We start from the raw sequence: 126,237 nt of genomic DNA on the forward strand, positions 1-126,237 counted from the left end.
ATTTTAAAACAACTGACCAGCAATCTTTCTGTGGGGATTGGTTTTATCATAACGCATGTTTATGTATTGTTACGGTGTATTGTTGAACTACTTGATGGTGAAAGGAACACAGATAAACCGAAAGGTTGCGACCCAACATACACATTTCAGAAAGAATTTTTGCTTTTCAACGAAATACCAAACATGGTATTAGTGACAGTAATAACATCGTGTTACATTGCTATTATAGTTAGAATGGTGAAACAGCGCAAGAAAATACAGGAATCTGAAGGTTTGACTGACTTGCAAATAAAACAGAAGAAAAAATCTGCACTTAAGATGCACAGGAACGTAATGACATTAAGCTGTATAGTCGCCATTACTCTTTGTGCGATACTACCGAGATGTATTTACGGACTTTATTTTCAGAGCAGGCAAGATCCCTACGCGAGAGTGTCGTCGGTCCATGATGCAGTTAATGTTATTTTGTTGTTGAATCCATTGTTTGACCCCTTTGTTTACATATTAAGAATGAAAGAATTTCGGGATCGACTGAAATGCCAATGCTTTAAAAGAAATAACAGAATTGAAAGCTCCGTTAATCAGACAGATCCCTCTCATTATTGAAATGTTGAGTGATACATGACAAACCATTTGTTGATTTTAATTCAAATATTAATCTGAATTAATATATATTTCATGTCTGCAAGTGATTGGTGAATGTAAACAAATATGGCAACAGTAATTTCTTGAAACAGACTGAAATTGACAATATTGCATAATCATGTGAGACTTTGCAGGCCTGAAATCAATCATGTATTCGGAAATTTTATACAATTTATGAATGGTAATTACAATTAAAAAGTGGAAAATTTAAATGATTTATATGAAAATGATAAGTAAGGACATTTCAAACAGTACCAAAATTTATCGTATCTATTAACTTTATTGTCTTTAAACTTATAGTAAATACCCTTTGGTTCCTCAGTATCAATTTTTTTATAAAAACATGTAAATTTCTATAAAAATTGTCTCCAGCAGCAACTGTTATGTTGTATGTAACATTTTTAATTTATGAATATTTGTATAAATGTTCCAATGTTGTACAAATATTATTGGATTTCTTCGAAATAAAAGTATTACAATTATTCAGATTATTAAGATGAAATGTAATACGGAAGGGACAAATATTCAGTTAAAATGTAATGGGTAAGGGGCAAATATTCAGATGACATGTAATAGGGAAGAGACAAATATTCAGATGACATGTAATTGGTAAGGGACAAATATTCAGATGACATGTAATAGGGAAGAGACAAATATTCAGATGACATGTAATAGGGAAGAGACAAATATTCAGATGACATGTAATGGGTAATGGACAAATATGCAGATGACATGTAATAGGGAAGGGACAAATATTCAGATGACATGTAATGGGTAAGGGACAAATATTCAGATGACATGTAATGGGTAAGGGACAAATATTCAGATGACATGTAATAGGGAAGGGACAAATATTCAGATGACATGTAATGGGTAAGGGACAAATATTCAGATGACATGTAATAGGGAAGGGACAAATATTCAAATGAAATGTAATAGTGAAGGGAAAAATTGAGTTTTTTCTCTCTCAATAAAACAGTAACTATAATGCACAGATACAATTTTGACTGAGGGTACCTAGGATCAACGTGAATTTTATTTAAGAAGTATTATAACTACCCAAAGACGCTATGGTTATTACTAATATAAAAATTAGGAAAATATGGTAGGATTGCCAATGAGACAACTGTCCACCAGTGACTACACGACGTAGAAGTTAGCAACTATAGGTCAACTTTGCACAACAAAATACATCATGTAATCGAAAAACAAATATAATATGCAGCAACAAACGACAACCACTGAATTACAATCTCCTGACTTTGGACAGTCACATAAAAAATGTGGCGATGGTTAACATGTTTACTATCACCCAACCATCCCCTAACCTGGGACAGTGGTGTAACAGCACATCATATGAAAAACTATAAAAATTAGTTGAAACTAATCAGATCAATACATAGCACAAAAACAATTAACTAAAACACAAGAGACACAAAGTAGTCGCAGTTATTGAAATCTAATTCAAAGCCATTTACAACTAATTAGAAATCATGTATCATGAACAACTTCAAAAACTGCAAGAATACACTCATCTTGTTAGTACATTAAGATATGGGCCACATCCATACCCTTACTAGAATACACTGATCTTGTCAGTACATTTAGAAATGGGCCACATCCATACCCTTACTAGAATGCACTCATCTTGTCAGTACATTTAGATATGGAACACATCCATACCCTTACTAGAATACACTCGTTTTGTCAGTACATTTAGATATGGGCCAACCCATACCCTTACTTTAGTCTATAGAAAGGTATATACTATGAAATTTAGAGCGAGGGGTTTGCCCCGAGAACTTAATTTCATATTACACCCCAGTTCTATTGTTATAATTCTTAGTTTCTATTTCTGAAACAAGTGTAAATTGAATAGATCTATTGTTACGAATAACAATGGATTTTGACCACAGGGTGTGACGAGCGGGGTTTCTGGAAACCCCTGCTTCTACATCCCGCAAACAAAGTCCATTGTTATTCGTAACAATAGAAATTGATTATTTTTTTAAATAGCATGAACATAAGAAATTAATAATAGTGTTCACTACAAATTGTTTCAAGATATTAAAAAAAACACATTTTAGGAAATTCCAATAGCGAAAAAATCAAGCATCTATTTTGAATACAAATTTATCCTTTAAATACTCCTTTGCTTGAAGGTATATTTTTTTTATCCCAGTCATATGTCTCTATTCTAATTTCTAAAGCATTGAAAAACGGGGATTCTAACTCCCGGACCCCCTCCCCCTCGGTTACCCAGTGGCCGATCAGGGGGTGGAGGTTCCGCGGGTTGGACCCGACTTTTATTTAAAAGATCAATGCAATTTGAATGGTTGGACCCCCCCTTTTTTTTCTCTTGAGTTGGGAACCCTTGGCTGGATCAGCCCCTGATTGCCCCCAAAAAGGGAGTTCCTAAATATTAAATCTGTATCTTTGTGTGTTGAGCATGTCTGGTAGTCGGGTTTCTAATGCAGACACACCTATCCCTTAGTATGTCCGAATATGATTGGGGTTTTTTTTCCCGAGAAGAGGGGGGAGGAGCTTTTGTTCTATAAAACCGTATTAAAGATATAAAATAAAGTTATGATTACCTTTATTAAACTGATACAGGTAAGTACTTTGGGTTATAATATTGTCTTCATGTTTAGTCTCTTCTACCAAATCCAACGCTTGCCACAAAATGTCGTCTGTCTTATACCCGTCCATCTTGACAACTGAATACAAGGAGCATGATGTATTTTTTGTTAGTAAGAAGAATACACGAAACAGTCGACCTTGACCTGCTGATCCATATTAGCACATGGATTTAACGGGAATATGTAAAACAACTTTGACATTTGTAAAATATACTCACTTGTCAAAGTTTGAACGAAGATAATCAAAGAAAGGTTACTAGTGGGGTATCATGTAATAAAAAAAATTCTTATAAATCATGGTTTGATATTATCAATAAATATGCTATCGTTTTTTTCATTTTTTTTTTTTTTTTTTTTCATTTAATAATCAATGTTAACAAATATAGGGTTTAGAATGGGGTGTAAGTTAGTTATACACCTCAGGATACGGCGTGTCTGGATAAGAAACCCCTCCGGCCTCCGGCCGACGGGGTTTCTTATCCAGACACACCTATCCCTCGGTGTATAACTATTACGTATATACCTTTCTATAGACTATCCAATTTAGCACATATTTACAACTCGAGTAATCTTTTAATTGGTCTATTGATGACTGACTTCTTGAAACACAGGTGTTTGTAAACCTGAGCTCATTAACAAAGTTTTGTTTTGTAAATCTACTCACTAGTATCATTGTAAAATATACGATTTCAAAAGGCCCTTGACTCCTGAATGAAATTTGTTAGTTGCTGGTGTAAGTATGTATATTGATATAAAGCAGTGTTTTACTATACATGTATTTCTTTACATTGTAAGATAATAAAAAAAAATGACCAAAAGCAGGCAATAATTAAATTGCAGTGAAAGCTTTACATGTTTTGAAAGCATAATTTTACAGTATAACTTAAGCTATAATAAATTTGAAACATATAGATAGTTTGTCCCCGTAGATAGTCTAGCGGATAGGTATTAAAAAGCAACTACCAACAAAGTTCAAGGATTAGAGGTTCCGTTTTTTTCTTATTTCAAAGTAAAAACTAAAAGATTTATCAGAATATGTATATATGTTAATATATAGATGGCACATTCTCTTCAGACATTATCACGGTTTTTCAATCCAAGACATCGTCCTGAACATTAATGAAATATTTGCCACTGGACATTAAGCAACCAATAATCAGCCAATTAAACCAATTCATGACGAAATAGATCAACTTCCTGCAGAAATTAAAAAAAATCATCACCAAGTTGCCTTAATTTACCTTCACAAAGTTTCATAGTCAACACTTTTTTGTTACAAAGTAATTGCATTGATGATAAATTACCACAATTTTAATATAGCGTTGTACTCTAATCATGGTATAAAGAACCATATTTGTTACTCTTTATTTAAATGAAAGAAACTGCAATTGTCAAAAATATTTTTAGCCACGATCCAAAGATTTTAATAGCAGGATATTTAAAAATCATTGTGAAACTTAATAACAAACTATTTCATTTGATTTGGAACACAGCATTTTATTTAAAAATCGCCAGTGGCAATTTTTGTTTTAATATCTTGATTACTATACAATGAAATTTTAACCTTGTGATCATTCATGCGAAGATACTAAGTACACGGAAAAGTATGTACTATGAAAATTAGAAGACAAATTCAAGCAATATGATTGGACGAAAAGTTGTAAGTATGTGCTAAGTGTCGGTTAGTGTATGGAAAGGTATATACTATAAAATTTAGAGCGAGGGGCTTGCCCCGAGCTCCTAATTTCATAGTATATACCTTTCCATACACTATCCAATTTAGCACATATTTACAACTTGAGTAATCCTGTAATTAGTCTATTGATATGTTTTGGCTGACTAGGTGTAGCTCATTTACGTAGTTTTGTAAATCTACTCACTAGTATCATTGTAAAATATGTGATTTCAAAAGGCCCTTGACTCCAGAATGAAAAGGTGGTAGCTGCTGGTGTAAGTATGTTTATTGATATAAAGAGGTGTTTTACGACACATGTACTTCTTTACATGGTAAGATGACAAAATAAATTGACCAAAAGCAGGCAGTAATTAAATTGCAGTGGAAGCTTCACATTCTTAAAAACATTTTTCTATTTCACATAAAAACAAAAACTATAAATTTTACACATATAGATAGTTTGCAGTGGCGGATCCAAAAAGGGGGAGGGGGTGGTGGTGGAAAACGCCTTTTTCGTGATGATCAATGGGTTGGAACCCCTTTTGAAAATAGCTGGATCTGCTCCATAGGTAGTCTAGTGGATAGTTTACATGCATGAAATATTTGTCACTGGATATTAAGCAACCAATAATCAATAAATTCATGACGAAATAGATCAAATTGCTTTAATTTCCCTTCACAAGGTTTCATGGTTCACTCTTTTTTGTGTACAAAGTAATTGCGTGGAAAATAAATGATTACAATTTTTAGATGGCGTTGTACTCTAATCAAGGTATAAAGCTTTAAGAACCATATTTGTTACTTTTTATTTAAATGAAAGAAACTTTTAATCGTCAAAAACATTTTAAGATTCAAAGATTAATAAGTAGGATGTTTAAAAATCAATTTGAAAACTAATTACAAACTATTTAGTTTAATTTAGAACACAGCATTTATTTCAGAAAAGCCAGTAGCAATTTTTGTTTAATATCTTGATTACGATACAATGAAATCTTACACTTGTGGTCATTCATGCGTAGATACTTAGTACACGGAAAAGGTATGCACTATGAAAATTAGAAGGCAAATTCAAGCAATTTGATTGGACGAGAAATTGTAAGTATGTGCTAACCTAGACTTAAACCATTGTCGTAACGTCAGCCTATTCATTTACCGTGTATTCTTTTTCTAGAATCAACGCTTCCTAAATCTGTCGCTGAAATGGACTCATCAAATTATATATATTTGTTTCCTTTATGTACCTAATTTCATTAAGTTTGAATTGGCTAATTTACTGATTTGTGCTCACTAATGGAATTAATTTAAAAACTAACCTGTAACTTTTATATGCCTTCACTGGGAAACGAACCCCTCCTTGAAATATGTTATGTGTGAATGACATCAACACATCGACGAAACCTCTCGGCAACCAAATGGGTTGCAATTTAGATGTCTATTTTATATATATAAATGTACAGTATATGTGACACAAGGGACACACAGGGCTTGTACCTTTATATATACATAATAGGCAATCGTATATTATAAGTTGGTAGCCGCGAGGCTATCATGGTTAAGATCAAAGTGTTAAAGTGTCAAGTTAAAGGTAGAGACTTGTCGGTTTAAGTTCGAATCCCTGTATTCTCTTTGTTGTCCCTATTCTTTAGTTTATTTTATTTTGTATGTTATTGTGGATATTTTTGTAGTAAAAACGTGTTTTCCCGTTCATTTTTGGATTATTATTGGCTATTTCACATATTTGAAACCAAAATTATTACATTCAATTTCTCCATTTTTTTTTTTTATAAATATAGTATGATTTCATTTGGTTTACTACATAATTTTCCAAATGTTTATTCGCAAATCCCTATGCAAGTAAATCATGATGTGCCTAGAATTAGGCTTCTTGCTAGAAATGTCGGTAACATACTTATTATATATATATACATGTACTAAGAAATAAGTTCGAATTTTCTTATTTTGTAAATTCAGACGCATGATGATTGAAAGACGGACATGTAATGTTATATTTGTATTGATTTATTAATGCATCGTTGAAGATGATAACGTGGTTATTTAAAAACTCATTTACAATACCTTCTAATTAAAAAAAGGCTTTAATTTTGAAAAGACATCAACACAATAGTTTAAGTTATAGATACAATGAATACGCGTTGATTCATTGTATCTGTACTGCAGAATACACTCATCTTGTCAGTACATTTAGATATGGGCCACATCCATACCCTTACTAGAATACACTGATCTTGTCAGTGCTTTTAGATATGGGCCACATCTTCACCCTTATTAGAATACACTGATCTTGTCAGTACATTTAGATATGGACCACATCTATACCCTTGCCTGAAGACACTGATCTTGTCAGTACATGTAGATATGGACCACATCTATACCCTTGCCTGAAGACACTGATCTTGTCAGTACATTTAGATATGGGCCACATCTATACCCTTACTATGATACATGATGTTAATAAGGGTTAGATAATCTTGAATTTAAGACAGTGCCTTGTTTCTAATTTTGACTACGTGTTTATCATATCTAAGTGTCATCACAATTGACATTTCTGCTCATACATGTCCAGATTATATCATGAAATTCAATTATAAAAAAATACCATACTGTTGAGGTAATGGATGAATTTTACTATTTTTGCAAATTCAGGAACCACATGTTAATTCTGAAAATGTATTTTTCGCCACTATTACTCGACATCAAATAATGTAAATCGAAAGAAACAAATGTAAAAATTCTTGGCAACTGATAGTTCGAAGACTTTTACACATTGGATATGGGAACACAACAATAATAGGATCCGATTAGTCCTTAGACTAAAACTGAAACGCAATGGCTAATAAAACGTAGACGATCTTAAGTCCCTCCCCCGCCCCCTCCCCAATACAAAAAAATAAACCAAAAAAATAAACGACAAAATCATCACGTGAAATGGACATGTAACTAACGAACTAAGGTACGCAACTACAGGTCAGGACAATGTACGACGTTTGTGATACGTTTTCTATACGAACATTCAAAATTCCAAGCCAAATCTTTGTATCTATGAAAGAAATTTAGTTAAGGCTCTTGTAATTCAGAAGTTGTTGTTTTTGCTCATTGTTGAAGGCCGTACGCTTACCTATAGTGCTTACATCTGCACCATTAGGTCTTTGGTGGAGATTGTCGTATATACCACATATTCGTATTTTTACATTGACTTATCAGATAAACACTTAGCAGAAAAAGTCCCCAAGGCACCCATCTCAAAATACCAATAGTACCCAGAGCTTCTGAAATCAAGTTAAACAGAATAGAGAAAATCGACTGAAATCAACATAACATAATTTTTAAGGTCATCATCACGAATTGATTGACCTATACGATGTGTATGTGTCTCAACCATCTAGAGTAGATCAGTAAATTTACCGATTGTGTTCTATTCCAGATTGCAATAATTTGACTGATAGGGTGTTTGCATGGCGACATGTCATTCATAGCCGGAGACACCTACCCTGTAAACATACCCGGTCTCGTTTCATTTGAGTTTATGCGATTCCCTTAGATTTTGTTTTGTATACTTGACAAACATGTTTTATAGGGTTTATGAGATTTGAATATCGGTAAACTGTTGTTGCGTCTTATATATTACATCAACGTTTCAGAATTTTCTGCAAGGAATTACAGATGCCCAGACTATATCATTGAATTCCTATCATAATAAATTAACATACTTTTGAAACGATTAAAGCCCCCCCCCCTCAAAAAAAAAAAAGAATTTGTTCGATCCCTCAAAAAACATTCTAATCAGTGCTCCACATCAAATTATGGGAAGAAGAAAGAGCCAATGGTAAACAACAAAGTTATGTTTTTTGGCATTATTAAGCGGTTATTGAAAGTAAACTTATTAAGGCGAATAATGTCTTTTATTCCGGTGTATTAACTATATATAGCAGTAAATACACAAACACCTATCATTTCAAATATGTTTTATATTACTGTAGAGGTCTTTAGTGCAAGAAATAATAGATGTATTTACACTTTTGGGCATTTAGCTGAATTTGCCCCCAATGACCCTAGATCTGTCTCCGAATAACCTTCTGGCGTCAATCAACAATCATGACGTCAAATGATTTAAATTGTGACGCAAACTGTCAAAGGATCTTGTTTGACTTTAGATAATGGCGGACAAATTTGCAAATTTGTAAATACATCTATTATATCCTTGGTCAGAAAAATAAAATTAAAGTGCAAGGGTGAAAATCCCCATTATTTACAAAGTGCTTAACAGAGGATTACAGCAATTGAATTTTACGACTGAAGTAACATGTGAGCAGAAGATACTCACCCTTTTCCGAGGATATGTTATGACTTTCGGTTAAAAATAAATCCGTTAAAACAGTAACCAAACTAGACAAATTACATAAACATATATAATATAGTTGTCTAATAGGTTTGTAAAGTAATAATCCAGCAAAACAAAATAGATAAAAAAAAAAAAAAACGGTTTTTAAATGCACTTAAAGGACATGGTTCATTTTCAGCACAATATGGCGTTGACATTTAACTTGTCATAAAATATAGAAAATGCTACAATTTTCATTTTTAAAAGGATCTGTTTTAAAAGCGTCAAATGGTTCATACGAATCGTACCTAAATATTCTAGCTGTATAAAAAACATCGCCGTAAACATTGAAATTTCGTATCCCGTGTGTCCTAAGTTGTTTGCAGGTTCAGCCAAACTTCCAAATCAAATCTATGAAAAATCTTATTAAAGATTTAAATAATTTGTTGTAACGAAATCCCTAACGTAATGATTTAGCAGTTAAACATAGATTACCTTCATTGAAATCTAAAACGTCACCACAGACACGGCGCGGGCACAGCGAACAAGTTGGAGAAAAGATACCGTAAGAAGGTGTCAATGGAACACCACCGTCCAACATAAAAAGGAAAATTAATAATAAGGGAACGAATATATCTTTTGTCTTAACAGTTTGGACGTATTTGATAATTGAGCTGCATCGGATAGAAATCGACCTTTTGCAAATGAATATCAATGCACCTGTTAACTTATTTCGGGTTAAAAAATCTCTATGGAAAGTCTGTAACTGTTTGAAAATTGAGTTGACATAAGAACCCTACAAAACAGACAAACGTTCATCTATTGTTTCGTATTTGAATGTTACCAAAACTAATCAAAGTCTTATACGTGTACATGTATACACGCACTTGCATTAGGTCGATTTCTATCCGACGCAGCTCATATCTTAATAAATATCAGGATTAAACTTGTGTACGCAAGATGTTCGTGTACGAAAGATTCATCTGTGGCTCATATAAAAAAAGTTAAAAAGGCAATATAAAGTACGAAGTTGATGAGCACTGAGGACCCAACTTCAGAAAGGTTTTGCCAAAAACATCCAAAGAAATCCATTCCTGTAATAGAAAATCCCTAGTATTTCGAAATAATTCAAAGTTTGAAAACAGTCAAATAACAATTATCAGTCTTTAATTTCCTATAATGTGTTTTTTGTACTGTTCTTTTTTCGTTTTTTGCCATGACGTTGTCAGCTTGTTTTCGACTCATGGCCTCTTTTTTATCAGATATTTACTAGATTTCCATGAGTCAGATATAAGTAATGACATTTTTAAATTTCAAATTTGCTTACACTGATAATATAGACTTATTTTGTGATCTTGTTTGTCATTATGTTTCGATATTAGTCACAGACTTAACCTTAACTTGGAACAAGATGGCTCATCAAAAGATGGTGCTGCAAGTAGAAAATCATTGTGTTGTTCAATTTCAGACACTGGCTCATATCTAATTTAAGCTACAACTATGTGTAAAGTGGCTATTTTAGGCATGATAGTAACATAACAACTGACATTTGTGCAGAAAAGTGTTAAAAATATATGCTCCAAATTATTCACCATTATTAATAACCTACTTTTAATTGTTAATATTATATAATCTCTCGTTGTTATTTTTCTTTGTCAAGTTGTTATTTGTTTTTATTGGAATTTTGATTTTTGATTCCCTCTCGGTATCTTCTCTTTTTTCTTAAAGGATTTAACAAGAACTGACTAATCCGGGAAACATGTTTTTTTTTCAATTGCACTCGATGTCAAATAATCAATTTTGAAAAAAGGCAAAAGTAAATGGCACATTTCTTTTTTCAAAATCATTGGCAACTGAAAGATAGAAGGCTAATATATATTAGATATTAAATCAAAATGATTATTTGGAAGTTGTATTCCCTAAGTCCTTAGACTGCAGCACAATTCTGTTTCTCCTTTAATGATCCTTTTCCACCGAATAAACGTAAAAATCAACAAATAGATAGATCATCGTATCATCACGTGTACTAGATATATAAGCCTTGTGTTGTTTGTTTGTGTTTTATAAAATGATATTTCTTGACCCCTAGATGTACCTGTGATAACCAGCAATTAATGATGAAGTCGAATGTGCGAATGAAAAAATGGATAATTTCTATTGTACGATAATTTTTACGTTATAAAGTAGTAACTACATAAGCACTTACATAGAAGTGGTATCATTTATTAGCAAAAAGTTCAGATTTTGGCAATAAAACCAGAAAAAGACAATACATTACAGCGATTCATATTGCCATACAAAAGCAGTGATAAGGTATCAATTTGATGACAGAAAAATAATTTTGGGATACTCCAACAGCAAAAGAAAAGTTTTAATACATCACAGTCGGAAAAGCATTTCATTTCCTTCAAATGATATCTGTACATTTTACAAATTTATCATATCATTTCTTTACAGGATTGTTTAATCGAAAGTCGAACAATCACATACATTGAACTCCCCGATCAGGTCAATGTTTCCTTTAAGATATAATTAAACTCATCATAGAAATCAGGATTAAATTTCGTACGCCTGATGCGCGTTTCGTTTACAAAAGACTCATCAGTGACACTATATAACATCCCTCGTTATATTATGTTTCCTCCCCGATGATATCACAAGCCCAGTACTCAGCACTTCTGTGATGACATGAATTATCATTGATATGGTCATATTTATAATGTAACTGTTTACAAAACTTAGAAATTTTCGAATAACTTAAGATTTTCTACCCCAGGAAAAGATTACCGTAGCTGTTTTTGGAAAACCTTTGGGAATTTTTGGTCCTCAATGCTCTCCAACTTCGTACTTTATTTTGCCTTTTTTTAAAAAACTTTTTTGATTCGAGTGTCACTGATGAGTCTTTTGTAGAGAAACGCGCGTCTTACATACAAAAGTTGAATCCTGGTCTCTATCATAAGTTTATTATGCATACAAACATATCAATCCAATTCAATAAACTTACTCTGAAAGGTTATCTATTTAACACTGGGCTAAGATTTTTTTTAAATGTTTTTATATGTACTTACATTGATTTTTTTATTAAATAATTACAACATAACTAACTGTGTATTCATATACAGCTAAGAACACTAACGGTTCTACATCCTGTCGATACTTATATTTTGGCATTGCACTGTTTCATGTTTTTTTCAGACTATTTATGACGTCTTTATACTAAATCAATTGAATGTGTACCAATTGTTTTTTTAGTCTGAGAAACGTAATTTTAATTAGTTGCAATTGGCCTTGAATTTAGCTTTCAGCAATTACGATTACTCTTATGTTTTTATAGGACTTTTGATTTTTGATTGCCTTCATGGTATCTTCTCTGCTTTTATAGGATTTTCGATTACCGACGGATCCGGGAAACAAAATTTCTTTTAATGGTGCTCGATGTCAAATTCGGAATTTCGAAAAAAGCAAAAGTAAATGGGATATTTCTATTTACACAATCATTGACAACTGCGATATAGAACTAGTAGTTAGCACATGAATTATTATTGATATTGACGTATGTATAAATTAACTGTTTACAAAACTTCACATTGTTAGAAATACTTAGGATGTTCTACACCAGAAATATATTACCTTTGCTGTATTTCGCAAAACTTTTCGGAATTGTTGAACCTCAATACTCTTCGTCTTTTAACTTTTTTGATTCGAGCGTCAGTTATGAGTCTTTTGCAGACACAACGCACGTCTGGTGTACAGAATGAAAAAACCCTGGTATCTTTGATTAGATTTATTTTATAGATAGCTATTATATATAGGATATTCAATCTAAACGATCATTTGGAAGTTGTATTCCGTAAGTCCCTAGACCGCAGCGCAATTCTTTTTATCCTCAAAATACTCTAACCCCATCCTCGAAATAGACATAAACATAAAAAAATAGATAGATGATCGTACAATCACGTGTACTAGATATATAAGCCTTGTGTCGTTTGTTTGTGTTTTATAAAAGGATATGTCTTTGACTTCTTAATGAATATTTTTACTTGACCTCTAGATGTATTTTCTGTTAACAGTAGTTAATGATTAAGTCGAATGTTCGAATGATGAAAATAGACAACTTGTATTGTACGCTTCTGTCTACGGTATTAAGTAGTAACTACATAAACACTTATAATCTCAAATAATCCGCTCTTAAATATTTGTATTAGATTTTGGATATTCAAATATTTTGACCTCGAACATCACTGAAGAGACATTAATTGTCAAAATGCGCATCTGGCGCATTAAAATTTTTACCGTTTATGTTATAAGACATTATTCTTTAATAACTGTATAGGATTTTGGTACTAAATCACCTTATATCCGTTGTACGAATTCCAAGACACATAAATGGTCTTCCTGCAGTAAAACTTTACTTTAATTGAGTTAAAGTGAAACATCTCTCAAAATTATAGTCTTATTATCAATATAAGTTGTATTAATCCATATATGGTACTACCGTTTTTAGTGATTGGTCGAAATGACCTGAATAGACATATTTACAAGTAATGAGCGAGAGGGCATAATCCCTTTCATTTGCACCATGTACTAAGTAAATATGAGGAAAAGAATATCAAGGGGACATTAAAAACTTACAAATCGAAGAAAAACTGACAATGCCATGACAAAAAAGAAAGACCACAAAAAGACCACAAAACGCTACACAGAATACTAACGACAGAGCATTAGAACCCAAAACAAAACCCGTGTGAACTCAGTTATTCCGGATAGAAAAGCAGTTCTTTGTATGATAGTCGCATAGAATTCCATTATAAAGACAACAATGTGTTTGCAAAAAACAAACAGACATAATAGGTAAAAATGTCAAAGATTGGGGTACAGCAATCAACATTTTGTTATAAACTTAATCACTATAAAAAATATAACTATTTCAACAAAGAAAAACAAAATGGCATAAATACACTCTATAGATAAAGTACATAAGCAAAAATGAAAGACAAGAATACAAAAATGACCATAACACAATAACACAATGGCGGGATGTGTAAATACCGAGCCACGTCAGTACATGTGTTTTGTTCTTTTAAATTTATTGAATTATCCTCATGGTTGATGAGCCTGTTTTCGATAACTTGTTCGGTTCTTCTATCAGAGGTTATCGCTTATTTCAAAGTATGTACGTACATATTAATATGAATGAAGTCATGATTATTTTTATTTTTGTTTTATCATGATAATGCAGGTGAGAACTCTGTGTTAAAGTTTTGTTTTTCTCTTATTTAGATATATATACATTTTTTGTCAAATTGATCATCAATGAAGTGTAAATTGCATTCAATAAGAAAGGTAACCCTACAACATCAATAGCCAAAACATCAAGTATAGATATTTGGTAATTTGGCGTCGTTTTTATAAGCACCATACTTTTGGTATTAGATACTTTACACACACAATTAAATACAAAGATTTTTTTATCTATCTATCTATCAATACATGTTTTACAACAAGGTTATTCTTTTTTAACTCATAAATATGTAATATATTTTTTTTACAACCATTTTAAACAAGCTTTTTCGAAACTTGAACAACATACTTCCTGAATAGACAATCATATGATGAAAGTTAAAAATAAAGTTAATAATGCATAACGAATATTAGGAAGTGAGATTCCACAAGTGTCTAAAGCGAATCTCAATTCTTTATTAATCCTTAAATGATCCTAACACCCCCACCATGAATAAAAGACATGAAAAATTGACAGACGAACAGATAGACAATCCTTATAATAACGTGTAATAGATACTGTACAAACCCTTTGCTGTACTTTTATTTTGTCTTTAGTGAATATTTGTTTACTTTAAGATATCTTTTAATTATCAAAACTTTATGATTATGTGGAATGTGAAAATTGGAAATTTTAAATTTTATCCATTTACGTTATTTATTAGTAACACTAACGCTTATCACTTATATATATATTAGGTATATATATTTTTACATAACTGTACAGGTTTTCCTATATCCGAAATCCTTATATTCCTGGTTTGAAGTCTTAGATTTTGGAGCTGGACATCAAAAATACTTTTGTTTACCAAATACACCATATCAAGTAATTCATGTCTGGTTAAAGGGTTATTCAATTGTACGACTGCTGTTGTATGCAAGGAACGATAACCACGCTTGCCCTTCCGTAGACCTTTCTGTTTTAACGGAAGTTCTTATAGCATTGATCTTTTATGTAACCTATTCGTGTAAGTCTATTTTTGTTGCTGTTCTGTTATCTGTTTTGTTGTTCTAGATTTGTTTCATTGTCCTTATAAGTTAAATGTTTTGTTTAACATCCACTCCCATTCCCCCTATAATTGTTTCGGTGCCTTGTATCAGTGGTTAATTATCATCTTACAGACTTCAGAACTTTATAAGAGATGTCAATTTCGATACGTGTATGACTTTAAAGTAACATTACAACAGACCCATCTTTAAACCAGGATCTGTTCACCTTTCCGGATCACATGAGATCACGCCCGGTTTTCGTTGGGGTTCGTGTTTCTAAGTTTTTAATTTTCTATGTTGTGTTTTGTATTATGTTGTTTGTCTGTTCGTCTGTTGATCTTTTTTTTATGTTTTTTGAAATGGCATTGTCAGTTTGTTTTTGACTTATGAGTTTAAAAATCCCGTTGGTATCTTTAGCCTCTGTTTTCAACTGAAGCGTACTGCTTAAATAAATCTCAAAAGGCCATTTATCCTGTCCTGATTAAAGTACATGTAAAAACCATGTAATCACATGTAAAAGTTTTGTTGGTTAACACCGTGCGAGACCCTGAGATTAGTCAAGGACGTTGAACTTTCCCTTAGCAGTAGTAGATATGTAAAAAAACAACAAAAACGGACGTTTTGTAACAGCTAGATGATCTGTTGGTTATTAACAGTTAATTAGTTCGGTGTATGTGCGAATGTTAAACTTGGATAATTTCTTATATCAGATTATAATTACGGGTAAACTAGTACATTTAATGTTCTTGTTTACGACTTTAACCGCTTCGGTCCTGTGCTGTCTGTCGTTAATGGAAGATGTTCGTTGTTATTTTTGCGTTTTTCTGTGATGAGTGTTCTTGCGTGTGTTTTTGCTGTATTTCTGTCACGAAGTGTTGTCATTTTAGCGATATTTTTTAACATTGCCATATTAGCAGGAGGTTTGGCTAGCCATAAAACCAGGTTCAACCCATTATTTTTTTTCTTAAAATGTCCTGTACCAAGTCAGGAATATGGCAGTTGTTATCAAATAGTTCGTTTCTATGTATGTTGGCATTTGTTTTTGTTGCACTTCAGTGTTTCTGTTGTTCCTTTGTTTTCCTCTTTAGTAGATGTGTTTCCCTCGGTATTAGTTTGTGACCCGGATTTGTTTTCTCTCGATCGATTTATGACTTTTGAACAGCGGTATACTAATGTTGCCTTTATTTAAGGTTTATCATAACTAATGGACGAAAATGGCTGTGTTTACACTTCACAATTTACTCTCAGTGACGATCTGTGCATTTGGAAAATATTTAAGGCCTAGCATCCCTTAGATATATATATATATATAAGTTTAATGCATTTTTATTTTCATTTAGATAAAATCTTTTTTAGAATTTTATAGGCATTTTTTCATCACTGCAGATGATGGTAAAATAAACGAACTGTACCAATTGAGTTACCACGACACTGTCCACTTAGTTATACCCTTTAAATCCCCTATTGTTGTGTAGATATCTATTGTCCTTCTATTGTCCATATCAATCAATACAATGCAATACAATTGATACCTGAGAGTTATCTTAATTCAACTCAACTTAATTTTAATTTTACACCTTCTGCTCGAACGATAAAAAGTGCCCATCAAAATCCAAAACAAATTCCTCTTCTTGAAACACAACATGCATTCTTTACTCAGAGTAAATTTTAAGGGGTACTACTTTGAGATGCCCCTCTCAGGTAACAATTGTATTGTGCTGACAAACATGTGTATTTGTTATGATGAACCTTAAGTTGTAACTAGCAGTGTAAAACTGTTAGATAAGAGAAATGAAAGATACAAAAGGTATATTCAAACTTATAAATCAAAAACAAACTGACAACGCCATGGCAAAAAATGAAAAAAGACCAAACGACAAGCAACAGTATACATAACACAACATTTAATAATAAAGACTAAGCAACACGAACCCCACCGAAAATTAGGGCGATGTCAGGCGCTCCAAAAGGGTAAGAAGATTCTGCCCACTAGTGGCAACCGTCGTGTTGCTCATGTAAGTACAATCACGGTTTTAAGTATAATTTGGTAGGTCACATTCGAGGAAAAGAGGACGGGATTGTGGTTACGACAGTTGGAACATATATGTCGTCATCTGTGAGACAGATATTCTCTTTTCCATAATGGTCAACCAATTAGTGATGGCGTTCGTAAAATTTTCGAAGGGATGATTTCAACTTCACCACTTGGAACTCATCGTTTAATAGCTTCCTTGTGAGCAGCAACCCTGTATCAAGAAAATCAAGATAAGAAATGCAAGCTTTCGAATAGCGTATCAATTGGGAGCAATTAGGAGCTATATAGCCTATTTGCAGTCGCTGCTAGAATTTTGTTACATAGAAATGGAAGGTCCACAATTGGGAGGCTGAAATCAGCTCTGTTGTCATTATGTTTTATTCTCAACCGATCCTGGTAGTTTATTTCTAGATGTAAGTCAAGATATGAGGCAGACTTAACTGTATCTGTTGTATCCTTTATTCTAGTTTGATGGGATAAATGCGATTAACATAGTCACCAAACTTTAAATTATTTAGTCAGAGGACATCATCTATATAGCGGAAAGTGAAATAGGATAATGCTACTTTTCATTCTTAGATTCATATATCAAAATGTATAACAAACTACCGAACACCAAGGTAAATTCATAAAGGGGGAAGTCCATAAAAACTGACACAATCAAACGTATCTACGAAAGGTAGAAAGTTAACTCTGTCGAATTTTACGACTGCTGTCGCATGTGAGGTAGGACAATAATGTCTACCTTTTCGGGTGACCTTGTATAACTCACAGCGTTTGTTTCGCATTAAGTGTACCTGTCGTAAGTCGGTGGTTCTCTTATATATCATCTGTCATGTGTTCAATTGCCTATTGATGACATATCTGTGATGGTGTCTGTTTATTTCATTCACAACTTTTATAGACTCCTTCGATGTAGATCTCGACATATGGTATATACACCTGTCTATAACTAAATATTGTATGCTCTGCCCTAGATGTCTTTTGAGTTTTGTTTTGTTTTATCGACGTATGCCCCATATTTCAGTGAATTATTATAGTGTATTGTTTAAGCAATTAATATAAGCTTAAATCCAATTACAACTTGCAACATTGTTTCATTTCTATGTGTGATCTTAAAGACTGTATCGCCTGTTGTATTCTCATTACTGATGTAAGGAAATATCTGTTTTGAAAGTAACTTAACCAACAAATGGTTCAGTACACACGTGGATCTGAATTGTATTGGCTCTAATATTACATGTATTATGTACGGTATTGAATTTACTCTCTGTAGACTGGTATTTGTCGGTTAAACACAACTAAGATTAAACGAAAGAATGAATGATCATCGGTCTAATGTTAATAATTATAATAACAATATTTCTTTAAAAGAGAGGCAAAGGGTACCAAAGGGACATTTAAACTCATAAGTCGAAAAGGGGACGGGATTGTAGTTACGACTATTGGAACATATCTGTCGTCATAACCAGCAGTTTAACCAGCATGACAATTCAATTATGTCTTTGAAAGTCAGTAACATAGACAACCTAAGCATTAAACAAATGATCCTGTATTAAGAACACCATATTTTTATAAGCAGATTTTGTTTGGATTCGAGAATAGAGAACAACTATTCCTTACAGTTGTTAAGACAAGATTGACAGTAAAATGGGCGGTACCATTTTAATGCTCAATTAATTACTTCAAGAGGTCACAAACCCTTCCGTTATTGATACAAATTTCATCTACATACAGAAAAACTATGAATAATTATGGTCTTTACTAATCACAGGCTATAGAAAATCGTGACAACTTATCTAAAAGTGGAATTCGCAAATAGAGGTTTGAATGCTATCAACAGTATTCAACAAAAAGTCTGCGTTGAAAACATTACCTGAACACATCAAAAATAAAAGTTCACTTGGCAAGACTTAAGCCATCTCCAAACCGATGGAATTCCAGATTTTGCAACCACAAGTGTGTATAAGATACCTTTACCCTTCAGGTTGTAAACTCCAAATTCCGCGATTGCTCTTGTTCATCGTCTCCGTACAAATATAGACATGCTGGCCATTTTATAACCGGAGACCTTGTCATCGTCTCCGTACAAATATAGACATGCTGGTCATGTTATAACCGGATACCTTGTCATCGTCTCTGTACAAATATAGACATGCTGGTCATGTTATAACCGGATACCTTGTCATCGTCTCCGTACAAATATAGACATGCTTGTCATGTTATAACTGGATACCTTAATATCTTCTCTGTGTAAATATAGACATGCTGGTCATGTTATAACCGGATACCATGTCATCGTCTCCATACAAATATCGACATGCTGGTCATGTTATAACCAGATACCTTGTCATCGCTCCGTACAAATATAGACATACTGGCCATGTTATAACCGGATACCTTGTCATCGTCTCTGTACAAATATAGACATGCTGGTCATGTTATAACCGGATACCTTGTCGACGTAAACAATGAATATGGTATAGTAATGTAAGCCAAAAGTCCGAAATATCAAATTCCACAGTCACCCAACTGGTTGAAGAACTTCAAGGTATTGATGGATGGGATTTGAGCCAGCCGAATGATCTTAAACTTGACACGTTGTCTTAATAGATTTATGCTGTTCGGTCATGCATTCAAAAGCTCATTCAAAACGACTTTGTACCACGGATTTCTTTTTTTTTTTTAACAAGCTCTAGGTGGATGTTGCATCTTCTTTTAACGACTAAATTTGTTATTGTTCCAGGAGACAAGGCATTAAACACTATTTTTTTTATAATCAAAACTCACTATTTGTAAAGCTAAAGTGAAGGACTATGAACAGCAAATCTGGTATTCACACATATAACTGCTACATACAAAATGGAAATAACATTTCATAAATTTGTTACGTCTGACGCACTGTTTTGGTTTTGAAATGCCCTCCATCCGGAACGCTCATACCCAAAATTGAAATTCAAAGATGTATTACTATATACACACGTGAAAAACTATATGATTACAAGGGACCTAAAAGAATAACTAAATCCATCCAAGTGAACTTTGCCTGAGGGAGTTCGAACCTTCGTTAAAAAAAAATTAATTACAAAGTATGTTATATATCATGTCAGTATCGATGTATCGGTTCGAGAGATGATGATCCCAGGAGCGATATCGACTCATTGCTGGAAGATAAAAACAATACTTTATAAATTTGCCATATTTAAACAAAAAACATACCCTCTCCCATATGGCGTTTACTTATCTCAAAGGATACATTATGCTCGTTCATGTTCAAAGAATACGGACTTGATTTGTAGTGGTGTGCTTCTTACACAAAAAATGTATCAGAATTATGAGGAAGAACGACTGAAATAAACACTACAGAAGTTTTACGGTCACCATCACAAATTAATTGACCGATACGTTATGTATGTATCTCAACTCACTAATGTCATATGTTCAAGGTCTAGATACCAGAACAGGGGTCTAATCTTTCATTTTATCAATTGTGTCTTATTCCCGATTGTGACATTTTGGATGAATGTGGTTTCGAATAGCGGATGATTCATGCAGGAGACGCTTATGCTGTCCTCGCATCTGATCTTGCTCCTTTAAGAGTTCATGCGATTTCATTCGTCTTTATTAGTTACTTTGATTTTCCTTCTTAATCTATTTACAATTAAATAAAATTGAGAATGGAAATGGGGAATGTGTCAAAGAGACAACAACCCGACCATAGAACAGACAACAGCAGAAGGTCACCAACAGGTCTTCAATGCAGCGAGAAATTCCCGCACCCGGAGGCGTCCTTCAGCTGGCCCCTAAACAAATATATATACTAGTTCAGTGATAATGAACGCCATACTAAACTCCAAATTGTACACAAGAAACTAAAATTAAAAATAATGCAAGACTAACAAAGGCTAGAGGCTCCTGACTTGGGACAGGCGCAAAAATGCGGCGGGGTTAAACATGTTTATGAGATCTCAACCCTCCCCCTATACCTCTAGCCAATGTAGAAAAGTAAACGCATAACAATACGCACATTAAAATTCAGTTCAAGAGAAGTCCGAGTCTGATGTCAGAAGATGTAACCAAAGAAAATAAACAAAATGACAATAATACATAAATAACGACACACTACTAGCAGTTAACTGACATGCCAGCTCCAGACTTCAATTAAACTGATTGAAAGATTATGTCTTCATCATATGAATATCAGGCACAATCCTTCCCGTTAGGGGTTTAGTATCATACCATCATAACATATATGAGAAGAACATAACCCGTGTCATGCCAACAACTGGTTTTTAAATAAATGTGTTTAGTGCCGATGCAAAGACCCTATAAGTGAATCAATATTAACGCCAAAATATGCAATCTTTAATGACCTGACAACAGTATCGTAACTATATTCTTCTTAATAAGTCTATTTAAAGGTTTTGTTAACTTCAGAGGTGAATACTGACATTTTTGTGCTTTATAAAGAATATTTCCATAAAAAATTGGATGTGAAATACCTGAACGTATAAGAAGTCTGCATGTTGAGCTATATTTACGAATGATGTCCTTATACCGATGATAAAATTTAGTAAATGTTTTGACTAGTTTGTGATATCGAAAACCCTGGTGTAATAATTTTTCAGTAATTTAGTATTAGCTTTATTTGAAGTAAGTTCAACAGGATAAATTTCTTTAGTAAACATACTGAAGTCGTCATTATTTAGAGCCAAAATATCATCCAAATATCTAAAAGTATTATTAAATTTGTGTATCAGATGTTGTTTCGATGGGTCTTTGCTGATTTTTGTCATAAATTGTAACTCATAGCAATACAAAAAAAGGGTCCGCAATAAGTGGTGCACAGTTAGACTACACGATTAGTCCAAAGTATACCTAATAAGTTGGATATGGTACACCTTCTTACGCTTAATCAAATTAATCATTAATCATAAGACGCGTCGGCCTGGGTGATTTGATGTTATGAATGTAAAATTACAAATACTGATGATAAGGAGGACATACGATAAGGCCATTGGTTGACTCCTTGGATTTGATAATAACAAAATATGATAAATCTTCTATCAATTATATTCCCTCATATGTTTACAAAACATTAGCCTGTTAGATATTAGTATTGATATTTTTGTATTTTTTCTAACAAATTGTTGTGTTTCAGACTTCATTTCATTAAAAACTGTCAGAAAAAAACTAATTTTAAGATACTGATATTAATATATTAGATATGAGCTTCAACTTTATTCTTTAATCCTTTGGTATCTTACGCCTCTCTTTTACTCTGCTAGAAGATGTCTTATCAAAATATGTTAATGCAAAAAAAAAAAAAATCATTTCGAATACTTTTAATCGTATCTTATTTTGGGAAAAACTATACAAAAATGAAATAAAAAAGAAACAAGTTGTAATTCTGGTGCTTCCGAAGCGAATTACTTGATTTACAATAGTGTTTAAATACTTGGATACTAACGGCACTACGGCATCTACAGATACATGCAGAGAATAATAATATCCACCTATGGTTAAATTTGTCTGGGGCTGTCGGAACCGTAGTTTCTTAATAATTTCTAACTCTAACAACGGAGAATTTAAGATAAGTATGTTGTTAATCATGGCAGTGCCAAAAACTGACTCTTGGGTTGATGATACCGTTGGGAACTGGAAGTCCAATAGGCTGGTCCTCTCCCTTGCAACATATACCTTTGTCAGAGCCAAACAGATAAAGGACAGAGAACCAGTCTAGAAGTCCAACAGCAGCGATACTGATCAAGCCCTACAAATTGAACAAAACACTTTATTAAAAGAGGTGGAAGACATCATAGGGACAATAACAAAATTTATAAGTCAATAAGAAACCGAAAATTTAAATCAACGTCGAAAAGACAAACAAATCTTGAAATCACTTAACAGAAACAACAGTCTACAAAATATTGCATAGAAATTAAGAACTAAATTCCCGGGTGCTCCTATGTTATATCCGTTGTGTTGCTCACTCATGTTTAGTATACAAACTCAATGTTAAGTGTCATTCGGTGATGTTATAATCGAGGAAAAGAGGATGGAATTGTGGCTACGACATTGGGACATATCTGTGATTATATGTGACACAGATATTCCATAACATTCAAACCAATTCAAAGATTTTTTGTTCGAATCAGAGTGGTATTTTACAAAGTATAATTTATCCCTAGATAAGGTGATCATTTTAGGTTGAATGTATAAATTTTTCATGACATGATCATACCAATTTCTCAATGAAGTTAACATAATTTTGAATGGATGGAAGAATTGTACATTTTTTTTTGTTTCCAAGGTATAATCATTCCTCCTTCATTAGTGTACCAAATGTTGATTCTAAAAGTCTATTTCGCGTCGAACAAAATCATAAAATGGAAATTCGAAAGAAACTAATGTAAACATAAAATAGCTTTTGGACATGATCATTTACTATTGAAAAGGTCGACATTACATCAGATGATGGAATATGACGAATATAAGGTAGTGGGGTTGCCATTTATTCTTCAAATAATGTGGAATGCCTTAATAAAAGCTCAAAAGATCTTTGTATTTTTGCCCCCTTAAAAAGTATCAATATAAAATCTACTAAAAGATACACCATCATGCAATCACGGAAGTCCTAATCATTAACGATAAAAATGCCAACGGAAACTTGATTTCAATATTTTGGTTACCTACCTTTAACACAATTTGGTTCGGTATCTTCTGTCAGTGATTAATGATTATCTGAAAGTGTGTGTAATTATGTCTTAAGTGAACGAATTCATGGTTATTGTGAATTGTGTTATTATTATTATGACAAAGAAACATTGTCATTAACCAATTTTGTGTTTCTATTTCCAATATATATAATACTTTGACAAGAAATAACGTTGAAACAAATACAATGAATCAGTAGCCCAACGAAACAATTCACAAATGGTAGTCTAGTCTTTGTGTGGTATGTTGTAAAAATCTATTTACTTAAAATACAACTATAATTCACAGTTACAGCTTTCGTGTTTTTAAAACCAGCTTGTACGTTTTACAATCAGTCTGGATTCGCATGGCGGGTGATGCATGTATAGCATGAAATACTTATCCTGTCTACGCACTAGGTCTCGCTTCATTTATGCGATCTTTAAGTTATTTTTTAACTTGGTTTATATGTTCTAAATGGACTTGCGAGATTTGAACTTCGGTAAATTTCTATTGCCTCCTCATTACACGTAAGAAAGATATGTGTGATACCGATTTATTGTTTCGTTTGTTGATAAAGTCTAAGGTTTGATTTTGTCAGTTTTTATGGATTTCCCCTTTTTCAATTTACCTTGAAGTTCGGTATTTTTGTTAATACTTTTGTTCTTGTTGCTGTTTCATGGGTGTATACCTCACATCTACTTTTTCATGGTATATACAATCACCACATGCATTTGATTTATTATCAAACTGTTTTCCCTTATAATTTGCATATTCTGTCAAGTTTTATAGTAAGAGAATATACATGTAATGATCATACAAGTGAAAGGTTTAGCTAGCTATAAACCCAGGTTTGATCCACCATTTTCTACATAAGGAAATGCCTGTACCAAGTGAGGAATATGACAGTTATTTTCCATTCGTTTGATGTGTTTGAGCTTATGGTTTTGCTATTTGTTAAGGGACATTCCAGTATTTTTGTTACTTTACTTTTTATGACGATTATACATATGGTTATTTGTAGTAAGATTCCTAATGACTAGCTATGACTTATAAAAATATTCAAACAGGACTAACACGGATGGCGTCACTAGTTAAACAAGAGCTGTTGATTCTTCCGGGATCATCTGAGTGCATCCCTTGTTTTGTTCAGGTTCTTGATGCTCAGTCTGCTCGAGCTTTAGATGTCTGTGTAGTGTTTTGTTCAGGCTCTTGATGCTCAGTCTGCTCGAGCTTTAGATGTCTGTATAGTGTTTTGTTTAGGCTCTTGATGCTCAGTCTGCTCGAGATTTAGATGTCTGTGTAGTGTTTTGTTCAGTTTCTTGATGCTCAGTCTGCTCGAGCTTTAGATGTCTGTGTAGTGTTTTGTTCAGTTTCTTGATGCTCATTCTGCTCAAGCTTTAGATATCTGTGTAGTGTTTTGTTCAGGCTCTTGATGCTCAGTCTGCTCGAGCTTTAGATGTCTGTGTAGTGTTTTGTTCAGGCTCTTGATGCTCAGTCTGCTCGAGCTTTAGAAGTCTGTGTAGTGTTTTGTTCAGTTTCTTGATGCTCAGTCTGCTCGAGCTTTAGATGTCTGTGTAGTGTTTTGTTCAGGATCTTGATGCTCAGTCTGCTCGGGCTTTAGAAGTCTGTGTAGTTTTTTGTTCGTGTTCTTGATGCTCAGTCTGCTCGAGCTTTAGATGTCTGTGTAGTGTTTTGTTCAGGTTCTTGATGCTCAGTCTGCTCGAGCTTTAGATGTCTGTGTAGTGTTTTGTTCAGGTTCTTGATGCTCAGTCTGCTCGAGCTTTAGATGTCTGTGTAGTGTTTTGTTCAGGTTCTTGATGCTCAGTCTGCTCGAGCTTTAGATGTCTGTGTAGTTTTTTGTGGACGCTTGTTTTTCTTCTGTCTATTTCTTATGTCAATGATGGTGTGTTTTTATAAATTGTTATTTGAGATCCCTCTATGTACTTTCTGTTTGTTTTTATCTTTCTTCCTTTTAGTACAGAGATTTTTATCACATATTTCACATTTCATGTATATTTTGCCGGATAAATAAAGGTTTTATATATTCAGCAGTACAGTGGATTATTTTTTAATTATTTCATTATGATCAGCAAAAATAGTTTGAGATTTCAGAATCTGCAAGCTTTTGTTAATACTTAATCGGCACTTTATATATGTAAAACCGAATTAAATTGAATCCTTTCGCCTGTCTGGTTTCGTTTTGGCTTTTATAGTTGGGGTCATTTCTAACATCTCTTTAGAACTTGCAAAATAAACTGTCAAAGAACAGTTCTGGAACAGTTCTTCCATGGAACAATTCTATCCTAGAACTGTCAGGATAAGTTCAAGGGTAGACCTTTAAGAATCACTTCCAGAGAAGCACTGTCCAAAACCGGTTGACGGTAGAACTGTCAGGATCAGCACGTTTCATTGGATGATACAGTCGAACGTTTGATTTTGTCATGTTTTATTGACTATCCCCTTTTTGAATTTACCTTTGAGTTCGGTATTTTGATAATACTTTTTTTCTAGGTGAACTGTCTAAATCTGTTCTAGGGTAGGACTGTCAGAATCTGTTCTAGGGTAGAACTGTCAGAATTTGTTCTACGGTAGAACAGATCTTAATGACACCAAATTAGAACAGCTCTCTAGTCGTGATTAAGAACAGGGGAAGAATCTTCACTTTAGATAAAAAGGATTAACAAGTACAAATAATTTTAGTCTTGGTTGTATCTTTCAGTTTTATTTTCTCTCTTCTTGTTTAAAAGTATTTTTTAATCAAAAACAGTTGTATTTGTATCTAATAATACTTGAGCAGTAGGGAAATATATTTCTTATACAAATTTCCGTAATTGTTACAGGTAGAGGACAACTTTTGAGTGTTTATTACAGGTAAAATATTTGTATTTCACATCAATATCATTTTCTCGGAGAGTGTTTTGTATGCCCGAGATTTTCTTACATTATACAATATCAGCTTGATACATTGTGGTTAAGTATCTTTATATAATTGTTGGCACACGCTAAGAGTAACAACAAAAAGGAGCGAGACCTGGTTCGTCGGCAGTGTATGCGTCTCTTGCTATATATGTATCACACGCCATTCGAATTCACACATATAAACCGGATACCGGGATCATTCTGTCAGTTTGCTTAAATTGAATTTCATAAGTTTAACTTTTACCGGATATGCATACATTCTTGGAGGACGGATTCACAATAACATACCTGGAATGGTTTTTGAAAGAACAGTACCAATTTTACTGCATCGGAGGCGCATCTGGAAAATAACAGTTTTGTCAGTAATGCTCGAGGCCAAACTATTTAAAAATCCGAAAAAAATATCTCAAGTATAGCCAAATACAAAAAAAGGTATCAGAGCTTTGTAAGAGGAAGATTTATTCCTTATTTTAATATGATATCTAAATTTTATAACGATAAATTTCAATCAAACTTATTTTTATGCCAGTTCGAAAATACTTCTAAATTTGAGTTATACTAACTTTGGATTGGGATAAATTCGTATTGCAATATACAAAATAGTGGTTTTAATTTCATTCTGTATTGTGTTAATTCCGGGAGTTTGAACAATATGACCAGAATATCTATTTATTATTTATCTTATACATATGATGTTTTTGTATTCCAATAAAGATAAATACAAATAATATAATGTCAATTGCATGTCTCGATACAGAATTTTGGGATTGTAACACTTTTTATTGATAATTTCGTGTTAGTGTTAGGTGTTATATATTTGATCGTATGTGTTGATTTTTTACAACTTAATTACTCTCGGGGGCGATAAAGCGCCTGTAAATCATTGTGGGCGCTAGAATATCATGTTCAGCTTATGTTAACATTATAGATTTCTGTGTTTGATAACATTGTCTTATTGAACCTCTTGATCATTAAAACATCTTAATAAGGAGATTTGGGCAGTGTCTATACAAACGTTTACACCTTAGTTTATTGGTCCATCTGACCATAGATGTATGGGTTTATACATCTATGATCTTACACTTCCAATAGGGAAAAGTAAAATAAAAAAAAAAACGAATTCCAAGGAAAATTCAAATCGGAAAGTCCCTTATCAAATGGCAAAATCAAAAGCTCAAACACATCAAACGAATGGAAAACAATTGTCATATTCCTGACTTGGTTCATATTTGATTTGATTTTGATATACACCTATTTTTTACGCCTTGTATATTCTTATTTTGTTCTCAAAATCTATGAAGATATGGTTTTTAAATGACTTAAGTTTAGAATTTGAAATACCATTCATCTCTTGATATGCGATAAATAGCAATTCATGATGATATGATTAAAATATAGCCATTGATTAAAACAAAACACATGGTTTGAATGTCCTTATAAAATGAACATTGATAATTTCTACTTTTTAAAACAATACCAATTCCTTAGTGCGCAAATATTTATAATTTTACTAAAATTAAAACCCATATGAAGAAACAGTCGCGAACTTTACCTGTAATAGACCATTGTCGTATATTTCAGCATAGAAATATTTCAAATAACGAGGCGTTGAGTATACGTGCGTTCCTAGATTTCCATAAACTTAAAAATTTTAAAGTTAGAATGACGTTTGTTTTACAATTTTAACATTTTTTAAAAAAAAATATGGCAAATGCCATTTTATTTTTGTCATACAATTCAATTGCAAACATACGAACTCCATCGATATGAAATGGTCATTTCCTGTTATCCATTAAATTTCATTACTTGAACTCTCCAACTAAGAAATTTAATACTCTGTTAATTAAACTCGAAAACTTTTGTGTTAAAAGCAAATATGTTTATTTGTTTTTGCGTTGTAACTGAAATGTTAGTTTCAAATGGTCACGCGTTGAAGTTAAGTTTATGTACACAAAACAATATCCAGACAAAAATAAGCATTGTTTCATATTTTAAGTGTATATTGAACGATGTCAATTATACATTTTGAAATGTCTGATAAAATCTGAATCGGATTTACGTTTTAATACTCTGTAATTCCTGTCATTGTTTCATTAACTATAGTGACAAGTTAATCAGCACTAACTGAACAGGATCGTCACGATTGGTCGCTTATGCAAATTATTTGCATATGGTAAAGTATATAAAAGTAGACAATATTTCATATCTGTCCTTTCTAAGAACATTTGAGGATTGATAATTGTGTGGTAAGTTCTTATTTTACATTTAAACTATTTTTGAAGCCTTAGAAGCATTTCAGATGGATACCTTACATTTTTTAAACACATGTTTACATGTATCATGATGTTCTTGATACAAATTGCTTAATTGTTTGAATTTTGAATAACAATTTGATAGGAACTTTTATGAGAACAATGGTGCTCATTAATACCTTTCTTTACCTTAACATTATGAAGAGGAAATACTATAAAAGTTAATAAACGGTTTTGTTACCTTTCGTATCACTAGTTATAATTTTATTTATACACTTTTAAATCTTATTTACTTTAGTGGGGCACTTGAGTTCCCTCATGTTTTTATGGCGTTCTTGTTAGTCTTTAATTTTACATGAAGTGTTCTGTTGACCTTTTTTGTCTACTCCTTTTTATTCGTGTGTTTTGCTTTAACTTGTGTTTTATTTTATTGCACCTTGGAATTATTTATTTCCTCAACTTCAGTGCATTTAAAGAAAAAGTATGCTCAAAATAATTGATATTGCATCGGTATGAAACATTTTAATTTCTATTTTGATACTGACAACAGCCTCTCCTAATTCAAGAGAATCCTTATCTAACGAAACTATAACTCATATTTGATCATTTTCGTGATCAATATTTGCAATTTAATTATTTTAATTTTCAACAGGTTAAGGAATACTTCGCATTTTTTGGTAGTCAAAAAGTGGCACTTGGTATACCTCTTCATTTGTCTAACCATTTGTGTTTACAGAATACGATGCTGCTTCTCATTGAGATAACCATTCAAAATAAAGATAGTTTTTTCCCCATATTCTCCGTATTAATTCTGTATCAAATAAAAAAAAGATGATTTTTGTAAGCTGCTGTTCTTATAATATATATAGTAGAGAAGATAGTATAACAGCGTCAAAATGTTTTCTCGATTTACGAATTTTGCAATGAAATTTACAAGATTGTAATCAAAAACAAAGACTGGATAAATTCATTGTTTTATTGAGAATTTAGTTTGTCTAGCATGGAAAGAAAAAGTTTTATTTATTCTAAAAGAGAGGCGAAAGATACCAAAAGAATATTCAAACTCATAAGTCGAAAATAAACTGACAACGGCATGGCTAAAAAAGAAAAAGACCAACAGACTAACAATAGTACACAAAACACAACATAGAAAACTAAAGACTGAGCAACACGAACCCCACCAAAAACTGGAGGTGATCTCAGGTGCTCCGGAAGGGTAAGCGGATCCTGCTCCACATTTGGCACCCATCGTGTTGCTCGTGTTAGTACAAACCCGTTAATAAGTTTAAACGAAGTTTGTCTTTAGAAATATATACATGTATGCTTAATTATCTCTTTATTACAGTCATAACTGCTATACCACCGTCACATTAAGTTCATTATTGTGGTCATTAATTCTCTGCTTCGCTCACAAAAAATTCCTTGCCCGATCACAAATTCTTTAATTCGATCACAAAATCTTTATTTTTGTCACAAAATGCTTAAATCGGTCATAAAAGCATTTAATGCTGTCACAACAGGCGCGGATCCATTATTCAATGTTAGAGGGAAGCTCCTTAGAATTAGGAATACAAGGACTTTATTTTGACACAAAAGGGGGATAGTGCGCCCCGTCTGAATCAACTCCTGTACAAACCATTTATATCCGCTTTACTTTGACAACAAAGTCTCAACAACTGTCACACAAGCTATATGAAAAAATAATGCCATCGTAATAGACCAAGCATTATACAAATAAGATGATGTGGTATGATTGCCAGTGAGATAACTTTCCACCAGAGTTCGTGCAGTGGATACACGTATAAGCAATTATAGATCACCGTACGGACTTCAACAATGAGAAAAACCCATACCGTATAGACTGCTATAAAAGACTCAATATGAAAAATTTGAAACAATTCAATTGAGAAAACTAACGGCATAATTTATAACAAAACAACTTATGAAAAACAAATATGACAGACATGAACCATCGGCAACCATTGAACTACAGCCTCCTAACTTGCTGACAGAATTTTTAATTTTAATGTATACAGAGGGGTAACAAGTATGTTAGCAATTCAGGAACAGCGTCTAGGAGTACAGAACAACTTAACATATAAAACAAGATTAAGGGAACCGATTAATATCGTAACATGTTTTTCTTTCCTTACAAATTTAACTAGTTCTTATGATTATTTTACTTATATTTTCAAACGACAATTTCAAGTCTTCTTGTTTTCTTCCTTCTATATTTTTCCCTTTCTTGGTTTACTTCCATTCCCGTTTGCTTATTTGGTTATTCATGACGATGTTTACCCTACTGGTTGTAATATCGCCCTGAACATGCAACATTCCAACTGACTCCATTTTCGGAAAATGACATCTGTAACAAACATAAACTTTTAGCCACCTCTTTACAAGCAGAACCAAATACAATGAAAGTTCAAACTATGTACTGGCTTCAAAGCTGCACAAAACTCCTTACAAATATAGATTTATTTCGTTTTCAAGCAATTGTTCCACTACTAAACTATCTATTCTACTAACTAGTACACTTGGTACAATCAAAAACCTGGTAATAAATTGTTCAAATAAGGCCTTTAAAAATAGTGGAATTAATTACTTTTGGAGTGTCAAAAATTCGTTTGAAATACTTGATAAATTGCATGCTTATATTGGTGATTTCGAATCTGTTCAAAGTTTTGATTTTTCTACCCTATATACAACTTTACATCATAATCTTATTAAGAAAAAATTCACACACCTCATTAAATGGGCATTTAAAAAGTCAGAATGCGAATATATATGTTCAAACTCTTTTAGGTCATTTTCAGTAACAACAAACAAAAGAACTATGTCAATTGGACCTGCTTTGATACTTTAACTGCCCTTGAATTTTTACTAGATAACATTTTTATTCGCTATGGAGATTCCGTATATCGTCAAGTTATTGGAATTCCCATTGGGACTAACTGTGCACCACTTATTGTGGACCTTTTTCTGTATTGCTATGAGTTACAATTTATTACTAAAATCAGCAAAGACCCATCGAAACAACATCTGATTAAAAAATATAATAACACTTTTAGATATTTAGATGATATATTGGCTCTCAAAAACGACGACTTCAGTATGTACACTAAAAAGATTTATCCTGCCGAACTGACCTTAAATAAAGCTTATACTAACAATGAACATTGCCCTTTCCTGGATCTTGATATATATATATATCTTTAACGGGAAGCTTAATACCAAAATTTATGACAAAAGAGATGATTTTTCATCTCCTATTTTAATTATCCATTTCAAAATGGTGATGTTCCCTTGTCACCATCTTATGGTGTTTATATATCTCAACTTGTTCGACTCGCTCGTGTATGTAACAACGTATTTGATTTTAACGAAAGAAATCTCTGTATTACTGAAAAATTATTTCACCAGGGTTTTCGATATCACAAACTAGTCAAAACATTTACTAAATTTTATCATCGGTACAAGGACATCATTCGTATATATAAATTAACATGCAGACATCTTATACGTTCAGGTATTTCACATCCAATCTTTTATGGCAATATTCTTTACAAAGCACAAAAATGTCGGCATTCACATCAAAAGCTAACCAAACCTTTAAACATACTTATTCGGAAGGGATATAGTTACGATACTGTTGTCAAGTCATTAAGGATTGCATATTTTGGTATTAATATTGATTCACTCATAGGGTCTTTGCATCGGAAATAAACACATTTATTCTAAAGCCAGTTGTTGGCATGATACGGGTTATGTTCTTCTTATATATTTTATGATGGTATTATACTAAACCCCTAACGGGAGGGATTGTACTTGATATTCATATGATGAAGACTTAATCTTTTAATCAGTTTAATTGAGGTCTGGAGCTGGCATGTCAATAACTGCTAGTAGTCCTTTGTTAATTTATGTATCATCGTCATTTTGCTTAGTTTCTTTTGTTACCTATTCTGACATCGGACTCGGACTTCTTTTAAACTGGGTTTTACTGTTCGTATCGCTGTGTGTTTCTTTATTCTACATTGGCTAGAGGTATAGGGGAGGGTAGAGATCTCACAAAACATGTTTAACCCCACCGCATGTTTGCGCCTGTCCCAAGTCAGGAGCCTCTGGCCTTTGTTTATCTTTAAATTTTACGGTAATATTGTACTTAAAGCGCGAAAATCACTATGTGATCCGTGTAAACTCATGGGACCTTTAAACAAACTTATTAGTAAAGGTTATCTTACCAATGTTGTAATTAGATCTTTGAATATAGTTTACATTGGCACTAATATCGATTTTGTCATCAGCAAATTAAAACATAACTAAATTTGTATTCTTTTCAAACGGGATATATAAAAACACACCCACGTTCATTTTAATCTATAAAGAGGTTAACTCCTAACTATCCTACTGCCTGTCGATACATTTATTTTTGGCATTGCACAAGTAATTTCTTCTTTGACTGTCCATGACGTTAAAATACTACATCCCTGGGATGTGTTTTAGTTTATTTTAGTCTCTGATGCATGATTTTTTATTATTAATTGTTTTTGGCTTTTAACTAGCTGTCAGTAAATGCGAGTACTCTCAAATCGTACTTTCTTGTTTATTTGACCTGTTGATACTAATTGTAATGCTTTTTTGTTATTTAATGTTTACTTATTCAGGGTTATATCTGGTCTATATACCAGCTTTGATAAGTGTTTGGTATTACTATAATTTTCCACTTCTTCGTACTATGAACATCAAATTATTTTGTAAAAATATTTCCTTTCTCCATTTGAACTGTACACGTATACCTAACAACAAAATTATTTTCATTTACCTGTGTTTAAAGTAATTGCAAATGGCTGATATTTTTGTTCAAGCATATTGTTTTTCTTAAATTGTTTAACATTTCACAGCGGTATAATATGTTACTTTAATTATTCTTCCCCTAGTTTATTTATTTTGTATTTACATTATATCATAGATCAAATTTATTTGTTCAGTGTATGTTCACTGGTGTTAATATGTCTTTTGATTGAGTTAAGCCATTTCAAATGATATTTTATAGTGTGTCTTTCTATGTTGTGATGTTACACTATTGTTTCAGATAAGGGTGAAGGTTTGGTACCATTAAAACGTTTAAACCCGCTGCAATTGTTTGCACCTGTCCTATGTCAGGAATCTGATGTTCAGTAATTGTCGTTTGTTGATGTGGTTCATAGGTGTTTCTCGTTTCTTTTTTTTTTATATAGATTAGACCATTGGTTTTCCCGTTTGAATGGTTTTACACTTGTAATTGTTGGGGCCCTTTATAGCTTGCTGTTCGGTGTGAGCCAAGGCTCCGTGTTGAAGACCGTACTTTAACCTATATTGTTTCACTTTTATAAATTTTAACTCGGATTGAGAGTTGTCTCATTAGCACTCATACCACATCTTCTTATATCTATTGTATGTTTTTTAATTTTAGTTCATTTATATGTTTTGGAGTTTAGTATGACGTTCATTTTCACTGAACTAGTACACATTTTTTATTTAGAGGCCAGATGAGGACCACCTCCGGGTGCGGGATTTTCTCGCTGCGTTGAAGACCCATTGTTGGCCTTCGGCTGTTATCTGCTCTTTGGCCGGGTTGTTGTCTCTTTGACATATTCCCCATTTCCATTCTCAATTTTATGCACTATTTGCCAATGGACGTTACACATTTAAACAACAACCAATCTGATTATTATATAGAATAAGTAGATGCTGTACAAATGCCAATGAACAATCTAACAGAGTCCAAATGAAACCAATTTAGACAACTATAGGTCACCGTACAGCCTTCAGTATTGAACAAAAACCATACTATAAAAGATCGGACATGACAAAATGTGGAACAATTAAAAAAAAACGGCCTGATTTATGACAAAACAAGAAACGAAAAACAAAAATGACTGACAGCAACCAACGGCAATACTGAATTGCAGGATCATGACTAGGGATAGGGACATATAGAATATGGCGGGGTTAAACATATTTGAGAGCGCTTGAAACCCTCTCTCAAACCTGGGACAATGATGTACCAACAAAACATTACAAAAAATATCAGTTGAAAAAGACTTGACTTATCATATCGACACACAACACAAAACAACTATCTAAAAGACTAAAGACTAAATGCACAAAGTACCGATATACGAGTACTTGATTTTTTTGTAGTAAGTAAAAGCACAGGGGTGAATATGTAACTTTCTCTCTTGCCATCCCAACTGGGAACGAGGGTTTTTTTTTCATTTTTTTTCAAAGCTTATTCTCTGATCGTACAAAGATTTGTTCAGAAATATATACACGAAACCTCAACAAGTATGGTATGTTCCACCCGTGGCATCAGTAACTCGTGTCATGAGTATACTTCGAGGTGCTAACGTGGCTCATTTGTAATGCATATGACATGCCTTAAACAATGAGCCACGTTGGCATCATGATAATATTGTATCTCAAGCTTGATCAAATTAATACCCCTCCACTGCTAACCAGAATTTCATAAACATGAGTCATACACAATGTCCTAGATTATAAAGTAGACTTTTTTATTTTGCAAAGTTATATAACGTTCTTCTTATCTTATTTCTTTTGTGTTACTAAAAAAAGTGATAAAGAGTCATTTCAAGAAAATTTATAACATATTGCATAGAGTTGTTTTCTCTATGCGTGTTAATTTTAGACGTTGTTGACATGAAAATATAACAAAAGTTAGTTCTATGAAATTCCCTGAATGAAAATTCTCTTGTTTAACATGTCTCGCCTTTCAGACATCCTAGCATTATCGTTTAACGATTGTATAATTTAATATGTACAGATCAGTTATAAAAACCTTTTAAACATGCACCATAAATAATATTTTTCCACGCAAAAAATTGAAAATCAGGAATAACACATGAAATATTCATAACCACAGAATAAATAGCAATGATATTTGAGCAATAAGACATGTTTAATAACGACTACAAGTGCAAAAATCACATATATAGACATTGTAATATGAAATCTAAACCAAGTTTTTTTAACAATTAACTTATTTGAGTACTTGCGTGCTTGTCTATTACTGTAATTAAAAAAAAGGAATTACCACTGTATAACTTACAAGTGAATATCATATTGATATTTATGATATCATACCTACACTTGTCATAGTGTAAACACAGACACATCAAATGTGGAAAAATAAACACATGTATAAGAAATAGCAGGTTACGAACGCCTATAAAGTGGAAAATTATTAGACAAAAGACACGAACATGGCACATAAAAACAATTACGGACATTCAAGTTTAATTCTTTAAGACAGATTTGTATATTGGAACAGGGGACATTTAATCGACCAAAAATTAGTGCAATAGAATCTCATATCAAAGAGAGGAGAACTACCTTTGGAATAGATGACTTTAGCTGAATTTGACAAAATCCTTCGGAATTTTGTGTTCTCAATGCTCTTTAACTTCCTACTTTTTTGGTCTTTTTAACGTTTTTGGTTCGAACAAAGTGCACCTCGTTATTTTAGTAGTATAGATATATCATAGATATAATCAGTGTTAAATTTTGAGCAAGCGTCTATCCAAAAAGCAGTCTCTTTTAAATGGATGAAGTTTGCAGCATTTTAATTATATATTCAATCGCCGAAAAGAAGGGTTCCCCTATCGTATATGAGTTACTTGAAATTTTGTAGCTAAAATGCATGTTAAATAAATTTTGCACCTATTTTAGGACAAATCTTCTATTTCAATTATCTTATTTAATTTGTTATTAATTTGCACATGTCCCGTCAAAGATGTTTGGTTCACAGAATGAATATTATCGTTTTGAATGTAAAATTATGTATTAGTCATATAAAATTACATTTTGAGAGCATTTGCTGTCAAAATAGGAACAATGAAAAGATCACAAACTTTAAATAGGTTCCAAATAAGATGGTTTGCATGGTATCATACATTGTTCAATATATGTCAGATGGAGGCGGAATGTAACAATAGATGTGGTTTTTTTTTATTTGAAAGAAATGTTTTAAAGAAAAGGTATACAGCAAAAGATAGCTAAAACATTCTTAATCTTGTAGCAAAAAGTGAACAAGATTTAAGGAAGATATACGACACTAGAAAATTTAAAATTACTTTCACATACTTTAGGCAATTTGTATGTATATGAATATTTTTTTATACAATATTACAGGGCATTTATGGTGAAATTATTCTTTTGGCCACAGTCGGATAACAATTAAATAAAAAAAAACTATATGGGTTATTCCATTCTGACCGTGATAATCAAATCTCATTTCCTTATTTTCATGCTAAATTTGACCAGAAAATAACATTCTAAAGACAAATGACATTTAAAAGTCTGTGTCAGATTTTCCTTTATGGCCTTCTGCCTTTGAACTCGACCAATACTTTGAGTTTGTATTAAAAATTACCTAAATGTTTTGTTGACTTATTCATTTCATTTGTCATTATGAAAGAACAGCTTTGAATACATTAATTTATTTCTTAAATTTCAAAATATTCATTTTGTAGTTAGTTTCTATCTGGTCATTATGTTGCATTTGTTTGATATCTTTCAAAAAAACGTGTTGTCTTCCATTGTTACTGGAGTTTACAACAAACATTTATCTTTCAGTTCTAACCAATGAAAGGTTCCCTTTTTGAGGTATACAACATACATGTATAATATGCATTTGGTATTTTTTTTCCGAAAGTATGACAAAAAGTCAGTGAACGAAAAACCACGAACAAAAAGTCATGGACAAAAAATAAATTACAAGATGAAAAGACTTTATTTTTATCATTTTGTCTTTATGATTTTTTTCTCGGTTTTTTAAAATAAATAGAAAGACAATATATTATTTAATCAATTTTATCGCATGTGTTAGTAATAAAACGGATTTACGAGAGCAACTCTTATACATTGTCAAACATTACACATGTACGTTTTTTACTTAATTAAAAAACGGGTTTCCACGCCCATAACATAATACCCACTAATAAAAAGCGTCATGAACGGTAGTATGATATTCAAGTGTTTATTCTTGGAAAGAAAGTGATAGGGTAGATCGATTATTCAAAATAAAAAAAAGATGCATGAAGACAGTCACAGTGACTGTTAATGGTGACACGTGCATTATCATTGTTCGTAATACGGCAACATATTAGTTTTAATGTTGAATTATAGATTTCATCTGTAAATTTAGGAAAATTTTAAAAATGTCGAATTGATTGAACTCTAAATATACATGCATGTAATACCAATAAGAATGACTAGTAAACCTGTTGCTGGTATGACAGCAATCAGATACGCTGTGGACCAAATGTTTGAAATGCCAAATACAAAACAAAATTGCCGAATAAAACTTAAAAAAAAAACACCATAAGGAACGAAAATATAAATAACAAAAAATGCACCAGAACGGAACAGTTTTTAGAGTGTGGAACTACATAGTTAGACAATATACAATTAAAATGTATCGTTCATTTATTATAGTCCAATTTTCAGTCACATGCGGTTCAAATGGTCCGCCTTCATCTCGGTCGACCCGCTTTGTAGAACATACCTGTTTTGTTAATTGTTAATATGTTCTCGTCCTGAATATGAATGGTCTATTTTCATTAGTTATTTATAAGCAAATATGAGCTAAATTAGTTTAGTTTTGTTGCCAACCAACTTACGTGTACGTTAATCTATAGAGTTTTCTTTTACAAAACATGTCACCCGCGAGATATTCATACGTTTGTGTCAAGCAAGAGCCATCTTAATCAGCTCAGATCAGGTCAGACGAAATATAATTAATAATGTAATAACTTGCAAGTGGTATACGAAATGTCTTGTGCCCATGTAAATAATTTTATCGCTATTTTACGAAATTTTTCTTTGATCTTACTGACTGATAATTTCCTTTCTCAGCACAGTAGAGTGATATAAAAAATTATCGCTAGAAAGTAAGGGCGCACGTGCCGTTGTCAATGAAATTAACAACGTCGTCATAGGTAAAATAGCGATAAACAGATTATCATTGGTCATCTCAACTCGATTGCTTTTCTCACTTTCGCCGTACCGGCTCAAGCGAGAAAATCATTCTCTTTGAGATGACCAACGATAATCTATAAATATTGGACGAGACCCAAATAAAATCTAAGTAATATTTTGATGGCATACGTATACCTTATTTCCAAATACGAATTATTACACAAATAGTTTTTGTCATGCAGGCGTAGATTCAGACGTGGGCGCATTCGGCGCATGCCAAATAATAACAAAGAAAAAAAAACGTAGTTTACAAAACTTTACAATTACAACCTCTCACTCGCATGCCCCTTAGCTCAAATCCGGAATCAGCGCCTGTCATGGGTAACATAATAGTTTCCATTAGTGGAGGATTATTATTCTAAGTCTATTCTTTTTCATTGTAACTTTATTATGAAGATTTTTATATTCATCTTGACGAGTGCGTCAATACAACAATTTGTTTTTCTGTCAGATGAAAACATCACGAAGCCTGCTTACATAAGAAAAAAGAAAGGAAAAATACCATGTACAAAATTCATTGTTTCCAAGACAATACGCACGGTATACAGTTTTCATCACTCACCTATGCAATCTATTATATACAACAGATTTGGTATTTTTCTGAGTCATCCATATGCCGTATTAGTCTTTTTGTTTCATTTTTAGTTTAGTTGTCCAATTATACTAATGTGTGATCTTTGCGTTTTCGCGGTATTAATCAATACAAGATTTATGTATTAATACTATTATGTTATACTAGTAATGTCATTTTTTTTCGGACTTCTTTAACAAAGAAGGTAAGATACATAGCAGTACATTTAAAATTTACTTATCACAATTTATCTATTGCGACAAATACTAATGACAACTATTTAATTATAATAGTAATGATGACGAAAAAATACAAAGTAAAAAAAAAAATTGGTAAAATACCTTTTAGCTTCTATTAGTATGATTAACTTAAAGTAGAGATTCTGTACATTGCAATACATTTCAAAATTATCAATGAACGAAAAACAAATATGAAATAAAAGATAATTTCGTTTGATCCTGTATATCATATTTGTATTTCGTTCATTGTTTTGTACATAAATCAGGCCGTTAGTTTTCTTGTTTGGATTGTTTTACATTTGTCATTTCGGTGTCTTTTATAGCTGACTATGCGGTATGAGTTTTGCTATTGTTGAAGGCCGTGTGGTGACATATAGTTGTTAACTTCCATGTCATTTGCTCTCTAGTGGAGAGTTGTCTCATTGGCAATCATACAACATCTTTCTATTTTTATACATATAACATGCATGGGGAATGTGAGATAACGCAACTTTTTTCATTGGTGTTAATACAAAAATGATAACAATGATGAAAAATTCGACAAATGGAAAATGCAAAGCCAGACATCTTTAGCTTTCAAGAGTACCTGATATCACAATGGATTTGACAGGAGCTCGGTTTGCATTTAAATTTCAGTTCTGTGTTGTTTGTTAAAGAAAACTTGACAGACTCCGAAGATAATTAAAGGAACTTGTGCTTTTATTGCTGTTCTTCTCATAGTCGTTTGGATCTTGTGAAACTTTGTAAGCAAAGATGTGAAAATTTAATGTGTAACCAGTTAAACTGAAGTAAAATAAAGTCAAGTAAATTAAATAATGAATAACTTGAAAAAATACTTTGAACAATAGTCTTTGATTACATAAATTTGTCGAATTTCTTTTTTACCCAGTTATCAAAAATCGTTTTAGAAACAATTACTGGTTTTCAAATTTAAATGTTGAAGCTGCTTAACAAGATTTAATTTGGAAAGCCTATCTTAGTCAAGATAAATTTAACCACGCATACACCCATTTACAAATGAACAAATCTGAAACCTTCAATGATGAAATACACACCCCTTTTTGTTATAAATTTCAAAGCTTGTTGAATAAGATTTATTGCAAGGAAATCTTTCTCTTTATATTCTTCATGAAAATCATTGGAAATTTGCCTGGAAAGAAGGTGCCTTTTCCTCGCGATTACCATTACTGGGCTAGCTTGCTTTATAGCACAAAAATGTCCACTTAGATTGTTTGATTTGTTTTTGCATTGCTTAACGTACAGTGGCATACATTTCATGATACTCTAGACCAAATTAGATAAACAATACATCCAAAATATAGGTTCTGCAAAGTTGGTCGACTGGGATGAAGGGCGAAAATTTGGGATGTCACAGGAAAAAGAGGACATGTTGGTAAAGGGCAGACATTTGGCAACAGACCGCCTACGGACCCACAAAGAAGTCTTTGTAGAGATCGTTGCACTCTGTCTACACGATGCATCAGAATTACATACATGTATAATTATACCATATCACAAAAATTTCAAAATCATCTTTATATTTCTATATATATCTTCTATATAAGGAATAAGTCTTTTCAAAAGTATGTATATGCACCACACGATTACCCGATATCAGAAAAAAACTTTTCATTGAAAATTTTTATCATAAAGTTACAAAAATGAGTCGATCAATGAAATAAAAAAAAAATGAATTTACAAATTGTATTTAAACAAAATATTGAATTATCCCCCTTTGTGCGAGTTTTACTTATGGTAATTTTTTTCTCCGTGAACCTGACCGAAGTTTAGATATGACATTTTAATTATAGTAGCTTCATAACAATGATATTATTGATTATCTAATTATCTCAAGTTTAATTATCAATTTAGTGGTTATCCTATTCTACAAAGTATCAATTTACTATAATTTAAGTTTAATCAATATTTACAAGTTAACTGTTGATAAATTCATGTTTAAAATGCATGTTAATTTATAGCCAAAATATGCTATGCTGTGTTATTAAAAAGAAAAAAAGTATTTTATATGATTTTAAATAGTAGTGTGTTTTGAAGAATTATTTTTATAGTCTATCATAACTTTTTTTAGAGTGGCTCTTATCGTTTAAAATGATACTGTGATTTTATCGATATGTGTATAAATATATATGTCAATATTGGGGCGATACTTTAATCAAGTACCCCGGTATTTGTCTTGTCTTATCTTGTTTTGAAATAATGCAATTTTACTATACCTCGCGCGCGTGGTATCTTATGTTTATTTACAAACAACTATTTACAAGTAACAATTTATTTCCTTTTTACCCCAGTCTGTTTTTTGTACATTTTGATTAAGACTACATATAGTATAGGTCTTATTTAGATGTGGAAATGTTTGTTAAGAACAGATATTGGGATTTGATCTCGGAAACGGTCAATAGTTTGGGTAGTGATTTATATAAATAAGATGTTTCAGTTTCTTATTCCAAAGTGTACTACCAATGTGACAACATGTCACCAGGTAAAACAAAAGCCCAGTGAGTACATGTATATACATTTACAGAATAATTTTTAATTATGCCGATATTTTAGTCCTGTAAGAATATACGCAAGGCAACATTTTCACATAAGAATTCTAAATTTGTAAATCTTAAAACTGAAGACAAACGATATTTGTCATATCAAAATACTATTTTTTCCAATTGTGCTGCAGCGTGTTAATTCTTTCCTGAATGAATTGACATCTTGTGTTCACAATTCCGTTTTAATCTTTTTCAGATGGATGCTATTACATGTAAATTGTCTTTCGAGTGAATATACATCTTGTGTACAAAATTCTGTTTTAATCTTTTCCAGATGGATGCTGTTACATGTAAATTGTCTTTTGAGTGAATATACATCTTGAGTACACAATTCTGTTTTAATCTTTTCCAGATGGATGCTGTTACATGTAAATTGTTTGCGTCTTTGTGTTTATGGACATATATATTTATTGAATGTAGTAACGGTGTACCATTTCATGGCTTCCTAACATCAGCTGACAAATTCTCGCGAGATATCGGAGAGGAAGAGATTGATGAAAATGAGCAACGTATTAGAGAAGAAGGTACAGTCATAAAATAATGAAAAAGATATTATTTTGTATTTAGGATATTATTTGTATTTAGTAGCTGTCTTATTGGCAAATGCACTACTTTTTCTTTATTCATATAAAACATGTCTTAACCTAATGTTAATTTGTGCAAGATTTTGTACGAATTTCCTCGAAGTCGATTGACCTTTTTAAAAACTTTTCTTGTAATACTATTCCTTATATGTCCTGTCTTCATGAATATTTGGAAACAATGGGTGAAAAGCATACTATATGATACGTTGGAGGTGTATTGATTACTGATACTTTAGTCTGGGAGAACATGATTTATTTATTAGTTGTAATTGGCTTTGAAATAGCTTTAAGTAACTGCGAGTACTCTTATTTCGGTGCTTTGTGTCTACTGGTTTTATGTTAGTTGTTTTATTTTTGCCTCGTACCGATCTTCAGAGTTAAGCTTGCCTCGTACCGATCTTCTGAGTTAAGCTTGCCTCGTACCGATCTTCTGAGTTAAGCTTGCCTCGTACCGATCTTCTGAGTTAAGCCAATTGCTACTGATTTTTACAGTTTGTTCTTATGTTGTGCTGTTACACCATTGTCCCAGGTAAGGGGAGGGTTGAGCGCTCACACACATGTTTAACCCCGACACATTCTCAAGTTATGTGCATGTTCCAAGTAAGGCGCCTGTAGTTCAGTGCATGGTTGTTGTTGGTTCATGTCTGTCATATTTGTTTTTTGTAAATTATTTTGTTATAAATTAGGCCGTTAGTTTTTTCGTTTGAATTGTTTCATATTTTTGATGTCGGTGTCTTTTACAGCCGACATGGGTTTTTCTCATTGTTGAAGGCCGTACATTTGCCTATAATTGCTTACATTCACTTCATTTGAAATCTGATGGATAGTTGTCTCATTGGCAATCATACCACATCTCCTTATTTGTATATGATACGTTGCGATAAGTTAAGTTTTACGACGTTCTAAAATAATTTAATTCAACCATTGACGTTGGATCATTTTACCTAATCAAAAACGGAAAGACAATTGGCCATAACATATCGATTTTTAAGAAGAATAACAGTTAAATGCATTATTTTTTTCTATTTCTATTTAGAGGTCAACATGTAAAAGTAGAATGCAAAATTTTAACAAAATCTGCTACATAGCGAATTTACTGTTCCTTGACTCTATCAAGCAAAGTCGACCTAAATTTAGATTGACTTGGGTAATCTTCTAGGTCATATGGCTCCTCAATCGACCTAAAGTTAGATTGACTTGGGTAATCTTCTAGGTCATATGGCTTCTCAATCGACCTAAAGTTAGATTGACTTGGGTAATCTTCTAGGTCATATGGCTCCTCAATCGACCTAATGTTAGATTGACTTGGGTAAACTTCTAGGTCATTTGGCTCCTCAATCGACCTAAAGTTAGATTGACTTGGGTAATCTTCTAGGTCATATGGCTCCTCAATCGACCTAATGTTAGATTGACTTGGGTAAAATTCTAGGTCATATGGCTCGTCAATCGACCTAAAGTTAGATTGACTTGGGTAATCTTCTAGGTCATATGGCTCCTCAATCGACCTAATGTTAGATTGACTTGGGTAAACTTCTAGGTTATATGGCTCCTCAATCGACCTAAAGTTATATTGAGTTGGGTAATCTTCTAGGTCATATGCCTCTTTACGATTTCGAGTACTTCCTTTGCTTTCCTATTTTTGGTTTTGAAAGTTCCTAATGAAGGTAAATCAAGAAAAGCACTTCGAACGCAACTAATTTATAAAGTGCTATTTTCATTTAAGAGCAAACGTATACGTAACATATAACTCAAATCTCATTTTATTCATAGGGAAAACATTTTTTTGTAAAAAAAACTAGCACTTATGTTACAATAGATAGCAATGGATATCTTCAGATCCTAAACCATTTAAGTTATTCTCGAGGAGTTGTTAGGTTTTATATTTTTAATAAAGTCACACAGCTAAGAGTAAAACGTAATGTGTATAAAACATATATTGTGTTTTTGCGATATTATATAAACTAGTCAATTTAAAAGTGTAATTACATGTACCGTTACAAGTGCGTGTGACACGTGTTTCTGGAATAACCTTTCAACTGCATTCGGCGTCATGTAAGATAGCGGAATCTGTCGAGGTTTGCCGATTGCTTTTATCTGTTAAGATGGAGACTAAAAGAACATACAACATTTGAAATATATTACCGTCTGAAAGCTACAAGAAAAATTTCAGCTATTGAAGTAGAAACAATGAAATGATGAAATATTATTGGCCTCGATTTCGAAAAATTAAACCAGTTCTAAATATGTTCAATTTGTGTACATTTATTTAAGGAAGTTATAATATTTTCTACACTGCATGTACATTAATTTCTCAAAAATTGGAAAAAAAGCTCACAATGGTGCATCATTATATCAACTTATTTCAAAAGAAGGCGTTTAATTATGATCAAGAGTTTAACCATTTCTATATAATAATGTGTATGTTTGAAATAACGTAAAATCAAATGTTTTATGTAAATCAATCAACTCAGTCATTTCATTATTTCAGATTTAAGAAAATTGATACTAAAGAAACTTAGATTTCGTGATATAGAAGATGTTTCATATCCACGTGAATATGACGAACTGTCAAAACTATATGACCTTTCACCCTTAGATACATCAGGTAAGGCAACATATTTACTTGTCAATAACATTTTTTTTTATAATAAATACACTGTAAAAATCGTGTTTAGATCCTAAACACAGTTCTAAACACATTTTATTGCGAACTTATTTACACCTTTTGATCTACGCATGTCGCAGTTCTAAACATGTTTAGGTTAACAGTGTGTTTAGGATTGTGTTTAGGATCATGTTAAGATTAGAACGTAGTGTGTTTGGTCTTATTTAAAAGTGTTTTATATTCATGCCTTAAGACTTGTGTACATTTAATGTGCTTACTTAGAAATGTCTTTAAATATTTAACATAATCCCAAACATGCTTAGAACTAAACATGTCATACAAGTATCTATTAACTGGCACGATTTTTACAGTGTATGAAAACTACAAGCCTTGCAATACTTATTCCTAGTGACTATTTGGCAAAGAATAAATTCAACACACTCCTAATATTTTTGGTGAATAAAATGACGAAATATATTAAACATATAACACAACAACAGCAGCAACAACGGCATTCACAACAAAACTAATATAGAGATAGTAAAAGAGAAATGTGAGTTTGTACACAATGAAGACGAAAAAAGTAAAATAACAAATATACCGAACTCCAAGGAAAATTCAAAACGGAAAGTCCCTTAACAAATGGCAAAATTAAAAGCTCAAATACATCAAACGAATGGGCAACAACTGTCATACTCCTGACTTGATACAGGCATTTCCTTATGTAGAAAATTGTGGATTAAACCTAGTTTTATAGCTAGCTAAACCTCTCACTTGTATAACAGTCGCATAAAATTCGAAAAAAACCAAAATAATCTTTAATTATTTACATCACAAATAGAAATGTGGGAAAACGTAAAAAATTGAATGACCAGGGACCCTCGAAAAATGATACAAAAAAAAATGATATTTTAATGTAGCCTTAGACATTGATCAAGTTCCAGGCTTTACATTTTTCAAGTTTTTAATTAATTTTAAGTACAGAAGTATACATCGCATGTGTAGGAATTTATAGTCGTGACGTCATGAAACGGGATTTACATATTAATGTACACTTTTGGTTACCGTGACGCTTCCAAATAAAATAACAATATTGAAATTATATGATAAAAATACACTTCAATAAATTAACCATCTAACAATATCACTGTTTTATTATTCCAGAAAAAGAACAGAAGAGAAGTTCAAATATCAATAGTGCATTTGCTGACAAAGTGGCTGCTCTGCTTAATGGACTGAAAACTAGACAAATAGATAGCCCAAAAGTTAGAATGTCAAGTCTTCGGTTCGGACGATGATTTTAAATAAACTTTAACCTAATGACATTCATTGAAACTCAAGTTTAACTTAGTATTTTTAATCAAATTGTACAAGAAATATTGGTTTGCATTTTAATGTTGCAAATAAATGACACAGTATTAAGTTATAGTTCAATATGAAGCTAATGCTTTAGTTACCTAACACGTGCATCATCAAATATCAATGATTAAAACAGTGCGTGATAAAACAAGTATTTGTCAAAGAAAAGTAACTAGTAGTTTATACCAGAGTGACAATCACTAAATTACCAAAAGGACAGACAAAACATCAGGCAAAACAGACAAAAATATAACGGTCAACAATTCTGGTAACAGCTCCGCTGGATTGAAATTGAGGGAGTCCTAATTTCAGATAGATAACATAGGAAACAGAAATTACCAAAATCAACAAATTTGCTAAAAGGCTCGACTTGGTATAGACACATAAAGTAGGGGAGGGGGTGTAAACTTTTACCTGGGTAACCAGTTAATCAATACGTCATGAAAATGGCACGCACTTAGTACAACTATTTTACTCTCAGGAGGCAAATAATATAAACAAAGAAATAAGAGACAGCTTCTAATCCAAAACTACTTAAAAAATGACAACCCCTTCCAGCGGTTTGAAGGCTTAACAAATCATATGGAAAAAATAGGATTAAGGGGAAGCTGTGATAGGGGGAAGAAACGTAAGTTGAAGATGGATAGATAAAATCATGCGTGTTCAAAAGAAAGAGAACAAAAGAACAAACAATAACTTACGAAACATTAAACATTCATTTCGCCATAGAGTTTTGTGTATATTGACAGTATAAGTCAGTAGCCAGTAAATATACAATATATGTACATTGTCGGAAAATATAAAATTTATTTGTATGAGCTTTAGAAACAGGACGAAAAGCGAGGCTCGCCGAGCTTTTCTCCTGTTTCGCAGTGAGTACAAATAAATTTTATATTTTCCGACAATGTATATATATTGTTTTTATCCTGAAATTTACACCCAACACTTGAAACTTTAGTTGTTAAAATCTAAATCATTGTCTCTAATTTTTCAAAGAAATCGACATAGTTTAAACGCGGACCGCGAAACGGACCCCAAAATGAACTGGTACGCAAAAAGAAATATCCACATTCCCGCTTGCTCAACATGAAAGAGGGGTAACAGGAGACTTTATTTGTACAAGTTCAAATAAAGCAAACATTTATTTGTGACCCTGTTATTTGTACAATAGTTGGCTGATTTCAGAATAAGTCTATATATTTGTAACCAGACAGCATGATTCTCAATACAAAATAACTTTGTCTCCTCCAGGACCCGAACCCGGGACCTCTGTAAGACAAGTCAGCGCTCTGACGACTGAGCTACAGTAGTACTTTGCTAGCTCAACCGCTTACGGCTGACTAAGTATCTACTATTCAAGGGAAGTGATCCCGTCATATATTTATGTCTTACCATCAACAGAAAAAATTCATGAATGAAATATAAAATATCTTAACATATTTATATAGCCTTTGTCGCTTTACGCGGGTAACAGAAGTTTCAAGAGGGTAGACAGAACCTTAATGGTAATGTTTCAATTATTTGTATTTTAAAGTAGAAAATTACTATTTAAATACGCATGTTAGTTTTTGGAACGGAATACCCTTACATAAGGTGTATTGCTAATTTGATTTAAGCAGTTTTTACCAATAGTATGGGTCTATGTCTTTATTGTCGTTGGGATGCTGTTTCATTGAAATATATCCCAAATATTATTTTATCTATTTTATTTCATTATAAAACATCGCCTTATATGCATTTCTCCCAAGATCAATTACATTAATGATCGAATTAGAGTGATATCACACGTGACATTTAGGTTGCAGGTGCTCCAATTATCCACTCGGTTATCAATTGGTTTATCTTAGGTGACAAATTATCTACGTTCGGACATTATACTTATGTAGTAACAAATATGGTGTTCTTTACGCATGTTTGGATAATATTATTATTTAGTTTAGCCTTTGTTTATGGGGATCCTGTAAGAACCCAGACAGGTGGACGTGTGAAAACTATCGGAAGGGAGACTGGTGGACGTGTGGAAACTATCGGAAGGGACATTTTCAACTCCTTTGGTGAGTTATATTTGACAATACAAAAATATTGAACTAATGACCTTTCAAATATAAACCTCTTTAACCTATTAATTGCCATTTGACCTATTGTCAAAAACACACACAAATGTTTACATTGATCAGATACTCAAAATCTTAATGTCATCATATGAAGCATATATAGACCCCTTTTTCAATTGCTCGTACCACGGTGAAATACTACACGGCGATTAACTGTGAACCATTGTAACCCTTTTTTTCTTGTCGTAGAGCATTACGTACATCATATAACAAATGGAATCGCAAGGAAGTACAGAGAGGTTTTACTTTCACCAAAAGAATAGTTTGCATTTCGTTTTTTTCTTTCTCGTCCAATGTCATTATGACAGCATACATATTGGGTTTCTAACAAACATGTTTCAACGGAAAGATAAATTAATACAAGCAGTTCTTATGAAATCCATTTAAATTCAGTTGGGACATCAAACAAGTGTCTATGGTAATCTGGTAATGATCCTCGAGTAAACTCTCCGCCAAAATTAATGAATATAGAAGTGTCTAAATTAATTTTAAAATATAATAGATTAAGTGTAGATTTGTGGAAATCTTGTTTTTTTAAAGAAAGAACAACATCTTTATGTACATAGGAAGGTCAAGCTAGAGATTAAACATCATACTAATCCTTGGATAAATCTGCAATGAGCGATACCAAATTTCTGATTTCTTTTTGTTATCTGAATCAGTGTGGTATATGCGTATATGTCAAGGTGATTAGACGGAAGCTTTATTTATATTCGGTATAGTTACAAACTACAAAACATAAGTTCCAAAAACTATATCTAATCGTTCTTTCTAAAAATAGCAACGATAAATGAAATATTTGACACGACTTTTGAATTGATAATTTTTTTATAAATGATTTCGAAAATACAGGATGGGAATGCAAGTTACTAGTATATCGAAAAAAAAAAAAATAAAATACAAGATGCGAATGCAAATTACTAGTATACCGAAAAAGATAACCCCCCCCCCCCCAAAAAAAAAAAGAAAAGAAAGAAAAACAAAACGCGTCACTGCAGAAAGAAAAGGAAGTCAAGCAACATATAGTCCACAGCGATAAAAGAAAAGATTTAGCAAAAAAACAATTTTTCAGTCTTCTTCTTGAGAAGCCCTTTCATAGCGAATGTATGAACGTTTTACAAAAGTTTGGATTTTGTAAGAGTCCATATCCAATTCACATCACACATAGAGGTGGTTTTTACAGTAATTCTGAAGCTCAGTTTTGTGACACATTGAAAAGATGTTAATAATTTGTAAGGACTCTTGTGTAACATGGGTACCCAGTACTATGTAGACCTGTCAATATAGCAATGTTTGTACGGACTCTTGTGTAACATGGGTATCCAGTACTATGTAGACCTGTCAATATAATAATGTTTGTAAGGTCTCTTGTGTAACATGGTTACCCAGTACTATGTAGACCTATCAATATAACAATGTTTGTAAGAACTCTTGTGTAACATGGGTATCCAGTACTATGTAGACCTATCAATATAACAATGTTTGTACGGACTCTTGTGTAACATGGGTACCCAGTACTATGTAGACCTGTCAATATAACAATGTTTGTACGGACTCTTGTGTAACGTGGGTACCCAGTACTATATAGACCTGTTAATATAACAATGTTTGTAAGGACTCTTGTGTAATATGGGTACCCAGTACTATGTAGACCTATCAATATAACAGTGTTTGTACGGACTCTTGTGTAACGTGGGTACCCAGTACTATGTATACCTGTCAATATAACAATGTTAGTACGGACTCTTGTGTAACGTGGGTACCCAGTACTATGTAGACCTGTCAATATAACAATGTTAGTACGGACTCGTGTGTAACGTCGGTACCCAGTACTATGTAGACCTGTCAATATAGCAATGCTTGTACGGACTCTTGTGTAACATACGTACCCAGTACTATGTAGACCTATCAATATAACAATGTTTGTAAGGAAGGACTCTTGTGTAACATGGGTACCCAGTACTATGTAGACCTGTCAATATAGCAATGCTTGTACGGACTCTTGTGTAACAAAGGTACCCAGTACTATGTAGACCTGTCAATATAACAATGTTTGTAAGGGAGGAATCTTGTGTAACATGGGTACCCAGTACTATTTAGACCTGTCAATATATCAATGTTTGTACGGACTCTTGTGTAATGTGGGTACCCAGTACTATGTAGACCTGTCAATATAACAATGTTTGTAAGGACTCTTGTGTAACATGGGTACCCAGTACTATGTAGACCTGTCTATATAAAAATGTTTGTAAGGACTCTTGTGTAACATGGGTACCCAGTACTATGTAGACCTATCAATATAACAATGTTTGTGAGGACTCTTGTGTAACATGGGTACCCAGTACTATGTAGACCTGTCAATGTAACAATGTTTGTGAGGACTCTTGTGTAACATGGGTACCCAGTACTATGTAGACCTGTCAATATAACAATGTTTGTAAGGACTCTTGTGTAACATGGGTACCCAGTACTATGTAGACCTGTCAATATAACAATGTTTGTATGGACTCTTGTGTAACATGGGTACCCAGTACTATGTAGACCTATCAATATAACAATGTTTGTAAGGACTCTTGTGTAACATGGGTACCCAGTGCTATGTAGACCTGTCAATATAACAATGTTTGTACGGACTCTAACTTGTGTAACATGGGTACCCAGTACTATGTAGACCTGTCAATATAACAATGTTTGTACGGACTCTTGTGTAACATGGGTACCCAGTACTATGTAGACCTGTCAATATAAAAATGTTTGTAAGGACTCTTGTGTAACATGGGTACCCAGTACTATGTAGACCTGTCAATATAACAATGTTTGTAAGGACTCTTGTGTAACATGGGTACCCAGTACTATGTAAACCTGTCTATATAAAAATGTTTGTAAGGACTCTTGTGTAACATGGGTACCCAGTACTATGTAGACCTATCAATATAACAATGTTTGTGAGGACTCTTGTGTAACATGGGTACCAAGTACTATGTAGACCTGTCAATGTAACAATGTTTGTGAGGACTCTTGTGTAACATGGGTACCCAGTACTATGTAGACCTGTCAATATAACAATGTTTGTAAGGACTCTTGTGTAACATGGGTACCCAGTACTATGTAGACCTGTCAATATAACAATGTTTGTATGGACTCTTGTGTAACATGGGTACCCAGTACTATGTAGACCTATCAATATAACAATGTTTGTAAGGACTCTTGTGTAACATGGGTACCCAGTGCTATGTAGACCTGTCAATATAACAATGTTTGTACGGACTCTAACTTGTGTAACATGGGTACCAAGTACTATGTAGACCTGTCTATATAACAATGTTTGTACGGACTCTTGTGTAACATGGGTACCCAGTACTATGTAGACCTGTCAATATAACAATGTTTGTAAGTACTCTAGTGTAACATGGGTACCCAGTACTATGTAGACCTGTCAATATAACAATGTTTGTACGGACTCTTGTGTAACATGGGTACCCAGTACTATGTAGACCTGTCAATATAACAATGTTTGTAAGGACTCTTGTGTAACATGGGTACCCAGTTCTATGTAGACCTGTCAATATAACAATGTGTGTAAGGGCTCTTGTGTAACATGGGTACCCAGTACTATGTAGACCTGTCAATATAACAATGTTAGTAAGGACTCTTGAGTAATATGGGTACCCAGTACTATGTAGACCTGTCAATATAACAATGTTTGTAAGGACTCTTGTGTAACGTGGGTACCCAGTACTATGTAGACCTGTCAATATAACAATGTTTATATGGACTCTTGTGTAACATGGGTACCCAGTACTATGTAGACCTGTCAATATAACAATGTTTGTGAGGACTCTTGTGTAACATGGGTACCCAGTACTATGTAGACCTGTCAATATAACACTGTTTGTGAGGACTCTTGTGTAACATGGGTAACCAGTACTATGTAGACCTGTCAATATAACAATGTTTGTAAGGACTCTTGTGTAACATGGGTACCCAGTACTATATAGACCTGTCAATATAACAATGTTTGTAGGGACTCTTGTGTAACGTGGGTACCCAGTACTATGTAGACCTCTCAATATAACAATGTTTGTACGGACTCTTGTGTAACGTGGGTACCCAGTACTATGTAGACCTGTCAATATAACAATGTTAGTAAGGACTCTTGTGTAACATGGGTACCCAGTACTATGTAGACCTGTCAATATAACAATGTTTGTGAGAACTCTTGTGTAACATTGGTAACCAGTACTATGTAGACCTGTCAATATAACAATGTTTGTGAGGACTCTTGTGTAACATGGGTAACCAGTACTATGTAGACCTGTCAATATAACAATGTTTGTAAGGAAGGACTCTTGTGTAACATGGGTACCCAGTACTATTTAGACCTGTCAATATATCAATGTTTGTACGGACTCTTGTGTAACGTGGGTACCCAGTACTATGTAGACCTGTCAATATAACAATGTTTGTAAGGACTCTTGTGTAACATGGGTACCCAGTACTATGTAGACCTGTCTATATAAAAATGTTTGTAAGGACTCTTGTGTAACATGGGTACCCAGTACTATGTAGACCTATCAATATAACAATGTTTGTGAGGACTCTTGTGTAACATCGGTACCAAGTACTATGTAGACCTGTCAATATAACAATGTTTGTACGGACTCTTGTGTAACATGGGTACCCAGTACTATGTAGACCTGTCAATATAAAAATGTTTGTAAGGACTCTTGTGTAACATGGGTACCCAGTACTATGTAGACCTATCAATATAACAATGTTTGTACGGACTCTTGTGTAACATGGGTACCCAGTACTATGTAGACCTGTCAATATAACAATGTTTGTACGGACTCTTGTGTAACATGGGTACCCAGTACTATGTAGACCTGTCAATATAACAATGTTTGTATGGACTCTTGTGTAACATGGGTACCCAGTACTATGTAGACCTATCAATATAACAATGTTTGTAAGGACTCTTGTGTAACATGGGTACCCAGTGCTATGTAGACCTGTCAATATAACAATGTTTGTACGGACTCTAACTTGTGTAACATGGGTACCCAGTACTATGTAGACCTGTCAATATAACAATGTTTGTACGGACTCTTGTGTAACATAGGTACCCAGTACTATGTAGACCTGTCAATATAAAAATGTTTGTAAGGACTCTTGTGTAACATGGGTACCCAGTACTATGTAGACCTGTCAATATAACAATGTTTGTACGGACTCTTGTGTAACATGGGTACCCAGTACTATGTAGACCTATCAATATAACAATGTTTGTACGGACTCTTGTGTAACATGGGTACCCAGTACTATGTAGACCTGTCAATATAACAATGTTTGTACGGACTCTTGTGTAACATGGGTACCCAGTACTATGTAGACCTGTCAATATAACAATGTTTGTATGGACTCTTGTGTAACATGGGTACCCAGTACTATGTAGACCTATCAATATAACAATGTTTGTAAGGACTCTTGTGTAACATGGGTACCCAGTGCTATGTAGACCTGTCAATATAACAATGTTTGTACGGACTCTAACTTGTGTAACATGGGTACCCAGTACTATGTAGACCTGTCAATATAACAATGTTTGTACGGACTCTTGTGTAACATGGGTACCCAGTACTATGTAGACCTGTCAATATAAAAATGTTTGTAAGGACTCTTGTGTAACATGGGTACCCAGTACTATGTAGACCTGTCAATATAACAATGTTTGTACGGACTCTTGTGTAACATGGGTACCCAGTACTATGTAGACCTGTCAATATAACAATGTTTGTAAGGACTCTTTTTTACATGGGTACCCAGTACTATGTAGACCTGTCAATATAACAATCTTTGTAAGGGCTCTTGTGTAACATGGGTACCCAGTACTATGTAGACCTGTCAATATAACAATGTTAGTAAGGACTCTTGAGTAATATGGGTACCCAGTACTATGTAGACCTGTCAATATAACAATGTTTGTAAGGACTCTTGTGTAACGTGGGTACCCAGTACTATGTAGACCTGTCAATATAACAATGTTTATATGGACTCTTGTGTAACATGGGTACCCAGTACTATGTAGACCTGTCAATATAACAATGTTTGTGAGGACTCTTGTGTAACATGGGTACCCAGTATTATGTAGACCTGTCAATATAACAATGTTTGTGAGGACTCTTGTGTAACATGGGTAACCAGTACTATGTAGACCTGTCAATATAACAATGTTTGTAAGGACTCTTGTGTAACATGGGTACCCAGTACTATATAGACCTGTCAATATAACAATGTTTGTAGGGACTCTTGTGTAACGTGGGTACCCAGTACTATGTAGACCTCTCAATATAACAATGTTTGTAAGGACTCTTGTGTAACGTGGGTTCCCAGTACTATGTAGACCTGTCAATATAACAATGTTTGTAAGGACTCTTGTGTAACATGGGTACCCAGTACTATATAGACCTGTCAATATAACAATGTTTGTAGGGACTCTTGTGTAACGTGGGTACCCAGTACTATGTAGATCTCTCAATATAACAATGTTTGTAAGGACTCTTGTGTAACGTGGGTTCCCAGTACTATGTAGACCTGTCAATATAACAATGTTTGTAGGGACTCTTGTGTAACGTGGGTACCCAGTACTATGTAGACCTGTCAATTTAACAATGTTTGTACGGACTCTTGTGTAACGTGGGTACCCAGTACTATGTAGACCTGTCAATATAACAATGTTAGTAAGGACTCTTGTGTAACATGGGTACCCAGTACTATGTAGACCTATCAATATAACAATGTTTGTGAGGACTCTTGTGTAACATGGGTACCAAGTACTATGTAGACCTGTCAATATAACAATGTTTGTAAGGAAGGACTCTTGTGTAACATGGGTACCCAGTACTATTTAGACCTGTCAATATATCAATGTTTGTACGGTCTCTTGTGTAACGTGGGTACCCAGTACTATGTAGACCTGTCAATATAACAATGTTTGTAAGGACTCTTGTGTAACATGGGTACCCAGTACTATGTAGACCTGTCTATATAAAAATGTTTGTAAGGACTCTTGTGTAACATGGGTACCCAGTACTATGTAGACCTATCAATATAACAATGTTTGTGAGGACTCTTGTGTAACATGGGTACCAAGTACTATGTAGACCTGTCAATGTAACAATGTTTGTGAGGACTCTTGTGTAACATGGGTACCCAGTACTATGTAGACCTGTCAATATAACAATGTTTGTAAGGACTCTTGTGTAACATGGGTACCCAGTACTATGTAGACCTGTCAATATAACAATGTTTGTATGGACTCTTGTGTAACATGGGTACCCAGTACTATGTAGACCTATCAATATAACAATGTTTGTAAGGACTCTTGTGTAACATGGGTACCCAGTGCTATGTAGACCTGTCAATATAACAATGTTTGTACGGACTCTAACTTGTGTAACATGGGTACCCAGTACTATGTAGACCTGTCAATATAACAATGTTTGTACGGACTCTTGTGTAACATGGGTACCCAGTACTATGTAGACCTGTCAATATAAAAATGTTTGTAAGGACTCTTGTGTAACATGGGTACCCAGTACTATGTAGACCTGTCAATATAACAATGTTTGTACGGACTCTTGTGTAACATGGGTACCCAGTACTATGTAGACCTGTCAATATAACAATGTTTGTAAGGACTCTTTTTTACATGGGTACCCAGTACTATGTAGACCTGTCAATATAGCAATGTTTGTAAGGGCTCTTGTGTAACATGGGTACCCAGTACTATGTAGACCTGTCAATATAACAATGTTAGTAAGGACTCTTGAGTAATATGGGTACCCAGTACTATGTAGACCTGTCAATATAACAATGTTTGTAAGGACTCTTGTGTAACGTGGGTACCCAGTACTATGTAGACCTGTCAATATAACAATGTTTATATGGACTCTTGTGTAACATGGGTACCCAGTACTATGTAGACCTGTCAATATAACAATGTTTGTGAGGACTCTTGTGTAACATGGGTACCCAGTATTATGTAGACCTGTCAATATAACAATGTTTGTGAGGACTCTTGTGTAACATGGGTAACCAGTACTATGTAGACCTGTCAATATAACAATGTTTGTAAGGACTCTTGTGTAACATGGGTACCCAGTACTATATAGACCTGTCAATATAACAATGTTTGTAGGGACTCTTGTGTAACGTGGGTACCCAGTACTATGTAGACCTCTCAATATAACAATGTTTGTAAGGACTCTTGTGTAACGTGGGTTCCCAGTACTATGTAGACCTGTCAATATAACAATGTTTGTAAGGACTCTTGTGTAACATGGGTACCCAGTACTATATAGACCTGTCAATATAACAATGTTTGTAGGGACTCTTGTGTAACGTGGGTACCCAGTACTATGTAGATCTCTCAATATAACAATGTTTGTAAGGACTCTTGTGTAACGTGGGTTCCCAGTACTATGTAGACCTGTCAATATAACAATGTTTGTAGGGACTCTTGTGTAACGTGGGTACCCAGTACTATGTAGACCTGTCAATTTAACAATGTTTGTACGGACTCTTGTGTAACGTGGGTACCCAGTACTATGTAGACCTGTCAATATAACAATGTTAGTAAGGACTCTTGTGTAACATGGGTACCCAGTACTATGTAGACCTATCAATATAACAATGTTTGTGAGGACTCTTGTGTAACATGGGTACCAAGTACTATGTAGACCTGTCAATATAACAATGTTTGTAAGGAAGGACTCTTGTGTAACATGGGTACCCAGTACTATTTAGACCTGTCAATATATCAATGTTTGTACGGTCTCTTGTGTAACGTGGGTACCCAGTACTATGTAGACCTGTCAATATAACAATGTTTGTAAGGACTCTTGTGTAACATGGGTACCCAGTACTATGTAGACCTGTCTATATAAAAATGTTTGTAAGGACTCTTGTGTAACATGGGTACCCAGTACTATGTAGACCTATCAATATAACAATGTTTGTGAGGACTCTTGTGTAACATGGGTACCAAGTACTATGTAGACCTGTCAATGTAACAATGTTTGTGAGGACTCTTGTGTAACATGGGTACCCAGTACTATGTAGACCTGTCAATATAACAATGTTTGTAAGGACTCTTGTGTAACATGGGTACCCAGTACTATGTAGACCTGTCAATATAACAATGTTTGTATGGACTCTTGTGTAACATGGGTACCCAGTACTATGTAGACCTATCAATATAACAATGTTTGTAAGGACTCTTGTGTAACATGGGTACCCAGTGCTATGTAGACCTGTCAATATAACAATGTTTGTAAGGACTCTTGTGTAACGTGGGTACCCAGTACTATGTAGACCTGTCAATATAACAATGTTTATATGGACTCTTGTGTAACATGGGTACTCAGTACTATGTAGACCTGTCAATATAACAATGTTTGTGAGGACTCTTGTGTAACATGGGTACCCAGTACTATGTAGACCTGTCAATATAACAATGTTTGTGAGGACTCTTGTGTAACATGGGTAACCAGTACTTTGTAGACCTGTCAATATAACAATGTTTGTAAGGACTCTTGTGTAACATGGTTACCCAGTACTATATAGACCTGTCAATATAACAATGTTTGTAGGGACTCTTGTGTAACGTGGGTACCCAGTACTATGTAGACCTCTCAATATAACAATGTTTGTAAGGACTCTTGTGTAACGTGGGTTCCCAGTACTATGTAGACCTGTCAATATAACAATGTTTGTAGGGACTCTTGTGTAACGTGGGTACCCAGTACTATGTAGACCTGTCAATATAACAATGTTTGTACGGACTCTTGTGTAACGTGGGTACCCAGTACTATGTAGACCTGTCAATATAACAATGTTTGTGAGGACTCTTGTGTAACATGGGTAACCAGTACTATGTAGACCTGTCAATATAACAATGTTAGTGAGGACTCTTGTGTAACGAGTGTACCCAGTACTATGTAGACCTATCAATATAGCAATGTTTGTAAGAACTCTTGTGTAACATGGGTACCCAGTACTATGTAGACCTATCAATATAACAGTGTTTGTACGGACTCTTGTGTAACATGGGTACCCAGTACTATGTAGACCTGTCAATATAACAATGTTTGTATGGACTCTTGTGTAACATGGGTACCCAGTACTATGTAGACCTGTCAATATAACAATGTTTGTGAGGACTCTTGTGTAACATGGGTAACCAGTACTATGTAGACCTGTCAATATAACAATGTTTGTGAGGACTCTTGTGTAACATGGGTAACCAGTACTATGTAGACCTGTCAATATAACAATGTTTGTAAGGACTCTTGTGTAACGTGGGTACCCAGTACTATGTAGACCTGTCAATATAACAATGTTTATATGGACTCTTGTGTAACATGGGTACTCAGTAATATGTAGACCTGTCAATATAACAATGTTTGTGAGGACTCTTGTGTAACATGGGTACCCAGTACTATGTAGACCTGTCAATATAACAATGTTTGTGAGGACTCTTGTGTAACATGGGTAACCAGTACTATGTAGACCTGTCAATATAACAATGTTAGTGAGGACTCTTGTGTAACGAGTGTACCCAGTACTATGTAGACCTATCAATATAGCAATGTTTGTAAGAACTCTTGTGTAACATGGGTACCCAGTACTATGTAGACCTATCAATATAACAGTGTTTGTACGGACTCTTGTGTAACGTGGGTACCCAGTACTATGTAGACCTGTCAATATAACAATGTTTGTATGGACTCTTGTGTAACATGGGTACCCAGTACTATGTAGACCTGTCAATATAACAATGTTTGTGAGGACTCTTGTGTAACATGGGTAACCAGTACTATGTAGACCTGTCAATATAACAATGTTTGTGAGGACTCTTGTGTAACATGGGTAACCAGTACTATGTAGACCTGTCAATATATCAATGTTTGTACGGACTCTTGTGTAACGTGGGTACCCAGTACTATGTAGACCTGTCAATATAACAATGTTTGTGAGGACTCTTGTGTAACATGGGTAACCAGTACTATGTAGACCTGTCAATATAACAATGTTAGTGAGGACTCTTGTGTAACGAGTGTACCCAGTACTATGTAGACCTATCAATATAACAATGTTTGTAGGGACTCTTGTGTAACGTGGGTTCCCAGTACTATGTAGACCTGTCAATATAACAATGTTTGTAGGGACTCTTGTGTAACGTGGGTTCCCAGTACTATGTAGACCTGTCAATATAACAATGTTTGTAGGGACTCTTGTGTAACATGGGTACCCAGTACTATGTAGACCTGTCAATATAACAATGTTTGTAAGGACTCTTGTGTAACGTGGGTACCCAGTACTATGTAGACCTGTCAATATATTTCTAATCTTAAGTTCAATTGGCTTTAAACAAGATAAACACAGAAATAGGATTGGTTGTTCGCAGAAACTCTTATTTTCTCTTACGATAAAATTTTTGCTTCGAATCGTCGTTACTTCGAACACTTTTGATACTGATTCATCTAAATCCTAAACTTTATATAGTACCATAAGCTCACACATATCACCAAACTGTATCTTGCCCCCTGCACATAACAATAAACTTTATGAAAAGTAAGTACTGTTGTAGAACTAGTAACAAAGTTCCTACTGTATACACAAAGCAAACGTGAAAATACAAATTTCAAATGAAATGAAACATATGGTAGGTAGGGGGCAGGAACCAGAACACAATGTTTTGGCCTTAGATAGATTGTGCTACATTGTATGTGTTGAGTGTGTACGTGAATTGATTGTCAGTACACAATCTGTGTTTAAAATCATTGACGAAATAAATGCCAAACACGCACATATTCTGTCAGACATAACTCAACCAAATACATGAACTAGCAAGATAAACAAATCTATATATTTAAGAAAAACTGATATCCCAAATTTTTAGATAAAAAAAAAACCCACAAGGGATTCCAAATACATACATGTTGTCATGTTGTAAACATTCTCTTGTAATCCTTGAAGCATTCAGGTCACATAATGAAGAAAGGTCGATTCTCCACACTGAGTCTTACAAGAATAATGTATCAATATACAAAGAGCAATTAACTATTATAATTAAAAGAGCAGATACAACCTTAGCAAGAGAAAAACGCGAACATTAACTGAGCGTCCAAATTGGGGGGTTTTCATTTCTATATTCTTTAATTTTCTCTGTTCTTTATTTCTTATTGATCCATTTTTCTCTATTTTTTTTTTTTTTGCCCATTTTTCTCTATTGTTATATTCTAACACCCCATCATTCTCTATTCCTTATTGTTTTACTATTTTTTCTCTTTTTCTGTTTAACTATTTTCCCGCATTTTCTCTTTTCTGTAACCTCGTCCAATAATAATCTATTCTATCAAAATCATTCTAATCAAATATAAGTTTTGTGTTCATATAACATTAAGACTGACGTTGACAGGTCATAATTATACTACATGTATTGAATCCTACTTTAATAGAAAGAATTGTATGAGATGAAGAAATACAAAATAAAGAATTATAAAAAGATATCGGTCTGTATTATTTTAATCCGCTACATATATAACGGTCACGTTTGTCACATACATGTATTATTATATTAGTCTAACCTCTAAACGTTAAATACATGATCAGATTGTAAGATAACCTTTACGATTATATATTTAAATGATAGGTCATTCAGAATTCTTAGTCAAATATATAAAAAATCGGTAACGATCCCATACGTGTCTACGTGCAACCATCGAATACTATTTTGTTTTTCTTTGTTGGCATATTTGTTTGTTTTTATAGTGATTAAGATTAATACACAATGTTGCCCCTCGGGTTGCTGTACCCCTATTTTTGACATTTTTACCTATTATGTCTGTTTGTTTTGTTCACACATTGTTGTCAATATAATGGAATTTTATGCGACTGGTGTCTTCTGGCTATTCCTACATTTTGTATTTTACTATTCTGGCTATTCCTACATAGGAGATTATGTTATTGCAAAGTATGTTGTTTTAGTCATTTGTGTCTAATTAGGTCACAGGTAACTTAAACTGTGGAAATTAAATAAAAATAATTATTTATATGAAATTTATGTAAAAAAATGGCTGTGTTTTTTTGTTGGAAAACATGTATCAAGTGTTTTAGTTAAGTGCATGTTTCTAATATGGAATTTCTTGAAAATAAAACTATTTAAAAGAAAAGGCAATTAAAGCATTTAATAGTAACCTAGACTTTCAACTTTAGTTTCAAAGATTTAATTAATTTCATTATTTGAATAAAGTATGATTTTTTAAAACAAAAACAGAAGCCGGTAGGAAACGTGTTGCAAGAAAGAGAAAATACAGAAAAATAGATGACAGACTTTATGACGTCTTTACTCTAATTCCATTGGATGTGTACTGATTGATATTTTAGTCTTAGATGCATGACTTTATTTTTATTAGTTGTTATTAGCTTTGAACTAGCTGTCAGTAACTGCGAGTACTCTCATATCTGTACTTAGTGTTATTTTGTTGTGTGGATGTACTAGTACCCGTCCACGTCCACTCTGTGTTTTTGTTAGATGTATTTCTATTTGTATCCATCTGATGAGTTAGGCCTTTTTCAACTGATTTTCATAGTTTGTTCTTATGTTGTACTGTTACACCACTGTCCCAGGTAAGGGAAGGGTTGGCGCCTTCAAACGAGTTTAACCCCGCCATATTATGTATGGGCCTGTCCCATGTCAGGAGCCTGTCATTCAGTGGTTGTCGTTTGTTGCTGTGTAACATATTTGTTTTTTGTTCATTATTTTGTACATAAATTAGGCCTTTAGTTACTCGTTTGAATTGTTTTACATTTGTCATTTCGGGGCCTTTTATAGCGGACTATGCGGTGTTGGCTTTGCTCATTGTCAAAGGCCGTACGTCGACCTTTAGTTGTTAATTTCTGTGTCATTTGGTCTGTTGTGGAGAGTTTGCAATCATACTAGATCTTCTTATTTTTATATTCAAACACTGAAAACAAAGTCACAGAATGATGAACTTACGGCAGTCCAGTATGGAGATGCTGCTTCTCGTCTCCTGCACATTGACAAGGCTTTGCATTCTTTTGTGTGTTCAATTTAGTGCAATGTATTACTGTGTCAGTGCTCTGTTTTAATGTCAATTTAGTGTACTTTTCGGTGCTTTGTTTCAATGAATATGTAGTGTAACTCAAAATATAGTGCTTTGTTTCAAAGAATAATTACTACAATTTTAATACATTTATATTTCAATTGATATTATTTACTTGTATATATTAATCTAATCTAATATAATCTAACTTATCTTTAAACCCCCTTTGTAGAGTAACTATATTTTCATATGTAGAACAGGTGCTCTCTTTATATACAGTGCTGCTTCTCCTTCCACCATTGGGCATCTTACCATATTTACATGCTCAGCTAGGGTGCTCTCTATATACAGTACTATGACTCCCTCCACCATTCGATATCTGATGTGCGCATATTTAAATTGAATATTGAATTGCTTGTGAATAAATAACCTTGTGTCTATAAATTCATATTGTGCTTTTGAATATTATTTACACAAAATGTGCTATGAAATTATTAAATAAAATATTGTAATAGAAACTATTCTTTTTCCTTATTTTCCACAAGATTTACCTTGTTTCATTAGTTTAGTGTTGTTACAACATAATCCTACATAATCCCATGTAAAAATTCTGGGAACTCCAACATTAAATTTTACTATTTTACCTATAATATTCAAAATGTAGGAATATGACAGTTGTTTTCCATTCGTTTGATGAGTTTGAGCTTTTGATTTTGCCATTTTATAAGGGACTTTCCGATTTGATTTGAATTTTCCTTGGAGTTCGTTTTTTTTTTTGTTATTTTACTTTTTTTTTAGCACGAAGTAAGTATGTCGATGTCAGTTGGAAGATCATGAATGAGAACGTTGACCCTTTATAAAAATATATATTTAAGATGTAATTATGAAGATGAAGGAAACTTTAACAATTTTGTTCTTACATTGATACATATTCTAAACTAAATGACGCAGAATATCTTTGGTTTTTCGATAGCACGTTTGCAATAAATATAAACTGAACAAGTTTTATAATACAAATTTTACAGTTTAATATTTTCATGGGTGTCAACATCACCCTTTTAAATGCCTTAAAATGTAATTTAAAAACAATATCTTTGCAATTCAAATTCCTAATTATAATTTGATTAGTAAACCACGTATTTTATATGGTTTTTTAAAAACATTCATCGATCACAGCGCACTTTTGTTGAATGAACTAAAGTAAAATATTACAGTCAACCGTAATTTGTTAGCGATTTAACGGCATTTTAAACCATTGTTATTTTACAGTATAGCAATAGTTCAAACAAACGTTTATGAAAATGTTCTACATATAAGTTCGTTCTTATTGATTGTAGGTAAAATATAAGTTCGAAGTCATGTCGTCCTACGGAAACCAATAACATATTTTACGTGGAAGTATAGCCGCCGATAGTTGAATACTACGTATATGTTTATTTATAAGTCAAATGCTTTGCATCTGTCATCAGTGACTTCGAGTTTTTATTGATACAGGGTTATAATACCCCCGCTTAACAAAGTGGGGGAACATAGTGATCGGGGTCTCCGTCCGTCCGTCCGTCCGTCCGTTCGTCCGTTTGGACCAATTTCTTTTAAACCAAAGAATGAATTTCAAGGAAACTTTCACATCATCTTTATTACGAAATGCACCTGTGCATCTCCTATTTTACCTTTTGGTGTTTCCTGGGGTTTCCCATACCAAAAACATGGTCTTTTCAATTTTATTTCATAGGGATGAACACCCTATCCTTTACTTCTCCTAAACCAGTGAATGGATTTCAAACAAACTTTCAAGGATTTTTTTATGACAAAATGCAATTGTGCACCTCCTATTTTAGTTTTTGAGCAGAATGATTTATGGGGTTTCATGTACAAAAACATGGATTTTGCCCTTTCATGATATGATTGTTACATCCCCAATCGGCAACCCCTCCTTAACCAGGGAATATATTTCAATCAAAAACTTGCAGATTCTTCATAACAGAATGTCATTATGCACCTTTTATTTTACTCTTTGATGTGATTGATTTCTGATTAATTTCTGATGTTTTCCTAACCAAAACCTAACCAAAACATAGCCTTTTTGTATCCGTAACTCCTCCTAAACCCCATATAACAATTTATTGAAGCATATGTTTTTGATTTGAATCATTTTTGGGTGTCCCTTACCAACGCACTGACTTAGTCATTGCTTTATTTTGGGATAATCATTTTGTATCCGCAACTCTTTCATAACCGCTTATTGCAATTTATTGAAAATTTCTCACAATCAAAATTTGATTAAAATGCAGACTTTGTGTCCTTCCTTCGCTTACGAAGCATGGATAGATGATCTGTATTTTAATCGTTTTTGCATAATGTTTTTCTTTTGGTCTTATTCGTTTTTTGCATTGGTGTTGTCAGGTTAGTTTCGATTTATGAGTTTAAATGTCCCTTTGGTATCTTTCCCCTCTCTCTTTCACAATCATAACCATATAATGCTATTGTGCATGTCCTATTTTGTGTTTGATCTCAATTATTTTCGAGTTTACCATCACCAACTCATGGACTTGGGAAGGGGCGGGGATATTATTCTATGAGCATTGCTCACAGTACCTCTATATAAAAATAAGAAGATGTGGTATGAATGCCAATGAGACGACAACTTTCCACTATAGTTAATGACGTGGATGTATGCGATTATAGGTCATCGTACAGCTTACAACAATGAACATACCGTATAGTCAGCTATAAAAACTTCGACAATTAAATAATGTGAAACAGTTCAAACGAGAAAACTAACAGTCAAATTTTTAACAGAACAATTTACGAAAAACAAATATCACAGGTCCCTTTGGTATCTTTCGCCTATCTTTTACATACTATGAATTACAGGCTTCTGACTTGGAACAAGCAAATACAGAATATGATAAGGGTTGAACATGTTTGTGAGTGCTAACTCTCCCCTTAACCACGGACAGTAGTAAAGTATTGTTTTATGTGTTTCTTACTTGTTTTTGTCTGTTTAAATGATATCACAGAGAGTTTTTTTAACCGATTTCATATTGTACATGGGCTATGTGCCAGTGATTGTGTCTTTTAAGAAGGTAAGATTACGCATTTTGCTTGTTAATTTCTTGGTCATAATTCTTTAATTGTTCTAAAGCAAGTTTTTTTTTGTATCAGTCTATTCTCCTAATCATTTCATTTTATTGGCCTTTCTAGTGCTTGGTTACTAGCGCACCAGTTAAAGGTTACTAGCGCACTAGTTCAAGGTTACTAGCGCACCAGTTCAAGGTTACTAGTGCACATGGTTAAGGTTATTCCAAGCACACGTGTTGAAAATCATATTATTTGTTTTTACTATTACGTGGTCCCTAATGGTACAATCTGCCCAGGGGGGGCCAGTATTTTTTACACGATTTAAATGAAAACCTTTTGTTTGAAAATTCATGGTTTATAGAATCATGAAAAAAGTCTTAATACTTAGGTAACAGATGTGACCATGACAGTTATGATTTTTCTAATCTCTATACTATACTTCCACAAAATCTTATCAAGAAAAAGTTTTCATATTTAATCAAATGATCTTTTGAAAAATCTCATTGTAAATTTATTTGCTGTAACTCGTTTAAAGCCTTTTTCTGTAACGAAAAAGGAAAGTATGCTAGATACACTTACTGGAAATGTGAAGATATGATTGAAGCTTTAAATTTTCTCCTGTACAACATATGCGTACGGTTCGGCGATAAAATGTATCGACAGGTAGTATGTATTCCTATGGGCACTAACTGCGCCCATTTAATAGCAGATTTATTCCTGTATTGCTATGAATCTCAGTTTATGACCAAACTCAGTAAAGACACGTCATTGTTACATTTGGTTGATACATTCAACAATACCTACCGTTATCTTAATGATATTGTTTCGTTAAATAATCCAGAGTTCCCTTAATATACTACCGAAATTTACCCAAAGGAACTTACTTTAAATAAATCCAACATAAACAGCAGTAGTTGTCCTTTTCTAGGTTTAGACATTTCAATTTTTAAAGGGAAACTCCATACTAAAATTTACGACAAAAGAGACGTTTTTTCATTCCCTATTGTTAATTTTCCCTTTTTAAACGGCGATGTTCCTTTAGATCCATCATACGGTGTTTATATATCCCAACTCGTTCGTTATGCCCGTGTGTGTAGTGATGTCATAGATTTTAACGAACGTAATCAATGCATCACTGGTAAATTATTAAGTCAGGGATTTCGTTTCCATAAATTGCTTAAAACGTTTATTAAATTCTTTCATAGATACAAAGATTTGCTTCGTAAATTTGGCTGTACCTTATTAAAAACGGTATTTCACACCCTCAATTTTACTGTAATATTGTACTAAAAGCGCGGAAATCACTATGTGATCCGTGTTAACTCATCGAACCTTTAAACGAACTTATTAGTAAAGGTTATCTTACCAATGTTGTAATAAGATCTTTGAATATAGTTTACATTGGCACAAATATCGATTTTGTTAGCAAATTAAAACATATCTAAATCAGTATTCTTTTCAAACGTTTTTTTTGGGATGTATAAATACACATCCACGTTCATTTTCTATATAGAGATTACTCTATCTATATATTATATTATACATATTTATTAACAGGTTAACTCCTAACTATCCTACTGCCTGTCGATACTTTTATTTTGGCATTGCACAAGTCATGTCTTCTTTGACTGTCTATGACGTTAAAACACTAAATCCCTGGGATGTGTTTTAGTTGATTTTAGTCTCTGATGCGTGATTTTTATTACTGTGTTTGGCTTTTAACTAGCTTTCAGTAACTGCGAGTACTCTCAAATCGTACTTTCGTATTAATTTGACCTGTTGATACAATTTGTAATGTTATTTTGTTATAAAATGTTTACTTATTCAGTGTTATATCTAATCTCACTATTTTTAATATATACCACCTCTGATAAGTGTTACATGTAAGTCTGACGATAAATTTTCACTTTTGTTCTCGTACTAGGAACAACAAAATTAATTATTTTGTAAAAATTATTTCCGTACTCAATGTATACCTTACAACAAAAATCATTTTTATTTACCTGTGTACGTTATTTTATTTGGCGGCATTTTGTCCAAGGTTATGGTTGTCTTTCTGATATTGTTTTACATCTAACCCCTTATCTTATTAATTTTGTATTTACATTGTGTCATAGATCAAATTTATTCGTTCAGTGTATGTTCACTTGTTTTTGTTAATATGTCTTTTGATTGAGTTAAGCCATTTCAATCGATATTTTATAGTGTGTATTTCTATGTTGTGTTGTTACACTATTGTTTCAGATAAGGGTAAATGTTTGGTACCATTAAAACGTTTAAACCCGCTGCAATTGTTTGCACCTGTCCTAAGTCAGGAACCTGATGTTCAGTGGTTGTCGTTTGTTGATGTGGTTCATAAGTGTTTCTCGTTTCTCGTTTTTTATATAGATTAGACCGTTGGTTTTCCTGTTTGAATGGTTTTACACTAGTCATTTTTGGGACCCTTTATAGCTTGCTATTCGACTAAATACCTTAGGGTACCAGACTATCCTAAACCCTTTTGGATATAATGTTCTGGATATGATATAACAATAAGGAGATGTGGTATGATTGCAAATGAGACAACTATCCACCAAAGTTCAAAAGAAGTGGATGTCAACAATGAGAAAAACCCATACCGAATAGTCGAATATGAAAGACACGAAGAATGTGAAACAATTCAAACGAGAAAACTAACAGCCTAATTTATAACAAAATAATTTAAAAAATCAAATATGACCGACATGAACCAACGACAACCACTGAACTACAGGCTCCTGACTTGGGAATGGCACATAAAGAATGTGGCGATGTTAAACATATTTGTGAGTCCTCAACCCTCTCCTTAACCTAGAACAGTAGAGTTACAGCACATCATTTGAACAATCTATAAAAAAATTGGTAGTAGAAAAGGAATTAAATTATCAGATCGATACAAAGCAGAACAACATCTAACAAGAACACAGACCGGACGTGACAGGGTATTTATACATTCCTAACAACAAAAAAGACACAAAGTACATATCTGAGAGTACTCGCAGTTACTGACAGCTATTTCACAGCCAATAACAACTAATAAAAAAATCATGTATCTAAGACTAAAGTATTAATCAGAACACATCCAACATCCAATTGATTTAGTATAAAGACGTCATTAACAGTCAGGGAAAACATGACCTTTGCAATAATGTTCTAATCTAAAATGCGTCATGTATCTTAAATTCAAAATAAAAATGGTCTCCAGAAAACTTAACGAAATACCTCCTTGTGTGCTGAAATAAGTTTCATAAGTTTATGCATCTTTTTACACATTGACAGTTTATATACACTTGCCTTTAAAACGTTTTGCATACTGTAAATGGAATTGTCAAACGATGTTTAACTACAAAGAAGAAGAAATATGTGTCAGCAAATAAAGGATTTTGCATTGGTGCAATCTTTATATGCTTCTCTAAATCTATAGTAGCCAAATGGGCACTACACTTTTATACAATATGATCAGACAAAAGTTTCCCTATTTAATTAAATGGTCGAAAAATCTGATTGCAAGTATGTTTGCTCCAACTCATATGAAGCCTTCATTTCGAATGAGAAAGGTAAATATACTAGGTATACTTACTGGAGGTGTGATGAGATGATTAAAGCTGTAAATTTTCTCCTTGACAACATTTATGTATGTGTAAAGTTTATTGACAGGTTGTAGGTATTCCTATGGGCACCAATTGTGCCCCATTAGTAGCAGACTTGTTTGTGTGCTGTAGTGAACCATATGTTATGGCCAAACTTAGTAAAGACTTGTCAAAGTTGTAATTTAATTGATATATTTAACAACGATTCCCGTTATTTTGTTGATATTTTTAGTTGAATAATCAAGAATTTTCTAAATATTCTGCCGAAATTTACCCAAAGGAACTTGGTTTAAATTAATCAAATATAAACAGTAATACATTTGTAACTGTCCTTTCCTAGATTTAGATATTTCACTTTTATATGGGAAACTCTACACAAAAATTTACGACTAAAGGGACGATTTTTTGGACAGTGATGTTCCTTTGGCACCATCTTACGGTGCTTATATATCACAGCTCGTTCACTATGCCCGTGTCTTTTGTGAGGTTTTGGATTTCAATGAACACAATCTATGCATTACTGGTTAATAATTGAGTCAAGGATTTCGTTACCACAAATAACTTTATACTATTACGAAATTCTTCCATAGATATAAAGATTTAGTTTGAAAGATTGGTTGTACCTGTAGAAGACCTATTACAAACGGGATAGAACAAGTCATCCCAATTTTTAAGGTGATGCTGTTTACCGAGACCGTATATTTAGATACGATCCGGGTAAACTTATCGATCCTTTAAATAAACATATTCAAAAGGTTAACAATTGAACACTGTATTTCGATCTTTGAATATTGTTTTTATTGGTTTACATATTGATTTTGTTATCAGTAAATTAAAATCATACTAAATATTATTGTTATAGACATACACACAGTCACGGTTCTACAATCAGTCGATACTCATATTTTGGCATTGCACAAAGTCGATTTTCTCTTACTGTTAATGACACTAAATCCATTGGTAGTCGGATGTTTACTGTTTTACATTTTAATCTTCGATATATGATGGCTTTGAACTAGCTGTCAGTAACTGTGAGTACTCTCAGATCTGCACTTTGTGTCTTTATTTGTTGTGAGGAATGTAAAAATTCTTTGCCACGTCCGGTCTGTTTTGTTATTTTGATGCTTTGTATTGATCTGATGAGTTAAGCCCTTTCAACTGCTTTTATAGTTTGTTCTGATGTTGTTCTGTTACACCACTGTCCCAGGTTAGGGGAGGGATTGGCACCAGCAAACATGTTTTATCCCGCCACATTCTTTGTGTGCCTGTCCTAAGGCAGGAGCGTGTAATTCAGTGGTTGTCGTTTGTTGCTGTATATCGTATTTGTTTTTCGTTCATTAATTTGTACATAAATTAGGCTCTTGGTTTTTTCATTGTTGAAGTCCGTACGGTGATCTATAGTTGCTTACTTCTACGTCATTTGGTCTCTGGAGGAGAGTTGTCTCAATGGCAATCATACCACATCTTTTTTATATTAAAAACTTATACATAAATACTCATTATTAAAAGAGTCTGATCTGTTACTTTCATCTGATGCAAAAATATCGAAATGAGAAGTTTTCAGATTGAGAATCCAAAATTGTACTGTGTAATTTTGACATAATTATTTCTGATGTTTTTCCCTTCAGTTTTCACAATGATGTTAACTTACAGGGATAATAAACTGCAAGGTTAATAAGATCCTTTGCCATACTATACAAACTTGTATTTTTTTTTCAGCAATATATAATCGGTGCTTAAAAATATTGTATATCAGTAAATATTTTGTTTAGAATCCCGTAAGAGAGTAATGGTAGTATAATATGAAGACTATACAATCGATACCGAAGTCTGAGTCACATTTTTATTGAAAGTTTGATATATTTTCGAAGTAAGGATGGCAGTCAGAGCTAAAAGCGATTTTATGTCCGTCTGAGTAATATTTTATTTTCTGCACTTTAGTTTACAGATTTAGAATGCATGTCATTTAAGTAATAAAATGTGTAATCTTTCATTCATACAAAGTAGCTAACATATATGGTTATAGTGATTTATGAAAAATTACGATGTAACAAATATTTTCGGTCAAACTATACTGTTTTTAATTTGCTGTTACATGCAAATATATTTTGAACTAGACATCATTTTAGATATATGAATTATATTTTTATAAAACGAATATGATATGATTTTAAATCAAAATGAAGGACATAAAAAAACAATTACGATTTCTACAGACATTTCGAAAGAAAATAAAAGCAATTTTTATTTTTTCTAAATAAGTATCCTTTGATGGTAAAGTATCAAATTCATAATTTATGATAAACTATAAACTAAAATGTCTTATTTATACTAATATTATACGCATCGTTGTAAAAAATTAAAAATAACATATTATGAAAGGTGCAATGTTATGTCCCCTAGATTAATAACAATAGATAAAAAAAAACAATCAAAGGCTTGGTACTTTGTAATGGATTTATACGTATATTTTCTTTTTATACTTTTTCGATCAGGGTATTTTGCGGTGGCATTATAGATTAAGTGTCTTCGTCGACGTTCGACTCCAATATAAACTGATAAGGATTGCCAGTTTACCCGCCAAAGGTCGGTAGTTCTCTACAGGCACAGTGACTGCTGTGTCCTCCACAAATACAAACTGACCGCCACGATATAGCCAGTAGTGCTAGAAGTGGCGTTAAACACCAACAATCAATCAATCAATCATCGTCTGCGTCGATTTTAATACATTTTCTTTAATCATAAGACAATGCTTGAAAATCTTTTTTTAATTAGAGATTGTGATTCAATTCGATTCGATTCTGAAAAACGAATTTTGATGAGAAGCATTTATTTTAACTTTTTGTTGTTGTTTTAACTATAAAATTTTCTATCTCAAATAAGCAAAAAAATTTCTGGTTTCCAAGATATAATGTGAACAATATGGCCTAAACAAGACTATTTCCACGTAGAAGAGGACAATTTACTTTAGCATTGTAAATAGAATTCTGTCAATTGTGAGATGTATATAATTGACTCATCCTGACAAAAAACTGAAAAAAACTGTCAGCGGTGTAAATGGACTCAAATTAGTATTAATTTAAGAATAAGGAGATGTGCCAATGAGACAACTATCCACCAAAGTTCAAATGAAGTGGATGTAGTCAATTATAGGCAACCGTACGGCCTTCAAGCCTTTTATTCTAAATCCGATTGAATAGGGTTTAATTCTTTGAATCTTTGATAAAATTCATGCTTGGGTTCTGGTTGCTCTAACGCCTTTGGAGATTGTACTTTTTGCATCTATGATGAGTTTTCCTATTTAGGTTCAGCTTGCAAAGAGCACCAGTAGTATGTTAACCGACTTTACATTTTTACAGTTTTCAAGTAAAAAAGGAGCTACAAATAGCATGTTTACATGCAACATAGAATCAAGCACATTGCTGTAAATTTACAAATTTAAGGTTTACTTTTCGTCATTTTGTGGACGTGCTTTCAGCACAGCAATCCATGTTCCGTTAATTTTAGTAGTTGGTGTTTATAGTTTTTTCCACTTTATGATATTATCTTTATTTTTTGAATTGTCAATATCTATGTCTTTCATCATGAACTTAAGGAGAAGTGGATGTTAGAATAAATTTAGATATAGGGAGCAACCATTTCCTTTTGACTTTTGTTTGAACAGGTCGTGTATTTTATTTGCATTTTTGTTAAATTGACGGATTAAACATAAAATGATTAAACAGAATCAAATATATCCATGAGATGTATTTGACCAAGAAGAATAAACATCGACTTCCTCTTATTAGACAGCTATCCAGTTTTAATTTTTTATTTAAAAACAGGGGGAAAATCCGTACAAGGGAGAGGAAATATATTCAGAAGATGTAACTTTGGAATTTTCTGTATCAATCACAAAGTCATGATGGAGACCAATGTTCTTCTAAAGAGTTCAAACAGAGCCTTTATCAACTTTTTTTATCAGCTTTATTGCTATCAGATAACTTTAATAAAGTTACCTCTACATTTATTTGCTTAAATGTATATGCTTTTTTTTTTTTTTTTTTGGTTTGCATGTTTGTAATGCCTTTATGATTTGATGGTATATAGGGACAATAGAGTGCGAATACGTAATCAGCCAATTAATTATCTACACTTCACGTGAGAGTGTGGAATCAAAAATAAGATAATTGAACATAACATCATTCAAGATCATGTTCACGGTGTCCACAAACAAAGCAGAAATGAATGGTGTGCCATAAAACTCCATCGATACTTTGTCATTTTTCATTGGCAATGTATTGTTAGCAACCGCACCCGTTTTATTTGTTTGTTATATACAAACTCAAAATCGTAGGTGGTATTGGAACCTAAGAAATCTATATCCTCATTGTGATATACTCCATTGTTCAATTGTAGGATGTAATGTTAATATAAACATTCTAGTATAACGATGTCAAATAAACCTCATTAGTCTAGGTATAAATCAGACAAAAAAGGAGGGATAAACAATAGGAATTCTTGAACGTATAGAGAGCATGTGTTGATTAGGCAATGACCATTTATATCACCACTCACACAATTCCCAAGTCACGCCATATAGTAACTGTTAAAGCCAGGAATATGACCAAACCTGTTATAATGTCAGATTATTCTCACGGAAAAATGATCATCATTTCTTTTAGAATATTTACTTATTTATTAAGAATTATACATATAAAACTAAAGAAGATTTGGCATGATTGCCAACGAGACAACTCACCACCAGTGACAAATATCTTTATAACAACAATTGCATGTTTAGATGAAAAAATCTCCCTGATCAATCTTATACTTTCTTACACTTTTCTTAAAAATACTTTCGACATTAACCAAACTAAACTATTCTGGATAAGCACACAGGTTATTGGATTGAACTTCAAAGAGATTTCTTCATACTCAACTTTTATGATAAAATTAGGCTTAAGTACTAACCGTTGTTCAAATATTTTATAATTGCATGTATTATCAGTGAAAATTAACCTTAGATGGATTGGCTATTTAATTTTAAGTCCTTTTGGTCATATAACTCTTCAACTGTTTCGGTTCTTATACATCCTTGGCTTTCAATTGTTCGGCTTTAAGCGTTCCTGATGAATTAAGGTAAATCCAGAAAAGTGCTTTGGACGCATGACATTTATAAAGTATTTTTTTTTCTCTATTTTTTATAAAAGGAGTGGGACCTGGTGCGATGACAGTGGAAGCGTTTCCTGTTTGGCATGCAAATCCCGTCATCCGAATCCACACTTAGTTAAAATGTCACAATTGGGGGAAAAGGAAACATTCGGTGAAAAAACGGATCAATTCTAGAATCTAAAGAACTTATTCGCGAATACAAGTCGCTAGTTGAAACACAGACACATGGTATCGGTATGGTGTCTGTAAAACATATGAAATGTCGATTTTAGTCGTTCTTCCTCATAACTCTGTTGAAGGAGTCTTTGTGTAAATAGCACACCTCTGTTAATGGAATTCGTATAGTGTGAACATACACGAGCGTTACGTGTTAACTGACATATATAAAAGCCATACGATGGGACAGAGTGTATATTACTGCTTGGAAATGGGAAGTTGACACTTGGAAAATTGAAATCATCACGTTTGTCATAGATCCTAGTTTTAAGTCGTCCATCTGTGTCAATATTGAGGAAGATATCAAGATATGACACAGACCATCTCTGTAGTATCCGTAATACTAATATCACTGAAATATATGAGATGCAAGCACTTACTCAATATAGGTTATTTAGTGACAGGATATCATAAATTATATTATGTCTGAAAGTGAAATTGACCTTATGCAAGGAATTTTTACCTACGATTCTCATTCTCATTTTTGTAGAAAAAGCTCAGACGATGTAGTCGATCAATCAATTGAACATGATGAACAGTAGAGCATATCAAAAGTTTTGATATTTCTACAAAATTGTAATGAATGTGACTGAAGATTTAAAGATAGATTTTTTACAATTAAAAAAAACATCTTCTGATTGACACACATAGTTGAATAAACTTGATCACACTATTTCCGAAGGCCAGCTTTTACTGTAGAAATACTTTCAGAAGAACTTTCCTCCAAAAATGGTACTTTCATAGTTGAAATAAGATTTGAAAATTAAGATGATATTTGAATTACTTTATTTTGAAAAATCACGTGAAATTCATCCGAGTTTTACAGGAGATTCACGTGAAACTCGGGTGAAATCAGTTCACTTGAATTTCACATTAAGCTTGTTTGATGTGAAACTCACGTGAGTGAAATTTCCCTGTGTACTGGATACTAAATTTACACAAAATCCTGACAAAGAAGTATTTTAAAATAAAAATACCGAATGTGGTGTGTCCGAAGCGCTTTTCTTTATTTAGATTGATCAGGAACACCCAAACCCGACTGTGTATAAAGAGGGGAAACACCTTTGTTTATAAGTAATCACATTGAAATTAAAATGTTTTTATCAATTTTCCCTGCCTCCCTCCCTCCGCCCTCCTTTCAACTATAATTTTAAAAGTTTGATAGATGTTCTTATATATTTGGTCAGAATTCGGATTTGAGTGTTTCTGATGAATCTAAATAAAGAAAAGCGCTTCGGACGCACCAAATTGCATTAAATGTTATTTTCATTTATCGTTCAAATTGGTCCTCTAAGGAACAATATGGTTATGAGAATCCAAGAAACTGTAAACAATAAACCATATATTTTATTATTTGGTATTTTTATTTTTGTTTCAGATGACGTCACTGACTTTGTTCGAACATGGTTTGCCAAAATCCACTCGCGAGTACAACACATACTCAACAATGATAATGAAAGAGAGAACCATGTACGCGAGAGAAGAATTTTGACGAAGAGAGAAATTAAACCACCTCCAAACTTTGAACTTGTAGAACGGGACTACCTCATGTTTCTGTCAAACCAGTATCTTGATCAGCTGTTTGACTATGCAAAATATATTAACCATAGTAACGAGACAAGGGCTACCTTAGATAGAGTCCTTAGTGATGAAATAGCAAGGCTTAAAAGAATGACAACTGAAGAACTCAAAGTTTACTGTGCAAAATTACAAGCAGCAATGGCCCATGGAATCAATCTGAACCATGAAATAACGGTGAATGGACAAACTTACTCTTTAGAGAGTATTGCACAAGTTTGCTGCCCATGGGGATAATTGCGATGGAAGTTCAATACAATAACGCTTATAATGATTTTATATTATTATGGACTTTATGTTTTACATGATATATGATATATTGTCTTACATGTAACATATACTTTAGGTTCTGAGAATACATTAGAAAACGAAATAGCAAAAAGCCTAACTTCCAGGGGCGGTTCAAAGGGACCCGAGTGAGCCCGGCTTCTAAGGATTGCAATTTGTGTTTTAGTACGATTTTATGTTTTACTGCCGCCCCTTTTATTTTCGGTGTGCCCATATGGATCCTCCACTTTTGTCTTTCAATGCAAATTTAATAACGAAAATGGTAATTGTTTATAAATCCCGTCAATTTAGATATGATCCACCTAAACTCATTGGACATTTGAATAAACTTATTGTTAAAGGTTATGAATTTAATGCCCCATATATTTGAATATGGTTTTATCGGTACTAACATTGATTTTGTATTTGATGAATTATAACATAACTGAATATGTGTTGCTCTACAGTTATTTAAACTTATGGCCCTACAGCCTGTAAATGATATGTACTCATATTTTGGCATTGCAAAAGGTCGTGAATATTCATTCTGTTTATGACCTTTTTATTCTCAATCCGTTGGATGTGTGTTGGTTGATATTTTAGTATGAGAGAAGGATTAACTCGTTAGTCGTAATCGGGTTTCAGTCACTATTTTTTAACAAGATTTAAATTGTTTGTTCTACTGTTTTTCACAACTGCACCAGGTTACGGAAGGGTTAATTACGCACAAACATGTATAGACCCGCCACTATCTTAATGTGCCTGTCCCTAGTCGGGAGCATATAATTCAGTGGTTGTCGACGGTTGCTGTCTGTCTTATTTGCTTTATTGTGTCATAGTCGATTATATAAGGCCTCTTGTTTGTTCGTTTGAATAGTTTCACATTTTGTCATGTCACAGCATTTTTATATCTGACCACGGTATTATGCGGTATTGGTTTTGCTCATTGTTGACGGCCGTGCAGTGCCCTATATTGCTTACATTCACATCAGTTGGACTTTAGTGTGTAGTTATCTCATTGGCAATCATACTACATCTTCATTTTTTAAACTAGACATGTTTATTTCATCAAACATCATGTTGGATGAGGCTCTATATGTTGTTTTTTTTTTTCATTTAAGCAATTTTTTTCCATATATCATTCTCATAAGGTATAATTCATATAAAAATTGAAATGCATCAAGTTTAAAGGAATATATATTTCAATAATGATTTAATTGCTATGACATTTTGGTTATCAAGTTTGTGGGTAACAATACCGCAATTTCCTAATTACCCTTTATTCTTTTTGAACCGATCAGAGGGATATTGAACCTCGTTTCTAGAATACCCCTATGGCTCAGATTTATACCAGTTTACAATCCATATAAAAAAAGTAATAAGCAATATTCATACGGTCTTATTTATGAACTCTATTATTGTAATTTCCTTGGTAATTTGTTACAAGCGAAGTTATGGACACAAGGAAATGTAGGTATTATACCTCAATGCGCATGCCAACGACACAAATGACCAAAAGACATCGAGAGTTCAACACACAATCTTCAACATTAGACAGGTGGCTGTACAATGTGTCGTGCTCTAAATATTCCGAGTCAAAACAATGTTTCAATGAATTAAACAAGACTAACAAAGATCTGACATCAACACAAAATTCGCAACATAACCAAAGTAAAAACCATTAATATAAGATCGAAGAGATTCCAGACTTAGGACAGGCATATACATGTGTGGCGGGGGGAAAGTAGCTTCTGTTTAGACATTGTCTTTATAGTGATAAAATGGATGCCGCGTGCTAAAGCGGAACAAGAGTAGCGTTTGTCATGAGTTTGTGTAGTCAAATTTTTATTTTTCAGTTTTATCATTGATTGTTCTTACTTATTTTGATCCAATGAAAAATGAGCCGTTATTCGATTTATTATTGATAAAGGGGCTACAGTTAACCACAATTAGTTAATATTCATACCAATAACATAAACGGTACCAATTTTGATGCACCAGATTCGCATTTCGACAATTTCAGTGATGCTCAAGGCCAAATTATTTGAATATCAAGAATCTAATACAAATGGTGCAGAGCGGATCAAACCAAAAAAGACCTAAAGAACAGTAAAAAAAAAGTGATATATGATTATATTCCTTGTTAATTATCTTTTTTTAAATAAATAAATCAAACCAAATATGAACATTGTCAGATAAAAATGTCACTGAAAAATACACATGCTGAACTAGTGACTTTTGTAGAACACCTGGATTCATCAATAGTTTGTTGTGGGGTTGTTGTTGCTCGATCTTTAGTATTCTATGTAGTGTTTACTCCACAATTAAGTGTCTGTTTGTCTATTTCTAAGGTCTTTCCTTTCACTATAAGGAAAGACCTTGCTGTATTTCTTCTGATTATTATTATTCTTTCCGCCAAACTTTAACGACATTTCCCAAAAAAAGTACGTGACATGTTGAAATGATATTAGGTATCAAGTATCGGTTGACCAAAAGCTATCTTGTGGTTAGGGCACCACGCCGTAACATTTCCTTTATAGCGGTTATCTCCCCTAACATAGAAAACCTTGTTATCATTCAAACACCGTAACTATAATAGGTAGAAAAAAACCGAAGGGTGGAATCTATTCAGGACCAGACCCTGGTTCTTCGTTAAATTTAGATCGAAAAGATTCAACGACTCATTGGTAGGGTTATGCCCTTTGAAAATTAACCGATGTCGGCTGGCCACTAAAACCCAGAAACCGTAAGTCGTAGCCACCTAGGATCTTCACCAATCATCACCAATTCATGTCAAATTATTACGTTGACCTTGACCTTTGACCTTACACCTTGTTATGGGATGATCACAGAAACCATTATACTTACAGGTCTTGAATAGTGGAAAATGTTTGGGTCATTAAGGTGCAACTTTGTTACATTTTGACGGAAGAGATTTTACCTTTCTTACTAAAGGTCTTAGACTCATGGGGTCTTTTGCAATGACATCGGAAACAAATGACCTTGACGAAGGTCACAAGGGCAAAGGTCAAGGTCATGTCCCAGATAGCAAATTATGTGTTTTGACCTTATTTAAAGTGGTTTAACTGTGTTATAAAGCCTTTTTAAGGTTGATTTTGACCTTTGACCTTACAATGCTTTATAGGATATCTCAAAAACCATTATACTTACAGAAATCGTGAATAGTGAAAAATGTTTGGGTCATTTAGGCGCAACTTTTTAACATTTGACCGAAGAGATTTGACCTATCCGTAAGGGGCATATCCCCCGTTAAAGGTTTTTGAAAAGACAGAAATAGCTTAACTCTTAAACAAAAGGTCCTAGACCCATGGGGTCTTTTGCAATGACATCATTGACCAATGACCTTGACATAGGTCATAAGGTCAAAAGTCAAGGTCACGTCCCAAATTGCGAATTATGTGTTTTTACCATATTTTAAGGGTTTTGTGTGTGCATTCTACGCTTAATTAAATATATATTTTACATAACGAAAAGGGGAGACCTCTAAATTGTTCACGAACAATTGACATTTTAATCTTTCTTCTTTTTGATATGGAGTTGTTTGTTAATCAACGACTTCCGTTTTTGGAAGGCCGTTGTCTTTTTCCCTTTTTTGAAAGAATGAAATTAAATTACAAACTACAAGTGCAAAAGAATATGACACGCGTTTAGCTAATAATTACATAGAATTAAGGATACACATCAAAAATAAGATTGACGTCAACAACATCACCACATAACACGTATCTTGTATCAATCTAAGACAAAAGTATGACTAACACTGTAGTCTAGTATTTATAAGGAACTGGACTATAATTTCTTACATCCACGTGATTCGGACTCTGGTGTGGATAGTTGTCTCATTGGCAATTATACCACATCTTTTAATTTTCATACTTATAGCAGATAAGATATCGTAAGTAGATAAAATGAGAGACTGGACGGGAGAAGTCCGAACACTTACGGTCAATCCTATATTTTAAATACCCCGAATGCTTACATATAATATTGCAGTTCATCGTAAGCGTTCCTAACCTCGAAAGAGTCCAAAGTTACAATAGTATTAGTAATTCTAATCGCTTACAGTCCATCGTTAGTGTTACTTACACTGAACGCTTTGAGTCGATCGTAATTGTTACTTACCCTAAATGCTTACCGTCCATCGTAATTGTTACTTACCCTTTTCAGATCTGTCAGATAGTCACTTCTTGTTAAACGATACTTTGAAGTTTTATAATACTCATTGAGCGGGGTATGTTTTGTCTAATATTTATCAGTTTATTTCTTGTTTTGGTCATGGAATTCATGATAAAAAAATGAACCTTGGTAAGATTTGTAACACTACTGTTCTAGGTTTAGGGGAGGGTTGAACACTCACAAATATGTTTAACCTCGCCATATTCTTTATGTGCCTGTCCCAAATCAGGAGCCTGTAGTTCAGTGGTTGTCGTTGGTTCATGTCGGTCATATTTGTTTTTTCTTAAACTATTTTGTTATAAATTAGTCAGTTTTCTCGTTTGAATTGTTTCACATTTTTCATGTCAGGGCCTTTTATAACCGACTATACGGTATTGGTTTTTCTCATTGTCGAAGGCCGTACGTTTGCCTATAATTGCTTACATCCACTTCATTTGAACTTTGGTGGATTTTTGTCTCAATGGCAATCATACCACATCTCCTTATTTTTATAAGGATTTAAACTACTACAAGTCCTATACAGACTTTCACATTGAGCAACCACTACATTTTAAGAGGCGATGTTGAGTTGTACTGTGTATGATATTTTCACATGTTACGAGTAGTCATTTCCTGTTTCATAATACATTTGTACTTTGATATATGTCCCTTTGCTATCTTCCGGTTCATTTGGTTAAGTTTTATTATACCAACTAACAATGGAACTTTTTGTCAATGTTTAATAAACGAGTGGTGTTTTCTTTGCACGGCCTCTCTTGCAACTTCTTTTTTCATATATATCAGATGTTTTACAATATAACGAGCTATTAAATGGTGTTTTCCTATATTTCTTGTTTTTGTTGTCAGATATTCAACCTTTTCAAGCTGTTGGCTTACACGAAAAAAAACTGTTTTAGAGTTGTGAATACGTTCAATGTCCTCAGCAAAAGTATAATAACGTCTACGTGCAAAGGTATCGTAGTTATTTCAAGATTGAAATTCTTGATAAGACAAACTATTGTTTGAACGTATTGTAATCAAAAAGTAGAAATAAATGAGTGTACAAAACCGCCTTTTGAAACAATAAAAACAAAATTACTTATAATTCAGGTTACATTTATACAATTTCACGTTATTTTACAATCATTATATTTTTGTTTAAACAACATATGTCACCTGTTTACCAATAAATAGTATTTGTGTACGTTTGAAAAGCCTTACGAAACTAAGAAAAAAAACTATTAAAAATCAAACGTATATCCATAAAATATCACTCAACCTAAAACAAATTTGCGGACTGGTTCAAATGAGAAATCTAAATGTATATTTGATACCTTACACTCACAAAAGATTCACATTAACCTTTTATATTTCACGGGTGAAATTAAAAACAAAACTACTTTTCCGTCTGATGACATCACAGCACCTCCTACTTCTTTTCTTATTTTACTTATTCTTTTTTGACGCAAATATTTCAAAAACACCTTACTGACTTCGACATGATTAAAAAGTGATTAGTTTTGCTGACTGTACTTTTCGAAGGTATATATACGGTTTTGTTTGCCAAAATCAGCAAAACACTGAAAAAGGATGTACTGGATAGCTGCCGCCATCCTGTTTCTGACAGCATACCAGGTTAGATTTATTGTAATATTTCTTTGAGTTTCTGAGAAATTAAAAGTTCAAATTAAAAATTCCAAAAATATTTTTGCTAGTTGTATGATTAACCACGTGAAATATAATTAGCATGGTTTCAATCTATGTACTTGTTTTTTTTGTTGTTTTTTTTCCATATTTGCAAAGAGTTTAAAAAAAAAAAAAACATTTTAAAACTAAAGTCGTATCGAAATTATAATTTTTAACACAGTTAGATATAACAAGGAACACTGCATGTGTTCGTGACAAATTACATATTTTATTCTTCAATCGAGCAAAGTTAATAACAAAAAACCAAAGAGGGCAACAACAGTCATGAGTCGATGAAAGGAAGACAACCTTTATAACGTTTATAGTTATTTTAATTCTATAATATCAATTTACTTGGACTTTATTATTTTCCGAGTTACATATTCTTTTCTAGTTCACATTTATGGAAGTAATTACAATCTTCTGAAGGCCTTCATTGCCAAGAATAAAATTAAATAAATATATTGAAATGTTTTTGTTTCCATATTTGCAAAAATCAGTAAAACACTGAAAAAGGATGTACTGGATAGCTGCCGCCATCCTGTTTTGCAAAAAGTTTTAAAAAACCAAAACATTTTAAAACTAAAGTCGTATCGAAATTATAATTTTTAACACAGTTAGATATAACAAGGAACACTGCATGTGTTCGTGACAAATTACATATTTTATTCTTCAATCGAGCAAAGTTTATAACAATAAACCAAAGAGGACAACAACAATCATGAGTCGATGAAAGGAAGACAAACCTTTAACGTTTATAGTTATTTTAATTCTATATTTTATTCTTGTTACATTTCTTTATTACAGGTCGAAGCTGGATCAATAAATTGTAAGTACATGTATTGTTATTTTCTAAAATCTTCTCTTTCGTGAATGATGTAGGGGTATAAGTAAGTAAGTAAAAAGAAGCATTAATGATAATGCTTATGATAATACAGATTTATCTATATCAGTTGTTTTCCTAGTGTAAACATTTATAACAAATTAAAGCCACAGTGTTGCATATTTATTCGTGTTCAGATGAAAGAGGCCATATAAATCTCTTAACTTTATTTAGATTTATACATATTCTTAAAGCCGAATCTAACATAACTTGTCCTTGTTATTCGAATGTCGGACATTTCATCATATAATGAGGATTTGTAAAAGCAAATTTGCTTGTTTCTGAATCCTAAATATTTATTTCAATTGTATTATATCGTTATGTGATGATTTATCTGAATAAATATTGTTTAAGGTGGTACCAAACACCTTGACTAAAATTAATTTAGCTCGTTTAATTTTCTTAAAATTTTGACAAAATATTAACTTTGACCCTTTGACAAAAATATAAAAATTTCAAAAAACTTGAACCACACACTTTATCGGAAAAATTTCACTGGATATATATAGCAGTTTGACAAACACTAATTTTGATCATTGAGAAGGTTAATATTTCTTTAACAACAGAACGTGATTAAAACGTTCAGCTGACTTTTACAGAGTTATCTCCCTGTAGTGCTATATGCCACCTTAAACTAATGAGGATTTCATTTTCAATTGCATTAAATATTTATATTGCAATGCTTACACATTGTTTTATCTTTGTAAATCTTTCTATAACGACCCTGCTCAATAGCTAATTTATGACCACAAATTCTCATTTTCTGTCAGGTGTTGTCTAGTTTTAAAATTCTTTCCGACATTTAGATAAATGTAAATGTCTCTTATGAAAATATCCTTAAATTTGAAATCAATTCGTAATGTACACTTTTTCACAGTTCATTTTGTTATGAATTCCAAGTTCTTTAGTGAGACATTCCAAATAAGGGTTTTGCATTTAGATAAATGTAAATGTCTCTTAAGAAATTATCCTTAAATTTGAAATCAGTTCGTAATGTACCCTTTTTCACTGTTCATTTTGTTATGAATTCCAGGTTCTTTAGTGAGACATTCCAAATAAGGGTTTTGCATTTTAAAAAACAATATGTTTGAGACTTGTCCGCTGGAACAAAAAACATATTTTTCGTGAAGGGAGGATAAAGTATCCACAACCTAGGGCTTCTTCAAAGGACAAGAAACCCGTGACATAATTTTACACCGTAGATTTTGAAATCGCTTCTGAATACATACTTACGGGAGGGATTGTGCTTGATTTTCATATGATGAAGACATAATCTTTCAATCAGTTTAATTGAGGTCTAGAGCTGGCATGTCAGTAACTGCTAGTAGTCCTTTGTTACATTGTACTTTATGTATCATTGTCATTTTGCTTAGTTTCTTCTGTTATCTATTCTGACATAGGACTCGGACTTCTTTTAAACTGAGTTTTACTGTGCGTATTGCTGTGTGTTTGTTTTTTTTCTACATTGGCTCGAGGTATAGGGGGAGGGTTGGGATCTCACAAAACAGTTTAACCCGGCCGCATTTTTTAGCCTGTCCCAAGTCAGGAGCCTCTGACCTTTGTTAGTCTTGTATGATTTTTAATTTTAGTTAATTTATATGTTTTGGGTTAAATTGAGAATGGAAATGGGGAATGTGTCAAAAAGACAACAACCCGACCACAGAGCACAAAACAGCCGAAGGCCACCAATGGGTCTTCAACACAGCGAGAAAATCCCGCATCCGGAGGCGGGCTTCAGCTGGCCCCTAAAAAAATTTGCACTAGTTCAGTGAAAATGGACGTCACACTAAACTCAAAACCATATAAATGAACTAAAATTAAAAAATATACAAGACTAACAAAGGCCACAGGTTCCTGACTTGGGACAAGTGCAGAAATGCGGCGGGGTTAAACATGTTTTGTGAGATATCAACCCTCCCCCTATACCTCTAGCCAATGTAGAATAAACATACACACAGTAATACGCACAGTAAAACTCAGTTTAAAAGAAGTCCGAGTCCGATGTCGGAATAGGTAACAAAAGAAATTAAGCAAAATGACAATGATACATAAATTAACAAAGGACTACTAGCAGTTACTGACAAGCCAGTTCCAGACCTCAATTAAACTGATTGAAAGATTACGTCTTCATCATATGAAACTCTAGCACAATCAGAAACAGGTCCGCAATAAGTGGTACACAGTTAGTTTACATTGGAATTCCGATAACTTGTCGATATACGGAATCTCCATAGCAAACAAAAATGTTATCTAGAAAAAATTCAAGGGCAATTATCGTTCCAAAGCAGGTCCAATTGACATAGTTCTTTTGTTTGTTGTTACTAAAAAATGACCTAAAAGAGTTTGAACATATATATTCGCATTCTGACTTTTTAAATGCCCATTTAATTAGGTGTGTGAATTTTTTCTTAATAAGATTATGAGGCAAAGTATTATATAGGGTAGAAACATCAAAACTTTGAACAGATTCGAAATCACCAATAGAAGCATGCAATTTATCAAATACTTCCAACGAATTTTTGACAATCCAAAAGTAATTATATTCACTATTTTCAAAGGCCTTATTTGACCAATTTATTACCAGGTTTTTGATTGTACCAAGTGTACTAGTAAGTAGAATAGACAGTTTTGTAGAGGAACAATGGCTTGAAGACGAAATAAATCTATATTTGTAAGGTGTTTTGTGCAGTTTCGGAAGCCAGTACATAGTTGGAACTTTCATTTTATTCGGTTATGCTTTTAAAGAGGTAGCTTAAAGTTTATGTTTGTTACAGATGTCATTTTCCGAAAATGGAGTCAGTTGGAATGTTGTTGAATTCGTGATTTCCTTTTGCAGAACCTCAATGTAAAATTTACGTCAAACAATAATGATCTTATTAGCAGTCTTATCAGCCGGGACAAAAACAATTTTTTTGGCGAGTTCTGGAGTTTAGTTTGACGTCCATTTTCACTGAACTAGTGCACATTTTTGTTTAAGGGCCAGCTGAATCCCGCCTCCAGGTGCGGGATTTTCCCGTTGTGTTGAAGACCCATTGGTGACCTACGGCTGTTTTGTGCTCTTTGGTCGGGTTGTTGAATTGTCTCTTTGACACATTCCCCATTCCCATTCTCAATTTTATCATCGAAATTCAAGACTTAACATATATTAATATCCAGTTATATAGTCTAGTGGTGGTCGTTGTTTGCCGTAATTGTCTTTCGTTTAACTAGATATGTTCTCTCTTTGAATTGTGTACTATTTATTCTCCTGTGATAACTTATGGTTCATTGGTTTTGCTCATTGTTGATGGTCATTTGTAGTGGATTATTTCATTGAACTTTGGTCATAGGTGATATTTGTCTCATTGACAGGCATATCACATCTCCCTATTTTTATTAACATAGAAGTTAAAGAAATCGGAATCGTGTGCACAAAATGGAGACAAACCAGGAGGTCAACAGAACAAGCATGTCTTTCTTTGCACGGACCATTCGTCATACGGATTTTGTCAATATAACGGATCTTACGGATTTATAAACAACTGCCATTGGGATGGGAGGTTAAGCTAGCTATAAAACCAGGTTCAATCCACGACAATTCGTTCCGTTTGCCGATATATACTAACGTTTGATATTGTCAGGTTTTATGAACTTCCTTTTTTTGAATTTACTTTGGAGTTCGGTATTTTTGTTAATACATTTTTCCAGAGTCATGAACATATCGTAGGACATTTCGAGATATTACACACAAATCCGTATATAAATATATCATTTTATCTCCACAATACAGGCTGTAGTCTACCAGCTGTCTATGGAAGCGGCCATGAACGTGTAAGAAGATATTTTTGGGACTCGAACACCCAACAATGTATAACGTTTGATTATTCAGGAGATGGTGGTAACGGAAACTGCTTTAACACAGAAGGGGAATGCCTGACACGTTGTGGGTCAGGTTCCCATGAATATTATGGACTCGGAGATGGATATCATGACACTATCAATAGTAAGTTGTACCTTCCGACGGATGAATATTTTATGCTTTATTTTTCTTTAGTCAAAAATAGGTTTGGTTTAAAAATGTAAAGGCTGTAAAAAACAAGTGTTATGACTTTCGTGCGCACAACATTTGGGTCATTGTTTACCAACGTTGTATGCTGATGTAGAGAATTTTATTCCATGAATAGATTAACCAAAAGTTAGTGTAAGGCATTAACTATTGTTCAATAATTTATCAGATCTACTGTGTATTCATTTATTCCCATGGGTACCAATTTTCGTGGATTGAAGAAAATTGTATTTTTTGTGGACATTTCATTTCGTGGATTTGCCAATGTCTGCATTCAAGACTATTGAAAATTTATAATTCTTTAAAGACTTATATTTGTAGTCACGTATACCCACGAAATCAACGAAAATTGGTAATCTATGAATAATAATGGATCCACAGAATGAAAAGAAACTTTCTAGTATACAGTTGCTTTTGAACAAATGTATGTTCACCTATGACAAATAGATATAGGAAGATATGGTATGAGTGCCAATGAGACAACTCTCCATCCAAGTAACAATTTATAAAAGTAAACCATTATAGGTCAAGGTACGGCCTTCAACACGGAGCATTGGCTCACACCGAACAGCAAGTTATAAAGGGCCCCCAAAATTACTAGTGTAAAACCATTCAAACGGGAAAACCAACGTATGTTTATAACTCGTAGATATATATGTAGTTTATTATTTCTATCAGCTAGAATGAGGACGATTTTTGCAAACAGATTTGATTATGCAAATATAATACTAAAAGAAATTATATTGCAATGCATTTATTATTAATTTCAGCGCCTATTAATGGTTATTGGTCTGATTGGTCTGCTTGGGGACCATGTAACAAAAATGGTTTTACAATAAAAAGAAGAACATGCAATGCCCCGCAATATGGTGGAATGGATTGTGAAGGTCATAAAGCCGTCAAGAAAAGGTGTTCTCCAAAAAGTATATTGCATTTACTACATATTTCACATTCCAATACCAAATACCGAATTCATCAGTTTTAGTTCTTATACATCCTTGGCATTCATATACTAGGCCTTGAGCGTTCCTAATAAAGGTCAATACAGAAAAGTGCTTCGGGCGTATACAATTTATAAAGTGTTAATTTCGCTTTTTTCAATAAGAGAAGTATAATTCAAATATGATTCAATGTAAAAAAAAAAACCCAATGAATATAGTGATTTAAGGGCTCCATGTAGCCCCCAAAGTTCATCCCTATATCTAAAAAAAGTGTTTCAAGTTAATTCATAAAAATTGTTAAAAAATTCAAATGGAACAGGTATTTCGAGATTTTATACCTCAGTCACATAAGGATTTCTACTGCCCTCCATGATAGGACCATTCCCGATCAAAATTTATCGAAATTCGGATCAAGATCCTGTGATTCGTGGCTGGAAATGTTTAAAAACATTCATTTAATCACAACAATCAGATATTGTCATAAAGCGTTCCGATTATCTCTTTCTTAATCCGAATCTGATCCAAATTGTATCTTTCGCGTGGTAAAAAGCGGTTCTGACCCGATTTGTATATTTCGCACTTTAAAACAAAACGTCGAAACCTGTCCCGACAGCGTCCCGATCCCCCACCCCCCTCGAATGCGACCCGTTGATCCGATACTGCAGAATCTGTCGCGACAAAGTCACGATTGTTATCCGACTAGACAAAATTGGCTGAGTTTCCCGAATGTTACGGGACGCGCACCTAACCGTCGGGAGTGCGTGACCGACATCTCCGGAGCATTTTCGATTCATAGCATATGATATAAACGTATACGACTGCGTTCAGACAGTGATAAGATATTCCAGATCATTGAGTATATTAATACGACTTTTTCACTTTTCGTGTTGTAGCTCTGTCTGATCTCAATCGAGAGCCACGATTGGGTTTGTGTGACCGCCGCATTAAAAAGATATGAAATTTACACCCTAAGTAGTCTAGCAATAGACATTTATGTTAAATCTTGACAAAAAGTCTGTGTTGTTTTACATGTTTAGCCTAGAAAACATAAAGTACACGGTTCAACAAACCAAACTAAATATGTAATTTGCTATAACATACTAACTTTGACTCGCATGTGTTATGTGTTCATGGTCCTAAAACAAATGGAAATCAGTCTGTTATGATTGGATTAAGTGTATAACTTATATCTGTGCTTATTTTTGCCGCACAAAAAGAAGGATGATACGTACATTTCCAAAAAGAGACATATTTTGTATCTAGTCATTGTTTGATTACGAAAATAACACTTTATAAGTGTGTACGTCCGAAGCACTTTTTCTAAATTTCTCTTCACCAGGTATACTTATTCCAAAACATTTGAAAGTTTAACAACTTAAATGCGTTAGCGGCTTATGACCAATAGGAAATTCAATCTCCGGCACAGAGTTCATATCCGTTCCATACGTGCTTCGCAATACTTCACTTAATATTGATTGTAGTGTTACGAAGTATAGAACGGAACCGAAATGATCTCTGCGCCAGAGATTGTAGGAGCTTTAGGGCTTCAGGATTAGTGTGAAACTTCATACTCTGGGGGTAGTGTGAATCAGATATGGATATTTTGAAATTCAAGAGATGTGTTAGAGTACATACAATCTAAATTTATTTGCTTTTTTTTAAAGTGTAAAAAACATTTTCTACACTTACTAAAGTATTCCCTATTGCAAAAACAAAGACAGATTAAAGGATTAGTCCTCCTCTTTTTCATAAAAAAGAAACGCTAAGGTAGATACTCATGTATTGTTTTACGGAGAGATAAATCTTATTTTGTAAAAAAAACAAGGTATGGCAAACAATCTTTTAGGTATGCTGCTCCAGTTTGCAAGAATTCCATCCACGATTTATTCAGATGGTGCTCAAATTTCAATCAATGTAAGACCATTATATCGTACTGGAGTGGTTATGTTCCTGTGTTGCCTGCAGATATTGACAACACTTTCATCTATACATGTACACTGCAGCAGCGTACATAAAACATATTTTCTTTGTTTGTTCGGTAATTTTTATTTTATTCTGCTTCTTAAGTTTTTGCTCATTTCAAGTTCTAACTTAATTTTTTAAATGCTTTTATGCTAGACTACTACTGTTTATGTGACAATTGTGTATGTGTAAACTATTGACGTATGTCTTAGGTTGTCCTATTGTGTCTGCTCGCGGTGTATACAATATTAATGTCTGTAATTTATTACGTAAGTCGGTTCAAAAGTGCGCTGTTGTATTGTTATTTAATATGCCGACTTAAAATAAAACAAATTTGAATTTGAAACACGACAAGAACACCGATTATAGTTGAGATTTTGATTAAAGCATCTGTAAATTGGACCTAATCATAAAAACTTACCGTTGACCACTGAACCATGGTTTGAAGTAAAGATCAGTTGAGTCCGCCTTGACGACAATGTAGAGCCTGCAATGATATAATATGCCGAATATAGGTATCTTTTTATTAATTTTATTTTTTTTCCCGCTTGTAAATATGCAAGAGTCAATGTACTACTAGTAAATCAGACATGTTGACGTTTTATTTTCTTTGAAACTTAATGACATTTGTTTCTGTATGTTGTCAATAGAAATTGCTCTGGGGTTTCGAACAGCGGTATACTACTGTTGCCTTTATTTGCTAGTTATAAAGAGGCATAACTCAAGAGAAGTAAAAGCGGTAAGAGTGCGCAAAACAGCAAAATGTGGCGATTTGCCATTTAGGGGCATATCACAAGACCAGTGAATTCGAACTTGATCTGTGTTTGGTGGTAATAAGCAATGTGTATAAGTTTCATAATATGTGGTTGAGTAAAGTAAGTAAAGTTAGAGTGCAGAAACGGCAAACTCTCCAATTTTTTCATTTATAAAGGGACAAAACTCTTGAACGGTGAAAGTGAGGCCACCCAAATTTGATTTTGATCTGTGTTTGATGGTGATAAGCATTGCATATAAGTTTCATAGCATTCGGTTGGGGCAAACGTAAGTTAAAGAAAGGAAACTAATTTGGGGACGTACGTACGTATTGACTACGGATGGACGTACAGACGGACAAGGGTAAACCTTATTGCCCCCTTCGCCAAACGGCGGGGGCATAACAAAATAATTGTTGCGACAATAAATGAAGTGGTTAAGTAATAATTCTGTATAGTATTTGAATGTCTTTACTTCGATACATATAAAGAGACAACTCTCCACCAGAGACCAAATGACTTAGAAGTTAACAACTATAGGTCACCGTGCAGCCTTCAACGATGAGCAAAACCCATACCGCATAGTCAGCATTTGTTTTTTCATAACACACATATTTATTACAGATAAGCTAATCTCATTGATATTGTACCAATTCATTTTGAAACTTCATAAAGAAATGCGTCATTTAGTTGGTTTGCAACAAGTAACTTGTTATTTTTCCGATCGAAGCACATAGTCTGTGGGGATTTAAGACCATCTTTATCTGACAACAATAATCGATGTTTGCTTCCATCTGGTGAAATTACGCCGATATTGTTAGATGTATAGCCCGATATGTAAACACGTCCGTAGTTGTCCACTGTAATACCGCGTGGCTCTCTAAGAAATGCATCAAGTTCTAATTTCCATTTAATTCCTCCTTGAAGATCACAGCATGTTACTGCATTATCTTCGTTTATGAAATAAAGTTTATCAGACCATATTGCAATGCTGCTAAAACGAGACAAGGGAACGTTAATTAATTGTGTAATAGAGTCGTCTTCTAAATTCAGAACACATAATCCACCTTTATGTCCATTATAGAACAATTTTCCGTCTTTGTGAACTATTCCATACATCATCGACCGAACACAAATCGATTTCTCAGTTTTTCTGTTTTTCATATCGATAATCTTAATGCGTTGGCTGAATTGCCCAGCAGTTACGGCAAGTGTTTGGCTTTCCTCGATATAGTGTATATATGTAATAAATCCTGGCCCCAGTGTAAAATCCAAAGTCCCGTCTATTTTGAGGACTTGAATTTTGGAATTTCCATAGCAGGTAAAAATCATTCTGTCATCAGGTAGTAAGGTGCAATCTGTGATATCATATCCAGTTGTTTTCACGGTCTGTCTTAAAGTAAGTGTTATATCATCAATAGCAGGAACATGTGTAATAGGCAACGTTATCTGGGCTTGTTTGTTCTTCCTGTTTATTAAAGTTGCATCACCTGATCTGCTATCCAATATAATTGTTCCCATCTTCTTGATCGTGGTAGGTAAAATCTCCACACCTTTTTCGTTTTTCCAAGAAATAGACACATGGTTCATTTTCTCTTCTTTTATTAAAGATTCAAGAAATTGTTCGTTGTTCGTGACATCTCGTTGGATGTGTTTCAAAGCTAAGAATGTCTGCAGGTCTGAAGCATGCTGTTTTATTCTATCTAAAGTTGTTTGGCTTCCTGAAATCGTTCTTTCTTTTTCTTGTATGGATGATAATATGTTTTTAATTTTTGTGCTTTCCTTTTCCTCAGCGGCATACAACTCTTTTATCAGATTTTCCTGCAGCTTATCCAGATGATTGTTAATCAAGTTTCGTGTCTGCTGAACTTCCTTTTCTATTTTTGCCCTATTCTCTATCAGACTTTTTATATTTTCTTGCCGATCTTTTATTATTTGCTGCAAATTTCCTGAAAGTTCTGCCAAACTGTGTTCAATCTCCAAGAATGCATTTGATGATTTTACATTTTGAATGACGTCATCTATCACATCTATCTCTTTGCAATCGTTGTGGGTTTCAGTAACACATCGTCTACAACATGGAGTATCATGCTTCTTACAAAATATAACGTATTTGTCATCGTGTTTTGGACATGTTTGGGTATTTTCCAATATATTGGAAGGTAAATTCTGGTACTCGGAGATTGGAACAATACTGTGGCTTCTTGTCCCCTTTGAAGCTGAATGATGCACTTTACACACCTCACAAAGTCCTTCGTTGCATTCTGAACACCAGACCACTGATTGTTTGTTGATGTTAAGGTATTCACATACTCCACAAACAGTCAATTTACTGGACATACTACAAAATAAAAAAATAAAAAGTTTGCTTCCATTTACAATTTCTTAAAGTTTAACACAATTTAGGTAAAAAAATCCTTTAATATATATATGTATATTGATATTTTTTTTCATTTGAAAAAATAGAAATATCCATTTCTCTTGTCTGTAACAGGACCGAATGACTTATTTTCTAAATTCTTGCAAATCTAAGAGAACTGATTTGAAATATTATTGGCGCATGTCATATAATTATATGTTTGTTACATGTACAAAGGGGCAACTAAACAGATTTTCCGAGTCACTGATTTTTCCTGTTAGACTTATAATACATCTTTCTAGTAAAACTGCGTATAAGAAACTTCCTGGGATGGACTAAAATTTATCATTTTTGAAAAACGCCTTTTATTTCGGAGACAGATGTAATATGATTTATTTAATTGTGACAGGACCCCAAAAAAAGAGGCAGATTAATAGGAAAATAGAAGTAAAAAGGTTATCTTGGCATGATAACTTTGTAACATTAATATTTCATATAAAACTGTACTTTGTATAGTGCTATGCTTTACATACTAATATTTGTGATACAGTTAGGCATTGTTTAGTCCGTATTAGACGTAATCATTTTCCAGGTGCAAAGTATTGTCTGAACTCTAAGTAAAAATTGTGGTGTAAATGTGGCCATATTTGTCAATTTCCCATAATGAACTTTATATGTACACTGATACATGCGAAACGAAAACGAAAGTAGAATTTAAAATCTTTAATTTAATATTGATTTACACAGCTACTCTAAAATGAACTTTTTGATTCAGAATTTGATTCAGTATGCTAGGAACGAATCAATTAGATGTCAAGAATGTCATTGTAAGTGTTACAAACAGCTATACCTGAGATCAAGGAAATGTCGATCCGCTCAGACAAGACAGGTATTTGATCACATGACCAATACTTACTTCCTATTGAGTGCAATATCGCGGTGAAATATAAAATTATAAGCTTATTCGTGATCATTCTCTATTTCCATACGCTCTTACAATGATAGTAGTTGAGCTGCCCGTCTGTTCTTTAACATGCAGTACAAATAAGAGGAGTAGAAAAAACATAACAAAAGAATAAAGAATGGAAACAGGGAATGTGCCAAAGAGACATAAATCCGATCAAAGAGCAGAAAACAGAGGCTGGAAATACACAATATATATGTAAGGGTTCTGTGAACACAGTGAACACTAAACAATGTGCATATTGAAAAGAGGTAGGGTCAATTTCCCCCTGATTTTATTTTGACACCAGAGGCATTTGCTAAAATTCGCAGTATCATAGATATCGTAGATAAATTGTGTACATTAACAACAGTTATTTTGATGTATATTCGAACATGTAACTGAAACGTAATGTATTAAGATCGCTCAAAACTGACAGTTTTTGGCTAATGTTTAGTTGGTTTTTTTTACAAAAATTTTGTAAGAAGGACATCCTTAACCGAAACAATAATTCTACAGGAAGTAAAGCTATGAATTGTCGTTCGAATGCAATATGATTAATTTTGATTTCAATTTTCCTTCGTGGCAAACTTTTCCCAAAAAAAATAAAATTTGTAATAATTAAATATTGTTTTCAACAGAACTTAATAACATTTTTATTTATATGAACCACTGTGTGATAGTTAGCGTGGACACATGAATATTTTTAACAGTCTATCATTGAGATCTGCAAGTAGATGGGTGTTTATGTATGTGTATATGGAAGGATTTGCCGTGTTTGTTGGTAAAAGTAATACGGCAGGTACTGCGACAATATGGTGTACAATTTTATAGAACATTATGAGTCGAGTTTTAAGTCTGTGTTTAATTAAGGCCGGGCGAGTTGAGAGTTTATAGAGAACAGCAGCTGTCAATTGTTCTCTAAAAATGCTGAGTGTAGGCGAAAGTACTACATTTGTAGGCAGTAAGTTTCATTGTGTGATATTAAAAGGGAAAAACGGATGTAAGGACGGCCAGTTGTGAGTATGGAGCATGTTTGTAACGCTACTGGTATTGTGATAGCGATTACAATCATCCCTACCTGCCCTTCGATAAACCATCTTAAGTTCATTGCAGTGTTCAGTAGTGTGAGGGTTCTAAACCTAGCAAGCCTGCTGTAGTTTTGAACGGACAAGTGCTCGATAGGCCTGCGACTTAACAGTTTGTAAACAACCACCCAAATGGGTTGTGATCACCAATTTGGAGTATAATAGCCCAATTAGGATATAAATTTTCAGTGGAAAAAAATCTTAATTTTTGAATTTAGCAAAAATATGGAAAACTGCATTTGTTTAGGTCAATAGTAGCAACTTGTTGTTAACGTTTTTTTTTCCAGAAAATTAACTAGTTGCTAGATTGATCCCTCTGAAAAAATAGCATATGCCAAGGGATCAAACTTAAAAAACAACAGGTATTAAGAAAAGTTAATAAACAAAAGTTGTTGCTTTTATGTAATCATTTGCTCTTTGTAATATTTTCCCTCTAGTCCAAAACACTTTTTTTGTACAGTTAACTTATGAAGCGACGACCTATTTCTGTAATCAGCATTCAGTTATTCCCAACATGCATTACAATATACGTCACTTCTAACCGCGCTGATTGAGTAAATGCTTATTTTGTAATAAAGGTATATAACCACTTAGATGTTGATTGGGTTTATTCACGTTTCTCCAACATTCGATGATTATATTAAAACAACACAAAGGATTAGGGGTCCTCTTAAGGACTGGCATCTTGATATTTACCTGTAATTCACCGAAATGTTCACTGACTATACCTCATTTTAGTAATTCACTCTATAAGTTGATATGTATTTGTATTTGTGTTACGTGTAGATATCCAAATCTAAAACGATGCGCATCAACGAAGCTTTATGTTCATATATAGTATCTAGTGCGAAGAACCATATATCGTCTACCTGGTTGTTTTGTCTGTATATCATAAGAGCCGAAGTCAATGTACTTTGCATGCTGTCTTATATCTGTTCTATTTTTCCACAAAAAGGGAGAATACAAATTGGGTACATCACGTCTTGAACTGTTGGGTGTTTAACGTGGGAACTGGCTTGTTGAATTGTGAGCTACAAGTATTCTCGATTTGTCACGTATGCTTTGGACAATTAATGCAAGTTGGTTAAGATTTTTAAATATACTACATCTTTGATAATAAACAGCGTTTGATACTTTTATATAAGTTTAATGACTCAAGCTATTATAAATTCTTAAAAGCTCTCAGAATATAAATTGTTTATTTTTATTCAAGATTGCAACATTGTTATCAATAATACATTATGATGGAAAAAATCGATTAAAAAAAATATGAAAACAAAGTAAAATTAAAATGTTCATCACTGCTGGGACATATTATATAATAGTACAATAGACCCAGATTACTGTGCTAGATTATATCGACTTTTAAAAACTTGTGAAGGTTTTTTTTTTAAATATGAAAAAACCAATTCTTGTAAAAAAAAAATATGTTTTGTTAATATTTTACAATAAATCGTTAAAAATTACCCCCTTAGTTAAGAACTGATACAGGTGAATTACAGGTAAATATCAAGATAAGTCCTTAAGAAGACCCCTTAATCCTCAATGTTGTTTTGGTCCAATTATCAAATGTTGGAGAAACGTGGACACACCGTCGATTGACATCATATTCGTTACGTTTAAAGGACGTGTTTTCAACAAACAATCAACATTCCCATGAAAATGACTGTTGTGGATATTGATCGAAGACTAGTTGGTCCGATCGTAGTACCACATGTGGTTGTGGTTCATGCACATGGCAGGTATGTATCCAACTGTGGCGGCTGTGAGTATGTCGATGTTGAAACTCAATGATGTAACATGGAACACAGCAGCGGTCTAAGTAAATTAAGATTTCAGTTGCAGGTATTATCCATTTTTTAATTTTAATTCGGTTGTAGTACCTAAATAAAGAAATGTTGAACAGCATTTAAGCATGCCAACTAACGTTTAAGTGTTTTTTTACAGTTGATGGTTGCTGGGGGTCATGGAGTTATTGGTCAGCCTGTTCTGTGTCATGTGGTCACGGAAAGAGTAGTCGAACACGTCAATGTAATAATCCTTTACCATCCTATGGTGGTCAATCGTGTGATGGTAGCGATACCGAGACAATGGATTGTTTTACACAGAATTGTGGAGGTAAGATTCTGTTACATTTCTGTCTATGAATAAATGGAGTTTAAGGTTAGCCATCCGGGGTCGTTTCCACAGCAACCCAACAATTCCAAAGACATTTTCTCAACATATGGTCCTAAAACAAATATGTTTAGCTTAATTGTCTTCAATAAGTGTTGTATATTATAGGCAACTGATGTTCAAATCTCTTTAATCAATTTGGAATAAATAAGCAAATGTGAAACAACAGACTTGATGGAAGTCATTTAAATTTAAAGAAAAGTTAAAATAAAACTATATAAATTTAGTACATCTTAAGCACATTTTTGGATATACCTTTATCTGGAATGCTCAATCATCAAACATTTTCGAACCAATGCTGTATAAATAATTAAATGCACGAGGAGCTCTATGACGACAAGAGACCTTAAACTTGTTTTTTTTAATGTCATTTTAATTATCCAGTAGTTAATGATGATACATGTAATTAGAGATTGATGCGGTGTTAAGACCCTCCTGTTAAGCATTGCCCAAATCCGTGACTATTTGGCCCAGTCAATGACTTAACACAGCATTTTTCATACCATTACACGAAACGGCAACCTATCCATAAAAATAATCTTAAAATATCTTTCATTTGAAATAAAACACGAAACAGAAGAAAATTCTTTGAGTATTTAAAAGTGTCATTCCAAGCAGTCGACCAGATTATACTTTTAGACAGCAACCATAAAAAATGCGTACACACATCTTACCTGTTTATTCCAACATTTTGTTTGGACTTTTAGTAAATATAAATTGTGAAGCTTTAATAAATTGAAAGGTCAGTTTTAGTGTTACATATGGAAGTGGTATAAGGAATAGGTTACGTGATTGTAATAATGAAGTTCCACAATATGGCGGCTCAACGTTGTTCCGTTGATAATATCCACACAAAATGTTTGATAGATCCATTTATAGATATTTTTGATAATATTTACTAGCTATACATGTGTGTGCCCCCTTTTTAAGTTGTGGCCTATTGCAAAGGAAATATCCGAAAACATTTCGACAATTATCTCATTAAACACTTAACAAAATTTCTACAGTGGATGGTTGCTGGGGATCATGGAGTGAATGGTCAGATTGTTCTGCCACCTGCGGTCAAGGACACATGAATAAATGGCGTGAATGTAATAATCCGATGCCGGAATATGGTGGTCAGTCTTGTGACGGTAATTCTGTAGAAACAACGGACTGTAACATGAAGCATTGTGAAGGTAAGAAATTGTTAAGTGTAAATGTAAATGTTCCTTGTTAAAACAGCAAAACGTCATATATGCGTATCACCCTTTTTTTTTACGTTTCTTCGTAAACCTATATTATGTTTGATTGATTTGCCATGTTTATATTTATGATAAGAAGATGCAGGGACAACTGTCCTTATAAGACGACAGACAAAGTTGTTAACAATTCGAATATAATTACCGTAAAGTAATTCATCAAAGGCTCCGGGATAAATCTGTATCCTACAACAACTTAAACATACAAATCGATAGTAAAGATCTTGCATGCTGTTGACAAAAGTGTTTTTTTCAATTTTCCTATTGTAAAATTTCCATTTCATGTAGCAAAGTTCCATCACTATCTGTATCTATTTGATACTGTGATCCGGAACTTTTTTTTGGTAAAAAAGGGTACCACTTTCAAAGATGCTACTGGTCACAGGAAAAAGTGTAGGTATGAACTCTTGATAATTTCACGAGCGCAATCATGATTTGGTTGAAAGATATGTATGCTGAAATTTACCACACTGATGTTACATCTATCGCATCCTCCATTACATATGTGACCTGCAAGGAACGCAATTTATAACCAAGTAGCGGACCGGGAGTTTCTTACTTTTTCAAACAATCTGGGTTAATCACCTTTTTGCGAAGTTTTGAACAGTCGAAAACAATCTTTAATTCCCGTTTTACATTTTGTAGATTGTGGTTCTGCTTTTTGCTTTGTTTTTCTGTCGGTCAAATTGTTTTTTTAACTTTTTTACTTGATTAATTGTTGCCTAATTATAATCTTCTTTAAGTTTTCTTTATGACTGAAACTCCGACAATAATAGAATTAAAATATTTTTGTTGTAGCCATTCTCTCATCCTCTTTCCCCCGATTGTCATATTACTGAATGAGACTTGACACCGAATTTGTACTTACCATGATCATACGACGTTTTTGTGGGGTTCATTTTGCTCGGTCTATTGTGTTTTTATGTAGTGTTTTTTAGGATGGTGTTATTTATTATGTTGTGTTTTTTGCCATGAGTTTGTGAAATTGATTGCAATGAATAAGTAAAAAGATACATTGATAAAGTGAGCATCGTTCTCAGCAGTCCTTTGTAATCCGTTTGAAATGTATCATATTTTGTCATGCCAGTGCTTTTAATAGCATACTTACTACACGGTTGGTTTTGCTCATTGTTAAAAGCCGTACGGTAATCTGTAATTGTTCACACATAAACGTTTGGTCTATGGTGAATAGTCTTTTTGGGCAATCAAACCAGTTATGTATTAAGTCTATCACCTAAGAATATCATTGTTCAAGGACAAGTACCAATTTGGTGTTGGTTAACATTAGTCAATGTTGATTCAACAAAGGGTGGTAATGACCCGGTGTTGTTTATACAAAATTATAACATAATACCACAGAGGGTGCTACCGATCAGATGTTAGAGAATCAAAATTAAAATTCCATTCCATCTACAAAGGGTGGTACTAACGCAGACCTTGCAGAATTCTAAAACATTCCTATCATGGAAACAGGAATTCAGATTTTATCATAAGTTGAAGAGTGGTCAATGTTGTGTAAATACAGTTCCAAGTCAGATAACACATGTGCATCTGAATACTAGTATATCGTTCCAATATATGCTTATTTACCACAAAAACATTTCTCCTTATGTCTAATAATTAATTTCAGTAAATGGAGGTTGGGGTTCTTGGGGATCTTGGTGTGACTGTAGCGTGACTTGCGGTGGCGGTATTATGAGCAGAAAACGTGAATGTAATAATCCAATACAAGGGTACGGCGGTTATGGGTGCCAGGGGGGTGGAGAGGAAACACATCCTTGCAACGAAGGATATTGTATGGGTGAGTTAATGATTCCATTTGGAGATACCAAACTGTAACATCATAAGTCATTTGACCAGGAAATGAATGCACTTCCAAGTTAAAGAATTTCATCAATAGTATACAACGTCTGACAGAATGGATTAAAAAAACCTTGATTCCTTTCAAATGATTAACACTTATATCTACCGTTGATCATGGGTCACCATATTTACTGATCACATTGTTATATATATACTAGTAAATTATTCGTTAATTCTCGAAATTTCTTCATTTAATTGACACAAAGTTTTTTTTATTCGTACCTACTGTAACGTTTTTATCTTCCTAAGGGAAACAATCGAACGCACGAAATTTAGAAAGTGTTACTTACTATTTGAATAAATAGATATGTTCATATTCTCTACCCGTCTTCTATTTGTAAAATGAGATGATGATGATGATGATGGATAGCTGCTTAACGTCTAGCGGCAAATTAATATGCATATTCAGGACGAGAACATGTAAATGTTATATGAACATGAACCCTGCTTTGTACTAGAATGACACGCTGAGCCGGATTTTTAACGTGCTGGTTCACAAAGCAACAGTCCGCAGGAAGACTATCACCTTACCCGGACACATTATTCTGACTCCGATCCGACCAGTCTTTGCTCTTACTCCTTAATACCGCCGTGCTTGGCAAATACCAAATTTAAAGTCGTTGGTTTGACTCGGCCGGTGTTCGAATCCACGACCTCCCCACTCGAGGCGAACAGGCTACCACGAGACCAACGAGGCGGTTGTAAAATGAGAGTATTATCTGATCTAAAGATTTAAAAAGTAGTTTTATATATTATTCAATAACAAGTAAATTTTGTTTTTCATATAAGTTTTTTTTTACGTTTAGCTAAAGAACGTATTGTGATCCTCTTCTTGACGACTTGTTCCTTTATCCACGTGAAACAAGCTTCACACAGGAGCTTCTCAGGAAGAATGGCAAGACAAAAATAACTCTTTAACTGCACGCTATATTCAATAAATGATGAAATTAAGGATGCGACAGGTTCATTTAGGTCTGCCTCATATATTGACTAACATTTTGTAAATCAAAATTGAGGGTCGGTTGAGAAAATTTTACGACAAAAGGGATAATTTCAGCTTCCCGATTGTGAACTTTTCCTTTCTATGTAGCAACATTCAATCAGCGCCTTCGTTTAGAGTACATATCTCTTAGTTGGGACATTCAATCAGCGCCTTCGTATATAGTACATATCTCTCAGTTGGGACGACATTCCACTGCTTGCTTCTACAATAATGATTTCCTTGATTGAAGGTTGCTGTTTACAAAGAATCATCAAAGAGGTTCTGGAAGGGGTGTGGATTGGGGAGGTGTCTTTTATTCTGTATGCTTAATCATGTCAAACACGCCATCATTGCTTTAATGTCATATTATAAAATATATTACAGTTGATGGTGGATGGGGTTCGTGGGGATCGTGGTGTGCTTGCAGTGCTACATGTGGTGATGGTTATATGAGTAGGAAACGTATATGTAATAACCCGGAAGCACTGTATGGTGGTCATGTTTGTAATGGCAACACAGAGGAAGTACATCCGTGCAATAATGGGCATTGTCATGGTATTGTTTAAAATCTAAATTTTGAAAAGTAACTAGCACAAGTTGCGACCATCCGTTTAAGCGCAAATACATAGCTTATGACCTACCGAGTTAGACTTATCACCGGGTTTGACAATACATGCGCAACATGACGGGTGCTACATTTGGAGCAGGATCTGTTTATCCTTCCGGAACACCTGAGGTCAACCGTGGTTTTGGTGGGGTTCGTGTTGCTCGGTCTACTTTTCTATGATTGGTATATTTGCATTGTCAGTTTATTTTCGATTTATGAGTTTGAATGTTCTTTTTGCATCTTTCGCCTATATTTTATGAACGAAAAATTTGATATTGAAGTGAATGTTGACAATATAGCTAGTACCAAAACAAGAAACAACATCATTGTTTGTATAGCATGTTATGAAATATATTGCAGCTGGTTTCATGTCCTTAAAAAATCAAAATACGAACATGTCCTACGCAATTATGCAAAAATCCGTCACGATGAGTTCACAAGTTATCTTCAAAAGGCAATATTTAACCAAGATTTTGATTCACTACTTTACTAGATTTCAAAAAAACTGTGAATTTTAGGATTTTTTTGTATGTTCTACAGATTCTTTTTACCACTAGTTGCGACAAATTTCAAAAGTGAAGTGCTTATTCACAGTATTGCTTGTACCAAAAATAGAAACAAATCATTGCTATATATAATGTAATGAAATATATTACAGTTGATGGTGGATGGGGTTCGTGGGGATCTTGGTGTGCTTGTAGTGCTACATGTGGTGATGGTTATATGAGCAGGAAACGTATATGTAATAACCCATCACCAGGCTACGGTGGTCATGATTGTAATGGAAACATAGAGGAAACACATCCTTGCAATAATGGGCATTGTCACGGTAATGTAAAATGATAAGTTTAAAAAATACTTACGGGATGTGCAAACTCATGACAAACATACTAAAGGAAACAAGAAATAATGTATGTCTGAATACATGGCAAATATGTTAAACATTAAGTTTTTGATTCCTCTTTAAAACTTCGTCATGGTTCTTGAACACTCACAAGCGTGCCATTAGGTGACCTTGTAGTGTCTTATTACAATTTGAACAGTTCAGTGGCTAGGTCAGATCTTTGTGATGATAGGTCAGATCTTTGTGATGATAGGTCAGATCTACCTATCATATCTTTGTGATGATAGGTCAGATCTTTGTGATGATAGGTCAGATCTTTGTGATGATAGAGACTCTAATTTTGATTTGTTGTTGCTGTGAAAAAAGATTTCTCTCATTATATCAAATGTTTTTCTCGTAAATTCGAAAAACAAGTATGTCCGCAATAACCATGCAACAATCCATGCTGAGTTTAGTATAACCAGTTATCTCTCAAAAAATTATTTTAACAATATTTTGACACCAATGTAACTTAAAACTTAAAGTTTGTGAATTTCAAGCAGTTTTCAAGCTGGTATACACCAACTTTCAAACGACAAATTAGATATCGAAGTGTATATTGACAATCTAGCTAATACCAAAATAAGAAACAACACCATTGCTTATATAAAATGTTACGAAATACATTACAGTTGATGGTGGATGGGGTTCGTGGGGATCGTGGTGTGCTTGCAGTGTTACATGTGGTGACGGTTATATGAGCAGGAAACGCATATGTAATAACCCATCACCAGGCTATGGCGGTCATGATTGTAATGGAAACATAGAGGAAACACATCCTTGCAATGAAGGACACTGTGGAGGTATGTAGAAATAGACAGATTTGAAACAAAACGACAAAGGACAGATACTTTTGTATCCATCTTATGAAGAACACGAAAAATGTATAAACACAAAGGGATCGTTGGGATCAAACAGATACAAGATAATATACCGACACTATTTATAGAATTTTCAGTTTTTGTTGCTCTTCAATTTCGTAATTGGTTTAGCCTTGCAATGATTTTGATTAGGGCGCCATTGATGAGTCGTATGTAAGCGAAAATATGTCATTTTTATTCTTGTTTACAGATAAAATAATACATAGCAAAAGACTCTTGCCCTGTCCACGCCCACGGTCTCAGTCCTTTCTGTTTTTTTCAAACGAATTCCTCAATTTTTGTCTTCATACCTTAATATATCTTCTTTATGTGATTTATAATATTTGAACCTCGGTAAACTACTGTAGCCTATATATATATATAGCTTCTTCGAGTTTTCTGGTCATTGACCTCACAAACCAAATTTCCCATCCGCTGCAACATGTATGTAAAATGCATAACACCAAATTGTATAAAAAGAAGTATCTGTTAGAGCAAAATTCAAAAGTTACAGATACATAATATAACGCATTCGAATCTGTTCTCTCAGTCTGTATGTGTAGTTAAATTTGAATAAACTAGATGTTTGAGTTAAAATCAATGAGACGACAATTGACTAACAACAATTAAAACAGCCAGAGGGCAACATTCGGTCTTCCACAATTGACAAGTGTCTATGTAATATGCCAAGCTCTAAAAAAGTTTAAAGAAATCTAAGAAATATTGTGACAGTCATAATTTGGCAAAAAATCTCACTGTGACACAGAAACAATACAAACACCTAGACAACAATGTACATTATATGTGTTACTTACAGCGATCTCCAAATTCTAATGAGTACACGGAATGAATAGAATATCTGTTGTTTATTTTAATGAATTGTTACCTTTGTCTTCATCCGATATCTGCACATTTGTTGTTCCATAGTTGTAATAAATCTTTTCGTTTATAAAGCAATTAGTAAATATAATATGATTATATTCTGTATTTGTGTGTGTTGTTTCTTTTTCTTCTTCTTTATTATATCGTTTGCTTGATTTGTGACATGTTATATGATAGAATAGATCAATCGAAAGTTATATTCCTTTGGGATCTTTTGCCTCTCTTCAATATCTTAGAATGGAACCGAAGCTAAATCCACACCCAAATACTAGCTTAATTTCATGTTTCAATGAACGGGGAATTAGGAGCTTGAAGTCAATGGTCAGAATGTAGTAACAGATTTTGTGGTGGCAAGAGAAACTTGACATGTATATGTTATGAACCAGCCCTGTATAATATAGAGCATATTCAAACTAAAAAAAATCATTTTTCTAATATATAGATATTACGACAGAGATCGTACATATAGCTAGGGTTGGGGGGGGGGGGGGGGGGTTCATCTTATTCGGTGAATGTGCTAAATTGATTAATACAGGGCATGTTAAATTTTTAATTGTTGTGAAAGTACTTATAAAACATTTTTCAGTGGATGGTGGCTGGGGAGCATGGTGTGAATGGTCGTCATGTTCAGCTACCTGTGGCAAAGGCACAACAAGACGATCCCGTAAATGTACTAATCCTACACCATCTTATGGAGGACACGGATGTGGTAGTGATTCAGATCAGGTCATGGATTGTTATGTGGAGACTTGCATACGTAAGTCCAGTTGATATTTTTATATAAAAAAATATATATCGCTGCTAAGAAAACAATCATCCTTATATACCTACGAACACGGATGTAAACTACAGATCGCCTTAATTACGGATTATAACGATGAGCAAGACTCATTACCTAAACGACATATTTTTAATCTACGTTCATTTTACTCATTCGCAAAGTGGTGTGTATTTTAAAAAAAAAATAATAATTCAAATATTTTAATTCTTTAAGACTTGTTTTATTTGTGCATGTAGTATAAAACTAAGGTGATGTGGTTTTATTGGCAATGAGACAACTATCCACCAAAGTTAAAATGCAGTGGATGTAAGCAATTATAGGAACCGTGTTTATTTCTCATATATCTCTCTTGATATGTCCCTTTATATAATTGTAGCCGATTTAAGCTGCCCAGGAGGAGGTTCACCACTTCTGGATTCCTATGGTGATATTCTGTTTTGTGGAGGATCGGAATCCTGTCAGAAGTGTCCTTACGGATATCAGTGTTATCCAGGCTCTGGTTCACGTCGGTATTGCTGTCCATACAGTGATGATTATGTTAAAGACTACGGTATGTATCATACAATGAAACAGTCATAGATTGACCGTATTTGTCACAATTTATCGGTTTAAGTACTTTAGTACTGGCATGCAAATACGGATATTTTGTTATTGAAATTTGCTGTTGCGAGATTGATAAAACTACTTTAAATTAAGGAATGTATCGCCCTCATGCATACTCTGATTCCTTGCCCGACTTTGGCTATACTTATTGTCTAATTTAGTTGTATCAGCTCTTCAATTTTTGAATAAGTTTTGGATTTTGAATATTTTAGCCTAATACTTAACTGAAGAGTTATTGACTGTCGAAATGCGCATCAGATGCAGTAACATTGGTACCGTTTATGTTATCGTTAATTCTTCGTATTTAATTTGGGTTATCTCCCTTGATAAGGTTAAGTTTGAAATTTTTTGGAATTAATTAAATAAGTATTATCCTGAATTTTAAAGAAAAACAATCGTAATAATAAGATAAAGGGTTTCCTCGTATAAATAAATAGTCTTACACGTGGTTGACTCACCTGTCTAAAAATGTATTTGGACTCTTCACATTTTCACTGATCTTTGATGTCTCTTTAATGGATCAATTCTAATTACTGAAAAACAATTGGTCATAGGATTTTGTTGCTAAGATGCAGAATTATTTCATATTTGTACATATTTCTCTTTACATTTCAGATGTATGTAACATGGAACCGGATTCAGGAAATTGCCAGAATTCGTACTCTCGGTACTTTTATTACAATAAGCACACAGATACATGTGAATACATGGCATACGGGGGATGTGGTGGTAATCTCAATCGTTTTGATAGTTTACAAGAATGTGAGAAGAGATGCCGAAATACTAAAACATCTAAAGATGGTAAGACAATTATACCATCATTCTTAAGAATTTTGAAACTATATCTTGCAATATCCAATTAGTTGAAATATTAGTTGCAACATTGTTTGTAAAAAGTTTGAGGTAATGAAGTAAACAATATTTTTGAACCTCATTTTTATTTTGTCTCCTGTACGTCTGACTTGCGCTCCATTAGTTTTATCCCCTTAAAAGGGTTAGACGGTACTAAACTAAACGTCCACAGATTTGTGTACAGGAAAGCAACTATCTACCTGGTATTTTAAATTGATATCTGTGGGATTTGTTTTTTTTTCCAATTTCAAAATATAGACTTTTGTCATTTCTGTTTTTATTATTTGAAGACTGTTAGATAAATATAGTATTTTACACTTCCTACTGAAATATAAGTTTGCAGATACGAATATTATTCAATAAGTAACGATTCATTTCAACAAATACTTATTTTGTACTTTTTTCCATCATCTCTTGTGATATTTTCCAGTATGTAAATTGCCCTGCAACACTGGAGATACTTCCGGTTCGTACTGTTTCTTTGAATACAGTGAATGGTACTACGATGAAGCTTCCAACCAATGCAAGGCTTTCACCTACAGCGGATGTGGAGGCAATCTAAACAGATTCCACGACAAGGTTACTTGTGAGAGTGTATGTACACGACAGTACGATACCAGCTATAGCGGGGATAGTGAGTATCAATATGAAGCACGTAACCGTTAGTCTCCAATGGTATCAGAACAGTAGGCTAGCCAGTACTTCGGTACTGGCATGCAAATACGGATATTGTGTTACTAAAATTTGCTGTTACAAAATTTTAGAGCTTATTATAAGATAAGGAATATATCTCCATCATGAAATTTGATTTCTTGTCCGGCTTTGGCTATACTTTTTGTTATTTTTGGTTGATAATGTCTTCATTTTTTTTAATAAGTTTTTGATTTTAAAATACTTTGTCGAAATGCGCATCTGGTGCAGACGAATTGGTACCGTGAATGTTATTACAATCATGCTCAAAGTCATAAGATTGTTAGACATTACAATCTTTACCCCATTATACAACGAAAGAGAACGGCATCACAACATTGAATCGAGACTTATATCATAAATAAAATTTTAAAAAGTAAGCATGACATTTAAATGTTATTCATCAATGATACCAATGTTCTAATGGTCTTAATTGGGTTTACATGAAACAGCATTATACACCAAAACAATAAAGGAAAGGAATGAATGTGTAAAAAAAGAATATCGAATAACAGGTATGATCAATCTGCTACTGCAACTGCAAGAAAGAAAGAAAAAAAGTGTGTGTGTGTGTGTGGGGGGGGGGGGGGGGGGGGGGGGGGGGTCTCATCACGATTCACGAGTTGATTTTTTTGTCAATCACGATTCACAGAAAATAAATTTCCATGATCATCAGGCCCCTCATTTATTACATAATATGATAATACTAATACTATTTATATCATATTTGTAATAAATATTCTAGAAATTGAAACAGAATAATATAGATAATAAATATATCTTCAATAATCTAGAATGCAACCTTCCAAAAGATGGTGGATATGGGAAGTTCCATGTTAAAGAGTTTTACTATAACAAGGCAACAGATTCGTGCGAGGCTTTATGGTTCAAAGGAACAGGAGGCAATGACAACAGATTTTACGATTATTACACATGTGAGGCAGCATGTAAACTGAATCCAATCGATCCTAACGGTATGTGTTTATAAAACGAAACATATTGTAAAATGTAAACTTAATTCAATCGATCCTGACGGTATGTGTTTATAAAACAAAACATATTGTAAGACACCGAAATTTATCACAATATGGTCATTTCGAAAATCAATTTGTCTTTAGTAGTGATGGACAATCCGGAAAAAGCATGAACGAAAACATTTGTCCGATATTATTAGATATCACAACAAAAATATAAAATTGAGGCTTGTATTTCACCAAATTTATTTTTGTTATACATTACTAAAATAGAAAAAAATAAAGGATATGGGGTATCCATCCATGACACAAAACAGTAGATGCACCTCAAAACACACACAAAAAGCAAAGGAATAGCGCTTTAATTTCTGTTCTTCATCTCAAAGTCACAGTGCGGCCTTCAACACGGGGCAAAAAAACTCTCACCTCACTGCAAGTTTAAGACGGCTCATAGCACCTGTTTGAGCGGAATTCTTTTGAAAAGAACATACTGGATAGTAGAACATATTTAAACAAAATAGTTCCTACACATAGGTGTAAATATCAAACTATGTAGAATATATTTTGGTAATTTAGAATTTAAGTATCAAATGAAAGGTTAAGGACTAACCTTACATTGAACTATAAAGAGGATTTATATACGGTATAGATTTTGTTCATTGTTGAAGGCCGTTTTGTGATCGTTATTGTGACTTACATCTACGTTATTTGATCTGTATTAGATAGCTGTTTCTATGACCATTATACCACATCTACTCATTTTATATGGCAAAAGTGTACACACGCAGTTCAAATTATGTAGATATGACTCAATAAATCATTTCTATTTATATCCAGAACAATCGGTTGTTCGCATCGATCCTACTGGTACCAGAGTTAAATTAAACTTCAATTGAAATAACCGTTCTACCACTTATCACCAATGGGGATCAAAATAGTTGGAAACGAATTCAAAATGTGTTCGTTGTCTATTGGTAATAATGACGACAATTTGAACTTGCTGATTCCTCGTTAATCACGTGACAATAAAACAAAAACTATGGTTGGCTAATATTTATGTAAATGTATTTGGATGAGACTTTCCATATTAACGACCATAATGACACTCTTACACATAGATAATGAAGGAATCATGGTCAATATTAATATCACATGTTTGTCCCTATTATGGTTTAAATAATGGACCTGGACATTAAACAACTAACATTTAATTTAAATATTGTCTTTAAAGTCTTTGTTTTGTTATTCACATATCATATAATTGTTCAAGAATTAATATCATTTAATTCATTTCCAGTGTGCTACTTGGAGCCTGATCATGGAAGTGGGAATGAAGGGTTTGAGCAGTGGTACTTTGATCATTATACTCAGTCCTGTCAAAAGATCACCTATGGGGGAAGTGGTGGAAACCTAAACAGATTCCATGACGAAGACTCTTGTGTAGCCACTTGTAAAGACAAAAGTGTTACGGGATCAGGTAAGTCTAGGTTTCTGTATAGTCACTTGTAAAGACAAAGTACATGTAGTTACTGGATAAGGTTGCTAGTAGTTTATGTTTCTGTATATCCACTTTAAAGACAAAAGTGTTACCGGATCAGGTAAGTCTAGGTTTCTGTATAGTCACTTGTAAAGACAAAGTACATGTAGTTACGGGATAAGGTTGCTAGAAGTTTATGTTTCTGTATATCCACTTGTAAAGACAAAAGTGTTACCGGATCAGGTAAGTCTAGGTTTCTGTATAGTCACTTGTAAAGACAAATTACATGTAGTGACTGGATCATGTTACTAGTAGTTTATGTTTCTGTATACTAGTATTCACTTGTAAAGACAATGTAACGACCGGATCAGGTAAGTGAGTTCTGCGTAGCTACTTGTAAAGACAATGTAAGGACCAGATGAAAAGGCGTATTCTTCTGTATAGCCCTTGTTTATACAAATAATTTACTGGATCAGTTTAGTGTAGACTTCCTTATACTAACCCGTTATGATAAAGAAACGACAGTATCAGGTCGTTGTATACTTCTGTATAGCCAATTGTAACGACAAAATATTGAGCGCAACAGGTTAGTGTTCTGAAACCTCTGTATATTCAATTGTAGAGACAAAGTACCAACCAGATCAGGTTAAAATAGTGCGAAAAGATGCATGACATATGACTAAGCAACACAAACCCCCAACACAGGTTATGGTCTTGTGGTTGTGAAATGTGGTTGATAAATAATCGACTGTCTAAAAAAGGATCGAAACTTTAATGTAAAGTAAAATGTGGGAAAATCATGTGAAAGATCAACTGCCTCTAAATGTTGGTTTAAAGAAACATATACGATCTTCATTAAGAGGTGTGGGGAATAATCCCGTCTTCCTTCAAAAATTGTCACTTGTGGCGAATGATCCCATCTTCCTTCAAACATTGTAACCAGTGGCGAATGGTCCCATCTTCCATCAATCCTGGTCGCCTGTGGCGAAACATCCAATCTTCCTTCAAACATTGTCACCTGTGGCGAATGATCCCATCGTTCTTCAAACATTGTAACTGTGGCGAATGATCACATCTTTTTTTAAAACATGGTCACCATCGTTACTTAAAGATAGATGATTTACAAAATATTCAATGATAAAAATATGACACGTAATGTAATGAAGGACCAACTACAACTTCAATGTGTATTATTAATACATGTATGCTCGCTTTATTGCAGTCAGTTGAGTAAAAAAGGCACACACTTCACCATATCTAGAACTAAATGCAATAACATTATTAAAATCAAGTGTAGGGCCGGTTAATTGGTGCAGAACTTAGGACAATTAAATAGGTATAGCCAGTTGGAGTGTCGCATGTGGTGCAGGATCTGCTTATCCTTTCGGAGCAACTGTGATTACACTCGGTTTCGGGTGGGGTTCAAGTTGCTCAGTCTTTAGTTTTCTATTTTGTGTTTTGTATACTGTTATTTGTCTTTTGGTCATTTGTCTGTTCTTGCCATGGCATTTTCAGTTTGTTTTTGACTTATGAGTTTGAATATCCCTTTAGTATCTGTCGCCTCTCTTTTGGAGAGTGTTCTATGTTGTCATTGGACAGAGATGCACATATAAGGACAGCATTTTGTTTGTTATAATCATTAATCGTCCTTAGGAAATAAAAGGAAACATAAATATGCCTTTGTAGTACAGTCTAGTAAATACAATCTGTAGTCATAGCCTGTTGCATGTAGCAAGTCAACTTCTTCATTTTTGTTATTTTCTTCTCATATTTTACAGCATATTACTTAAAACCAGTACTATGCAAATTCTTATACGTGTTTATTTTAATTATGATTACATAAAACAACTGGCATATTTTTTTTAAAGGTTGTCTCTCTGTCTACTACAGTCTTCAAAATTCCACATACCAGAAAACACAGGAGAATTTTAATATGTATTACAAATTGTTTATTATCCTATTACAGTGTGCAGCCTACCGAAATCTGATGGGTCTGGCTGGGATCATTTAGAGAGATATTACTACAATAAAGGATCAGGTGCTTGTGAACAGTTTTATTACAAAGGACAAGGTGGAAATGAGAACTGCTTCAAATCTCAAAGGGAATGTGACTATACCACACAGTTTTGTAAAAAATATACTCCACCAACGCAAGGTAATATATTAAAATAATATACTCCTCCATCTCAAGGTAATACATAAGTATATAAACAACTGTCAGTTTCTTCCTGTTTTTAATGTTTCTGTTCTGAAAATTCATTATGTTCCGGTAAACAATAAATAATCACTTTGTTGATAAAGCTTTTAATACAGAACCTTATTTGGTTTCAAGGTAATGTAGGATGTCTGAAATGTTTTTTCGATCTCCTTCTTCATAATCTTTTCTTTCGTTTTATTCTTCGTATTTTGATAATAATAATAACAATAATGAAAATAATAAAAAAAATAATAATGATTATGTCTTTATGATAATGATAGTATTAATAATAACAATGATAAGATATCATTATTTCTATGTACATAAACATTACCAGGCAGTGTCTTTTATTGTTTAAATTCAACACTAATAGAGTCGTGTATACTTTTTTATTAGCTTGTTATATGCCCAAAGACAGCGGATACAGCATGGGACATACAGCACCTACAACATATTGGTATTTCGACTGGAACAAAAAACAATGCCAAACGTTCATACACTATGGCTACGGTGGCAATGACAATGTATTCTTTACAAAAGAGGATTGTGAACATTTATGTGGGTCATTCAAACCGTCACCTGATGGTAAGTCGATCCTAACATTTATCTTGGTCATTCAAACCGTCACCTGATGGTAAGTCGATTCAAACGTTTATGTGATTTCATTTTGTACAATCACTAATTACATGAATGAACGCCATTTGTTCCTAATCTGTTTCACAACAAAAACTATCTAAAATATAGGGCCTCGGTGGCCGAGTGGTCTAAGTAGTTACTACTGTAATCACTAGCCAGTCAACACTGAGGTTGTGAGTTCGAACTCCGCTCGTGCGGGTGCACTCGACTCCAATCTTAATTGACTAGGATTGTCAGTTTTCCTATCGAAGGTCGGTGGTTTTCTCCGGGCACTCCGGCTTCCTCCACCAATAAAAACTGGCCGCCACGAAATAGCCCAAAAGCGCTGCTTAAAAGTGGCGTTAAAACACCAAAAAATCAAATCAAATCTAAAATATAAAAGTATGGCCCGTATACGTAGAAAGGTAAATAAACAAAACTGTTAACTCAAGAAGGTTCAACAACAACAAAATATATATTTTTTTATTATTACTATATATTTTTTTTCTGTCTTTACTCAATCTTCTTTATTGGATCCTTATTCTTCACAAAATGAAAATAATTCTCTATGAATTTAGATCGTGCGAAGTGTTTTTTGGATTCACTATCATCAGGAACTCTCAAATCCGAAAACATTGACCAGGATGTATATTTACTTGAAAACTTGCAATGATATCTCTGATTAATGTCTGTTTCATTGGTTTTCAGTTTGTTCATTACCATATGAAAGCGGCAATTGTCATCAGAGAATAAAAAGATATTACTTTGATAACTATTTGAAGACATGTAGGGAATTTACATTCACTGGTTGTTTTGAGAATGGAAACAATTTCCTTACGAAAGCAGACTGTGAATCCTTATGTGGAAGCTTTACACCTCAACTCACTGGTAAGTCATCTTACATTAGGATTGTATATATATTTATTCTAGTCTGAACTTATCATTTATGGTGGATATAGAAACACATTAATTATGAGACTAGTTCTCTTCCTAGTAGTTAACAAAGGACCCTGTGACGGTGGCTACGATTTTTAGTTAGACTTTGAAATTTATAGTATGAAACAACATATAACAAGAATTAATAAAGAAGCAAGAAAGGAGTCCGCGTTTTGTCAGAGATGTTATATCAAAAACCAGAAAAGTAATTTTTATTTTTTCTTCTCTCAAAATTATGAAGTCAGTATCTATATTTTGCTTTGTCTTTACGAGTAAAGACATACAAATCTTCGTGTCAAGGAACTGGTATCAATGTACTGATGTCAACGTACTGTTATCAATGTATTTATTGCAATATACTAATGTCAACGTACTAATTTCAATATACTGATTGATGTCAACGTACTGATATCAATATACTGATTGATGTCAACGTACTGATGTCAATATACTGATTGATGTCAACGTACTGATGTCAATATACTGATTGATGTCAACGTACTGATTGATATTTAGAAACGAAATTGAAGTTAATGTCTATTATAATATAAGCATTACACAAGTAATAATTGTGCAATACAGTGTTATAACAGGACAATTGTTTTGACGAAAAATAGAAAAAGGTAAGATATAGAAAAGAAATGATGCAAAAGAAAACAGGAATATTATCTTTTTTCAGTTTGTGATCTCCAAAAAGATGCAGGAAACGGCTATTATTATCAACGACTTTTCTATTACAACAAGGTGACCAAGAGTTGTGAAATATTCGATTACACTGGGCAGGGAGGAAACGGGAATAGGTTTGGCACTTATAATGACTGTTTTAACACTTGTGTCCATACAGACAGTCACGGTGAGTTTAAACCATGCATTTTGTAAACTATCATATATATATATTTGCAATGTATACATGTACGATGTTGTTGTTCTTTTTTTTTAATATTATGGGAATTTAAAATGTCATTGGTGGTTTTTGCCACAGGGCATCAATTAATGGTTTTGACCTTTGAAAAACAGAATACATGAGGCGGGTGTACTAGTAATTCAAAAACCCATCAAATGGAAATAAACATATATGAAAGGACCAGAAGTTCTGTTGTAGCTATTTAAAATAAGTAAGTCATTCAAGTGTCTTAGTTTCTTACACATAAAATGAGACTTTAACTATGTCATATATTCCAGATGTTCGCTCTTGACACGTGGACATTCATGTGTGTCTTGCGATGTTTCTGCTTAGGCCACTCTGACATTTATACATGTCCTGACGTTTGTTAGGGTGACTGTCGACAATAATTGTAAAGTTTTTCTCAATTTCTTCATTTTCTCTACTAAGTTAAAGTCAGCGTTTAATAAAGGGACTGTCAATGATTGTTGAATGTTTCTCTTAGCAAATTGTGGATTAGCGTTTGATAGGGGAATATCAATAATTATTGAATGTTCCTCTCTACAGATTGTGAGTCAGCGTTCGATAGAGGAACTGGTAATGATTATCTTATACAATACTATTATCACAAAAAACTGAAAGAATGTTATCGGTTTGCTTACAAGGGAACTGGAGGAAACAATAATCGATTTCCTGACAAGGCAACGTGTGAGAAAAAGTGCAAAGCTTAAGGTAGGCGTTAATACTGTCAGACTATAGCAAAAAATGTTTACCCTGTAAACAGAAAATAGATGTCGATTGGATACAATTGACTCTTGAGATACAACCTTGCCGTTTTATATCCCTTCTTAAATTCGTTTGCCGTTTAACCTGTCTTCAAACATCCCCCGTCGTTTCATCCTTAGTACCGATGTATGCCATGAATTCGATTATTGATATTTAGTGTATTAGCAGCAATGATTTCGATATTAAAAAACGATACAAAAAGTGCATCAAAGATACCAGGCTTTTAATTTTGTACGCCAGATTCGCGTTTCGTCTACACACAAAAAAATAAGTATTGACGCTCGAATCAAAAAAGTTTAAAGGACAAACAAGACACGAAGTTTAAAATTTCGTAAGGTTTTTTCCAAATACAGCTTACTAAACGTAATATATATACATTGTTGTACTCCATGAGTGGAAATCCTTAATTTTTCGAAAAACTGAAAGTTTTAAACAGTTAATTCATAAATATGACCATATCAATGATAATTCATTTGAACGCTATTGCTAACTACTGGGCTGGTGATACCACTGGGGAAACCTCCCCAGCACTGACATCAACAAAATGTTTTTAAAAAAATCATAAAAGATACCAGGCTTATTATTGTGAAATTTTGCACGGTACATAATTATGACGTTTTATATATATATATATATATATGTATAAATTTGATACCTTAATTTATGTTTACCAATCGTATGTAAGGGCAATCTATTTGGTTAATCGTCAATTTAAAATGTGCATATAATGTCTGAAGTAAGTTGAAGTTATACACTTACTAATTTCCCCCTTTTTATATAGCAGTTCTTTCTCTAAACATGTTGGAAGGAATAGTTTGCCTAAAAGATACAGAAAGATTTTAAATAATTTACGGTTGAAAAAGGCTGAAGAAAAGTATGTTTTTATTGAACATAAAATGTTATTATATTATATTTTTCAGATCAATATGGAAAATGAAAGGCTCATCTACCCTTACGACACGATCTACTTCAAAGACTTTTATCATTATATTACTTCATAGAATAAATTCTGCATTATCAACATTTCGTACATTAATAAGTCCTAATCTTGAATTATTTTAAGCTGGACAAAACCGCCTGCCTTAAAAGGATAAGCAGTTCCCGCGCCAGTAGAGCAAGTCGTCGTGTTGCTTATGCTGGTAAACTCTCGTGATAGACTTGTTCAGTAATTTAAAAAACTACTTTTTTTCCCTAGATTTACTTTTTCTCAAGAAAGCATAGAACCAACAGGTTGGACAGATTATTATGGGCAAAGATATTACTAACGAGCTAAAACAAAGAGCATGGGAAGAAAAGCCTAAACCCTCTAAGGCCAAATTTGTCTTGTACAGCTTTTATTTTAGATTTAACCATTTGTATAATTGATATGAAAATAAGGAGATGTGGTATAACTGCCAATGTGACAATTATTGGTCAAAGACCAGATGACGATTTAAGTGGAAATGTACAAGTTTCGAACTTAACTATTTTTGAAATCCATTACAAACCTCAATTAACTATTTAAAGAGGCCAAAAACACTTCCATTATTGATCCAAATTCTCCAAAGAACAGATTGGTTGCAATGGTTAAGGCCACGGCGAACCACATTCTATTCAATCACGTGATAACTACTTCCAAAGATGAGGACAATACGTAGTTTTGTTAATGTAAAATTCGCTAATATGTGGGTACATGCTATCAACATTTGGAAATATTTTCCATAGAAATTAATACCTTATAACTTAAAACATAACACTACACCTGTCATGTCCTATTCCTTCACCAAATTACGCATTATTACATTCAATGGTTTCATTCACAGGAGCGTATTAGAAGTCTTTATCCTCAATGATGCAAAAATCCAAACCTCTCTAATGCTTTTGTTCATAGTCCCCATACAAATATAGTCACACTGGTCATGGTATTACTTGAGACCTTGGAATCGTAAAATATCAACAAATTTGATAAGTGTTAAACCAAAAGCCCAAAATATTGAATTCTCCAGCCCATCAACTGCTGATGGATGCAGGTGATTACTATGCCAGAAGATGGATAAAATGCGAGCCAAATGAATCAACACTGGTCACGTTATCTGAATGAATCAAAGCTGTGTGGACATGCCATCAGAAGCGCATTCAAAATCTACGACGTATGTGCACCCGAGGTTTGGATGCTTTATTCTATTTCCATGACATATATGTTGTTGTTTTAGCAGACAACTTTTGGTTTTTTTTGTATGCAAAAATCATTGTTTGGAATTTCAAACTAAAAAACTTCGAATCAAACATATACCCCTACATCATTCACGAAAGAGGAAATTTTAGAAACAACTAACTGTATTATTACCTGTTTTACAGATCTTTTCCAAACAAAATTACAAAACGGATGGTTTTTATTTTGCCCACTCAAGTAAACATTTTCCCGTATCAAAGATAAACCAATAAAAGCAAACAGGACCAAAACAAACACAAAGTGAAAACACAAACATACAAACAATTAATGTGTTTTATAACATTTACATCAACTTGCTGCACCATATAAACCTGCCACAAGGTGTATTGAAAATGTTTCATCTTTATTCGTAATTAAACCCCCGCTTTAAAAAAAGTGGGGGTATATTGTTTTACCTCTGTCTGTCCGTCCATCCGTCCATCCGTCCCATGAATATTTTTCGTCACAGCTTTCTCAGGAACTACATCATAAGGATTTCTGAAATTTGGTTTCAGGGTTTATAAAAGTTAGCTATACCGTGTGATGCGTTTTCAGATTCATCACTCAACTACTTCCTGTTTACCGTACACTTAAAATTGAGAATGGAAATGGGGAATGTTTCAAAGAGACAACAACCCGACCATAGAGCAGACAACAGCCGAAGGCCACCAATGGGTCTTCAATGCAGCGAGAAACTCCCGCACCCGGAGGCGTCCTTCAGCTGGCCCTTAAACAAATATGTATACTAGTTCAGTGATAATGGACGTCATACTAAACTCCAAATTATACACAAGAAACTAAAATTAAAAATGATACAAGACTAACAAAGGCCAGAGGCTCCTGACTTGGGACAGGCGCAAAAATGCGGCGGGGTTAAACATGTTTTTTGAGATCTCAACCCTCCCCCTATACCTCTAGCCAATGTAGAAAAAACAAACGCACAACAGTACGCACAGTAAAACTCAGTTTAAGAGAAGTCCGAGTCCGATGTCAGAATAGGAAACAAAAGAAAATAAACAAAATGACAATAATACATAAATAACAACAGACTACTAGCAGTTACTGACATGCCAGCTCCAGACCTCAATTAAACTGATTGAAAGATTATGTCTTCATCATACTTACATATTTTTACACTATTAGAATTATCCAGTTGCGGCGGGGGTATCATCAGTGAGCAGTAGCTCGCAGTTTCACTTGTTAAGTATATTTTAGAAAACCAGTAAAAAGGGTCATATAAAGTAGTTTTCTCATTCTCATCTTATTTCAAATTACCAGTCTTCTTTTTCATTGAAGTTTGCTTTATGAGATATTAGGAAGGTAGATTTACCTATCTTACAGTTTTCGAATAATAAGGAACCAAATTTGAAAGCAGTGTCAATCGCAATCAAAGAAAATTTCGGACCAATCATACCAATATTTCGGACCTAATTTCTATTTAAAAAAACAACGGCAGACATTATCTGTTAACAAAGCTCTGTTCATTACCGGTTAATAAGTTAAATAAAATTTTAGAGGATTGCAACACAATTTCATATAGCAGTCCTAAGTATGAAATCGTTCAAATTATAATGGCATATTGTTATTCTAAACTGTTTCCAAAAATTGATCGCCCTGAAGATCATAAAAAACAGTTTATTAAAATAAAGTATGTCAATAAAGGTTTTGATTTTGTAAATATTGCAGGTATTTTTAACGACCATTCTGTTAAAGAACAAATTCCGGGATATTTTGATAATACTGAGCTCCCTCTTATTTGTTATATTTACAAGAAATCTACCCGGAAATTTGTGTTTAATTGTAGCCAATTGTGTAAAGATGTTAATATCAGTGAAAATACACCTACTTCATGTAATTGCAGTAATTCCGAATACATTGATGGACCCATTTCCCATGTTATAACAGGAGATCTTAACATCGTTCAAGACCGAGAGTTAAAATCATTCCTCAGTAAAGGACCTAAATATCGTCCCCCGTCAATTATTAATTGGAATGAGTGTCGTAATATCATCCACGACTCACTCCATACCTACTGTTTGAAATGGATAAAACGGGAAAAAGCTGACAAAAAATCTTTGGACTCTTTTTTTAATTCAGTAATGAACATAGTTGATATACGTATTCAACATCTTAAAGAACATTTTACTCTTAACAATAACCATAATAAACCTATTTCTCGTATCAAACATAAACTAAAAGAACTAGCCAAGGAATTTGTTTTTGTCCCGGCCGATAAAGCTGCTAATAATATTATTATTGTTTGACGTAAATTTTACATTGAGGTTCTGAAAAAAGAAATCACCAATTCACCAACATTCCAACTGACTCCATTTTCAGAAAACGACATCTGTAACAAACATAAACTTTTAGCTACCGCTTTACAAGCAGAACCAAATACAATGAAAGTCCCAACTATGTATTGGCTTCCGAAGCTACACAAAACACCTTACAAATATAGATTCATTTCGTCTTCAAGCCATTGTTCCACTACTAAATTGTCTATTCTTCTTACCAGTACACTTGGTACAATCAAAAACCTGATAATAAATTGTTCAAATAAGGCCTTCGAAAATAGTGGAATTAATTACTTTTGGAGTGTCAAGAACTCGTTGGAAGTACTTGATAAATTACATGCATATATTGGTGATTTTGAATCTGTTCAAAGTTTTGATTTTTCTACCCTATATACCACATTGCCTCACATTCTCATTAAGAAAAAATTCACACACCTAATTAAATGGGCATTTAAAAAGTCAGAATGTGAATATATATGTTCAAACTCTTTTAGGTCATTTTTAAGTAGCAATAAACAAAAAAACTATGTCAATTGGACATGCTTTGATACTATATATGCCCTTGAATTTTTACTAGATAACATTTTTGTTCGCTTTGGAGATTCCGTATATCGTCAGGTTATCGGAATTCCAATGGGGACTAACTGTGCACCACTTATTGCGGACCTTTTTTTGTATTGCTATGAGTTACAATTTATGACAAAAATCAGCAAAGACCCATCGAAACAACATCTGATACACAAATTTAATAATACTTTTAGATATTTGGATGATATTTTGGCTCTCAACTTCAGTATGTATACTAAAGAAATTTATCCTGTTGAACTTACTTTAAATAAAGCTAATACTAACAATGACCACTGCCCTTTCCTCGATCTTGATATCTATATCATTAATGGAAAGCTTAATACTAAAATATATGATAAAAGAGATGATTTTTCATTTCCTATCGTTAATTATCCATTTTTAGATGGTGACGTTCCCTTGTCACCATCTTACGGTGTTTATATATCTCAACGTGTACGATTCGCTCGTGTATGTAACAATGTTTTAGATTTTAACGAGAGAAATTTATGTATTACGGAAAAATTATTACACCAGGGTTTTCGATATCACAAACTAGTCAAAACATTTACTAAATTTTATCATCGGTATAAGGACATCATTCGTAAATATAGCTCAACATGCAGACTTCTTATACGTTCAGGTATTTCACATCCAATTTGTTATGGAAATATTCTTTATAAAGCACAAAAATGTCAGTATTCACCTCTGAAGCTAAAAAAACCTTTAAATAGACTTATTAAGAAGGGATATAGTTACGATACTGTTGTCAGGTCATTAAAGATTGCATATTTTGGCGTTAATATTGATTCACTTATAGGGTCTTTGCATCGGCACTAAACACATTTATTTAAAAACCAGTTGTTGGCATGACACGGGTTATGTTCTTCTCATATATGTTATGATGGTATGATACTAAACCCCTAACGGGAAGGATTGTGCCTGATATTCATATGATGAAGACATAATCTTTCAATCAGTTTAATTGAAGTCTGGAGCTGGCATGTCAGTTAACTGCTAGTAGTCTGTTGTTATTTATGTATTATTGTCATTTTGTTTATTTTCTTTGGTTACATCTTCTGACATCAGACTCGGACTTCTCTTGAACTGAATTTTAATGTGCGTATTGTTATGCGTTTACTTTTCTACATTGGCTAGAGGTATAGGGGGAGGGTTGAGATCTCATAAACATGTTTAACCCCGCCGCATTTTTGCGCCTGTCCCAAGTCAGGAGCGTTTAGCCTTTGTTAGTCTTGTATTATTTTTAATTTAAGTTTCTTGTGTACAATTTGGAGTTTAGTATGGCGTTCATTATCACTGAACTAGTATATATATTTGTTTAGGGGCCAGCTGAAGGACGCCTCCGGGTGCGGGAATTTATCGCTGCATTGAAGACCTGTTGGTGACCTTCTGCTGTTGTCTGTACTATGGTCGGGTTGTTGTCTCTTTGACACATTCCCCATTTCCATTCTCAATTTTATTCAGTTTAGCCTACTTTCAAATAAGCATGTCAGCTATGTTGGTCCATATATAATCATAAGGTTTATTTGTCGTCGGCAAATTTTTCTCAATACTTTTCTGATACTATTTGCAACTGTCAAATTTAACCTAAATTAGGCCTGAATATTAAACCTATGGTGTTTATTTGCAAAATTGTTTTCCATGTTCCTGCATACCAACTAACCAAAATGACTTCTGTAACTTTAGGAGATATTGGTAAACCATTTAATAACTTGCTACTCAGAACAACACTTTGTTGGAATTATACTTAGAATGTCCTCTTTCTGATTAACACAAGATTATTTTACAGACTAAGAAAGATTGACATTTTTACTTAAAATGGAAAATCCCTGTTTTGAAGACACATATTTTCTTTTCAATTATGCAATCTAAACGAGATAACCTTCAAACGAACATACGAATTTCACAAATGATCCCAGGTATTTCACCTTTGCAAAATTTGTTTTTAGGCCAATGAAAAATCTGGGATGTTGCCATTTTTTAATTCATACAATAGCTTAGAACCATGTATTAATTAATACCCGACCACACAGATTCTAGATTAAACCTCTACCAAACTATTAATTTAAAAACAGATTTAAAGTCAAGATGAATACCATCACAATTACTTAACATTAACTCATCATCCTAAGGCAAAAAACATATTCACAACTTTTCCTTAGAGCAAAGGCCAAAACCAAATCATTATAAAAATAAGAAGATGTGGTATGATTGCCGATGAGACAACTCTCCTCCAAAGACCAAATGACGTAGCAGTAAGCAACTGTATGTCACCCTACAGCATTCAAAAATGAGTAAAACCCATACCGCACAGCAAGCTATAAAAACCTCGAAATGACAAATGTAAAACAATTCAAACGAGAAAACTAACGGCTTGCTTTATGTACAAACAAAATTGAATGAAAGATCATAAGATGATTCTGTACACAATTTATGGTTTTGGTGCTGGTGGGAAATACTTGATCACTGGGTCTATAAACACAAAATATAATTCAATATAGAAACATCTGTAAAATACATACAAACAGCTTCTTCAAAGAAATACAACCGCATCAGGAACGTCACAGATTAAAGCAAACTTTTGTAGAATGATCGTATGGTGGTTTTCTGCAGAATCATTATTTTGGTGCTAATTAGCAATCCAATGTTTCGTCTATGAAAAAATATAGCTTGACATACAAGTATTTCCTACATATTTACACGATTTACGACATTATGCATGAAAAGTTCTAAGTTACGTAGGCCATTTCGAATTTTTGGTTTGTGGTGCCGATTTTAAATCAAAACCAGTTATTGTTCAATAGTAAAAGCGCTTCGTATGTAGATTTGGTATCTGTGACATGTCGTCAAACGTACCTCAAAATGCAGGGATGTTTCTCATATTATTTTCAGTGACATTTAAACTTGATAAGCCTATCTCCAAATGTAGACCACCAATGTCACTATCAACACAAAATTTTGCACTAACTTGTTGCTAAATACATTTTGCACTAACCAAAATGAAAATCCAAAAATTTGACTAACAGTTACAGATATATTTTTATTTGGTTCCTTTTCAGATTAACTAACAGGCAATGATATCGGTGATTTTATATAAACAACAAAGCCAGAAATTTCAACGCGTTTTGAAAAATACATTGAATAACTATTTGATTTGATTTTTGGTGTTTTAACGCCACTTTTAAGCACCGCTTTTGGGCTATTTCGTGGCGGCCAGTTTTTATTGGTGGAGGAAGCCTGAGTGCCCGGAGAAAACCACCGACCTTCGATAGAAAAACTGACAATCCTAGTCGATTAAGATTGGAGTAGAGTGGAGCGGGGTTCGAACTCACAACCTGAGTGTTGACTGGCTAGTGATTACAGTAGTAACTACTTAGACCACTCGGCCACCGAGGCCCCCATTGAATAATTTTAAAAACACAACTCTTAGATAAATGTGTTGTTGTTGATTAATATCAACAGACACAATAATCGTATTACTACCATGATGTCACCTAATAAATTAAATTATGAAATAGAAAATATAAATTTATGCACAACCTAAAACACTGTTATTATTTTACTATCCACACTATTCTGTGTCCACAGTAGTACCAGTAGACAAACGAAAAAAAACCATTAGTCAAAGGGACACAACTCTGAACATTTGTGCGAAATGATGAATTGATTTGCCTTATTTGAATATAATGAAGAAATATTTTGCATAGACTAAAGAGTTTTACACTTCTATGGAATAGCTTACCAACGAACATAAAAACATCAACATCTTTATTTAAATCTAAATGCTTTAAATATCTCCGTCAATTCAAACAGAGATAGATTAATTGGTATGCACACTATGTAAGATATTAATCTTATGTATATATACTATGTATACTGCTTGTTTGTTGCGTGAACCCCTGAGGGTTCACGCATATTTATTAGTTAGAAATATAGTCTATGGAAGAATATTCGGAATATTCGGAAGCTAAATTATTGTTCATTCGGAAAACCTATTCATCTTATCTGTATTAGCTTCCTGCAATTAAGAGCACCTCCATACGGTGTATCTAAGATATTTAAAACATGGCAATAAAGAATTTTCACAGATCGCTAATTCACTTATCTGATATATGATAATAAACAATCTATAGATCCTTTTCAAACATGTTTATTTATTGTAAAGCAACATTTTATGCATTGCAATAGTTTACTGACTTGGGCAAAGTTGACAGTTGTACCCTTTGATAAACAAGTGAAAGTTAAATGGTCAAGATTTAATTATAACGACATATGGTATCAAACATCAGTGTCTAGATATTCACAGGGAGATATTTTAAAATAGTGCTGTGGTTTCTACATAATGAGTTATAGCTATTGTGGGCTTTTGGGATTTGATTTGTAACAATAAAATCATTATGCACACTTGTCATTTTGACAAATCAGATAAAAAAAATCTGTTTCAAATGAAAATAAAACAAGT

At 33.4% G+C, this 126,237-nt stretch overlaps 4 protein-coding genes across 4 annotated transcripts; 3 read left to right on the forward strand and 1 right to left on the reverse strand.

Annotated features, from left to right (window-relative positions):
- Window positions 1-29,327: 29,327 nt before the first annotated feature.
- LOC127729469 (uncharacterized) lies at window positions 29,328-47,496 on the forward strand. The gene is made up of 4 exons (XM_052237290.1): window positions 29,328-29,467; window positions 43,238-43,409; window positions 45,958-46,074; window positions 47,239-47,496. Exons 2-4 carry the CDS (start codon window positions 43,238-43,240, stop codon window positions 47,370-47,372), a joined length of 423 nt encoding a protein of 140 aa, XP_052093250.1. The 5' UTR covers window positions 29,328-29,467; the 3' UTR covers window positions 47,373-47,496.
- A 1,806-nt stretch (window positions 47,497-49,302) lies between these two features.
- On the forward strand, window positions 49,303-78,035 carry LOC127729468 (uncharacterized). Its single transcript, XM_052237289.1, has 2 exons — window positions 49,303-49,487; window positions 77,117-78,035. The coding sequence occupies exons 1-2, from the start codon at window positions 49,328-49,330 to the stop codon at window positions 77,551-77,553; spliced, it is 597 nt and encodes a 198-aa protein (XP_052093249.1). The 5' UTR covers window positions 49,303-49,327; the 3' UTR covers window positions 77,554-78,035.
- A 5,331-nt stretch (window positions 78,036-83,366) lies between these two features.
- On the forward strand, window positions 83,367-117,726 carry LOC127729457 (papilin-like). Its single transcript, XM_052237277.1, has 22 exons — window positions 83,367-83,394; window positions 84,253-84,274; window positions 88,098-88,310; window positions 89,144-89,296; window positions 98,366-98,536; window positions 99,601-99,771; window positions 101,465-101,635; window positions 103,064-103,234; window positions 103,945-104,115; window positions 104,802-104,972; window positions 106,498-106,668; window positions 107,069-107,242; window positions 107,911-108,096; window positions 108,578-108,781; window positions 109,632-109,811; window positions 111,109-111,288; window positions 113,255-113,443; window positions 113,882-114,070; window positions 114,809-114,988; window positions 115,716-115,889; window positions 116,487-116,651; window positions 117,626-117,726. The coding sequence occupies exons 4-21, from the start codon at window positions 89,248-89,250 to the stop codon at window positions 116,648-116,650; spliced, it is 3,066 nt and encodes a 1,021-aa protein (XP_052093237.1). The 5' UTR covers window positions 83,367-83,394; window positions 84,253-84,274; window positions 88,098-88,310; window positions 89,144-89,247; the 3' UTR covers window position 116,651; window positions 117,626-117,726.
- On the reverse strand, window positions 92,484-95,299 carry LOC127729462 (uncharacterized). The gene is made up of 2 exons (XM_052237284.1): window positions 95,238-95,299; window positions 92,484-94,369 (listed from the first exon to the last, which is right to left on the reverse strand). The coding sequence occupies exon 2, from the start codon at window positions 94,366-94,368 to the stop codon at window positions 92,683-92,685; it is 1,686 nt and encodes a 561-aa protein (XP_052093244.1). The 5' UTR covers window position 94,369; window positions 95,238-95,299; the 3' UTR covers window positions 92,484-92,682.
- Window positions 117,727-126,237: the final 8,511 nt, after the last annotated feature.

This window comes from Mytilus californianus, unplaced genomic scaffold, assembly GCF_021869535.1.
Source record: "Mytilus californianus isolate M0D057914Y unplaced genomic scaffold, xbMytCali1.0.p SCAF_2, whole genome shotgun sequence".
NCBI classification, from domain to species: Eukaryota; Metazoa; Mollusca; class Bivalvia; order Mytilida; family Mytilidae; genus Mytilus; species Mytilus californianus.

What these genes read in the sequence shown, in the direction of transcription:
- LOC127729469 (XM_052237290.1), top strand. Translation starts at nt 43,238, where the DNA reads ATGGATGCTGTTACATGTAAATTGTTTGCGTCTTTGTGTTTATGGACA. An exon ending in GCAACGTATTAGAGAAGAAG is followed by an intron (nt 43,410 to 45,957) that starts GTACAGTCATAA and finishes TCATTATTTCAG; the next exon opens with ATTTAAGAAAATTGATACTA. An exon ending in TTCACCCTTAGATACATCAG is followed by an intron (nt 46,075 to 47,238) that starts GTAAGGCAACAT and finishes TTATTATTCCAG; the next exon opens with AAAAAGAACAGAAGAGAAGT.
- LOC127729468 (XM_052237289.1), top strand. Translation starts at nt 49,328, where the DNA reads ATGGTGTTCTTTACGCATGTTTGGATAATATTATTATTTAGTTTAGCC. An exon ending in GGACATTTTCAACTCCTTTG is followed by an intron (nt 49,488 to 77,116) that starts GTGAGTTATATT and finishes TTTTTGTTTCAG; the next exon opens with ATGACGTCACTGACTTTGTT.
- LOC127729462 (XM_052237284.1), bottom strand. Translation starts at nt 94,368, where the DNA reads ATGTCCAGTAAATTGACTGTTTGTGGAGTATGTGAATACCTTAACATC.
- LOC127729457 (XM_052237277.1), top strand. Translation starts at nt 89,248, where the DNA reads ATGGATTGTGAAGGTCATAAAGCCGTCAAGAAAAGGTGTTCTCCAAAA. An exon ending in CAATGAAGGACACTGTGGAG is followed by an intron (nt 104,973 to 106,497) that starts GTATGTAGAAAT and finishes AACATTTTTCAG; the next exon opens with TGGATGGTGGCTGGGGAGCA. An exon ending in TTATGTGGAGACTTGCATAC is followed by an intron (nt 106,669 to 107,068) that starts GTAAGTCCAGTT and finishes ATATAATTGTAG; the next exon opens with CCGATTTAAGCTGCCCAGGA.